Source organism: Hemitrygon akajei, chromosome 6 (assembly GCF_048418815.1).
Source record: "Hemitrygon akajei chromosome 6, sHemAka1.3, whole genome shotgun sequence".
In the NCBI taxonomy this organism is placed as follows: Eukaryota; Metazoa; Chordata; class Chondrichthyes; order Myliobatiformes; family Dasyatidae; genus Hemitrygon; species Hemitrygon akajei.
The window spans coordinates 132,381,065-132,525,243 of NC_133129.1; the positions used below are offsets into that span (position 1 = coordinate 132,381,065).

Here is a 144,179-nt window from a genome sequence, read left to right on the forward strand (position 1 = left end):
AGTCTGACCTATATCATTCTCTCTGCAGATGTTGCCGAATCTGTTGCAAATTTCCTGCCATTGTTTTTACTTCATGTTTTGAGTGTTTTTAATTGTATAATCCTTGCAATTACTCCTTATCAGTTTAACTAAATTCAATATCTTTCTCATCTGCTGAGATGTTCCTATTCTGTGGTGAACATAATTACCTTACACCACATTACGTTCTGTGTCTGAAACCTCCTGGAAAATCCCATCATTTCTTTCATCCCACAGAACCTGTACAGATACCAGAAGCAAACATCAGTGTTAGCAGCAATGGGACAGTGGATAGATTGTCTGTCTCCTGGATTCCACCACCTGGAAATGTGGAGCTGTTCTTTATCACTCTTCAAGGTGTAAATTATACGTCAGTACAAACAGTCAGCAGTAGAAATTCCACATCTGTAACTTTCACCGATCTTCGACCTGGTCGTGTGTACAACATCACAGTGATTACCAGCAGTGGACCCTTCAATGTTACCTCTGCCAATGTGCAGGGTATAACAGGTATGTACAAAGTGTGAAGAACAGTTTTAATTGAATTTCTTTTGTATTAGAAATGATAAATGTGGAACACATTCTTAAGCATTGATTGCCAAGTTTGAGATGTGAAATCACTATGATTGAGAAATTTGATCTCCAGCATTTCACTAACACTGATTGTTTGACCCCGATTCAATATTTAATTATTGGGGGTGGGGATGTTGCCAAGCAGAAAAAAATCCAACGTACAACAAGCTGGAGGAACTCAGCAGGTTGGGCAGCATCCGTGGAAACGAGCAGTCAACGTTTCGGGCCGAGACCCTTCATCAGGACAGAAGAGAGAGGGGGCAGTGACCCTATAAAGAAGGTGAGGGGAGGGTGGGAAGGAGAAGTCTGGTGGGGGTCAGGTTAAAAACCAATCAGAGGAAAGCGCAATGGCTGGGGGAGGGGATAGGCAGGAAAGGTGAAGAAAGAATGTAAGGTGAAAGCACTGTGTAGTAGGAGAAGGCAGAATCATCATAGAGGTGATAGGCAGCTGGAGGAGGAGGCAGATCCTGTCTGTTGCGGCGTACAGAGCGGAGGTGCTCAACGAAGCAGTCCCCCTATCTGCGTCTGGTCTCGCCAATGTAGGGAAGGCCGCACCGGGAGCACCGGATGCAATAGATGACCCCAACAGACTCACAAGTGAAGTGTTGCCTCACCTGGAAGGACTGTTTGGGGCCCTGAATGGTGGTAAGAGAGGAGGTGTATGGACAGGTGTAACACTTACGCTTGCAGGGATAAGTGCCAGGTGGAAGATCCGTGGGGAGGGACGTGTGGACCAGGGAGTTGCAGACGGACTGATCCCTGCGGAGAGCAGAGAGGGGTAGAAAGGGAAAGATGTGCTTAGTTGAGGGGTCCTGTTGAATGTGGCTTAAGTTGTGAAGGATAATATGCTGGATCCGGAGGCTGGTGGGGTGGTAGGTGAGGACAAGGGAACCTCGGTCCCTGTTGTGGTGACGGGAGGATGGGGTGAGGGCTGAAGTGCAGGAAATGGAGGAGATGCGGGTGAGGGCATCATTGATGACGGCAGTAGGGAAACTACGATCCTTAAAGAAAGAGGACATTTGAGATGTCCTTGAACAGAAAGCCTCATCCTGGGAGTAGATGCAGCGGAGGCGATGGAACTGGGAATAGTGTATAGCATTTTAGCATTTGTCAGGGTGGGAAGAGGGCCTATCACCTCTCTCATGATTCTGCCTTCTACTACGGTCTGCACTTTCTTGAGCAGAAGGGAGGTTAGGGAGGGCTACAAAGTGCACCCTCTTGGAGAACCGGTCTACCACGGTGAGGACAGTAGGAACAGGAGTTCTGCAAGAAACGGAAGGGAGAGAGAGGTCAGGGCTGGTTGAAGATGGTAAGGTGGGCCGTGTAATGACCCAAGGAACGGGGTGACCGGTCTTTTCTCTCAGACGCTCTCGAAGTCGATTATCTAGCCTAGTGGCTAGAGAGACCAAGGAGACCAGGCTGTCCGTGTCATCCTCATTTCGGAGACGAAGGAGGAGAAGGAGGAACAGACCTCTGGCCGGTTGTCCCAGATCGCGGTGGCCCATGCTAAGGCATCCCCTCGTAACAGTCCCATGATGTACGCAATTTTTGATCTGTCTGAGCTCTCCGTACTTGGCTGTTTCTCAAAAACCAGAGCATTGTAGTAAAACGGCCCAGCACTTCCCTAGGTCCCCAGGATAAAATGTGAGTTTATCCACTCTGGAAGAAAGAAGAAATATGTAAATCATTGTTTAGATAGAATCTACAAAGAGATTTCGAAATTCTAGAATATGAAACAAAAATATAGCATACAGTTTCATCAAACAGTTAAGAAGTTTCATGAAATGTTATCTTTCATGGCAGGGGGTAAGTTTGATGCAACTTTATAGGATGTTGGTAAGACAACACTTTGAATGATGCAAACAGTTTTGTCCTGTGCAGTTGTGGAAGGTTGAATGTGCATTGGAAGCAGTGCAGGGAAGGTTCACGTGGATGATTTATAAAATGAAGGGATTAACATGAGAAGAAAAGTTAATAGATTTAGCCTATGTTCATTGGAGCAGCAGAGATAATCTTGTGGAAACACGTAAGTTGCTGAGAGGCTGTTAGACCTAGAGAAAGTACCTAGAACTTGGGGATTGTTTTAAAATAAAATTGTTTTAAATCCCTTTTAAAATAAGGGATCTGTCATTTTAGACTGAGAGGAAGAGGCATTTCTCTTTTGAGAGACTGCAGAGGAATTCTCAACTGCAGAGACCTCTAGAGGTAGAGCTATATTCATGACAGAATGACAGATTTTTAAGTAATATTAAAAGTCATAATAATCCAGCACTCTCAATACTTCAGTGGTGACATGCAAATGGACAGATGTTCTTTTCTGTTGAATAGTACTCCTCATAGTAGTTCACCAAAGATACTTTACTTCTCTTTTTTGGAACTGACACAGAAATATAATAAATTTATATTATATAAATTTATATAATAAATTATATAAATTATATATTGTCTCCAGTGAGGAGACAGGTTTAAAGGCAGTACAGGAACTAGTGGCCTGGTGACAGATTGTGAGAACAGGACACCGGTGAGTCCAGAGTGAGCATGGAACATCGTTCCTGTGTGAGTTTAAAGTGAGCACGGCAATGGGGTCTAGAGAATTTCAAGGAAGCATAAAATAAGGTCTCAAGCAGTTTTGTGGGAGTGTGGGGACAGGGATCCAGTAAATTTGAAAGGAGCATTAGAACAGAGCCTCAATGAATTTAAGGGGACTGCAAGAACTGGAACCCCAGTAGGCTTAAATAGAATTTGGAGAATAAAACCAGATAGTCCAAATGTCAAAACATTCCATTTGATGAAAAGTTGGAGGGCAGATTATTGGAATTTTATGTACATTGTGTCATGAAGAAAGCAGGAAATTGATGTTCAGGGAATGAATGGTCTACTCCTATGCCATTTCTTATATACTTATGTTTAAAGTACAATGCTTTCAGCTCATTGTAAATTCCCCTTTCACACTAGATGAGGATAAGATGATTTTTCACCTTTCTAACTATAAATCTGATCCTGGACTTGATGCTAGTGATTTTGAAGCACTGTTATCATTTCATTCCTTTATCTTGACAATTCCCCCTGGCCCGTTGAGGCTACTTCAATCTAGTTCATGGAAAACTCCATCAACAATTTTCAGGGAACTCTGCAAAGTGACACAGTGAAAGGATGTAAATTGTATTCATTTTCCAAACAAAATTTACCATGATGTAATTTTATTTCTCTCACAGTTCCTTCACCACCCAGAAACATTGTAGTGACCGCTGTCACTAATTCATCACTTCATTTTAGCTGGGAGACACCAGAAGACATGAATCTTGGAGAATACACTTTTATTGTCAGCTACCGAATGGCTCAAGCATCAAATAGTATAACTTATAGAGAAGAAGAAAATAAATCGGCTATATTTAATCTTAGCTCTGGAACTAATTACACCATAACTGTTCTTACCAATATTCTTCAGAATTTGAACAGCAGCTTTGTGACAAAATCAGTCTACACAAGTAAGTGCCTATATTCTTTGCCTGCAAAGCTGAAATGTTTTGTTTGATTACATGAAGGAAACTATTTCACATTCGCTTTGCTTCCTACAGTACATTTCATCAGAGTGAATGTAATTTCTGAGGTGACACAGTAGAGTAACGGCTAGTACAACGCCTTACAGCTGTATGATGGGGGTTATAAAGAGTCTGTCCATTCTCCTGTGACCGTGTGGATTCTCCCAGGTGTTCCCGTTCCCTTCACGTTCCAGAGATGTACGGTTAGGACTAGTGAATTGTGGGCATGTTATGTTGGCACTGGAAGTACATTGTCAAACTGGAGAGGGTCAGAAGGAATTTACACAGATGCTGCCTGAACTAGAGAGCCTGAGTTATAGGGAACTGTTGGCCTCATTGGATCTTTATTTATTGGAGAATAAGACAAATATCATAGAATTGATAAAATTGTGGTGGTATGGATAAGGTGGATGGTCAAAGCCTTTTCCCCATAGTTAGAGAGCCTTAAACTACAGGCCACAGATACAAGTTGAGAGCGAGTTAAAAAGAACTGAGAGGTAACTTCTTCGCACAGAAGATGGTGAGTACCAGGAATGAGCTGCCAGAGGAAAAGGCAGGTACAATTGCAACACTCATAAGGCATTTGGATAACTATATGGAGGGGAAGGGTTTTGAACGTTATGTGCTTCATGCGGGTGGCTGGAACTGGCAGGGAGGATGCTGTGGTCAGCATCGACCAGTTGGGCTGAAGGGCCTGTTTCCGTGTTATATGATGACTATTAAGACAGTTACAGGCTGCCCAGCACAATCATTGCTGGTTTGTGTCAAATCAAATAACACATTTCAGTGTATGTTTCAAGTACATATGACAAATAAAGATAACATTTATCCTTAGTTAATAATGGGCACAGTAACTATATTGTTAGAGTCTGATTTTGGGCAGTAGGTGAATATTGGAATCCCATTTGTTGTTTGTCAAAGATGGTTTAGCAAAGATTTCCTTAGTTCTTAAATAACAGTTAAGGAATTGATTTTCCAAGGCTGCCCACTCCATTCACCTCATCAAACTCCCATCAGCTCCTGAAACTGCCACACGCATGGTTCAATGTGTCTTCAGGCTCCAAGGCTTTCCTCAAGACATAGTGTCTGATCGTGGATCACTGTTCACTTCCCACTTTTGGAAGGCTTTCTGCTCTCTTGTCGAAGCCACAACCAGCCTCTCATCTGGTTTCCACCAACAATCAAATGGCCCAAAGGAGAGAGTGAACCAGGAGTTAGAGACCAACCCTGCATTGCCTTGCCTCTTCCAGCTCCACATCCTGGAGCTCCCAATTGGTTTGGGCAGAGATCGCCCACAATAACCTTCAGTCATCCTCCACCAATATGTCTCCCTTTGAATGCCAGAAGGGATTCCAGCCGCCATTCTTTTCCAATCAGATTCTGATTCAGTTTATTGTCATTTAGACACCACAAATGCAATGCAGTTAAAAAATGAGACAACGTTCCTCCAGAATGATATCACAAAAGCATATGACAAAACAGACCACACCAGAAAATCCACGTAACGTTTGGCAATCCCCAATCCAGTGTCCAGAGAGGCTGCTGCGTATTAATATCGTGCTACCATCTAGCGCGTTCCCCGGAAAGGAGCTCCAAATCCACCAGACAAACAAGACCAAACACTAAAGCTACAAGACCTGCACAAAACCACATAGCTACAACAGTGCAAACAATAGCATAATTGATAAAAAGCAGACTATGGGCACAGTAAAAATAGTCCAAGATGTTAAAGGACTGTAAGTTCAAAAGAAATCACCACAGTTTGCACAAGTCCCCAGGGTCCCAACGGACTCGCCATCCCACACCGGTGGCAGAAGGGAATACCCCCGCTATGGACTTCCAAGGCGCCGCCCGACTCAGCCTCGCAGATGCAGCACACACTGAAAGCGACCTGAGTCCGTCGAAAGTACTCCGAGTCCGTCGAACCTCCAAGCCGACGACCAACCCCTCCGGCACAGCTTCTCCAAGTACTATCCTCTGCCGAGCGTATTAAGACGGCCCCGCCAATGACCATCGGCAATGCGACCCCAAGGCCTGGGGGCCTGTTCTTCCCAGCAGAGTCCCGGACCTCACAGCAGCAGCAGCAATGAAGAAGGTCTTCTTGGAATTTCCCGATGTTTCTCCGTGCTTCCACGTCCGATTTCAATCGATTATGATTGCGCACGGCACCCCACTTCACAAATAACAGATAATCAGTTCTCGAGTGGCCGCCGCAAGCTAAGTCGCGTGGCCATCTTGGATCTATGATTAAACTATTAATTATTATCTAATTATGATCTATGATCAGGAGAATGATGTAGGAGCTCCTGCTGCTGCACAGCTGATGCTGCACTACAAGTGCTTCTGGAGATGTACCAGGGCTTCTCTGCTACACACCCAGAAACAGAACTCCCGGCAGACTGATCAGCTGCACCGACAGTTAAGGCCATTCAAGCCAGGAGAGTTCTGGTTGACATCGAGGGATTTTCCCCTGAAGGTCGAGAGGCGCAAATTGGCAATGCACTATGCAGGACCGTTTGTAGTTGAAAAAACTGTCAACAAGGTATTGTATAGATTGCATCTACCAGCATCATTGAAGATCCACCCAGTATTCCATGCTTCCCAGCTCAAGCCAGTCACTACCTCTCCCCGGCTCCACCTGGCATCTCGACAGATACATGGTAAGGTACCTTGTGGACAAAGATGGGTGTGGTCCAGAAGAACATTCTTAGATCCTGGACAAGTCACTCATTTGGGACTTCCAGCGGACACAGGGCTATGCTTATGGAGGGGTGTGCTGTCACACCCATGAGTCAGCAGCGCAGCAGATACGGCAATTACACTCGTAAATATGCACGTGTCAGCTAATTATTATCACATTGTGATGGTATTTAACTGCATTCTTTTCGTCATAACGCTTGTCAAGACCTGAGCAAAGCACAGCAACATTTCGCTGTCTGCTTGTATTTGGCCTTGCCTGAAAAATTGGACCGTAGAGTTAACTGACTCGAAAGACTAACAGTATTAATTTCCTACTTAGTTATTCCTCTGAGCTGCAGTGTTAGCTTTGTTTTCCATTTGAGAGTTTTAGTTAATGACCCTGTTTGGCCTAACGCTTATTGTTTTCTTTTTCTTCTAACTCTGGTTGCATTAAAGTCTGTGAACTATTGACCCACTTCAGTGTCTTTCGCTCCAAACTTGGGCCATATCGGAACAAAGTGACGGTAGCAGGTTCCAGGAGAATGTTGATATCTCCTCTACACATTCCTGACACTTCAAGGAATCATCATGAGAGGCCTGAGACTTCTCCAAGTATTTTTCAGTACCAATTCAATCACTCTGCTACATACTTCCTTATTTCGGGGCTCACCCAACTGCCAGTTAGCATGATTAACTGAATTCAACGCTGAGACTAAAAACCTCTCTTCCCTCTTCTGACAACAGCTCCAATTTATGACTTTTCCCCCACGTTCTTCTATTAACCTGTTTTCTTCCTTTATCACTCCTCCTGAACTCGGTGGTATAGATACTGAAACTCCTGTACCACCTTCCTGATGGGAACAGCAAGAAGTGAACATGCCCTGGATGGTAGGGGTTCCTGTTGATAGTTGCTGCTTTCCTGCGACAGCACTACGTATAAATGTGCAGAAGAGTGGAGGTATCTTTACCCGTGATGGACTGGGCCATATCCATTTCCATACGAAGCTGTGATGCAACCAGTCAATATAAACTCCACTATAGAAAAACGCAAAAGTTTTGGATGACACACTGAATCTTCACGAACATCTCAGAAAATAGAGGCAGTGCCAGGCTTTCTTTGTAATGGCACATATGTGTCAAACCCAGGACAGCTCCTCGGAAAACTACAAATAATTTAAAGATGCTGACCCTCCCTGCACCTGATCCCCATTGAGGATTGACTCCTGGACTTCGGTTTCATCTGGTAGTAAATTATGATTTGCTTGGCCTTGCTGATGTTGAGTGAGAGGTTGTTACTGTGCCATCACTCACCAAGATGTTCAATTTCCCTCCTCTAAGCTGATTCATCTGAATCTTTGACTCAGCCAACAAAAATGATTTTGTTAGCAAACATAAATATGGCATTGAATTTGTGCTTATCCACACAGTCATAAGCATAAAGGGAATGGAGCAGGCGAATAAGCCCACAGACTTGTGGTGCACTTGTGCTGATGGAGATTCTGGAGGAGATATTGTTGCCAATTCAAGTTGACTGGGTTCTGCAATTACAGAAACCTGAAAAGTCTATGGAAAAAAAAGGAAACTCCATTGGTGTCCTTACAGTAAGATTAATGTACACAAGTTTAACTCAGTACAAAGCATGCCTCTTGGCTGTAGATGCATACCATTCAACTGAAGGTTGATAAAAATGAAGTGGTACTAAATTGGGATGGATGCAATTCATCAGATCTGAGACATGCTCTCTCCACTGATGCTTAGACTTAGCAGCCAAACTCTCCATCAGTTTCAGCAATCAAAGTTGGATGTGGATACTTCCATTTGAAAAGAAGCAAAAGTAAGAAATATAATAAGTCTTAAGCTGTAAAAAAGAATCACCATGGCCCACTTGATTAGATCATGATGTATTTCTGACACTGAACGATGGTATGTTTACAGGACAGGCTTCCAAGTAACTTTGTTCCAGCATTACTTTTACACATTGCCTGGGAGCAGAGGGACTGCATGGGGAAGTTCGATGACCCTTTGCGTTTACAATTAGTGATATGGTTGACTTGTACTATCAAGAGCCTGTTTGTGAACCAAGACACATAGTATAGTCTCTGTCTTTCGGGAGCATTACTTAGGCCATGGTATAGAAAGTAGCTAAGAAGTGCTTTAGTTGTGCAGAACAAGTATGCATTTAAGGGGTAGCTTTTGAGATCACAGCTCAGAATCAGGATCAGGTTTATTGTCATTGACATATGTTTGAAATTGGTGGTTTTGTAACAGCACAATAGTTGAAAGCATAAAAAAATTACTATAAGTTCCAATAAAAATGAATTAAATAAATAGTGCAAAAGAGGAATATTGAGGTTGTGTTCATGCATTCATGGACCATTCAGAAATCTGATGGTGAAAGGGAAGAAGTTGTTTCTTAATATTGAGGGTGTGTCTTAAGTCTCCTGCAACTCCTTCCTGGTGATAGTAATGAGAAGAGGGCATGTCCAAAATGGTTAACAAAATTAATGATGGATGCCGCCACCTGTGGCAAAGCCTTTTGAAGATTTCCGCAATGGTGGGGAGACTAGTGCCCATGAAAATGGGTTTGGAGCAGAAGTACAATGAAACTTACCACCTTCTGTTTTACATTAACCATCAAATCTGAGCTATTCTCAGTTCATAAAATACAAACCCCATTTCCAGAAAAGTTGGAATATTTTCCAAATTGCAATGAAAACAAAAATCTGTGATATGTTAATTCACATGAACCTTTATTTAACTGACAAAAGTACAAAGAAAAGATTTTCAATAGTTTTACTGACCAACTTAATTGTATTTTGTAAATATACACAAATTTAGAGTTTGATGGCTGCAACACACTCAACAAAAGTTGGGACGAAGTTAAAATAAGATTGAAAACTGCACAGAATATTCAAGTAACACCGGTTTGGAAGAGTCCACATTAAGCAGGCTAACTGGTAGCAGGTGAGGTATCATGACTGGGTATAAAAGTAGCGTCCATCAAAGGCTCAGTCTTTGCAAGCAAGGATGGATCGTGGCTCACCCCTTTGTGCCAAAATTCGTGAGAGAATTGTTAGTCAGTTCAAAAGGAACATTTCCCAACGCAAAATTGCAGAGAATTTAGGTCTTTCAACATCTACAGTACATAATATTGTGAAAAGATTCAGAGAATTCAGAGACATCTCAGTGCGTAAAGGGCAAGGTCGGAAACCACTGTTGAATGTGCATGATCTTCGAGCCCTCAGGTGGCACTGCCTAAGAAACCATCATGCTACTGTGACAATTATAGCCACATGGGCTCGGGAGTACTTCGGAAAACCATTGTCACTTAACACAGTCCGTCGCTGCATCCAGAAATGCAACTTGAAACTGTATTACGCAAGGAGGAAGCCATACATCAACTCTATGCAGAAATGTCGGCGAGTTCTCTGGGCCCGAGCTCATCTCAGATGGACCGAAAGACTGTGCAACCGTGTGCTGTGGTCAGATGAGTCCACATTTCATCTAGTTTTCAGAAAAAATGGGCGTTGAGTTCTCCGTGCCAAAGATGAAAACGACCATCCTGATTGTTATCAGCGAAAGGTGCAAAAGCCAGCATCTGTGATGGTATAGGGGTGCATCAGTGCCCACGGCATGGGTGAGTTGTATGTATGTGAAGGTACCATTGACTCTGAGTTGTATATTAGGATTTTAGAAAGACATATGTTGCCATCAAGGCGACGTCTCTTCCCAGGACGTCCATGCTTATTTCAGCAGGACAATGCCAGACCACATTCTGCATGGGCTACAACAGCGTGGCTTTGTAGACACAGAGTGCGTGTGCTTGACTGGCCTGTTGCCAGTCTAGATCTATCTCCTATTGAAAATGTATGGTGCATCATGAAGAGGAGAATCAGACAACGGAGACCACAGACTGTTGAGCAGCTGAAGTCTTATATCACGCAAGAATGGACAAAATTTCCAATTGCAAATCTACTACAATTAGTATCCTCAGTTCCAAAAAGATTAAAAAGTGTTAATAAAATTTTTGTGTATATTTACAAAATACAATTAAGTTGGTCAGTAAAACTATTGAAAATCTTTTCTTTGTACTTTTGTCAGTTAAATAATTGTTCACATGAATTAACATATCACAGGTTTTTGTTTTTATTGCATTTTGGAAAATATCCCAACTTTTCTGGAAATGGGGTTTGTACATTTATCACCAGTAATTGGGTTTCAAAGATAATCTAAAAAATTGACTTATTTTCCTCAACAGAACCAAACGTAGTGAACAGCCTACAAGTTGACGATGTTGGCACCAACTCCATAACACTGAATTGGGAGCAACCAATAGGATATAAAGATGACTATCGCTATCTGGTAGTGACAAAAGCAAGTTCAGAACCTACCATTATCATTCAAAATGAAACTGTAAAATTTGAAAATGCTACTGTGAGCAATCTGACCGCTGGAACCAACTACACCTTCACCGTTATCACACTTGTAGCCAATGTCCAGTCTGATTCCAGAGAAGTATCCAGCTACACAAGTAAGTACTGCAGAAGGTGGCATCTATCTATAGTAAATTGTATAAATATTTAATTTCCACTGAAGGACACAAAATCAAAGTCCTGAACACCACTTCTCAATCCTGTTAAATGTGTGTCACTTTGATATTCTGTCCCATTCCTGCTCTGAGCTTCACTGCAATTGTGCTAGAAACCAAAGACTGAGAGCCCACATTTAGCTTGCGGTATCGACGTCCATCTTTCAGTCTGACCTATATCATTCTCTCTGCAGATGCTGCCGAATCTGTTGCAAATTTCCTGCCATTGTTTTTACTTCATGTTTTGAGTGTTTTTAATTGTATAATCCTTATCAATTTAACTAAATTCAATATCTTTCTCATCTGCTGAGATGGTCCTATTCTGTGATTAACATAATTACCTTACACCACGTTACGTTTTGTGTCTGAAACCTCCTGGTAAATCCCATCATTTCTTTCATCCCACAGAACCTGTACAGATACCAGAAGCAAACATCAGTGTTAGCAGCAATGGGACAGTGGATAGATTGTCTGTCTCCTGGATTCCACCACCTGGAAACGTGGAGCTGTTCTTTATCACTCTTCAAGGTGTAAATTATACATCAGTACAAACAGTCAGCAGTAGAAATTCCACATCTGTAACTTTCACTGATCTTCTACCTGGTCGTGTGTACAACGTCACAGTGATTACAAGCAGTGGACCCTTCAATGTTACCTCTGCCAATGTGCAGGGTATAACAGGTATATACAAAGTGTGAAGAACAGTTTTAATTGAATTTCTTTTGTACTAGAAATGATAAATGTGGAACACATTCTTAAGCATTGATTGCCAAGTTTGAGATGTGAAATCACTATGATTGAAAATTTGATCTCCAGCATTTCACTAACACTGATTGTTTGACCCCGATTCAATATTTAATTATTGGGGGTGGGGATGTTGCCAAGCAGAAAAAAATCCAACGTACAACAAGCTGGAGGAAATTAGCAGGTTGGGCAGCATCCGTGGAAACGAGCAGTCAACGTTTCGGGCCGAGACAATTCATCAGGACTGAAGAGGGAGGGGGCAGGGGGCCTATAAAGAAGGTGGGGGGAAGTTGGGAAGGAGAAGGCTGGTAGGGATCAGGTTAAAAACCAATCAGAGGAAAGATCAAGGGGTGGGGGAGGGGAAGCAGGGAGGGGATAGGCAGGAAAGGTGAAGAAGGAATGTAAGGTGAAAGCACTGTGTAATAGAAGAAGGCACAAACATGAGAGAGGTGATAGGCAGCTGGAGGAGGAGGCAGAGTGAAACTGGGATGGGGGAAAGGAGAAGGAGGGAATTACCGGAAGTTGGAGAATTCAATGTTCATGCCAAGGGGCTGGAGACTACCCAGACAGTATATGAGGTGTTGCTCCTCCAACCAGAGTTTGGTCTCATCATGGCAGTAGAGGAGGCCATATATGGACATATCCGAACAGGAACGTGAAGCAGAGTTGAAGTGGGTGGCAACCGGGAGATCCTGTCTGTTGTGGCGGACAGAGTGGAGGTGCTCAACGATGCAGTCCCCCAATCTGCATCGAGTCTCACCGATGTAGAGGAGGCCGCACCGGGAGCACCGGATGCAATAGATGACCCCAACAGACTCACAAGTGAAGTGTTGCCTCACCTGGAAGGACTCTTTGGGGCCTTGAATGGTGGTAAGAGAGGAGGTGTATGGACAGGTGTAGCAATTACGCTTGCAGGGATAAGTGCCAGGTGGGAGATCTGCGGAGAGGGACGTCTGGACCAGGGAGTTGCAGAGGGACCGATCCCTGCGGACAGCAGAGAGGGGGTAGAGAGGGAAAGATGCGCTTAGTGGAGGGGTCGTATTGAATGTGGTGGAAGTTGTGGAGCATAATATGCTGGATCCAGAGGCTGGTGGGGTGGTAAGTGAGGACAAGGGGACCTCGGTCCCTGTTGTGGTAAGGGGAGGATGGGGTGAGGGCTGAAGTGCAGGAAATGGAGGAGATGCGGGTGAGGGCATCATTGATGACGGCAGAAGGGAAACCACGATCCTTAAAGAAAGAGGACATTTAAGATGTCCTTGAATGAAAAGCCTCATCCTGGGAGCAGATGCAGCGAAGGCGGTGGAACTGAGAATAGTGTATAGCATTTTTTCATTTCGCAGGGTGGGAAGAGGGCCTATCACCTCCCTCGTGATTCTGCCTTCTTCTACTACGGTCTGCGGTTTCTTGAGCAGAAGGGAGGTTAGGGAGGGCTACAAAGTGCACCGTCTTGGAGACCTGGTCTACCACGGTGAGGACCGTAGGAACGGGAGCTCTGCAAGAAACGGAAGTTTCTGGTACAGTTCTGGTCACCGAATTATAGGAAAGATATCAATAAATTAGAGAGAGTGCAGAGACGATTTACTAGGATGTTACCTGGGTTTCAGCACTTAAGTTACAGAGAAAGGTTGAACAAGTTAGGTCTCTATTCATTGGAGCGTAGAAGGTTGAGGGGGGATTTGATCGAGGTATTTAAAATTTTGAGAGGGATAGATAGAGTTGACATGAATAGGCTGTTTCCATTGAGAGTAGGGGAGATTCAAACGAGAGGGCATGATTTGAGAGTTAGGGGGCAAAAGTTTAAGGGAAACACAAGGGGGTATTTCTTTACTCAGAGAGTGATAGCTGTGTGGAATGAGCTTCCTGTAGAAGTAGTAGAGGCCAGTTCAGTTGTGTCATTTAAGGTAAAATTGGATAGGTATATGAACAGGAAAGGAGTGGAGGGTTATGGGCTGAGTGCGGGTAGGTGGGATTAGGTGAGATTAAGAGTTCGGCAGGGACTAGGAGGGCCGAGATGGCCTGTTTCCGTGCTGTGATTGTTATATGGAAGGGAGAGAGAGGTTAGGGCTGGTTGAAGATGGTAAGGTGTGCCGTGTAATGACCCAAGGAACAGGGTGACCGCTCTTTTCTCTCAGACGCTCTCGAAGTCGATTATCTAGCCTAGTGGCTAGAGAGACCAAGGAGACCAGGCTGTCCGTGTCATCCTCATTTCGGAGACGAAAGAGGAGAAGGAGGAACAGACCTCTGGCTGGTTGTCCCAGATTGCGGTGGCCCATGCTAAGGCATCCCCTCGTAACAGTCCCAAGATGACGCAATTTTTGATCTGTCCGAGCTCTATGTACTTGACTGTTTCTCAAAAACCAGAGCATTGTAGTAAAAAGACCCAGCACTTCCCTAGGTCCCCAGGATAAAATGTGAGTTTATCCACTCTGGAAGAAAGAAGGAACATGTAAATCATTGTTTAGATAGAATCTACAAAGAGAACTAGAAATTCTAGAATATGAAACAAAAATACAGCGTACAGTTTCATGAGACAGCTAAGAAGTTTCATGAAATGTTATCTTTCATGGTAGGGGGTATGTTTGATGCAACTTTAAAAGATGTTGGTAAGACAACACTTGGAATGATTGCATAATGAAGAAAGCAGGAAATTGATGTTCAGGGGATGAATGGTCTACTCCTATGACATTTCTTATATACTTATGTTTAAAGTAGAATGCAACATTATAGGATGTTGGTAAGACCACACTTGGAATGATGCAAACAGTTTTGGCCTCAACAATTGTGGAAGGATGTATGTGCATTGGAAACAGTGCAGGGAAGGTTCACATGGATGATTCATAAAATGAAGGGATTAACATGAGAAGAAAGGTTAATAGATTTAGCCTATGTTCATTGGAGCAGCAGAGGTAATCTTGTGTAAACACGTAAGTTGCTGAGAGGCTGTTAGACCTAGAGAAAGTACCTAGAACTTGGGGATTGTTTTAAAATAAGGGATCTCTCATTTTAGACTGAGAGGAAGAGGCATTTCTCTTTTGAGAGACTACAGAGGAATTCCCAACTGCAGAGACCTCTAGCGGTTGAGCTACATTCACGCCAGAATGACAGATTTTTACATAATATTAAAATTTATAATAATCCAGTACTCTCAATACTGTAGTGGTGACACGCAAATGGACAGATTTTCTTTTCTGTTGAATAGTACTCCTCATAATAGTCCACCCAACATACTTTATTTCACTTTTCTGGAAGTGACACAGAAATATAATAAATTACCCAGTGAGGAGACAGGTTTAAAGGGAGTACAGGAACTAGTGGCCTGGTGACAGACCGTGAGAACAGGACACCGGTGAGTCCAGAGTGAGCATGGAACATCGTTCCTGCGTGAGTTTAAAGTGAGCATGGGAATGGGGTCTAGAGAATTTCAAGGAAGCATAAAATACGGTCTCAATCAGTTTTGTGGGAGTGTGAGGATAGGGATCCAGTAAATTTAAAAGGAGCATTAGAACAGAGCCTCAATGAATTTAAGGGGGCTGCAAATACTGGAAACCCAGTGAGCTTAAATAGAATTTGGAGAATAAAACCAGATAGTCCAAATGACAAACCATTCCATTTGATGAAAAGTTGGAGGGCAGATTATTGGAATTTTCTGTACATTGCCTAATGAAGAAAGCAGGAAATTGATGTTCGGGGATGAATGGTCTACTCCTATTCCATTTCTGATATAATTATGTTTAAAGTACAATGCTTTCAGCTCATTGTAAAGTCCCCTTTCACACTAGATGAGGATGACATGATTTTTCACCTTTCTAACTATAAATCTGATCCTGGACCTGATGCTAGTGATTTTGAAGCACTGGTATAATTTCATTCCTTTTTCTTGACAATTCCCCCTGTCCCGTTCAGGCTGTTTCTATCTAGCTTATGGAAAACTCCATCAACAATTTTCAGGGAACTCTTCCCGTGACACAGTGAAAGGATGTAAATTGTATTCATTTTCCAAACAAAATTTACCATGATGTAATTTTATTTCTCTCACAGTTCCTTCACCACCCAGTAACATGGTAGTGACCGCTGTCACTAATTCATCACTTCATTTTAGCTGGGAGAGACCAGAAGACATGAATCTTGGAGAATACACTTTTATTGTCAGCTACCAAATGGCTCAAGCATCAAATAGTACAACTTACAGAGAAGAAGAAAATAAATCGGCTATATTTAATCTTAGCTCTGGAACTAATTACACCATAACTGTTCTTACCAATATTCTTCAGAATTTGAACAGCAGCTTTGTAACAAAATCTGTCTACACAAGTAAGTGCCTATATTCTTCACCTACAAAGCTGAAATGTTTTGTTTGATTACATGAAGGAAAATATTTCACATTCGCTTTGCTTCCTACAGTACATTTCATCAGAGTGAATGTAATTTCTGGGGTGACACAGTAGAATAACATCTAGTGCGACACTAGTGCAGCTAGTGCTGTATGATGGGGGTTATAAAGAGTTTGTCCATTCTCCTGTGACCTTGTGGGTTCTCCCAGGTGTTCCCGTTCCCTTCACATTCCAGAGATGTACGGTTAGGACTAGTGAATTGTGGGCATGTTATGTTGGCACTGGAAGTACATTGTCAAACTGGAGAGGGTCAGAAGGAATTTACACAGATGCTGCCTGAACTAGAGAGCCTGAGTTATAGGGAACAGTTGGCCTCACTGGATCTTTATTTATTGGAGAATAAGACAAATATCATAGAATTGATAAAATTGTGGTGGTATGGATAAGGTGGATGGTCAAAGCCTTTTCCCCATAGTTAGAGAGCCTTAAACTACAGGCCACAGATACAAGTTGAGAACAAGTTAAAAAGAATTGAATGGTAACTTCTTCGCACAGAAGATGGTGAGCATCAGGAATGAGCTGCCAGAGGAAAAGGCAGGTACAATTACAACACTCATAAGGCATTTGGATAACTATATGCAGGGGAAGGGTTTTGAACGTTATGTGCTTCATGCGGGCAGCTGGAACTGGCAGGGAGGATGCTGTGGTCAGCATCAACCAGTTGGGTTGAAGGGCCTGTTTCCGTGTTATATGATGACTATTAAGACAGTTACAGGCTGCCCAGCACAATCATTGCTGGTTTGTGTCAAATCAAATAACACATTTCAGTGTATGTTTCAAGTACATATGACAAATAAAGATAACATTTATCCTTAATTAATAATGGGCACAGTAACTATAATGGTAGAGTCTGATTTTGGGCAGTAGGTGAATATTGGAATCCCATCTGTTGTTTGTCAAAGATGGTTTAGCAAAGATTTCCTTAGTTCTTAAATAACAGTTAAGGAATTGATTTTCCAAGGCTGCCCACTCCATTGACCACATGAAGCTCCCATCAGCTCGTGAAACTGCCACACGCATGGTTCAATGTGTCTTCAGGCTCCACGGCTTTCCTCAAGACATAGTGTCTGATCGTGGATCACAGTTCACTTCCCACTTTTGCAAGGCTTTCTGCTCTCTTGTAGAAGTCACAGCCAGCCTCTCATCTGGTTTCCACCAACAATCAAATGGCCCAATGGAGAGAGTGAACCAGGAGTTAGAGACCAACCCTGCATTGCCTTGCCTCTTCCAGCTCCACATCCTGGAGCTCCCAATTGGTTTGGGCAGAGATCACCCACAATAACCTTCAGTCATCCTCCACCAATATGTCTCCCTTTGAATGCCAGTAGGGGTTCCAGCCGCCGCTCCTCTCCGATCAGGAGAATGATGTACAAACCCCATTTCCAGAAAAGTTGGAATATTTTCCAAATTGCAATGAAAACAAAAATCTGTGATATGTTAATTCACGTGAACCTTTATTTAACTGACAAAAGTACAAAAAAAGATTTTCAATAGTTTTACTGACCAACTTAATTGTATTTTGTAAATGTACACAAATTTAGAATTTGATGGCTGCAACACACTCAACAAAAGTTTGGACAGGGGCATGTTTACCATTGTGTTACATCACCTTTCCTTTTAATAACACTTTTTAATCTTTTTGGAACTGAGGATATTAATTGTAGTAGATTTGCAATTGGAAATTTTGTCCATTCTTGCTTGATATAAGACTTCAGCTGCTCAACAGTCCGTGGTCTCCGTTGTCTGATTCTCCTCTTCATGATGCACCATACATTTTCAATAGGAGATAGATCTGGACTAGCAGCAGGCCAGTCAAGCACACGCACTCTGTGTCTACAAAGCCACGCTGTTGTAGCCCGTACAGAATGTGGTCTGGCATTGTCCTGCTGAAATAAGCATGGACGTCCTGGGAAGAGACGTCGCCTTGATGGCAACATATGTCTCTAAAATCCTAATATACGCCTCAGAGTCAATGGTACCTTCACATACATGCAACTCACCCATGCCGTGGGCACTGATGCACCCCCATAATATCACAGATGCTGGCTTTTGCACCTTTCGCTGATAACAATCAGGATGGTCGTTTTCATCTTTGGCACAGAGAACTCGACTCCCGTTTTTTCTGAAAACTAGATGAAATGTGGACTCATCTGACCACAGCACACAGTTCCACAGTCTTTTGGTCCATCTGAGATGAGCTCGGGCCCAGAGAACTCACCGGCGTTTCTGCATAGAGTTGATGTATGGCTTCCTCCTTGCGTAATACAGTTTCAAGTTGTATTTTTGGATGCAGCAACGGACTGTGTTAAGTGAGAATGGTTTTCCGAAGTACTCCCGAGCCCAGGTGGCTATAATTGTCACAGTAGCATCACGGTTTCTTAGGCAGTGCCACCTGAGGGCTCGAAGATCATGCACATTCAACAGTGGTTTCTGACTTTGCCCTTTACGCACCGAGATGTCTCTGAATTCTCTGAATCGTTTCATGATATTATGTACTGTAAATGTTGAAAGACCTAAATTCTCTGCAATCTTGCATTGGGAAATGTTCCTTTTGAACTGACTAACAATTCTCTCACGAATTTTGGCACAAAGGGGTGAGCCACGACCGATCCTTGCTTGCAAAGACTGAGCCTTTGATGGACGCTACTTTTATACCCAGTCATGATACCTCACCTGCTACCAATTAACCTGCTTAATGTGGAGTCTTCCAAACCGGTGTTACTTGAATATTCTGTGCACTTTTCAATCTTATTTTAACTCTGTCCCAACTTTTGTTGAGTGTGTTGCAGCCATCAAATTCTAAATTTGTGTATATTTACAAAATACAATTAAGTTGGTCAGTAAAACCATTGAAAATGTTTTCTTTGTACTTTTGTCATTTAAATAAGGGTTCACATGAATTAACATATCACAGATTTTTGATTTTATTGTATTTTGGAAAATATCCCAACTTTTCTGGAAATGGGATTTGTAGGGGTTCCTGCTGCTGCACAGCTGATGCTGCACTACAAGTGCACCTGGAGATGTACCAGGGCTTCTCTGCTACACACCCAGAAACAGAATTCCCGGCAGACTGATCAGCTGCGCCGACAGTTAAGGCCATTCAAGCCAGGAGAGTTCTGGTTGACATCGAGGGATCTTCCCCTGAAGGTCGAGAGGCGCAAATTGGCAACGCACTACGCGGGACCGTTTGTAGTTGAAAAAACTGTCAACAAGGTATTGTATAGATTGCATCTACCAGCATCATTGAAGATAAGTATTCCATGCTTCCCAGCTCAAGCCAGTCACTAGCTCTCTCCTGGCTCCACCTGGCATCTCGCCAGATACATGGTAAGGTCCAATATCTTGTAGACGAAGATGGGTGTGGTCCAGAAGAAAGTTCTTAGATCCTGGACAAGTCACTCATTTGGGACTTCCAGCAGACACAGGGTTATGCTTATGGAGGGGTGTGCTGTCACACCCACAGATTCAGCAGCGCAGCAGATGTGGCAATTGCACTCGTAAATATGCACGTGTCAGCTAATTATTATCACATTGTGATGGTATTTAACTCCATTCTTTTCGTCATAACACTTGTCAAGACCTGAGCAAAGCACAGCAACATTTCGCTGTCTGCTTGTATTTGGCCTTGCCTGAAAAATTGGACCGTAGAATTAACTGACTTGGAAGACTAGTGGTATTAATTTCATGCTTAGTTATTTCTTTGATCCAGTGTTGGCTTTGTTTTTCATTTGAGAGTTTTAGTTAATGGCCCTGTTTGGCCTAGTGCTTATTGTTTTCTTTTCCTTCTAACTGTGGTTGCATTAAAGTCTGTGAACTATTGACCCACTTCAGTGTCTTTCGCTCCAAACTTGGGCCATATCGGAACAAAATGACAGTAGCAGGTTCCAGAAGAATGTTGATATCTCCTCTCCACATTCCTGACACTTCAAGGAATCATCATGAGAGGTTTGAAACTTCTCCAAGTATTTTTCAGTGCCAATTCAATCACTCTGCTACATACTTCCTTATTTCGGGGCTCACCCAACTGCCAGTTAGCATGATTAACTGAATTCAACGCTGAGACTAAAAACCTCCCTTCCCTCTTCTGACAACAGCTCCAATTTATGACTTTTCCCCCATGTTCTTCTATTAACCTGTTTTCTTCCTTTATAACTCCTCCTGAACTCGGTGGTATAGATACTGAAACTCCTGTACCACCTTCCTGATGGGAACAGCAAGAAGTGAACATGGCCTGGATGGTAGGGGTCCATGTTGATGGTTGCTGCTTTCCTGCGACAGCACTACATATAAATGTGCAGAAGAGTGGAGGTATCTTTACCTGTGATGGACTGGGCCATATCCATTTCCATACGAAGCTGTGATGCAACCAGTCAATATAAACTCCACTATAGAAAAACGCAAAAGTTTTGGATGACACGCTGAATCTTCACAAACTTCTCAGAAAATAGAGGCAGTGCCAGGCTTTCTTTGTAATGGCCCATATGTGTCAAACCCAGGACACCTCCTCGGAAAACTACAAATAATTTAAAGATGCTGACCCTCCCTGCACCTGATCCCCATTGAGGATTGACTCCTGGACTTCGGTTTCATCTGGTAGTAAATTATGATTTGCTTGGCCTTGCTGATGTTGAGTGAGAGGTTGTTACTGTGCCATCACTCACCAAGATGTTCAATTTCCCTCCTCTAATCTGATTCATCTGAATCTTTGACTCAGCCAACAAAAATGATTTTGTTAGCAAACGTAAAGATGGCATTGAATTTGTGCTTATCCACACAGTCGTAAGCATAAAGGGAATGGAGCAGGCAAATAAGCCCACAGACTTGTGGTGCACTTGTGCTGATGGAGATTCTGGAGGAGATATTGTTGCCAATTCAAGTTGACTGGGTTCTGCAATTACAGAAACCTGAAAAGTCTATGGAAAAAAAAGGAAACTCCATTGGTGTTCTTACAGTAAGATTAATGTACACAAGTTTAACTCAGTACAAAGCATGCCTCTTGGCTGTCGATGCATACCATTCAACTGAAGGTTGATAAAAATGAAGTGGTACTAAATTGGGATGGATGCAATTCATCAGATCTGAGACATGCTCTCTCCACTGATGCTTAGACTTAGCAGCCAAACTCTCCATCAGTTTCAGCAATCAAAGTTGGATGTGGATGCTTCCGTTTGAAAGGAAGCCAAGGTAAGAAATATAATAAGTCTTAAGCTGTAAAAAAGAATCACCATGGCCCACCTGATTAGATGATGATATATTTCTGGCACTGAACAATGGTCTGTTTACAGGACAGGCTTCCAAATAACTTTACTCCAGCATTACTTTTACACATTGCCTGGGAGCAGAGGGAGTGCATGGGGAAGTTCGATGACCCTTTGCATTTACAATTAGTGATATGGTTGACTTGTACTTTCAAGAGCCTGTTTGTGAACCAAGACACATAGTATAGTCTCTGTCTTTCGGGAGCATTACTTAGGCCATGGTATAGAAAGTAGCTAAGAAGTGCTTTAGTTGTGCAGAACAAGTATGCTTTTAAGGGGTAGCTTTTTAGATCACAGCTCCGAATCAGGATCAGGTTTATTGTCATTGACATATGTTTGAAATTGGTTGTTTTGTAACAGCACAATGGTTGAAAGCATAAAAAAAATTACTATAAGTTCCAATAAAAATGAATTAAATAAATAGTGCAAAAGAGGAATATTGAGGTTGTGTTCATGCATTCATGGACCATTCAGAAATCTGATGGTGAAAGGGAAGAAGTTGTTTCTTAATATTGAGGGTGTGTCTTAAGTCTCCTGCAACTCCTTCCTAGTGATGGTATTGAGAAGAGGGCATGTCCAAAATGGTTAACATCCTTAATGATGGATGCCGCCATTTGAGGCAAAGCCTTTTGAAGATTTCCTCAATGGTGGGGAGACGAGTGCCCATGAAAATGGGTTTGGATGCTGAAGTACAATGAAAACTTACCACCTTCTGTTTTACATTAACCATCAAATCTGAGCTATTCTCAGTTCATAAAATACATTTATCACCAGCAATTGGTTTTCAAAGATAATCAACAAAATTAACTTATTCTCCCCAACAGAACCAAACGTAGTGAACAGCCTACAAATTGATGATGTTGGCACCAACTCCATAGCACTGAATTGGAAGCAACCAATAGGATATAAAGATGACTATCGCTATCTGGTAGTGACAAAAGCAAGTTCAGAACCTACCATTATCATTCAAAATGTAACTGTAAAATTTGAAAATGCTACTGTGAGCAATCTGACCGCTGGAACCAACTACACCTTCACCGTTATCACACTTGTAGCCAATGTCCAGTCTGATTCCAGAGAAGTATCCAGCTACACAAGTAAGTACTGCAGAAGGTGGCTTTTCTCTATAGTAAATTGTATAAATAATTAATTTCCACTGAAGAACACAAAAGCAAAGTCCTGAACACCACCACTCAATCCTGTTAAATGTGTGTCACTTTGATATTCTGTCCCATTCCTGCTCTGAGCTTCACTGCAATTGTGCTAGAAACCAAAAACTGAGAGCCCACATTTAGCTTGCGGTATCGACGTCCATCTTTCAGTCTGACCTATATCATTCTCTCTGCAGATGTTGCCGAATCTGTTGCAAATTTCCTGCCATTGTTTTTACTTCATGTTTTGAGTGTTTTTAATTGTATAATCCTTATCAATTTAACTAAATTCAATATCTTTCTCATCTGCTGAGATGGTCCTATTCTGTGATGAACATAATTACCTTACACCACGTTACGTTCTGTGTCTGAAACCTCCTGGAAAATCCCATCATTTCTTTCATCCCACAGAACCTGTACAGATACCAGAAGCAAACATGAGTGTTAGCAGCAATGGGACAGTGGATAGATTGTCTGTCTCCTGGATTCCACCACCTGGAAACGTGGAGCTGTTCTTTATCACTCTTCAAGGTGTAAATTATACGTCAGTACAAACAGTCAGCAGTAGAAATTCCACATCTGTAACTTTCACTGATCTTCTACCTGGTCGTGTGTACAACGTCACAGTTATTACAAGCAGTGGACCCTTCAATGTTACCTCTGCCAATGTGCAGGGTATAACAGGTATGTACAAAGTGTGAAGAACAGTTTTAATTGGATTTCTTTTGTATTAGAAATGATAAATGTGGAACACATTCTTAAGCATTGATTGCCAAGTTTGAGATGTGAAATCACTATGATTGAGGAATTTGATCTCCAGAATTTCACTAACACTGATTGTTTGATCCCGATTCAATATTTAATTATTGGGGGTGGGGATGTTGCCAAGCAGAAAAAAATCCAACGTACAACAAGCTGGAGGAAATTAGCAGGTTGGGCAGCATCCGTGGAAACGAGCAGTAACGTTTCGGGCTGAGACAATTCATCAGGACTGAAGAGGGAGGGGGCAGGGGGCCTATAAAGAAGGTGGGGGGAGGGTGGGAAGGAGAAGGCTGGTAGGGATCAGGTTAAAAACCAATCAGAGGAAAGATCAAGGGTTGGGGGAGGGGAAGCAGGGCGGGGATAGGCAGGAAAGGTGAAGAAGGAATGTAAGGTGAAAGCACTGTGTAGCAGAAGAAGGTAGAATCATGAGAGAGGTGATAGGCAGCTGGAGGAGGAGGCAGAGTGAAACTGGGATGGGGGAAGGGAGAAGGAGGGAATTACCGGAAGTTGGAGAATTCAATGTTCATGCCAAGGGACTGGAGACTACCCAGACAGTAGATGAGGTGTTGCTCCTCCAACCTGAGTTTGGTCTCATCATGTCAGTAGAGGAGGCCATGTATGGACATATCCAAATGGGAATATGAAGCAGAGTTGAACTGGGTGGCAACCGGGAGATCCTGTCTGTTGCGGCGTACGGAGCGGAGATGCTCGTCGGAGAGGTCCCTCAATCTGCGTTGGTTCTTGCCAATGTAGAGAAGGCCGCACCAGGAGCACCGAATGCAATAGATGACCCCAACAGACTCACAAGTGAAGTGTTGCCTCACCTGGAAGGACTGTTTGGGGCCTTGAATGGTGGTAAGAGAGGAGGTGTATGGACAGGTGTAGCAATTACGCTTGCAGGGATAAGTGCCAGGTGGGAGATCTGCGGAGAGGGACGTCTGGACCAGGGAGTTGCAGAGGGACCGACCCCTGCAGACAGCAGAGGGGGGTAGAGAGGGAAAGATGTGCTTAGTGGAGGGGTCGTATTGAATGTGGTGGAAGTTGTGGAGCATAATATACTGGATCCAGAGGCTGGTGGGGTGGTAAGTGAGGACAAGGGAACCTCGGTCCCTGTTGTGGTGATGGGAGAATGGGGTGAGGGCCGAACTGCGGAAAATGGAGGAGATGCGGGTGAGGGCATCATTGATGACGGCAGAAGGGAAACCACGATCCTTAAAGAAAGAAGACATTTGAGATGTCCTTGAATGGACAGCCTCATCCTGGGGGCAGATGCAGTGGAGGTGGTGGAACTGGGAATAGTGTATAGCATTTTTGCATTTGGCAGGGTGGGAAGAGGGCCTATCACCTCTCTCATGATTCTGCCTTCTTCTACTATGGTCTGCGGTTTCTTGAGCAGAAGGGAGGTTAGGGAGGGCTACAAAGTGCACCGTCTTGGAGAACCGGTCTACCACGGTGAGGACAGTGGTGTTTCCGTGGGAAGGGGGTAGACCAATGAGGAAATCTAGTGCGATTTACTACCAGGGACGACCAGGGACAGGTAGAGGACGTAGTAATCCTGTAGGTGGCCGATGAGAGGCTTTTCAACAGGCACAGATGGAACACGTCAAGTCATAGTATCCCCCTCCCTCTCACTGACTAGATGGTGTGCATTACGAAGGTCCAACTTCGAGAAGATGGTGGCTCCATGAAGTGGTTCAAATGCCAAATTAATGAGGGGTAGTGGGTACTTATTTTTAACTGTTATGTTGTTTAGGCCTCGGTAATCAATACAAGGATGAAGCGACCTATCCTTCCTTTCTACAAAGAAGAAACTGGCACCTACCGGGAAGGATGAAGGTCTAATTATGCCCACCGTGAGGGCTCGCTAATGTATTTCTCCATGGCCTTCCTCTCCAGTCGGGATAGGTTATAAAGATGACTGGTGGGTAATGAGGCCCCGGGATAAGGTCGATGGCACAATCATAAGGGCAGTGCGAAAGCAGGGAAAGAGCCCATTGATTCCTGAATACCTATCCCAGGTCATGGTACTCTATGGGGCTCTGGACAAGTCGAGGGATACCAAGACAGGCTGAGTTGCGGTAGTCCCCCTGGGAGATGGCGCTGACTGCGGAAATTGGCGTGGCAAAACCGGCTCCATCTGGCTAATTTCCCGGTAGAATAGTCGATGTGGGCATTGTGGTGGTTCAGCCATGGGTATCCTAGAACTACAGGGGCTTGAGGCGAATGAATGAGATTGAATCGTACCGCCTCCCGATGCTTTCCGGAGAGAACCAAGGTCAGGGATGGCATACCGTGGGTCAACCAAGCCAGCAGTTTTCCATCCAGTTCCCGCGCCTCCAGATAGGTATTTTATGGCTGTCGAGGTCTTCCGGCCTGGGAGGCTAATTCTGCGTCCAACAGATTGCCCTCGGCACCAGAATCCAACTAGGCAGATAGGCACAGGGAATGTTGTTGATGATTCACGATAGCCGGGATCTGCATCCAGATCTGGGGAACTGAAGGGAGTGTCATCTGACTCACCAGAACAGTAGGAACGGGAGCTCTGTGAGGAACGGAAGGGAGAGAGAGGTCAGGGCTGATTGAAGATGGTAAGGTGAGCCATGTAATGACCCAAGGAACGGGGTGACCGGTCTTTTCTGTCAGACGCTCTCGAAGTCGATTATCTAGCCTAGTGACTAGAGAGACCAAGGAGACCAGGCTGTCCATGTCATCCTCATTTCGGAGACGAAGGAGTAGAAGGAGGAACAGACCTCTGGCCGGTTGTCCCAGATCACGGTGGCCCATGCTAAGGCATCCCCGCGTAACAGTCCCATGATGACACAATTTTTGATCTGTCCGAGCTGTACGTACTTTGCTGTTGCTCAAAAACCAGAGCAATGTAGTAAAACGGCCCAGCACTTCCCCAGTTCCCCAGGATAAAATGTGAGTTTATCCACTCTGGAAGAAAGAAGAAATATGTAAATCATTGTTCAGATAGAATCTACAATGAGATCTAGAAATTGTAGAACATGAAACTAAAATACAGCGTACAGTTTCATCAAACAGTTAAGAAGGTTCATGAAACGTTATCTTTCATGGTAGGGGGTATGTTTGATGCAACTTTATAGGATGTTGGTAAGACCACACTTGGAATGATGCAAACAGTTTTGGCCTCAACAATTGTGGAAGGATGTATGTGCATTGGAAGCAGTGCAGGGAAGGTTCACATGGATGATTCATAAAATGAAGGGATTAACATTAGAAGAAAGGTTAATAGATTTAGCCTATGTTCTTTGAGGCAGCAGAGGTAATCTTGGGGAAACACGTAAGTTGCTGAGAGGCTGTTAGACCTAGAGAAAGTACCGAGAACTTGGGGATTGTTTTAAAATAAGGGATCTCCCATTTTAGACTCAGAGGAAGAGGCATTTCTCTTTTGAGAGACTACAGAGGAATTCCCAACTGCAGAGACTTCTAGAGGTAGAGCTATATTCATGACAGAATGACAGATTTTTAAGTAATATTAAAATTTATAATAATCCAGCACTCTCAATACTTTACTGGTGACACGCAAATGGGCAGATTTTCTTTTCTGTTGAATGTTACTCCTCATAATAGTCCACCCAACATACTTTATTTCACCTTTTTAGAAGTGACACAGAAATATAATAAATTACCCAGAGAGGAGACAGGTTTAAAGGGAGTACAGGAACTAGTGGCCTGGTGACAGACTGTGAGAACAGGACACCGGTGAGTCCAGAGTGAGCATGGAACATCGTTCCTGCATGAGTTTAAAGTGAGCATGGCAATGGGGTCTAGAGAATTTCAAGGAAGCATAAAATAGGGTCTCAATCAGTTTCGTGGGAGTGTGGGGATAAGGATCCAGTAAATTTAAAAGAAGCATTAGAACAGAGCCTCAATGAATTTATAGGGACTGCAGGAACTGGAACACCAGTAGGCTTAAATAGAATCTGGAGAATAAAACCAGATAGTCCAAATGTCAAAACATTCCATTTGATGAAAAGTGGGAGGGCAGATTATTGGAATTTTATGTACATTGCGTAATGAAGAAAGCAGGAAATTGATGTTCAGGGGATGAATGGTCTACTCCTATGGCATTTCTTATATACTTACGTTTAAAGTACAATGCTTTCAGCTCATTGTAAAGACACTTTTCACACTAGATGAGGATAAGATGATTTTTCACCTTTCTAACTATAAATCTGATCCTGGACTTGATGCTAGTGATTTGGAAGCACTGGTATCATTCCATTCCTTTTTCCTGACAATTCCCCCTGGCCCGTTGAGGCTATTTCAATCTAGTTCATGGAAAACTCCATCAACAATTTTCAGGGAACTCTGCAACGTGACACAGTGAAAGGATGTAAATTGTATTCATTTTCCAAACAAAATTTACAATGATGTAATTTTATTTCTCTCACAGTTCCTTCACCACCCAGTAACATGGTAGTGACCGCTGTCGCTAATTCATCACTTCATTTTAGCTGGGAGAGACCAGAAGACATGAATCTTGGAGAATACACTTTTATTGTCAGCTACCAAAAGGCTCAAGCATCAAATAGTATAACTTATAGAGAAGAAGAAAATAAATCGGCTATATTTAATCTTAGCTCTGGAACTAATTACACCATAACTGTTCTTACCAATATTCTTCAGAATTTGAACAGCAGCTTTGTGACAATATCTGTCTACACAAGTAAGTGCCTATATTCTTCGCCTGCAAAGCTGAAATGTTTTGTTTGATTACATGAAGGAAAATATTTCACATTCGCTTTGCTTCCTACAGTACATTTCATCAGAGTGAATGTAATTTTCTGAGGTGACACAGTAGAGTAACGGCTAGTACAACGCCTTACAGCTGTATGATGGGGGTTATAAAGAGTTTGTCCATTCTCCTGTGACCGTGTGGATTCTCCCAGGTGTTCCCGTTCCCTTCACATTCCAGAGATGTACGGTTAGGACTAGTGAATTGTGGGCATGTTATGTTGGCACTGGAAGTACATTGTCAAACTGGAGAGGGTCAGAAGGAATTTACACAGATGCTGCCTGAACTAGAGAGCCTGAGTTATAGGGAACTGTTGGCCTCACTGGATCTTTATTTATTGGAGAATAAGACAAATATCATAGAATTGATAAAATTGTGGTGGTATGGATAAGGTGGATGGTCAAAGCCTTTTCCCCATAGTTAGAGAGCCTTAAACTACAGGCCACAGATACAAGTTGAGAGCGAGTTAAAAAGAACTAAGAGGTAACTTCTTCGCACAGAAGATGGTGAGTACCAGGAATGAGCTGCCAGAGGAAAAGGCAGGTACAATTGCAACATTTGTAAGCCATTTGGATAACTATATGCAGGGGAAGGGGGAACATTATGCACTTCATGCAGGCAGCTGGAACTGGCAGGGAGGATGCTGTGGTCAGCATGGACCAGTTGGGCTGAAGGGCCTGTTTCCGTGTTATATGATGACTATTAAGACAGTTACAGGCTGCCCAGCACAATCATTTCTGATTTGATTTGACACAAACAACACATTTCAGTGTATGTTTCAAGTACATATGACAAATAAAGATAACATTTATCCTTAGTTAATAACGGGCACAGTAACTATAATGGTAGAGTCTGATTTTGGGCAGTAGGTGAATATTGGAATTCCATTTGTTGTTTGTCAAAGATGGTTTAGCAAAGATTTCCTTAGTTCTTAAGTAACATTTAAGGAATTGATTTTCCAAGGCTGCCCACTCCATTCACCTCATCAAGCTCCCATCAGCTCGTGAAACTGCCACACGCATGGTTCAACATGTCTTCAGGCTCCACGGCTTTCCTCAAGACATGGTGTCTGATCGTGGATCACAGTTCACTTCCCACTTCTGGAAGGGTTTCTGCTCTCTTGTCGAAGCCACAACCAGCCTCTCATCTGGTTTCCACCAACAATCAAATGGCCCAATGGAGAGAGTGAACCAGGAGTTAGAGACCAACCCTGCATTGCCTTGCCTCTTCCAGCTCCACATCCTGGAGCTCCCAATTGGTTTGGGCAGAGATCGCCCACAATAACCTTCAGTCATCCTCCACCGATATGTCTCTCTTTGAATGCCAGAAGGAATTCCAGCCGCCGCTTCTCTCCGATCTGGAGAATGATGTAGGAGTTCCTGCTGTAAACAGCTGATACAGCAAGACAAGCGCATCTGGAGACGAGCCAGGGCTACTCTGCTACGTGCCCAGAAACAGAATTCCCGGCAGACTGATCAGCTGCGCAGACAGTTAAGGCCTTTCAAGCCAGGAGAGTTCTGGTTGACATCGAGGGATTTTCCCCTGAAGGTCGAGAGGCGCAAATTGGCAACGCACTACGCAGGACTGTTTGTAGTTGAAAAAACTGTCAACAAGGTATTGTATAGATTGCATCTACCAGCATCATTGAAGATAAGTATTCCATGCTTCCCAGCTCAAGCCAGTCACTAGCTCTCCCCTGGTTCCACCTGGCATCTCGCCAGATACATGGTAAGGTCCAGTACCTTGTGGACAAAGATGGGTGTGGTCCAGAAGAACGTTCTTAGATCCTGGACAAGTCACTCATTTGGGACTTCCAGCGGACTCAGGGCTATGCTTATGGAGGGGTGTGCTGTCACACCCATGAGTCAGCAGCGCAGCAGATACGGCAATTGCGCTCATAAATATGCACGTGTCAGCTAATTATTATCACATTGTGATGGTATTTAACTGCATTCTTTTCGTTGTAACACTTGTCAAGACCTGAGCAAAGCACAGCAACATTTCGCTGTCTGCTTGTATTTGGCCTTGCCTGAAAAATTGGACTATAGAGTTAACTGACTTGAAAGACTAACAGTATTAATTTCATACTTAGTTATTCCTTTGAGCTGCAGTGTAGGCTTTGTTTTCCATTTGAGAGTTTTATTTAATGGCCCTGATTGGCCTAGCGCTTATTGTTTTCTTTTCCTTCTAACTCTGGTTGCATTAAAGTCTGTGAACTATTGATCCACTTCAGCGTCTTTCGCTCCAAACTTGGGCCATATCGGAACAAAGTGACGGTAGCAGGTTCCAGGAGAATGTTGATATCTCCTCTACACATTCCTGACACTTCAAGGAATCATCATGAGAGGCCTGAAACTTCTCCAAGCATTTTTCAGTGCCAATTTAATCACTCTGCTACATACTTCCTTATTTCGGGGCTCACCCAACTGCCAGTTAGCATGATTAACTGAATTCAACGCTGAGACTAAAAACCTCTCTTCCCTCTTCTGACAACAGCTCCAATTTATGACTTTTCCCCCACGTTCTTCTATTAACCTGTTTTCTTCCTTTATAACTCCTCCTGAACTCGGTGGTATAGATACTGAAACTCCTGTACCACCTTCCTGATGGGAACAGCAAGAAGTGAACATGGACTGGATGGTAGGGGTCCCTGTTGATGGTTGCTGCTTTCCTGCAACAGCACTACGTATAAATGTGCAGAAGAGTGGAGGTATCTTTACCTGTGATGGACTGGGCCATATCCATTTCCATACAAAGGCTGTGATGCAACCAGTCAATATAAACTCCACTATAGAAAAATGCAAAAGTTTTGGATGACACGCTGAATCTTCACAAACTTCTCAGAAAATAGAGGCAGTGCCAGGCTTTCTTTGTAATGGCACATATGTGTCAAACCCAGGACAGCTCCTCTGAAAACTACGAGTAATTTAAAGATGCTGATCCTCACCGCACCTGATCCCCATTGAGGATTGACTCATGGACCTCTGGTTTCATCTGGTAGTAAATTATGATTTGCTTGGCCTTGCTGATGTTGAGTGAGAGGTTGTTACTGTGCCATCACTCACCAAGATGTTCAATTTCCCTCCTCTAAGCTGATTCGTCTGAATCTTTGACTCAGCCAACAAAAATGATTTTGTTAGCAAACATAAATATGGCATTGAATTTGTGCTTATCCACACAGTCGTAAGCATAAAGGGAATGGAGCAGGCGAATAAGCCCACAGACTTGTGGTGCACTTGTGCTGATGGAGATTCTGGAGGAGATGTTGTTGCCAATCCAAGTTGACTGGGTTCTGCAATTACAGAAACCTGAAAAGTCTATGGAAAAAAAAGGAAACTCCATTGGTGTTCTTACAGTAAGATTAATGTACACAAGTTTAACTCAGTACAAAGCATGCCTCTTGGCTGTAGATGCATACCATTCAACTGAAGGTTGATAAAAATGAAGTGGTACTAAATTGGGATGGATGCAATTCATCAGATCTGAGACATGCTCTCTCCACTGATGCTTAGACTTAGCAGCCAAACTCTCCATCAGTTTCAGCAATCAAAGTTGGATGTGGAAGCTTCAATTTGAAAGGAAGCCAAGGTAAGAAATATAATAAGTCTTAAGCTGTAAAAAAGAATCACCATAGCCCACCTGATTAGATCATGATATATTTCCGGCACTGAACAATGGTCTGTTTACAGGACAGGCTTCCAAGTAACTTAGCTCCAGCGTTGCTTTTACACATTGCCTGGAAGCAGGGGGAGTGCATAGGGAAGTTCGATGACCCTTTGCATTTACAATTAGTGATATGGTTGACTTGTACTATCAAGAGCCTGTTTGTGAACCAAGACACATAGTATAGTCTTCGTCTTTCAGGAACATTACTTAGGCCATGGTATAGAAAGTAGCTAAGAAGTGTGTGCTGCCTTTAAGGCATTTGTTTAGTTTATTATATTTTTGCTTTAGTAATTCGTTTGTAATCATTTTCTAGTTAAAGTTAAAGTTGTTTAAAGTAAATTCGTTGTCTGTGATATATCGCGGCATGCGATGACGTCACACCCGGTTTCTCCGCATCTTGTGGGAAAATACCGGTTTGGAGAAATGGGAAGGAGGGGGCTCATGTGTGTGCAGGATCAGTGTGAGAAAAGTTTTCTTTCTATGCACTAGAAACATCAGTGAAGCAACGCTGTAAGTTCATAAGATAATCGATATGTTGAATTAAAAATGTTAACGCTGATTCTGTTAAAAGTAATGACGGTCGATAAAGTTTATGTTTTTTGTTATTTAAAGAGTTGCGGATAGTTTGTGTTGATATATTTCAAGCCAGTTGATGGCGTAGGTAGATTCTGACTGTAGTTGCACTTTAATGTAATATAGTTGTTGTAGTTTTACTTTTGCAAGTATTTATGATGTAAATGTGATGTCAAGAAGGAAACAAATACTGTATATATTTTGTATTGTTTTATCAACAGTTTTCACCATACGTTAATGTGGAAGAGTGAACAGTAAACGGTTAATTTTACTGGGACCGCCTCATTGACTGGTTTATGCTTGGTGTTTAGTTCAGAGTTCTTTTACACCTGTGCGAGAACACTACAAAGTGCTTTAGTTGTGCAGTACAAGTATGCATTAAGGGGTAGCTTTTGAGATCACAGCTCAGAATCAGAATCAGGGTTATTGTCACTGACATATGTTTGAAACTGGTTGTTTTGTAACAGCACAATGGTTGAAGACATTTAAAAAAATTACTATAAGTTCCAATAAAAATGAATTAAATAAATAGTGCAAAAGAGGAATATTGAGGTTGTGTTCATGCATACATGGACCATTCAGAAATCTGATGGTGAAAGGGAAGAAGTTGTTTCTTAATATTGAGGGTGTGTCTTAAGTCTCCTGCAACTCCTTCCTGGTGATAGCAGTGAGAAGAGGGCATGTTCAAAATAGTTAACATTGTTAATGATGGACGCCGCCATCTGTGGTAAAGCCTATTGAAGATTTCCTCAATGGTGGTGATGCACCATCAATAACTCTCGGAGACGTGAGTCGAGATACGCTTTTATTAGCTGGAAGAAAGCACCGTCACCAGCGTCAGCAGCAAGAGCCCACCACACAACATCCTGGAGACTGAGGGAGGAGCAGTGCCTCCAATCGCCTTTATACGGGGGTCTGTGGGAGGAGCCACAGGAGCAGTCAGCGGGGGGGACATGTCCAGACAGGTATATGTAGTTCACCACAGGTGGGGAGACTAGTGCCCATGAAAATGGGTTTGGATGCAGAAGTACAATGAAAACTTACCACCATCTGTTTTACATTAACCATCAAATCTGAGCTATTCTCAGTTCATAAAATACATTTATCACCAGCAATTGGTTTTCAAAGATAATCAACAAAATTGACTTATTTTCCCCAACAGAACCAAACGTAGTGAACAGCCTACAAATTGATGATGTTGGCACCAACTCCATAACACTGAATTGGAAGCAACCAATAGGATATAAAGATGACTATCGCTATCTGGTAGTGACAAAAGCAAGTTCAGAACCTACCATTATCATTCAAAATGAAACTGTAAAATTTGAAAATGCTACTGTGAGCAATCTGACCGCTGGAACCAACTACACCTTCACCGTTATCACACTTGTAGCCAACGTCCAGTCTGTTTCCAGAGAAGTATCCAGCTACACAAGTAAGTACTGTAGAAGGTGGCATCTCTCTATAGTAAATTGTATAAATAATTAATTTCCATTGAAGAACACAGAAGCAAAGTCCTGAACACCACTTCTCAATCCTGTTAAATGTGTGTCACTTTGATGTTCTGTCCCATTCCTGCTCTGAGCTTCACTGCAATTGTGCTAGAAACCAAAGACTGAGAGCCCACATTTAGCTTGTGGTATCGACGTCCATCTTTCAGTCTGACCTATATCATTCTCTCTGCAGATGCTGCCGAATCTGTTGCAAATTTCCTGCCATTGTTTTTACTTCATGTTTTGAGTGTTTTTAATTGTATAATCCTTGCAATTACTCCTTATCCATTTAACTAAATTCAATATCTTTCTCATCTGCTGAGATGGTCCTATTCTGTGATGAACATAATTACCTTACACCACGTTATGTTCTGTGTCTGAAACCTCCTGGAAAATCCCATCATTTCTTTCATCCCACAGAACCTGTACAGATACCAGAAGCAAACATCAGTGTTAGCAGCAATGGGACAGTGGATAGATTGTCTGTCTCCTGGATTCCACCACCTGGAAACGTGGAGCTGTTCTTTATCACTCTTCAAGGTGTAAATTATACGTCAGTACAAACAGTCAGCAGTAGAAATTCCACATCTGTAACTTTCACTGATCTTCTACCTGGTCGTGTGTACAATGTCACAGTGATTACAAGCAGTGGACCCTTCAATGTTACCTCTGCCATTGTGCAGGGTATAACAGGTATGTACAAAGTGTGAAGAACAGTTTTAATTGGATTTCTTTTGTATTAGAAATGATAAATGTGGAACACATTCTTAAGCATTGATTACCAGGTTTGAGATGTGAAATCACTATGATTGACGAATTTGATCTCCAGCATTTCACTAACACTGATTGTTTGACCCTGATTCAATATTTAATTATTGGGGGTGGGGATGTTGCCAAGCAGAACAAATCCAACGTACAACAAGCTGGAGGAACTCAGCAGGTTGGGCAGCATCCGTGGAAACAAGCAGTCAACGTTTCGGGCCAAGACGATTCATCAGGACAGAAGAGAGAGGGGGCAGGGGGCCTATAAAGAAGGTGGGGGAGGGTGGGAAGGAGAAGGCTGGTGGGTGTCAGGTTAAAAACCAATCAGGAACGATGAAGGGCTGGGGGAGGGGAAGCAAGGAGCGGATAAGCAGGAAAGGTAAAGAAGGAATGAAAGGTGAAAGCACTATGGGTAGTAGAAGAAGGCAGAATCATCAGAGAGTTGATAGGCAGCTGGAGGAGGAGGCGGAGTGAAACTGGGATGGGGGAAGGGAGAAGGAGGGAATTACCGGAAGTTGGAGAATTCAATGTTCATGCCAAGGGACTGGAGACTACCCAGACGGTATATGAGGTGTTGCTCCTCCAACCTGAGTTTGGTCTCATCATGGCAGTAGAGGAGGCCATGTATGGACATATCCAAATGGGAATATGAAGCAGAGTTGAACTGGGTGGCAACCGGGAGATCCTGTCTGTTGCGGCGTACGGAGCGGAGATGCTCGTCGGAGAGGTCCCACAATCTGCGTCGGGTCTCGCCAATGTAGAGAAGGCCGCACCGGGAGCACCAGATGCAATAGATGACCCCAACAGACTCACAAGTGAAGTGTTGCCTCACCTGGAAGGACTCTTTGGGGCCTTGAATGGTGGTAAGAGAAGAGGTGTATGGACAGGCTTAGCAATTACGCTTGCAGGGATAAGTGCCAGGTGAGAGATCCGTGGGGAGGGACGTGTGGACCAGGGAGTTGCAGAGGGACCGATCCCTGCGGACAGCAGAGGGGGGGGGTAGAGAGGGAAAGGTGTGCTTAGTGGAGGGGTTGTGTTGAATGTGGTGGAAGTTGTGGAGGATAATATGCTGGATCCGGAGGCTGGTGGGGTGGTAGGTGAGGACAAGGGGACCTCGGTCCCTGTTGTTGTGACGGGAGATTGGGGTGAGGGCCGAACTGCGGAAAATGGAGGAGATGCGGGTGAGGGCATCATTGATGACGGCAGAAGGGAAACCACGATCCTTAAAGAAAGAAGACATTTGAGATGTCCTTGAATAGAAAGACTCATCCTGGGAGCAGATGCAGCGGAGGCGATGGAACTGGGAATAGGGTATAGCATTTTTGCATTTGGCAGGGTGGGAAGAGGGCCTATCACCTCTCTCATGATTCTGCCTTCTTCTACTATGGTCTGCAGTTTCTTGAGCAGAAGGGAGGTTAGGGAGGGCTACAAAGTGCACCGTCTTGGAGAACCGGTAAACCACGGTGAGGACAGTGGTGTTTCCATGGGAAGGGGGTAGACCGGTGAGGAGGTTTAGTGCAATTTGCAACCAGGAAGGACCAGGGACAGGTAGAGGACGTAGTAATCCTGCAGGTGGCCGATGAGAGGCTTTTCAACAGGCACAGATGGAACATGCCGAGCCATAGTATCCCCCTCCCTCACCCTGACTAGATGGTATGCGTTACGAAGGTCCAACTTTGAGAAGATGGTGGCTCCATGAATTGGTTCAAATGCCAAATTAATGAGGGGTAGTGGGTACTTACTTTTAACTGTTATGTTGTTTAGGCCTCGGTAATCAATACAAGGATGAAGCGACCTATCCTTCTTTTCTACAAAGAAGAAACTGGCACCTACCCGGGAGGATCAAGGTTTAATTATGCCCACCGTGAGGGCTTGCTAATGTATTTCTCCATAGCCTTCCTCTCCAGTCGGGATAGGTTTTCAAGATGACTGGTGGGTAATGAGGCCCCGGGATAAGGTCAATGGCACAATCATACGGGCGGTGCGGAGGCAGGGAAATAGCCCATTGTTTCCTGAATACCTGTCCCAGGTCATGGTACTCTATGGGGACTCTGGACAAGTCGAGGGGTTCCAAGACAGGCTGAGTCGCGGTAGTCCACCTGGGAGATGGGGCTGACCGCAGACAGTTGGCGTGGCAAAACGGGCTGCAGCTGACTATCCTCCCGGTAGACCAGTCGATGTGGGCATTGTGGTGGTTCAGCCATGGGTATCCTAGAACTACAGGGGCTTGAGGCGAATGAATGAGATTGAATCATACCGCCTCCCGTTGCTTTCCGGAGAGAACCAAGGTCAGGGATGGCATACCGTGGGTCAACCGAGCCAGCAGTTTTCCATCCAGTTCCCGCGCCTCCAGATAGGTATTTTATGGCTCTCGAGGACTTCCGGCCTGGGAGGCTAATTCTGCGTCCAAAAGATTGCCCTCGGCACCAGAATCCAACAAGGCAGATAGGCACAGGGAATGTTGTTGATGATTCACGATAGCCGGGATCTGCATTCAGATCTGGGGAACTGAAGGGAGCGTCGTCTGACTCACCAGAACAGTAGGAACGGGAGCTCTGTGAGGAACGGAAGGGAGAGAGAGGTTAGGGCTGGTTGAAGATGGTAAGGTGGGCCGTGGGATGACCCGAGGAACGGGGTGACCGGTCTTTTCTCTCAGACACTCTCGAAGTCGATTATCTAGCCTAGTGGCTAGAGAGACCAAGGAGACCAGGCTTTCCGTGTCATCCTCATTTCGGAGACTAAGGAGGAGATGGAGGAACAGACCTCTGGCTGGTTGTCCCAGATCATGGTGGCCCATGCTAAGGCATCCCCTCGTAACAGCGCCATGATGTACACAATTTTTGATCTGTCCGAGCTGTACGTACTTGGCTGTTGCTCAAAAACCAGAGCAATGTAGTAAAACGGCCCAGCACTTCCCCAGTTCCCCAGGATAAAATGTGAGTTTATCCACTCTGGAAGAAAGAAGAAATATGTAAATCATTGTTCAGATAGAATCTACAATGAGATCTAGAAATTGTAGAACATGAAACTAAAATACAGCGTACAGTTTCATCAAACAGTTACAAAGGTTCATGAAATGTTATCTTTCATGGTAGGGGGTATGTTTGATGCAACTTTATAGGATGTGGGTAAACCACACTTAGAATGATGCAGACAGTTTTGGCCTCAACAATTGTGGAAGGATGTATGTGCATTGGAAGCAGTGCAGGGAAGGTTCACGTGGATGATTCATCAAATGAAGGGATTAACATTAGAAGAAAGGTTAATAGATTTAGCCTGTGTTCATTGGAGCAGCAGAGGTAATCTTGGGGAAACACGTAAGTTGCTGAGAGGCTGTTAGACCTAGAGAAAGTACCTAGAACTTAGGGATTGTTTTAAAATAAGGGATCTCCCATTTTAGACTCTGAGGAAGAGGCATTTCTCTTTGGAGAGACTGCAGAGGAATTCTCAACTGCAGAGACCTCTAGAGGTAGAGCTATATTCACGACAGAATGACAGATTTTTAAGTAATATTAAAATTTATAATAATCCAACACTCTCAATACTGTAGTGGTGACACGCAAGTGGACAGATTTTCTTTTCTGTTGAATGTTACTCCTCATAATAGTCCACCCAACATACTTTACTTCAATTTTTTAAAAACTGACACAGAAATATAATAAATTACCCAGTGAGGAGACAGGTTTAAAGGGAGTACAGGAACTAGTGGCCTGGTGACAGACTGTGAGAACAGGACACCGGTGAGTCCAGAGTGAGCATGGAACATCGTTCCTGCGTGAGTTTAAAGTGAGCACGGGAATGGGGTCTAGAGAATTTCAAGGAAGCATAAAATACGATCTCAATCAGTTTCATGGGAGTGTGGGGATAAGGATCCAGTAAATTTAAAAGGAGCATTAGAACAGAGCCTCAATGAATTTAAGGGGACTGCAAGAACTGGAACCCCAGTGAGCTTAAATAGAATTTGGAGAATAAAACCAGATAGTCCAAATGACAAACCATTCCATTTGATGAAAAGTTGGAGGGCAGATTATTGGAATTTTATGTACATTGCATAATAAAGAAAGCAGGAAATTGATGTTCAAGGGATGAATGGTCTACTCCTATGCCATTTCTCATATACTTATGTTTAAAGTAGAATGCTTTCAGCTCATTGTAAAGACCCTTTTCACACTAGATGAGGATAAGATGATTTTTCACCTTTCTAACTATAAATCTGATCCTGGACTTGATGCTAGTGATTTTGAAGCACTGTTATCATTTCATTCCTTTTTCTTGACAATTCCCCCGGCCCGTTGAGGCTACTTCAGTCTAGTTCATGGAAACCTCCATCAACAACTTTTAGGGAACTCTGCCCATGACACAGTGAAAGGATGTAAATTGTATTCATTTTCCAAACAAAATTTACCATGATGTAATTTTATTTCTCTCACAGTTCCTTCACCACCCAGTAACATAGTAGTGACCGCTGTCACTAATTCGTCACTTCATTTTAGCTGGGAGAGACCAGAAGATATGAATCTGGGAGAATACACTTTTATTGTCAGCTACCAAATGGCTCAAGCATCAAATAGTATTACTTATAGAGAAGAAGAAAATAAATCGGCTATATTTAATCTTAGCTCTGGAACTAATTACACCATAACTGTTCTTACCAATATTCTTCAGAATTTGAACAGCAGCTTTGTGACAAAATCTGTCTACACAAGTAAGTGCCTATATTCTTCGCCTGCAAAGCTGAAATGTTTTGTATGATTACACGAAGGAAACTATTTCACATTTGCTTTACTTCCTACAGTACATTTCATCAGAGTGAATGTAATTCCTGGGGTGACACAGTAGAGTAACAGCTAGTGCGACACTAGTGCAGCTAGTGCTGTATGATGGGGGTTATAAAGAGTTTGTCCATTCTCCTGTGACCGTGTGGATTCTCCCAGGTGTTCCCGTTCCCTTCACATTCCTGTGTTTAAACTATGAGGAGAGATTGAGATGTCTGGGATGTATTCACTGGAATTCAGAAGGATGAGCAGAGATCTTATAGAAACATATAAAATTATGAAAGGGATAGATAAGATAGAAGCAGTAAAGTTGTTTCCACTGTCGGTGAAACTAGAACTAGGAGACATAGTCATAAGATTCGAGGGGTGTAAATTTAGAATGGAGATGAGAGGGAACTGCTTTTCCCAAAGTGTGGTGAATTTGTGGAATTCTCTGACCAATGATGCAATGGAGTCTACCTTTATAAATATATTTAAGACAGGGTTGGATAGATTTTTGCTTAGTAGGGGAATTAAGAGTTTGGGGGAAAAAGCAGGTAGGTGGAGATGAGTCCATGTCAGATCAGCCATGATATTATTGAATGGCGAAGCAGGCTCAACAGACCAGATAGCCAACTCATGCTCCTATTTCTTATATACTTACATTCTTATGAGACTTCATGTAGTCTCTCGATTTCTCCTTTTTGCCAACTGACATCTTATTGGCAGTTTCATTGATGAATAGAATAAGCAGGGCTGTAACACAAGCATAATGACAGATACTGATAAGTTTATTTCTCCATGAACTGGAGTATTACAATAATATGATTTTACCTCTGGATATTTTGTCTCTTCTGTGGACCTGCACTATGAACAAGCTACTGTGATATTCTGCATCCTGTGAAAATTGTTCTTTCACGTGTAGCTTCTCTGACATTTATCCAGAGCAATGTTGGTTTTAATTCCACTTGATCAAAATGTTGAAAGCTTATCCAATGGGTCTCTGTCTTTACTAATGCCTATTTATTTCATTGCTTTTATCAATAGAGCCAAACCCCATTCAGAACCTACAAATTGTGAAATTTAGCACCAGCTACATTTCCCTACAATGGTTAGCACCAGTTGAAGATCAAAAGGACTATAAGTACAGGGTGGTGACAGAGCGAAGCACAGCACCTGAAGTTGATAACGCAACTAAAATTGTAACAGATGAAAATGTAACTGTGGAGAGACTGACACCGGGAACGAACTACACCTTTTCTGTGGTCACACTGGCAAAGGACGATACTCCATCAGAACCAGTTATGATAGCCAACTACACAGGTAATACTCTGGAATGGAAAACTCTAATTAAAAAGTATAGAGTTGTTACTTAATTTCTGAAACAAATGTTTCTTCACATTTAATATAACTACTGGTTGTGCTGTCATTAAACCACATATCATAGGGTTCTGGTATTCAGTTTTGATCTTCCAGTTAGTTGCACTTGAAAGCATAGAACAGGGGCAGGTCCTGTAGCTCACCATGCCTGCATTGAAAATGATGCGAATCTAACTAATCGCTCATTAATGCCTCTCTATCATATCTGCATTTACCATCGCTCTGGTAGTGCTTTTCATGTACTTGCCACTCTTTGTGTAGAAATACCAACAGCAGAGGCAGCAAGTGTCAAAAAAGTCTCACCTTGTCAATTCCCTTTTGACCTTTACTTATGTGAAGCAGATATATAATCTGCGAGGGAATTCCTAGTTTCGACATGATATTGGCGAAATCATTGGTGCAGGCTTATAAATGGTCACTACAACTTTGAAGCTTGCAAGTTCATTCTTTAGCCTCAAGTTAAAACACTTTTAGAATCAGAGTTGTGTGAACTGCATTTAAAACTCTCATAAATGATTTCAAGGGGAGCATATTTGTGATAACTTCTATGTCAACCAACAGGGAAGAATAGAAAATGGCTAAGGAAGTTGATTAATCACTAACTACCATGCATTTTTAGCATCAGCGAGAAGAAAATATTTTAAGTATGTACCAAGCTGCAGTGTTTACAATTCAGTGGTGAATTACACTTAAGGATGAGATTCTGTATCTAAACTGAAAAAAAAAGTGCTTAATTCTAAATCTCCTATACATAAAGAGACTGGTATACTTCCATTGCTTTTTTTCCCCCTTTAGTCAATCAAATCTTTTAAATCAATTAAACTTAAAATGACATCTGATGGAGGAGCAAATTCTTGAAAAATGTATCTTAAATTCATCAGATATAAGTTATTCCAGAAATTTAATTTTGACATAAACAGAAGATAGTCAGTTGATTAGGCAGCATTATGGAATCAGAAATGGAGTTAACTTTTCAGTAAAGGTCCTTTACAAAAGCTGAAAAATGTTCAAATTGTAAAAAAAGTTTTAATCAATGAAAGTAGGAGGAAAGATCAAACAAAAGGATAGGGTGTTTTCCAGTAGCTTGATCTCTTTCAAAATCCCAGTTACTCTGTAATTGGTGCTGTATCCAACATAGTGGTGATAGTATTTTGTTAAGTCCCATTATAATGCACTAATATTGTTTTGTTTTTACACAGAACCTATGAAAATACCTTCAGAGGTCATCTTACTGAGCAATGAGAACACAACTAATTTATTGAAAGTTTCCTGGGACAATCCAGTAGGACGTGTTGAGAATTTCAGTGTTCAGATAAAAGATTCCAAAAACCCAGAAGCATACAGCAATGAGAAGACTGTGCAACCTCCAGAAACCCAAGTAGAATTCAGCAGCCTGAGGCCTGGAAGGTTGTACAGGGTAAATGTAGTGACAATTAGTGGACCTCATCGCGTAACCTCAGATGATGTAACTAAAGCCACCTGTGAGTACATACTATTACAATTTGTTTTAGCATCTGAATGTTTTTTCAGTTAAAATTGTAAGTGAAATGGCACACAGCAGAAGGTTCCTTGGAGCTTGACCTCTTGCCCTTGACAATCTGTGCACACCAGTAACTACTATCCTAATTTCATGTCCTACTTTGACAAGATTAGTTTCTCTGGGCCAGTTTTTTTTTTTACATGGCTACACTGGCACTCTATGATGTAGCTTCTACAGCTTTTTACGTCTCTGTTCTGACTGAGATCCAGTCTTTTCCAGATAAACATCTTTTTATCTGGCAGTATTGTTTTATCTAACTTATGTTTCAAAACAAAATTTATGCCTTTGGATTGCCTGTCCAATGATGCAAAGGCAGTGATTTGTTTAATTAAGTGAAATTTCAACAAGCAGTGAGATCATACAAACTAAACTTGGAGGTTATGTAACTTAAAATTGTCCTTAGAATCCTTAGAATTTGTGATCCATTTCTCCATGATTACTCTGACACATTCAGTTCACATGTCCCTTTTGTACCTTGTATGAAACAATCCCCCAGTTTCCATAACTGCTGGGTCAGAGTATGACTACAAGTTTTGATCAAGAGCTAGCCAAACTGTGGGACAAGAACCTCTATCCAGTAATTCTCCCTGGATCCTCTAAATTTCCTATACTTTTCTAATTTTCAGTGGAGTTCTCTTCTTTTATGGTAGTTCAAGGGTCTTTCCCAGAACCTCATCTGCTTCCTCATGACTCACGCCTATGTCCAAATATTCTCCTATGGTAGAGTTATGTTCAGTGGTTTTGGTTACTGTTAAGGCTACTAACTTTGGATCTAAAGATGTCCAATCCACACCAAAACTGTGAAGATTGTAATAACCAGCAGCATTGTTCCAAATCAACCTAGCCATTGCTTTAATGATCATTCACCTGCATAGGTCACCTCATGGAGTCATAGAATACTACAGCACAAAGACCTTGCTGAAGTCCATGTAGACAATACCACTGCCATTCCTTCATTAACATTCCTGGTAACTCTTCAAAAAACTGTAAGGTTGGATAGACGTGACTTACCACGCACAAAGCCATCTTCACTATCCCTAATCAGGCCCTATCTATCCAAATGCTTACATATCTGATCCCACTACTGATGTAGGGCTTATCAGCCTATAATTTCCCATCTTCATCTTATTCCCAGACCCTTTCTTAAGCAACAAAACAGCAGTAGCTATGGTCTGGTGCTCCAGCACCACACTGTGGCTAAGGGTGTTTTATATACCTCTGCCAAGGCCCTTGGAATTTCTGCTCTGGCTTCCCACAAGGTCCAAGGGGACACCTAGTCAGGCCCTGGGAACTTATCCACCCTAATTTGCCTCAAGATAATGAGCACCTCCTCTTCTGCAATCTTTATATTGTCCATATCCTCACTGCTGTTTTGTTTCATTTCTATAGACTTTGTGTCTACCTCCCAAGTAAATACAGTTGCAAAAAAATCCACTTAAGATCTCCCCATGTCTTTCAGCTCCAATGAAAGATGAATACAAGTGGACCAATTTTGTCCCTTGCTATCAATTTGCTCTTGGGATTCTCCTTCACCTTGTCCGCCAGAGCAACCTCATGCCTTCTTTTACGTGTCCCACTTTCCCTCTTGCATGTTCTGTTGCATTTCTTATATGGATTTATACTCAAGTATCTCATTTGTTCTTTGCTGCTTATACTTGCTCTGCACCTCCTTCTTTTTAGCTAGCGCTTCAATATCCATTGAAAGCCCTAAACCTGTTAAGTCTTGCTTTTTCTTCTGACAGGAGCATACAAACTCCACACCTTCAACATTTCACTTTTGAAGGCCTCCCACTTGCCAAGCATCACTTAGCCAAAAAACGATCTATCCCTATCCACACCTGCCAGATCCTTTCTGATGTCTTCAAAATTGGTCTTTCACTAATTTAGTGAGGCCAGAAATAGGAAGCTAATGCAGCTTAACATGTCGCAGGATGGTGCAGGAGGGAGGACGTCAAATTTTTGGATCATTGGGTTCACTTCCAGGGTAGGTTGGACTGCACAGACGGGAAGGGTTGCTCCTCAACTGGAAGGGGACTAAAATCCCTGTGGGAAGGTTTGATAATGCTCCTCGGAGGAATTTAAGCTAGAGTTGCAGGGGTATGGGAGCCAGAGTGCCAGGTGAGCGGTTGTGAGAGAAGATGATGCTTTCCTCAACAGTATCCAAAACAATTTGCATGTTTTTGAGGGGATAGCCACAGGGGTACTCTGAACTGACTGCTTATGTGCTTTCCCCTCATGATGGTCATTGGCTCTCGACAAATGCCTAATCTCAAGGCCCTGCTCATATTTTAAATATTGAGCTCATCACCAGGTTACTTAAGGAGCTTCCGTAACATTGTTTGCTGTCATTACAATACCTCATTTCTGTTATTCAATTCCCTGTACTTCGATAAACTGCTCTGCCCCCAGTCCTTGCTACTTCTGCTTGAGGTCCATTGTTGAAGATCAAGTTGCAGACCCGTACAGAGAAGAGGCAGATTTTATCCCCAAATCCCTTTCAACTGAATTTCTGAATTCATGGTGAGCTACCCAAAAGTTCATATTTGCCTCTATCCCAAATCTGTAATCCAGAGTTACCACTGAGAATCAGGAAAAGGCCATGCGCATTCTCTGAGTTAACACACCCAAGTGGGTGCAATCAAAGCAAGCACCACCCACATAATGAATAATACTTGTTTCTTCTAAGCTGTGACCAACAATTAGCCTTTCTTCTAGTGTCTTAAAGTAAATGGATGCCTGCTTTACAATCTACCAACATTCCTTGGATGTAGAATAGCGCTGGAAAGTTGCAAATGTAATGCCAATATTTAACAAAGGGAATAGACAGAAAACAAGATACTGTAAGTTAGTTAGTCTAACATCTGCCATTGATGAATCCAGCGTCCATCATTCAGTTGATCATACGAAAATATTTTAAAGACATAAGACAATGAAGCAGAATGAACATGTCCTTATAAACAGGAAATTGTATTTAACAGATTTTCTACAGATCTTAACGAACAGGGTAGATAGAAGGGAACCAGGCTTTGATAAGCAACATGAAAGATTACTGCTTAAGGGTGCCTAGGGTTGCGGGTATTACATCGGCAAGGATAGGGAGTGGCAAACTTCAAGAAATAGAGGGTAATGAGAAATGGATCACTTTTAGATGGGTAATTAGTTGCTAGTTAGATGCCATGGGGATCAGTGCTGGCAATTTCTGAAACTTTCCATGAAAGGTAATAGGATGGTTAAGAAGGCTTACAGTGTTTTAGCCTTCATTAGTTGGGGAATTAAGTTCAAGAGCTGCAGGATAATGTTGCAGCTCTGTAAAACTCTGGTTAGACTGTTGAAGTATTGTGTTCCGTTCTGGTCACCTCATTGTGGGAAGGATGTAGAAGTTTTAGAGAGGCTGCAGAGATTCACCAGGATAATGCCTGGATATGAGAGCATGTGTTATGAGGGTAGGTTGAGGAAGCTAGGGCCTTACTCTTTGGAGCAAAAAATGATGAGAGTTGACCTGATAGAGGTGTATAAGATGATAAAGGACAAACAGTAACTTTTTCCCAGGACATAAATGGCTAATTTAAGATGATTGGATAAAAGTATAGGGGTATATCTGTGGTAAGTTTTTCCAAAGAAGATGCTAAGGGATGCACTGCCAGGTATAGTGGTAGAGGTAGAATAATCAGGGACATGTAAGAGACTTTTAGATAGTCACATGGATGAAAGAAAAATAAAGGCCATGTGGGAGGGAAGGGTTAGATAGATCCTGAAGTAGATTAAAAGGTTGGTACAAGATAATGGGCCAAAATGCCTGTACTGTGCTGTACTGTTCTATGTTCTATGATAAGAATAGTTGTACTGTAGTCAATGTAGAAGTCGATGCAAAGGAAACATAGTTAGTAAGTCATAAGGAGAATACAGACAGCCATCAAAGGAATATACTGTAGGTTGATAAAATATAGGGAGTGGACTAATTGGATTATAATGTAGAAAAATGTGAGTTTATCCACTCTGGAAGAAAGAAGAAATATGTAAATCATTGTTTAGATAGAATCTACAAAGAGATCTAGAAATTCTAGAATATGAAACTAAAATATAGCATACAGTTTCATCAAACAGTTAAGAGGGTTCATGAAATGTTAACTTTCATGGTAGGGGGTATGTTTGATGCAACTTTATAGGATGTTGGTAAGACCACACCTAGAATGATACAAACAGTTTTGGCCTCTGCATTTGTGGAAGGATGTATGTGCATTGGAAGCAGTGCAGGGAAGGTTCACGTGGATGATTCATAAAATGAAGGGATTAACATGAGAAGAAAGGTTAATAGATTTAGCCTATGTTCATTGGAGCAGCAGAGGTAATCTTGTGGAAACACATAAGTTGCTGAGAGGCTGTTAGACCTAGAGAAAGTACCTGGAACTTGGGGATTGTTTTAAAATAAGGGATCTCCCATTTTTGACTGACAGGAAGAGGCATTTCTCTTTTGAGAGACTGCAGAGACCTCTAGAGGCAGAGCTATATTCACTCCAGAATGACAGATTTTTAAGTAATATTAAAATTTATAATAATCCAGCACTCTCAATACTGTACTGGTGACACGCCGATGGACAGATTTTCTTTTCTGTTGAATGTTACTCCTCATAGTAGTCCACCCAACATACTTTATTTCACCTTTTTAGAAGTGACACAATAATATAATAAATTACCCAGTGAGGAGACAGGTTTAAAGGGAGTACAGGAACTAGCGGCCTGGTGACAGACTGTGAGAACAGGACACCGGAGAGTCCAGAGTAAGCATGGAAAATTGTTCCTGCATGATTTTAAAGTGAGCACGGGAATGGTGTCTAGAGAACTTTAAGGAAGCATAAAATAGGCTCATTCAGTTTTGTGGGAGTGTGATGCACCATCAATAACTCTCAGAGACGTGAGGTGAGATATAGGCTTTTATTGGCTGGAAGAAAGAACAAGCAGCAAAAGACCACCATGCTACATCCTGGACACTGAGGCCGGGGCTGTGTCTCCAATCGCCTTTATACCGGGGTCTGTGGGAGGAGCCACAGTCAGTGGGAGGAGCCACAGGAGCAGTCAGCAGGGGGCGTGTCCAGACAGGTATATGTAGTTCACCACATTCACCCCCCCTTTGTTTTAAAAGAGAGTCCCCATGGGGCGAAGTTTCTTACAAGTATATTTACAGGTTAAGTCTATCAGGTGGTCGAATCTGTCGCTGCGATCTACGTAGCACCGTCTGTGATTGCACAGGTGCCGGTGGAGATTGCACAGGTGCCAGTGGAGATTGCACCGGAGACGGAGGCTGTGCTGGTTCCGGCCTGACTGGAGGTATCAGCCCACTAGGCGTCAGTGATCCCTCATGCATGTGCGACGTGCCTGGTATATGCGTGTGCGAGGCGCCCGGTATGGGAGTGTTGTGAGGAATCTGTGTCGGGCTCGGTGTGCGCGGTGTCACCTCGGGTACAGGGTTCATAGTTACCGTGGAGTGTTCGGGGTAGTGGTCTACTGCTCCTGTGGGCGCCAGGTCGCGGACGGAGACCGTGTCCTCCCGCCCATCAGGTAAGACCACGTAGGCATACTGGGGGTTCGCATGTAGTAGGTGAACCCTCTCGACCAGCGGGGAGTATTTATTGCTCTGCACACGTTTCCGGAGCAGCACTGGCCCTGGGGACGTCAGCCAAGCTGGTAGGGTGGTCCCAGTGGCAGACTTCCTGGGAAAAGAAAATAGGCGCTCGTGAGGGGTGGCATTGGTGGACGTACATAACAGGGAGCGGATAGAGTGGAGTGCCTCGGGGAGGACCTCCTGCCATCGAGAGACCGGCAACCCTTTTGACTTAAGGGCTAAAAGTGTGGCCTTCCACACTGTGGCATTCTCCCTCTCCACCTGACCATTTCCCCGGGGATTATAGCTCGTGGTCCTACTAGTAGCAATGCCCCTAGCTAGCAAGTACTGGCGCAGCTCGTCACTCATAAAGGACGACCCTCTATCACTGTGGATATAGCAGGGATATCCGAACAGAGTGAAGAGCTGGTGCAGGGCTTTTATGACGGATGTGGCAGTGGTGTCGGGGCAGGGAATAGCAAAAGGGAACCGCGAGTACTCGTCGATAATGTTGAGAAAGTGGACATTGCGGTCGGTGGAGGGAAGGGGGCCCTTAAAGTCAATACTCAGTCGCTCAAAGGGGCGGGTGGCCTTGATAAGTTGTGCCTTTTCAGGACGGTAGAAGTGCAGTTTGCACTCAGCACAGACTTGGCAGTCCCTGGTCATCGTCCTGATGTCCTCAAGGGAGTAAGGCAGGTTCTGGGCTTTCACGAAATGGTAAAATCGGGTGACCCCCGGATGGCAAAGATGTGCATGAAGGGCGTATAGCTGGTCGAGCTGTGCGCTGGCACACGCTCCCCGCGATAGGGCATCAGGGGGCTCATTGAGCCTTCCAGGCCGGTACAGGATATCATAGTTGTAGGTGGAGAGTTCTATTCTCCACCGCAAAATTTTATCATTTTTGATTTTGCCCCGCTGTTGGTTGCTGAACATGAACGCAGCTGAGCGCTGGTCGGTCAGCAAGGTGAACCTTTTGCTGGCGAGATAGTGCCTCCAGTGCCTAATAGCTTCCACTATGGCCTGGGCTTCTTTCTCCACCGCGGAGTGCCGAATTTCAGGGCCTTGAAGGGTACGAGAAAAGAATGCTACTGGCCTGCCTGCCTGACTGAGGGTAGCAACCTGCGAAAAATCGGAGGCGTCACTCTCTACTTGGAAGGGAATGGTCTCGTCCACCGCATGCATCGTTGCTTTGGCAATGTCCCCTTTCATGCAGCTGAAGGCCGCGCAGGCCTCGGCAGAGAGGGGAAAAGTGGTAGACTTGACCAGGGGGTGGGCCTTGTCTGCGTAATGGGGGACCCATTGGGCGTAATAGGAAAAGAAGCCCAGGCACCGTCTGAGGGCTCTGAGGGTGGTGGGAAGAGGGAGTTCTAACAGGGGGCGCATATGGTCGGGATCAGGGCCAATGACCCCGTTCTCCACGACATACCCAAGGATAGCGAGTCGGGTGGTTCCGAACACACACTTGTCCCTGTTATAAGTAAGGTTCAGAGCTTTGGCCACTTGGAAAAATCATTGGAGGTTGGTGTTGTGATCCGGCCAGTTGTGACCACAGATGGTGATGTTATCCAGGTAGGGAAATGTGGCCTTCAGTTGGCAATGGTCCACCATCCAGTCCATTTCCCTCTGGAAGACAGAGACACCATTTGTGACACCGAAGGGGACGCGCAGGAAGTGATAGAGCCTGCCGCCCGCCTCAAAGGCGGTGTAGGGGCGGTCCTCTGGGCGGATGGGGAGCTGATGATAAGCGGATTTCAGATCTATGGTCGAGTACACCTTGTACTGAGGTATCTGGTTGACCATATCCGCGATGTGGGGTAGGGGGTACACGTCAAGTTGCGTGAACCTATTGATGGTCTGGCTATAGTCCATGACCATCCTATTTTTCTGCCCAGTCCGAGCAACAACCACCTGGGCCCTCCAAGGACTTGTGCTTGGCTCAATGATCCCCTCCCTGAGCAGCCGCTGCACCTCCAACTGAATAAAGGCCCTGTCCCCCGCGCTGTACCTCCTGCTTTTAGTTGCCACAGGTTTACAGTCGGGGGTCAGGTTGGCGAACAGCGGTGGGGGAGGGATCTTGAGGGTGGAGAGGCTGCAAATGGTGTCAGTAGCGCGGCTGTCGGCATGGTGCTGGGTGGGATGTGCGGGTTGGTGTGTGTGTGTGGTCAATAGCGGGTTATATGACAAAGTCCCACAAAACTGAGGATTCCTGACAGTGAGTGGTGGGATGGGCCTGTCATATGCCATAGTCACACTTTCGAGGTGGCTCTGTAAGTCCAGCCCCAATACCACAGGCGCGCACAGTTGAGGCATGACCAGTAGCGCAAAGTCCCGATATTCTGTGCCTTGCACCACCAATGTCGCTACACAACCCACCCGGATGTCTGTGAAATGCGACCCAGAAGCCATGGTGACCCTCTGGCTTACGGGCCGTGTCACGGGTCCGCAGCGTTGCACTGTGTCCGGGTCAATAAAACTCTCAGTGCTGCCCGTGTCAAACAGGTAGCTAGTCCTGTGCCCCTCCACCAGGATGTCCATTATTGACCTTGCAAGCTGGTGTGGGGCGCTTTGGTCGAGGGTTACGGAGGCCAGAGTTGAACCGCCGTCTTGGTGCCCGGTAAGCACCCATGGGTCGGGGGCAGGGCGAGGTGGCGCCAACAAAGATGGCCGCCCCCATATCTCGCACGAGGCGGGCAGGCAAGATGGCCGCCCCCATGCCTCGCACGAGGCGGGCAAGCAAGATGGCAGCGACCAAGATGGCGGCCCCCATGCCTCACACGCAGCGCTGCCCGACCCCGCTCGTGGTTCCAACTTACAGACCTTGGCGAAGTGGCCCTTCTTTCTGCAGCTGGAGCAGATAGCTTCTCAGGCCGGACAGCGTTTTTGGGGGTGCTTTTCAAGTCTGCAGAAGTAACACTGCGTGGACTTGCGACTGGCAGCAGCTGTGGTCGGTTTCAGGGAGTTTGTGGACTCGTGACTGGCAGCAGCTGTGGTCGGTTTCGGGGAGTTTGTGGACTCGTGACTGGCAGCGGCAGTGGTGGATTCGCTCGCGGGTGGCGGGGTCTGCAGTGTCCACGTAACTGGCGGAGGATCACGCGGCTGGACAGCGTCAGTGTTGTGCAAAGCAGCCTCCAGCGTGTCGGCCGTCTCGATCGCCGAGCGTAAGGTAAGATCGGCATTTTCCAGCAGCCGCTGGCGCACGTACACTGACCTGGTCCCCGTAACGAAGGCGTCTCTTACCAGCAGCTCCGAATGTTGTTTCGCCATCAGTCCATTGTAGTTGCAAGCCCGCACAAGTGTCTGTAGGACTCGGAGAAACTCCCTGCTTGACTCGCCGGGTCGCTGTCACTGCGTCGCTAAGCGATGTCTTGCGTAGACGGTGTTCAACGGCCGCAGGTACTGTCTTTTGAGGGTGTCCAGTGCCCCTTGGTAGGTCAGCAGGTCTCTGATAAGGGAGAATACTTTCGGACTTACTCTGGAAAGGAGGATTTTGTACATTGTGGCAGGCTCATTCACTGGAATCGCTTCCAAGTATGATTGGAAGCATGCAAGCCAGAGTTCAAAGGCAAGAGCTGCTTCTGGAGCTTGGGGGTTCAAGTCTAATTTTTCCGGATGTAAAATACTCTCCATGTTTTAAAACTTCTAGCCAATAAAATTGATGCACCATCAATAACTCTCGGAGACGTGAGGCGAGATTTAGGCTTTTATTGGCTGGAAGAAAGAACAAGCAGCAAATGTCCACCACACTACATCCTGGAGACTGAGGCCGGGGCAGTGTCTCCAATCGCCTTTATACCGGGGTCTGTGGGAGGAGCCACAGGAGCAGTCAGCAGGGGGGGCATGTCCAGACAGGTATATGTAGTTCACCACAGAGTGTGGGGATAAGGATCCAGTAAATTTGAAAGGAGCATTAGAACAGAGACTCAATGAATTTAAGGGGACTGCAAGAACTGGAAACCCAGTGAGCTTAAATAGAATTTGGAGAATAAAACCAGAATGATAAAACCATTCCATTTGATGAAAAGTTGGAGGACAGATTATTGGAATTTTCTGTACATTGCGTAATGAAGAAAGCAGGAAATTGATGTTCAGGGGATGAATGGTCTACTCCTATGCCATTTCTTATATACTTATGTTTAAAGTACAATGCTTTCAGCGCATTGTAAAGTCCCCTTTCACACTAGACTGGCCCGTTGAGGGTATTTCAGTCTAGTTCATGGAAAACTCCATCAACAATTTTCAGGGAACTCTGCCCATGACACAGTGAAAGGATGTAAATTGTATTCATTTTCCAAACAAAATTTACCATGATGTAATTTTCTTTCTCTCACAGTTCCTTCACCACCCAGAAACATAGTAGTGACCGCTGTCACTAATTCATCACTTCATTTTAGCTGGGAGAAACCAGAAGATATGAATCTGGGAGAATACACTTTTATTGTCAGCTACCAAATGGCTCAAGCATCAAATAGTATAACTTATAGAGAAAAAGAAAATAAATCGGCTATATTTAATCTTAGCTCTGGAACTAATTACACCATAACTGTTCTTACCAATATTCTTCAGAATTTGAACAGCAGCTTTGTGACAATATCTGTCTACACAAGTAAGTGCCTATATTCTTCGCCTGCAAAGCTGAAATGTTTTGTTTGATTACATGAAGGAAAATATTTGACATTCGCTTTACTTCCTACAGTACATTTCATCGGAGTGAATGTAATTTCTGAGGTGACACAGTAGAGTAACGACTAGTACAACGCCTTACAGCTGTATGATGGGGGTTATAAAGAGTCTGTCCATTCTCCTGTGACCGTGTGGGTTCTCCCAGGTGTTCCCGTTCCCTTCACGTTCCAGAGATGTACGGTTAGGACTAGTGAATTGTGGGCATGTTATGTTGGCACTGGAAGTACTTTGTCAAACTGGAGAGGGTCAGAAGGAATTTACACAGATGCTGCCTGAACTAGAGAGCCTGAGTTATAGGGAACAGTTGGCCTCACTGGATCTTTATTTATTGTAGAATAAGACAAATATCATAGAATTGATAAAATTGTGGTGGTATGGATAAGGTGGATGGTCAAAGCCTTTTCCCCATAGTTAGAGAGCCTTAAACTACAGGCCACAGATACAAGTTGAGAGCGAGTTAAAAAGAACTGAGAGGTAACTTCTTCGCACAGAAGATGGTGAGTACCAGGAATGAGCTGCCAGAGGAAAAGGCAGGTACAATTGCAACATTTGTAAGGCATTTGGATAACTATATGGAGGGGAAGGGCTTGGAACGTTATGTGCTTCATACGGGCAACTGGAACTGGCAGGGAGGATGCTGTGGTCAGCATGGACCAGTTGGGCTGAAGGGCCTGTTTCCGTGTTATATGATGACTATTAAGACAGTTACAGGCTGCCCAGTGCAATCATTTCTGATTTGATTTGACACAATCAACACATTTCAGTGTATGTTTCAAGTACATATGACAAATAAAGATAACATTTATCCATAGTTAATAATGGGCACAGTAACTATAATGGTAGAGTCTGATTTTGGGCAGCAGGTGAATATTGAAATCCCATTTGTTTTTTTAATATTTCAACTTATATGTCATATCTACCACCTATGCCCAAAATGCCCCAGAGCAGTGTATTCTCAACTGATCAGCAGAAGTGTGCCCAATTTTGAGAATACACTGGTTGAAAGGAGAAATAGACTTCCTAACTATGTAACCATCTGAGAATCCCACTGGCAGAGCTTTAACAGCAGCTTATTACTCATTGGTAAGGAGTTGACAATGCTGAGGGAGGAATATTAGACAATGGAACAAAAAGATGTGATGATCTTAACATAAAGTTTTATTTCCAGAACCAAATCCTGTTAACAAATTTAATGTTTCGGAAACGAGCAACAGCTCAATAAATCTAACCTGGGATGAGCCACGTGGGTACCAGAATACGTACAAGTACAGAGTGGAACTACACATTGGAAATACACATTCCAACAAAACAGTCAGGGATCGCAATGTGCTTTTTGATGGCTTGAACCCTGGAGATAATTTCACATTCACCATCTACACCCTGGCAGCCGATGGCACAGAAAGCAATTCGATCATGTTATCTCAGTGCACAAGTAAGTATTAAAGTCCCAGTTACAGTAAAATTACTTTAATCTGACACCTTTGGGATTTTGTTGGTCCCCAAATGCCGGATTTCCCAGAGCATTAGATGGTTTTTCAATTAAAATCTAACTCACTTTTAATTCCCCATTTCATTTCAGATGTTTCACAGTGGTATATCAATTTTTATCTGAACCCCTTAATTTTCAACAGAATACAGAAATGGTGCTCCCAGTGAGTTTAAAGAGAATAAGGGAAACATAACCGGGTTAGCTTAAAGGGAGAGAAGGAACTGGGGCTCCAATGTGCTGAAGGGAACTAGAGCCATGATGTGCTGGAAGGAATGTAAGATCCTGGGCCCCAGTTCACTAAGAAGAATATAGGAATCACACCTGATTAACCTAGTACCAATCCATTTGGATTTCCAAACAATGGGACAGCAGATTATTAGAGATTTTCCTGCTTATCTATCCCTAACTAGTGTATCCATCATTTCATCTGATAATTCTTCAGATTATTTATTACTACTTTAGGAAGGCATTGGTGAAGTCAATTTTAACATGGTACTGATCCATTCAGATAGAATATTTGGGCTCTGTCCCTACCAGTGCTAATTTCTGCTAGAGGACAATGGGAACTCTATAATCAGCCTCATTTCTTGAACTAAGAAAACAAAAAAAAGTATCAGAAATAATTGCTGACTCAGCAATACAGTCTAGTATTTTGATTTGTTTTATTCTATCAGCAAACACTGCATACTATCCTCACATTATTTTCACACTTTTCCGATGTATCTATCCATTCTCCATGTAGTTATGGCCCTTTCCTGTTTTATGTTTATGCCATGTAAAGGATTGTATTTCTTAAAACTGGATTTCATCAGATCCTTTACTGCCCAACTTTAAAGTCTACTGAAGTCCACCTGGTGTTTAATATGTTCAGCCCTTAGTTTTACTACAACCTCAAGTGCTTCAATCTCCCTGAATTGGATAAACATGTTGAGTCTTCAGGTTTTAGATAATGGATGAAAAATTTGCAAAACAGATGCACACAGGATCCGATTAACAATGATCACCCAGGCAAATACCTTTCTCTCTTAACTAATTGATCTTCTATTTGCATAATCAAATAATTACATATTATTTTATTAATTAGCTAAGTAATCTAATCCATTCTAAAGGTGCACAAATAGAATACCAAATAAACAGCTCATACTGTTGAAGGATCAAAAGTTTCCCTTTTTTATTCATTCTCACTGAAGGTAAGTGCTGCACCTAGAAAATGCTACAGTATAATTAATCCTGGAAACCCTAGGCCACAGATCAGAAAAGAGAAACAGTCATGTTTCCCTGCATCAATTGTCCAGTAATCTATGAATTAGGCACAACTATGGTTTTTCCTGCAATGGTTAAACAGATTGTCAAGTCCTGTTAGCTAGATTCATACATGCAGATCTCACAAGGAATTGAAAGGCAGTTAATACCTTGAATTGTTTATCTAAACAAATAATTCCTTGCAGAGGAAATAAAGAAAGCAGAAGGCCAAAAAATCATGGGAAAATTCAATGGGAAAACATTTTCATTGTTATACTAATATGAGCTTTTGTTTCCTATAGATGCTGCTGCAATTAGTCCTTCTTCTCTGCATTGTAAAGGAGTGGATCGCAACTCCATGCTCATTTTGAATTGGGCTTGTCCAATTGGACTGAACAGAGGCTTTGATCTTCAAGCAAAAGATGACTCCACTAATGTTATTAATGAAACTAGTGCAAGTTGTACTTCAAATCAAACAGATGATTTCAAGCTAATGAATGTCACATTCTTTACAAAGTATGTTGTGAGCATCACCACCCTATCATGTGGTTCCCCGAGTACACCAGTTAGTACAAGTTGCATGTCTGGTGTTAATAGTAAGTGAACTCTTTCTACCTCTTATTTATTTTAGCCTATATCTCTTCCTTTATGGTGCCTTTGGTGACATACTATTATTTTATGAAGGCAGAAGTAGTTACTCAGTAATACAGCTATGCACTCTGCTTCCACAGGTTTCCTCTTTGGACCATCCTTTCCTTTGCAATCATTTTTTGTGTTATCCAATAACATCTATGATTTACTTCTTTTGTCACTTCCTCTAGGCGTGTATTACACTCTGTTAAAATCTGTGCTGTTTTATGAATGGAACACTTCTTTCACTCTAAGTTTGTAAGGTTAGTTTTTCTAGTTGTTCAGATCCTCTGTTTTGTACAATTTTAATTACATTTGAATGTAGGTATTTAGTCTGTTCCTGACTAGTCCTCTTTATGAAGGATGCAAATGCTTAATTTATTTTCTGTCTAATACATGCATTTTTCCAGTGCACCCATGCCAGATCCCATTTCTATTCCCTTAAGTTAAATTCAGTTTCTTGAATTGTTTTGGTTTTTAGCCTGCTCTTCATTTTGCTCCTATGTAATCTTTCCACTGTTTGGATTTCCTTTTATTTTCATGTCAATGTTTCCCAGACCTCTAGCACCATTTTTGTTTGTTTTTTTTCCCCTTGTTCCCCTTCTGCCAAATCATTTATTTTAAACTCTTAATTATAGACACTCACTGCATTATTAATGAAAGAATAAAGCATAGGTGAGGCAACAGAAAAGGGAAACATTAAGGAGTAAGTTTAGGGGGCAGTATTGCCTGGACTCTAGAAGGATGCCTTTATCCTCCTGAAATACTGACCTAAGCTACAAACGTTTATAATTAATGCCCATCAAATGTCTTTTCTAAAGGACAGAATCTCTCAAAATGCAGTAATTCCTCATTACCAGCATTATGGAATTGGCAGTTTCTGACTTGAAACTTGTCTGGATTTGGTTAATATTTGTATATACCTTCTATCTCTTCCACATTATGTAGTGTTTTCATAGATTTTGTAGTTCTTTGTGGATGCTAGGACTGCGTAGTCATAAATTTTAGCCTCACCACTTTCTAGCATTCATTCTACTTATTTTTTAAGATCCAGTGAGGAATAGGACCTTTCAGCCCTTCAAGCTATGCTACCAGTAAACCCTGATTTACCCTTAGCCTAATCTCAGGACAATTTACAATGACCAATTAACCTACTAACCAGTATGTCTTTGGGCTCTGAGAGGAAACCAGGGCACCCAGAGAAAACCCATGCATTCCACAGGGAAGATGAACAGAATCCTTGCAATTGAACTCCAAACTCCGATGCTTTGAGCTTTAATAGTATTGTGCTAACCACTGCATTACCATGGCACCCATTTAATGGACAGGAAGGTAGCAACAAGAAGTGAGTTGGAGGAACTCTTTGAAACCTACCGAATATTGAAAGGCCTCAGTAGAGTAGATGTGCAATAGATGTTTCCAATAGTAGGAGTCAAGGACCAGAAGATGCAGCTCCAAAATAGAAGGATATCCCTTTAGAACAGAGATAAGAAGGAATTTCTTTCACCAGAGGGTGATGAATCTTTGGAATTCATTGCCACAGATGGCTATGAATGCCAAGTCATTAGGGTATATTTAAAGCGGAGGTTGATAGGAACTTGTTTAATAGAGGCATCAAAGGTTATGGGGAGAAGATAGGAGAATGGGGTTGAAAGGGAAAATAAATCAGCCAAGAGCGAATGGTGGAGTAGACACAGTGGGCCGAATGGCTAATTCTATTCCTATGTCTTATAGTCTTATGGAAAGGGAGTAAGGTAGGAGGAGGTCATGATTTGGGGCATGGTTATGGTTATCAACATGCACTTGAATATGCTTGAATTGCTGCAATATGAAATGGGGAATAGTTGAGACACTACTATTCAAAAATTGGCTGATGCTTTGGAATAACTATTGAATTTTTCTAATCTAAGCCAATGAATATCTCTACAGTTTGCTTGCTATAAATATCTTTATGCTCTCTTTTTCAATTCTATTGTTAATGGCTCTAAACTAAACATCATTCAGAAAGGCAAATATTTTTAATTCTGAAATTCTTTAAGCTGGGTTCATGGGCATTGGTCATAAAATTTAGCCTATATTAAAAAGCTATGTGTTGGCGCATGGCCTAGTGGATAAGGCATTGGTCTAGTGATCTGAAGGTCACTGGTTCGAGCCTCAGCTGAGGCAGCGTGTTGTGTCCTTGAGCAAGGCACTTAACAACACATTGCTCTGCGACGACACCGGTGCCAAGCTGCTTGGGTCCTAGTGCCCTTCCCTTGGACAACATCAGTGGCATGGAGAGGGGAAGGCTTGCAGCTTGGGCAACTGCCGGTCTCCCATACAACCCTGCCCAGGCCTGTGCCCTGGAAACCTTCCAAGCCGCAAATCCATGGTCTCATGAGACTAACGGATGCCTATTAAAAAGCAGAGAAGCCATGAAATTCAGAGTCCGCCTGGTGTTAGAATTGTGTTGGACTTAGGCTACGTCCACACTAGACTGCATAAATCCATAACTGAAGCTTTTTCTTTTTGTTTTTATCCTCTGTCCACACTAAAACGGCGTTTTCGTCCCCCGAAAACGGAGATTTTCAGAAACGCTCTCCAGAGTGTGTAATTTTGAAAATGCCGCTTGGGCAGAGCAGTGTGGATGGGGTAACCGGAGAAATCTAAAAATGCTGTCATGACGTGCCAGAACAGATGGTGACGGCAGCGCGCCATTTCATTGTTTTCTTGAACGCAACTTAACAATTTCAGAACAGACGGCATCAAAACTGAAGCCAGAAGAGTTAGAAATATACTCACCAAATACTTTGACCCATAACTTACTGAATAAATAACTCACTGTTTTCTGTCCTTGCTCGTATGAAGGTGGTTTACCTATTTATGCAAGTACTTCTCTGACAATAGATGTGTAACAGCCTAATATGTTGGCGCATGGCCAAGTGGTTAAGGCGTTTGTCTAGTTATCTGAAGGTCGCTAGTTCGAGCCTTGGCTGAGGCTGCATGTGTGTCCTTGAGCAAGGCACTTAACCACACATTGCTCTGCGATGACACCAGTGCCAAGCTGTATGGGTCCTAATACCCTTGGTGGTGTGGAGAAGGGAGACTTGCAACTTGGGCAACTGCCAGTCTTCCATTAAAAAAATCATCTTGCCCAGGCTTGCGCCCTGGAAACTTTTCAAGGTGCAAATCCATGGTCTATCAAGACTAACGGAGGCCTACAACTGCCTAATGTAACATTGTATGGAAATACAAGATAATACTGATGCCGACATGTTTTATACATTTAACAAGGGGCTTTATTAATGCAACAGAGTTAGTCAGTTTTTCAATGTTCGTCGTCAGCCGGGTCATACTGTCCGTGAACTCCCTGTCGGTTGCCTCCATAGGCTCCAGTATTTGTTTTTTCTAGTTTTAAGTCCTCCTGCACAAGAGCCAACAGCTGTCTGTTGTTTAAGTTTTTCTAGTCTGCAACTGCACAAACGCGCACCAAGTCTTTCACGGTGAGATTCAACACCAAACACGTCGCTTGTTTTCGGTAGATGTGTCCTGCGCATGCCCAGTAGGAGGAGATTCGCCGATATGTCTGTTTTAATGTGGACAGAAAGTATTTTAAAAAACGATTAGTGTGGACGCCTTTCGTTTTTACACGAAACCGACATTTTCAAAATTATCCGGTCTAGTGTGAACGTAGCCTTAAGAAGATGAAACAGAGCACTTTGTTAAGTTATTGGCAGCTGAGGGTGACCATTCAAGCTGAAGGGTAGATCTGAGGGTGTGTTAAGAAACCTCACAACTTCCAATCATTAATCGGCCATTTGGGTAATACAATAATGACTTTAAAATAGCTGCCTTTTGTGTTGTCTCTGAGATCACTGAGTTGAGATTGTCCCAAACGTATACGGATAGAGTTATACAGTATATTTATTCCACACGTCACCTTTACATCTGACTTGAAGGTGTAGTGAAATGAAGTCTTTGATAAGTGAAATACAGTGAATCCAGTTTCTATAAATAGGAACAAGAAGGAAATGCAAGCAGAAACCTTTCATCCATAGATTAATAGACTTTGTAATGAGCTGTCAGATAAAGGAATTGAAATGTAAGTGGATTTGAGATCTTTTTCTGAAGATGGAATAAAAGAAGGATATTGAGAGAGAAGAACAAGAGAGATAAATTCATGAATGAGGAACAATTTTTCTTTTGTCTCTTCCCAAATGTTCATATATTCTAAAGTCCTTCCTTTCGTTAATCATATGTCCAAGTTATTAAATGCAATGTGTTATCTATCCAATTTATTCATAGATCCTCCAGAACCTTCCTCACGTTTAGAATTACCAGATCTTAAATTCACCCATAACACAGTGAAGTTCGCTATTCAAACAGATGCATTTAATTCCTCCAACGGCCCAATTGTGGCAATTGCTGTGATTGTGACAAAAGATCTAAGTAAGTACTTACTGTTTTACATCGGTTTCATCCTTCTACTGATTAGACTAATAATTACCTTGTGATTTGCAGCTCATATTGAACCAGAAGGTAAAAGTACCCTTGGAACATTCTTTTAACTTAGCTTTAGATTTACTTCAAGCCTCTGCATGTATATAAGATGATAACATTTGGATAATTCCCTGCTTATGCTCGAATAATACAGGGACTAAGAAGATTGGATTAAAACCTGATCAAACTTTCAGCAGATAGGCTGACCCATTGCAGCTGAAGGGTAAATTTTATTTTGTTTGTTACCAGTTTCTTGGGTACCATTGCTACATACTTCCAGGCTCAGTGTGTGGGTCAACAAGTAGAAAACACTGGAGTTACCATTACTTGAACTGTTAATCATCATTGGTATGAAGAAATGCATAAAATTACATTTGTCTAATTTACTGAACGTTTTGAAGGGAACTCATAGATTCATAATGCAATGATTTATTGTTTGACTTAGAACTAAAGAGTGATGTCACTGCATACCACAGAATTGGACACCACATGCCTAATTCCAGCAAATAGGATTAACATAGATAGGCATTCACGATTGCCATGCATGAGGTGGGCCCATCTGTGCTGTTTCTGGGATATGTAGTGATAGCACTGTTAATTTCTAAGTCAAACAATAAATATTTGCATTATGAACCTGCAAGTTCTGTTTAAGACATTCAGTAATTTAGAAAAATATATACTTTTCCTATCCAAATACCTATCCAAGCATCTTTTAAATTTTGTAATTGTATCCACTACCATCTTAGGAAACTCATTCCAGGTATTTGCCATTATAAAAGCATTTCCTTCCTATTTCCTTTAAATTTATCCTCGCTCATCTCAAAATGGTACCCTCTAATTCTTGACTGTCCTGTCCTGGGAAAAGATGCTGGCTATCTACTGTATCCTATTCATGCCCCTCATAATTTTATAAACTGCTACAATGTTTCTGTCAACCTCTTGTGTTCCAGTGAGAATAAACCCAAATTATCTTATCTCTCTTTATAACTACAGCCTTGTACTCCAGACTAGATACTAGTGAATCTCTTCTGCACCTACTCTATTGCTACCACATCCTGTGCTGTGGTATCCAGATCTGAACATATGCTGTAAGTGCAATCAAACCAATGTTTCTACATCTGCAATACGACGTCCCAACTGTTATGCTCAACGCTTTGGCCCACGAAGACACACATAACAAATGCCTTTTTTTCTGCTTTATCCACCAGTGTTACCAATTTCAGGGAGCTATGGACTTGCAACACATGGAATTTCTACATTATGTTCCCAAGGTCTCTGCCAATCACATCATGTCCTACCAGAATTTGGCATTACTTCAAACTTGCATTAAATTCCATCTACCACCATTTTATCTATTTCCCAATGATTTAGAGTATGTCCCATTTAGTCTTGGACAACCTTTTTCACTATCTACAGATCTGCCAACTTTCATATCATCTGCAAACTTACTAACACCTAGTTAACAGCATAACATACATCAGGCTGCTGTTTATTGATTACAGCATGTCATTTAATACCATCTTCCCCTCAATATTAATCACCAAACTTTTAAACTTGGTGTACTTGGCCTCTTGTACTTCCATCTGCAACTAGATTATTGACTACCTCATCGAGTGACCACAGTCAGTATGGATCAGTCATAACATCCCCTCTTCACTGACAATTGCACCTCAAGGATGCTCTTCTCTCTCTCTTTATGCTCATGACTATGTAGCCAAGCACAGCTCAAACAATACTCATAAATTTGCAGGTGGTAAAATCTTAGATGGCAACGGGGAGGTGTACAGGAGTGAGAAAGATGAGCTGGCTGAGTGGTGTTGCAGTAACAACCTCGCAGTCACATCAGTAAGACCATGGAATTGATTGTGGACTTAAGGAAATGGAAGTTGGGAAAACACACACCAGTCTCATTGAAGAGTCATCAGTAAAAAGGGTGAATAGCTTCAAACTCCTGGGTGTTAACCTCTCCAAGGATCTGTTCTGGTCCCAACTTATTTACACAATCATGAAGTGGACATGCCAGTGACTCTACTTCATTAGGCATTTGAGGAGATTCGATATGTCACCAAAGACTCTTGCAAAATTTTGTAGAAGTATAGTAGAGAACATTATCAAGTCAATAAGCCCTGGAGCTTCACCCGCTATTTACCCACAACTCCTAGATTCAGCCTTTGGCACTGTGGAAAACGGTAATGAATTATTCGCCAAATTCATGAACATGTTACAGAACATGGGTGAAAAACCGTCTGCCTACCTTCAGAAGCTACAGGTAGCATTGACTCTGACTGTAAAGCAAGGTGGAGTTGCTGAAACTAACAAGAGGCTAACTAACAAGCATCTCTTAAAGCCATTTGTAGGGGATTTTGGGACTGCTCCCCAATCTTAGAGCTGCAACTATAACAGAAAAAACAAAAATTGCCATCATTTACTGAGCTATTGACATTTCTACACACCGAGGAAGGCAAGTATGCTTCCAGATCTGCATGCATGGAACAGCATTTAGGAACAGTCAAACAACATGCTCAGACCACAGATGTCTGTCAAGAAGATGATATAGCAAAGCTAACTTAAGTTACTTCTCAACTAACTAAACAAATCGCTGAGCTTCAAAGTCAACTAGCCTCTCTACAAGCTACAAAACAGCAGAAGCAAGCTCCAAACAAAACAAGCTCCAAGACAGCAAGTGATAAGCCACTAAAAAGAAAGGCTGACACAAAAGATAAACAAAAGTCCACAACCGCTAACAAACAGCCAAGTGTAAAATCTTGGTACTGTTTTAAATGTGGCAAAGATGGGCACATGGCCAGCACTTGCTGCAATGAACCCAATCCAGTATTTGTAGCAGAAAGGAGAAGACAGTCTGAAAAGAGATGGAGTGAGTGGCAGTCATGTTATGGTACTCCTAAGCCTCATTTTAAACTAGAAGTGATTCCTGTTGTGGACAAGCAGGGATTAGTGTTGACAAAGCATGTCCCAAAAGCTCTAAGATCTTGCTTTGTGAAAAAGTCCCAGAAAGAGAGCGAACGCGTCATGAAGTATACTGAAGGTCATCTGGTGAACTCGGGTGATGTGGTTGAAGTTAGCGCTGACGTTGTACAGGCCGTATGAGAGCGTTGTCTTACCCAACAGACAGAACCTACCACAGACGTCGCCATTGCGTTTGTTGGATCCTTAACAATGCAATCAAGAGCTTGTATCTTCCTGTCAGGATTAAAGGCAAAGTGAATAAGAATAAGGAACCTTGCTTCTCGAGGGATATTGGAACTCTGATAAGGAAGAAGAGAGAGATGTATGATGTGTATAGGCAACAGGGAGCAAATAAGGTGTTTGAGGAGTATAAAAAGGCCAAAAAAAATACTTAAGTAAGAAATCAGGAGGGCTAAAAAAAAAGACATGAGGTTGCTTTGGTAGTCAAGGTAAAGGATAATCCTAAGAGCTTCTACAGGTATATTAAGAACAGAAGGATAGTAAGGGATAAAATTGGTCCTCTTGAAGATCAGAGTGGTCGGCTATGTATGGAACCAAAAGAAATGGGGGAGAACTTAAATGGTTTTTTTGTATCTGTATTTACTAAGGAAACTGGCATGGAGACTATGGAAATAAGGCAAACAGGTAGTGAGGTCATGGAACCTATACAGATTGAAGAGAAGGAGGTGCTTGCTGTCTTTACGCAAATCAGAGTAGATAAACCCCCAGGACCTGACAGGGTATTCCCTTGGACCTTGAAGGAGACTAGTGTTGAAATTGCAAGGGTCCTGGCAGATATATTTTAAATGTCGGTATCTACAGGTGAGGTGCTGGAGGATTGGAGGATAGCTCATGTTGTTCCGTTGTTTAAAAAAGGCTCTAAAAGTATTTCAGGAAATTATAGGCTGGTAAGTTTGATGTCAGTAATAGGTAAATTATTGGAAGGAGTACTAAGAGATAGGATCTACATGTATTTGGATAAACAGGGACTTATTAGGGAGAGTCAACATGGCTTTGTGCATGGTAGGTCATGTTTAACCAATCTATTAGAATTTTTCTAGGAGGTTACCAGGAAAGTAGATGAAGGGAAGGGATGTCTACATGGACTTCAGTAAGGCCTTTGACAAGGTCCGCATGGGAGGTTAGTTAGGAAGATTCAGTTGCTAGGTATACATGGAGAGGTAGTAAATTGGATTAGACATTGGCTCAATGGGAGAAGCCAGAGAGTGGTAGTGGAGGATTGCTTCTCTGAGTGGAGGTCTGTGACTAGTGGTGTACCACAGGGATCAGTGCTGGGTCCATTGTTATTTGTCATCTATATCAATGATCTGGATGATAATGTGGTAAATTGGATCAGCAAATTTGCTGATGATACAAAGATTGCAGGTGTAGCGGACAGTGAGGAAGGTTTTCAAAGCTTGCAGAGGGATTTGGACCAGCTGGAAAAACGGGCTGAAAAATGGCAGATGGAGTTTAACGCAGACAAGTGTGAGGTATTGCACTTTGGAAGGACAAACCAAGGTAGAACATACAAGGTAAATGGTAGAACACTGAGGAGTGCAGTAGAACAGAGGGATCTGGGAATACAGATACATAATTCCCTAAAAGTGGTGTTACGGGTAGATAGGGTCATAAAGAGAGCTTTTGGTACATTGGCCTTTATAACTCAAAGTATTGAGTATAAGAGTTAGAATGTTTTGGTGAGGCTGAATTTGGAGTATTGTGTGCAGTTTTGGTCACCTAGTTACAGGAAGGATATTAATAAGATTGAAAGACTGCAGAGAAGGTTTACGAGGATGTTGCCAGGACTTGAGAAACTGAGTTACAGAGAAAGGTTAGTTTAGGACTTTATTCCCTGGAGCGTAGAAGAATGAGGGGAGATTTGATAGAGGTATATAAAATTATGATGGGTATAGATAGAGTGAATGCAAGCAGGCTTTTTCCACTGAGGCTAAGGGAGAAAAAAACCAGAGGACATGGGTTAAGGGTGAAGGGGGAAAAGTTTAAAGGGAACATGGGGGGGGGCTTCTTCACACAGAGAGGGGTGGGAGTGTGGAATGAGCTGCCAGATGAAGGGTAAATGTGGGCTCACTTTTAACATTTAAGAAAAACTTGGACAGGTACATGGATGAGAGGGGTATGGAGGAATATGGTCCAGGTGCAGGTCAGTGGGACTAGGCAGAAAATGGGTCAGCACAGCCTAGAAGGGCCGAAGGGCCTGTTCTGTGCTGTAATGATCTATGATTCTATACCCGACAGTTACACACAAGATGATCAATGTGGGGGATTACCAGTCGTTTCTCATCTCTCTGATGCTGAGATTACAGACTTGCAGCTGATCCTTGAAGAGGGGAAGTCATCAAGCAGATAGAAACTGGAGAAAAAACCATTCCCTTCAGTGAGAAACTCAATCCCCAGACTTTCTCAGAGAATGGCATCGTCATTGACAGAGTGCTTTACAGAAAAAGATGTATTGGAGATAAAACAACATACCAGCCTGTTCTACCTGAAAAGGTTCAATCTGATGTACTTAAGAGTCTTCACGATGACTTTGGTCACATGGGTACTGATTGTACCCTGGATTTAGTCAGAAGCCGATTCTATTGGCCCAAGATGGCTGCTGATGTGAAACACAAGATTAAAATACATGGTCGATGTGTAAAAAGAAAGACCTTACCTGAGAAAGCTGCTCCATTAGTGAATATTGTGAGCTGGTCTACATGGACTTTCTTACCTTAGAACCTAATCAAAGTAACATAAAAAATGTGTTAGTAATAACTGATCACTTTACTAAATATGTGTTGGCTATTCCCACACCTATCCAAAAAGCCAAGGTGGTTGCAAAGTGCCTATGGGAGTATTTCATCGCATATTATGGTTATCCCAAGCGCCTACACAGTGATAGTATGCCTGACTTCAAATCCCACTTGATTAAAGAGCTGTATAAGATTGCTGGGACTCAAAAAGTCGGAACTACACCATATCATTCTAGAGGAAACCCTATCGAAAGGTTTAACAGGACCCTCTTAAATATATGCTGGGAACCCTGGAGATGAAAGATAAAAGTCACTGGCGAGAACTTGTGAAACCTTTAGTCTATGCTTATATTGTACAGGTAGTCCCCGAGTTACGAACGTCCGACTTACGGACAACTCGTACTTATGAACCGAGGAAGGAGAACGCCGTCCGCCATTTTAAGTCGGATCGCGATGCCGTCCGCATTGAGTGTTTAACTTTGTATTTGGCTTAAATTGTTCTTAGTAAGAGTGACCCTGACCCCGCTCCCCACTCCCGTTCCGGTCGGCTGGTGGCGCAGTGAGATCAGTGTCAAGCTGGAGAACAGAGGTTCGTGAGTTCAATCCATTGACAGACTGCTCCCGTGCCGGGTTGTTGTCGATCCAGTGACTCCCATACCATCCGTGCCGGGTTGATTTCGAGCTCACAACTCGACCGTTTAAAAAAAAACACAGCCACCTCCAGTTTAAATTCCCACATGGAATATTGTGGAGGATCAAATACCCAAACCCAGCACAGCCCTCCCTTGTCCCATTTGGCCTGTCTCAGTGCGGTGGTCGTTAGGACCCAGCGGACCTCGGGAGCCGGCGGAGCTCGGGACCCAATGCCTGCAGTGTTTCTGTTCCATTGACGGGAAGCGATCGCGATTGAAAATAAAGTGGAAATAATAAAGCATTTGGAAAGAGGTGAAACGCCATCGGTCATTGAAAAAGCGTTAGGCAACAGTCGGTTAACGATCAGAACAATTTTAAAGAATAATGGAGCATTTGAAAGGCCCTGCCCCGATAAAAGCTACAATTATTACTAAGCAATGCAGTGGTTTAATTATTGGAATACATACATTTCTTAAGTGTTTTATATGCATAGAAAGGTAAAATATATACTATATACTAAGACAAACGTTCGACTAACTGAAGCTAAATAATACCGGATGTACTTGTTCCGACGTTCGTACAAATCCAACTTAAAGACGGACTCAGGAACAGAACTCGTACATAATCCGGGGACTGCCTGTACTAGGAATGAGATGACTGGTTTTAGTCCGTGTGTTCGGATGACAACCCACACTTCCATTTGACTTAGCATTCAGACTGCCCTTGAAGGACAGACATGGTATGTTGCACTCTCACTATGTACAACATTTAAAATCTTATCTTCAGAAAAGTTTCAAGATAGACTCAGGGAACTCACAGAAAATGGCAGACCAAAACCAGACCAGATATGACAAACATGCCAGCCTCCAAGATGAAAGAAGGAGACCAAGTGCTGGTAGGGAATACGTGCCCACCAGGTGAAAACAAACTTGCTGATAAATAGGAAGAAATAGTCGATGTCGTGGGGAGCAAAGCTGGTGATCTGCCTGTCTACAAGGTACAACCTCAGAACCAGTCTGGGCCCATACAAACATTACATAGGGATTTATTGTTCTTTTGTGGATTTTTTCCTTCTGAGGATGATGAACAACTTTCTCCAGGCCCTGTTCACAAGTACAGAACTCACAGGAGTACTAAGAATGGACAGTTGGTCGAAGAGGAAGAAAATCCAATTGACCCTGAAGAGGAGGAGGATGGGAGATTTATTACCTCAGACCAAAACTTGACATTGTAGATGAACCTTATAAGAGTCCAGAAACCTGTGAACAGTTACACAAAAGAATTGTGAGCTCAAATCCAAGCCCAGACCAGCCACTTGCAACCACTTTGGTCGCAGATCCAGTGCTGAAATCCCAAAGAAATGAAAGTTACTTACCTGATGTAGAGGAATCCACTGAAGAAAGTAACTTGCCTGTTAGTCCTGAAGAAAACCCAATGGAAGAAACAACAAATAAGGAAATGCGTAATCATTGTATCCTACCTACCTGATGAAAGAAATCTGGAAACTTCATCAAATCCAGATGAGTCTGAGATTTGACAAGAAAAAGAGATGTGATATATTAGTTTATTCTTCATTTGAAAGATCTGAATTTGATGTTTCCAAGGTATCGAAATAGGAGAATCTTGTCTATGGCATTTCCATATTGTAGATCCTGTTCAGTGCAATTAAAAGCAAAATAAAATACTGTCGACTCAAAGTAAATTTCATTATTCACAGTGTTCAGGAGAGCATTCTTTCAACTGCATCAATATGATATTTTCCCAAATCCCTATTTTACTCATGGGCATGTGGTTACCCTCTTTTGCACTGATTAATCAGACCCATAGGGTGTGTATACCCTATAAGACTAAATATCAATTCCTTTTTGCCATATGGTTGTGCCTCCAGATTTACTAGTCGTTTGTGCATAGAGAAGATATTTATCTCAAGTGGGAATTATACCCATCTTAAAAAAGGAGAAATAAAATAGATTAAATGTCAAATCCAAGTTTATTGTCATACGTACAAGTGTGTGTATACATAGGTGCAATGAAAAACTTATTGCAGAACAACACATGCACCTAACATCACGTAAGAGCCATTTACAAGAGGAACATGAATTATATATAACTTTTACAGGAACAAAATCAGATCAATTAAAAATCTCCATTTCTGTGCAAAGAACATTCTGCTGATCAAAATCTATTTTAAATTTTTAGTCACTTTCTTATAGTCTGCTATCTGATTATTCTGAAATACCAAAAGTCTGGCAACTGGCTCATTGGAATTTGTTTCCTATGCTCCCTTTCAACTGGCCTCGTTCTACTTCCTACACTCACTTTAAGCTCAGATGATTTCTTTTTCTCGTACTCCAGTAAAACTCACCAGGAACTGCATTCTCTCCACTCCCTTGAAGTTCATTGGAGCCCCTTGTTCTGCATCCCTTAAAGCTCACCAAGTTCTGTTTCTTGCACTTCCTTGAAACTCACTCGAGCCCCATTTCCCAAGCTGCCTTTAAACTGTGGATTCACTGGAAATTTTTAATATGACTGTGGAACATCATTAAAAAGAAAAGTGAATTAGAAGAATATTGGATTACTTTTACATTGTAGTAACATGCAGGGCATTATGAGTTAATGTAACAATAAAAATACAAGTTAAGTACTTTTCCATGTTTGCATACTGTAAGATTTGATCTGATAATTATTTTGCAGTTATAGCACAGTTTACTTTGTGATGGCAAAGAAAATAAAAGAACTATGGAAATATTTGGAAGATTTGTTTAACTAAATAAAGTTAGTGAAGAAGGAAATTTCTTAGCGAGGAATGAAAGGACTCAAGTTGATTAAATGTTCTTGATTCAGTCTATACCTTATGTTCTTAAGATTTATATTTTCTGTTACAGACTCTGTTCTTAATGACGAAGAACTGGAAATACCATTTCGCGAAGATGTGTCTACTTATGTGACATATGTGTTCAATATTTCTTCTCAAAATACCAAAGCAGCTGCTCTAGCAAAACCCATCATTATCACCATAGGAGATAATAGTCGAAGTATGGGATATGTTAATCAGGAGTTAACTCCTTTGACCAATTATCAGTAAGTTCTGTGATGGTTATAAACTTTTCATCGCTTTCTAGAAAGGATACTGCTATCTGAAATTCAATATGATAATTGTTTCTGAGCTATGAGATACTTCATTCTTCCTAGAACTAACTTGAACAATTTCTTCCTTCACCCAATGTATAACACAAATACATTAAAGCACTAGATATTGATTTGATGTACATCTATCAACATAGAAGAAGAAACGGTGCTTTAGATGGTCATTGATCAGACATCATTGTTAATGCACAGTCTTCGTTGTCCCCTTGGTTTCATTAATGGGCCAGTATAAAGGGTGACCATTCTATCCTTATCAGAGTTTTTGAGTTGTAAAAGATAGTGTAATATGATTTCCGCAGTTGCATTTTGATAAATGATTGATTTGTGGCACATCTTGCTTTTATCTATTTATACAAAATCATCTGAGAACATATCAGTTGACCATCAATATCCATTCTTTTAATTATTCAGAGGCCTAGAGTCATACAGCATAGAAAGAAGATCCTGGCTCACCACACCATATCAACCATTAAATGGTCATTTGCACTAATCACATTTCTTGTTTTTTTCTTTTTTTTTAAATTTTTTTATTAGTTTTTCAAAACATTTTACAAAATTAAAAACCCCAAATCCCAATGGGGAGCATTAATACAGTGCAAGATTAAGCATACAATAACAATATGCTACAAAGGAAGAGAATTTAACAAAAAAGCACCTAAATTAAAGACAAGTGAGCTTAGTGTCCTCCCCAAGCCCCACAACACAAGAAAAAAACAACAACTCCAGACCAACCACCACACAGTATAAAGAGTATAAGTCCGGACAGTCAAACTCCCAGACTGTGAATGCACTTAGTAACAGAGGGTAATAATGCCTACTACCAGAAAAAAAAAGGGAGCTGAAAGCAAGGGACTGAAAAGAAGAAAAAAAATTGAAAAAAAAACTCTAGTCAAGAGGAAGGTTATGAAAGTACTCGATAAAAGGTCCCCAGACCTTATGGAACTTTAGATCCGAATTAAGAACTGAATAATGAATTTTTTCGAGCTCCAAGCAGGCCATAATGTCGTTAAGCCATTGCCCATGAGTGGGCGGGGCAACATCTCTCCATCTAAGGAAGATCAAGCGTCTCGCCAGGAGAGAGGCAAAGGATAGTATTCGGCATTTGGTCGGACCCAGACATAAATCTGTCTCGCCCCAAAAACCGAACAGAGCAATTAAGGGGTTAGGTTCTAGGTGCTGATTCAGAATACCCGATAATGTAGTGAAGACATCTTTCCAGAATTTCTCCAAACTAGGACAGAACCAGTACATGTGGATGAGAGAGGCCATGCCCCTCTTGCATTTCTCACAGAGCGGACTAATGAACTAATCACATTTCTCTCCTTACATCTCCATCCAGGCTTTCTACCTACATTTGCTCATCCCAATTCTCCCACCAGTCATCCAAAACAGTGGCAACTTACTGTGACCATTTAACCACCAACCAGCTTATCTTCAGCATGTTAGAGAAAAGCAGAGCATCTGAAAAACCCCGGAGAATTATAGAGAGAACATTCAGACACAATGCAGACAGTACCTAAGATCATGATTAAGCTAATCATTGAATTTCTTTGAAGCATTTCAGACAATATGTACTTAATGTAGGAACCAGCTTGACTTGCACAGTCAGAAATTAATTCTTATGAAGAATTTAACCAGTATGATGGAAATGTGATGCTTGTTTATTAGTGTGACCCCCTCATTGTCTGTTGCTCACTATCCTAAAAGTTATTAGGCTTGTTTTATTTCCTTTGTTCAATGCAACAAAAACATTTTCACTTAGTTCTTGAATTTGCATTTTACAAAATTCCACTAAACAAATTTCAAATCTCCAGATGCCAGCATCTTCTCTAAAATTCTTTACTTTGTTTTATTTCAGATTTAGTTTGGCTGGATTTACAAAATTGCAAATTAAAGAAGAGGACATAATTGATTCAAATAAATCCATCTTTACAAAGTATCACTATTCAAAGATTGTCACGTTGGAACAAAATCCAGGTTTATGTGATTTCAGATTTACTTCCTGCACTGTTAAAGCTTTTTTCCATAATTATTTGAGTTCTTTTGACTATATTATCTTCTTCCTTGTTCTTGTTTTGCAAGCCAAAAGGGAAATAGAAACATAGAAAACCTACAGCACAATACAGGCCCTTTGGCTCACAAAGTTGTGCCGAACATGTCCCTACCTTAGAAATTACCAGGCTTACCTATAGCTCTCTATTTTTCTAAGCTCCATGTACCCATCCAAAAGTCTCTTAAAAGACCCTATTGTATCCGACTCCACCACCATTGCAGGCAGCCCATTCCACACACTCACCACTCTCTGCGTAAAAAAACTTACCCCTGACATCTCCTCTGTACCTACTCCCCAGCACCTTAAACCTGTGTCCTCTTGTGGCAACCATTTCAGCCCTGGGAAAAAGCCTCTGACTATCCACACGATCAATGCCTCTCATCATCTTATACACTTCTATCAGGTCACCTTTCATCCTCCGTCGCTCTAAGGAGAAAAGGCCGAGTTCACTCAACCTGTTTTCATAAGGTATGCTCCCCAATCCAGGCAACATCCTTGTAAATCTCCGCTGCACCCTTTCTGTAGTTTCCACACCCTTCCTGCAGTGAGGTGACCAGAACTGAGCACAGTACTCCAAGTGGGGTCTGACCAGGGTCCTATATAGCTGCAACATTACCTCTCGGCTCATAAACTCAGTTCCACGATGGATGAAGGCCAATACACCACATGCCTTCTTAACCACAGAGTCAACCTGCATAGCTGCTTTGAGCAACCTATGGACTCGGACCCCAAGATCCCTCTGATCCTCCACACTGCCAAGAGTCTTACCATTAATGCTATATTCTGCCATCATATTTGACCTACCAAAATGAACTACTTCACACTTATCTGAGTTGAACTCCATCTGCCACTTCTCAGCCCAGTTTTGCATCCTATCAATGTCCCGCTGTAACCTCTGACAGCCCTCCACACTATTCACAACACTCCCAACCTTTGTGTCATCAGCAAACTTACTAACCCATCCCTCCACTTCCTCATCCAGGTCATTTATAAAAATCACGAAGAGTAAGGGTCCCAGAACAGATCCCTGAGGCACACCACTGGTCACCGACCTCCATGCAGAATATGACCCATCTACAACCACTCTTTGCCTTCTGTGGCCAAGCCAGTTCTGGATACACAAAGCAATGTACCCTTGAATCCCATGCCTCCTTACTTTCTCAATAAGCCTTGCATGGGGTACCTTATCAAATGCCTTGCTGAAATCCATAGACACTACATCTACTGCTCTTCCTTCATCAATGAGTTTAGTTACATCCTCAAAAAATTCAATCAGGCTCGTAAGGCGCAACCTGTCCTTGACAAAACCATGCTGACTACTCCTAATCATATTATACCTCTCCAAATGTTCATAACTCCTGCCTCTCAGGATCTTCTCCATCAACTTACCAACCACTGAAGTAAGACTCACTGGTCTATAGTTTCCTGGGCTATCTCTACTCCCTTTCTTGAATAAGGGATCAACATCCGCAACCCTCCAATCCTCCAGAACCTCTCAATTCCCACTGATAATGCAAAGGTTATTGTCAGAGGCTCCGCAATCTCCTCCCTCACCTCCCACAGTAGCCTGGGGTACATCTCATCCGGTAGAATAATAGTATTCCCTCAGTCTCACCAGTAGTTGAGTGGACATTCAGCAGTTCTCACTCTAAAGACTCCACATTTGCTGCTTGGATCCAAGGTTAGGGGAGAACCAACTAGTAGTATCAACTGACTTATTATTAATTTTCATGTCACCACCCATCACTTTAGTTTCTTACATTGGATATCGACTTTTGGGGTTGCATAATTTCAAAGTTGATTTTATTGTTAAATGCACAAGTTCATTGGTGCAAGGAAATACTTAGTTGCAGCTGCATCACAGGCACATAGCATCAGATAGTCAACATGCACAGGAAAAACAAATAAACAATAAAAATATACAAAATTACACAATCAGAACGAACAAAGAGACATTTATTCTAGTGCAATGCAGTTATAGTGTTGTTTTACTGAGGTAATGATTGAGAATTGTGCAGGTTGGGTCAAAGATACTGTACATTTTAATGACTCATTTGTTTGTACTACATCAACTTAATTGTTCAGAATCAGAATCAGGTGTCATGAAATTTGTTAACTTAGCAGCAGTTCAATACAATACATAATATATAAGAGGAAAAAAACACATCTAGTAACACAGGGTGATTTTCAGCCAACTAATCTGGGTTAAATTTTAAACCATGATTCAAGGATCAGGTGTCCTCTGGAAAGTCCATTTCTAGTTGGTTTGCCAATTTCTGGTAATTATTCATAGTTTCGTTCAATTCATGAAAAAATTTGGGAGGAGAAAATCAAATGAATTAAGTTATTTCCCTTATTATTTCTAATGGATACAAGTTCTGACAACCCAAGTTGTAAATTCTTGTCATAGTTGTTGCAGGTAGTTGTATGCCCTGCAAAAAATATTTCCTCTGAATTTCATATATGAAACCATGGGTCTCAGGACTTGTGTTGTGTATTGCAGGTGTCATTATTGGAGCTGTGGTTGGGAGCTTCCTGGGTGTACTTGTCATAATTGTACCCCTCCTACTGTTTTTATGGCGGAAAAATCGGTAAGCTGCGTCCTCAGTGGTATGGTTGTTGGAATTGTGTCCAGTCATCCATAAACCATATTTTCAAACAGATAAAATAACTTGTAAGAGGCCACGCTCTGAATTCATGTCAGAAAACAATGATAAATTTGCTATTTTAATGATGTTGAATTCTCTAGAAAAATGTTTATTCTTATTCAGAGCAGAAGAACTAGAGTCCATAGATTCCTTTTTAAGTTGTGATGGGAGGGCGCGTATTCAGGCTGATCAACATAATATTTGTGTTGGCAATAATAAATATATAACAAGAACCCTGCGGAATCTGCAGTATGTTAAATTAATCCATTCAAACATAAGTTACCAGGACACAGGGCATGCAGCATGGAAACAGACTCTTTGGCCCAACTCATTCATGCTGTTTGTGTTACCCAGTGAGAAGGTCCCATCTGCCCACGTTTGAACCTTGTCCATGTACTTATCAAGATATCTTATCAAGTGTTGCTAATATGGTCACTTCAACCACTATTTCTGGCAGTTCATTTCAAGTATACACCACCCTTTATGTGAAGAAGCAGTGCCTGGTATCCCGTTTCAATCTCTCACCTCTGCCTTCTTGTTTTTTCACTCCCCCTTCCTGCCAAAAACTCTATATACTTTCACCGTCTATGCCCCTCTATCACATCACCCATCAATATCCGACATTCCAAGGACAGAAGTCTAATCCATGCAACCTCTCCTTGTAACTCAGGCCCCCAAGTCCAGGCAACATCCTAGAAAATCTTCTCCACACTTTCCCTAGTTTAATGATACCTTTCCTATAACAGGGTGACCAAAATGTACACAATACTCCAAGTGAGGCCTCACCAGCATCTTATATAACTACAGCATTATTTCCCATCTCCTATAGCCGTACCCTGACTGTTAAAGGCCAACATTCCAAATGCGTTCTTCGCCACCCCATCTACCAATGTTGCTACTTTCAGAGAGTTGTGCACCTGCTCTCCATGGTTCTTTTGTTGCATAACACACCCCTGGGCCCTGCCATTGACTGTCAGAGTCTTACCCTGGTTGACTTCCCAAAATGCAATTCCTCTCATTTACCTAGTTTGAAAGTCATTTGCCAGTCCTGTAATTTTTCATAACCTTCTACACTATGTATGAAACCACCAACTGTAAACTTAGTAACCAACCCTGGACATTCACATCCAAATTGTGGCACTCCATTGGATATAGGTTTCGATCTGAGAAGTAACCTTCGACTATCACTCTCTGTTTCCTACCACTAAGCCAAAAATGAATCCAATCTGTAATCCCCCCCCCCCACTCTGGATCCCAGGTGGCCTAACTTTCTGGAGTTGCCTGCCATGAGGGTACCTTGTCAAAAGCCTTCCTGAAGTCCATAATGGGCTTATAAAGAAAATATTTTGGGGATATATTATATGATACTATGAAGCATTTACAAACGTTTGTGCATATGCTAGTTGGCATTAATCAATTCCCACCATTGATCAATAACTTACTCATAGTTGGCCCAATCTACAAGAGGTCCTCATACCAACAGAATGCCAATAAACCTTGAATAACTGAGTTGCATTATTTACCAGTTTCCAGTTATTATTATTTGCTTCTGTCTGTTCACACAGAACAATGTCGAAAAGCAAGAATGTAACTTTACCTCCAGCCATGAATCTCAGGTAATGTTTTATTGGGTAATCCAAGCTAAGGGCTAAGGTTACTAATATTAGAATATCTTTGTAAAACAAAAATGACTGAGGATGTAATGTTTAACCTAAGTTTATTGTCCTTGAGATTGCAGCAGAAAGACAATGATAGAGTTTCCATTGTTTTGATTTCCTGCAAAAAGAATGATTTAGAATAGACGTGAAGTGGTGATTATTCAAATCAATAGAGAAAGACTAAGAGAAGTAAAGTGTATTATTGGATTGATAATGCCAAGTTTAAGATTGAAGAATAGAAACATTTATGTACTGGCTGATGAACAAGTGAGGATTTATGAAAGGTATAACTTATAAACCTCTTGATAACAGAAGAAACATATATTAGTGCAGTCTTTGGATTGATATTTCAAAATCAAGTGATAATGAGGCGCTCACACTTTTGTATAAATTGATAAGATTATCTCAGTCAAATCAAAACAGTGAATTTAATTTGAGCACAATCCAGAAAGTTTCTGGAGCAATATGTTCCAGGGCAATATGAATGCAGTCCACTCTGGGTTTTGTACTGTTGTCACAGTGACCATAAGACAAATAAATTCAAAGTCAAGTTCTTTATTAGGATCAATTCTGATATGAGTAAGCTTGATGGCTAATGCAGACAATTATGTTAAATTTTTTAGAAGTGTTTGAAAGTTAAACCCATAGGACAATAATGGGATTTGTTTAAAACAAATTTAGTGCAGTATTAGAACAGTACATAACAAAAGAGATGTGGTCGACAAAAGAGATGAGTATTAATATAAAAATAAACATAGTGCAAAATCACAAAGTGTAGATCCAGGGGGCTGAAAAGGGTTTAGGATAGAATGCCTAGTGTTTCAAAAACACTGGTGGAAAATGAAAGATTGTAGATAGGGCTCTAAGCACACACAACAGAGAACACTTCAGACCAAACTCCTATCATCAGAATCAGGTTTATTATCACCGGCATGCGTCGTGAAGTTTGTTAACTTAGCAGTAGCAGTTCAGTGTATCACCTAAAATGTTAACTCTATTTCATGTTCCACAGATGCTGAGTTTTTCCAGTGTTTTCAATTCAAACATGTATTTTTGATTTCGATTTACAAGGATGTTAGGTGTGAAACTCTCACAAAAAAGTAGCCAATGAGGGCTTATTTAATCATTTTGAATATGAGATTGATAGAATTTTATAAGAAAATATCATTTGTTATGGAATCTAGTCAGGAAATTGGATTTATGAAAGAAATCAGCCATAATTTCATTGAATGGAGAGAAAATGCTTGAGGATAAAATTAAAACTAGACTTGAAGACAACCCAACCACAGCCAATCCCAAAACAACCTGAGCTTGAGTACTAGTATTGCTACACTGTACATTAGATTAGATTAGATTCAACTTTATTGTCATTGTGCCGAGTACAGATACAAAGCCAAATGAAATGCAGTTAGCATCTAACCAAAACGCAAAGAATAGTGTTATTTACAAAATAACTGTGAATAAAAGGTGAGTGCTACAGCACACAAATATAAAAGTACTGAGACAGTACAATATGGGTGCAATACTGCTTAGTGCTGTGATGTGAGGTTCAGCAGGGTCACAGCCTCAGGAAAGAAGCTCTTCCTGTGCCTGCTGGTGCGGGAGCGGAGGCTCCTGTAGCGCCTACCGGATGGGAGGAGAGTAAAAAGTCCATGGCTAGGGTGAGATGCATCCTTGATAATGCTTTTCGCCCTGCCCAGGCAGCGTTTATGGTAGATGTTCTCAATGGTAGGCAATTGGGTGCTGATAATCCGCTGGGCAGTTTTCACCACACGCTGGAGTGCTTTGTGGTCTGATACTGGAAATAAGCTGCAGAAAGCATGTGTGATAACACAAAGCAAGTAATTCTGACCTTGATAAAGAATTTAGCTGGGCAGACACAATCTCACCCAGCCGAAAAGATTAATCAGAATGCACACCAGACCAGAGCCAAACCCAATGCGTATAGTCAAGGGCTAGCCAGGCATTCATCAAGCAGCCAGACTCTTTGCTTGATGTGTTGATCAACCCACACCTGTTTACTGCCAAGTAGCCAAAGATACTCTTGCTGTGACAATGTGCACATAGTTTAATTTTGACAACTCAGGGTTGACACTCCCCAAGTTTGTCCACCATTGTATAACCATTGTGGTTATACCCACTCACAGGGAAGGCTTTGGGAGTAAACCCGAAGAAAGATCCAGAGCCTAAGGCAGTCCTATGTTGAGTCCAATCCTGACTGGCAACTCCTGTAGCGCCGCGAGGTCAAATTATATCAATCACTGCCGTTCCTTTGAATTCATCAGCTGTGAAGAGAGGGAAGCTGCTGCATGGGCAACAGATTGCTCTCCATATCATACTGGCTTACAACCTGACTCGCATATCAACTGACAATAACATAGACAGCTAGGATGCAACATCCATGGTCAACCCCAACCAACAGAGGGTCTCCTCCTCCTTTTTTAATACCGTCCATTCAGGAAACATCCTGGTAAATTTCTCCTGCACCGTATCTCAAGACTACAAATGTGGTCAACTGAAGTTTTATACAGCTTCAAGGTGACTCCCCAACTTTTATTCTCATTGCACTGACTGATCAAGGCAAGAATGCCATACACCTCCTTTACCATCCTGTTTCCACTTTCAGGAATCTATGGATTTGCTCCCCAAGATTCCTCTATACATAAAAGCTTCAAATGGTCCTGCCATTTGCTGTACGCTTTCTTCGTGAACTTAACCTAACAGTGCCACATTTCACACCAACCCAGATTAGACACCTGTCAATAATCATTATTAATTAACATATTAGTAACAATTGTCATAAAAGAATTTTAAACCAAAGATGTTCAGGTGCCAATGCAGTTAGTAAAGGCAAAGGATTTAAAAGCAAAAGCGTGTTGGTGCTGACTGACCTACAGGCAACAGGTGTCGGTACATACAAGATTCACGAAGGGGGTGTGCTAACTTGAAGCACATTGGAATATTTGAATCTAAACGTAGCAGTTGTGCAGAGGAGGATTTGGCAAATTCTTGACCTTGAAGTTGGTAGGTTTTGAAGCTGCTTGCTGCTAAAATGAGGCAATGCAATGACAACAAAGTTCAGGGCCATCAGGTAAAGAGTGCAGCAGTGCTGGCAACCACCAATTTCCTGCCACCAGACATTAAAGTAAAAGGAGCTTTAAATTACGTTTAAATATATTGGTGAACGATTAAATCTCTCTCTCTCTCTCTCTTCCTCACTCTCACTTTGACTCTCACTCTCTCTCTCTCAACAGGACACTAAAGACGTACGTATGAAGTTGGTTTTATACTTTGACAACTTTTCCATACTTTGCATTCAAGTTGCCTGCTGCTATCATGTTATTAAATATGCCTGAAACAAGGAGCCATTTGACAAAAATCTAGGGACCATAGATTTATTTTTGGTGGGGGGCAGTGGTGGAGAGGAGGGAGAAAGTACAGTCTAGCTTATAATAGCTCTGTAAAGTACATTGCCACATATAGAATGAAGCATCTCACCAAAGCAAACATCAGGGACCATTGTCATAGGCAAACCCTACATTATAATTGTTTGGACTACTGAAATTTGCCATCACAGAATTCACAAATCAATACCCAAATTTTTGTCCGAAGTTCAAAGTAAATTTATTATCAAAGTGTGTGTGTGTGTGAGCGCGCGCCACCATATACAACCCTGAGATTAATTTTCTTGCTGGCATACTCAATAAATCCAATAACCATAACAGAACCAATGAAAGACCACACCAACAGGGTAAACAACCAGTGTGCAAAAAACAACAAATCAACAAATAGTACAAATACAAAAATAAAGAGAAAAAAAGAAATAATAATAATATCTGAAATATTATTCTAGGTAATTTGAGATACAGAGTAAAATTAAAATATAACATTTCACTTTCTTGGTTTTTTGTGAGGAGAAGGGAGTAAAGTATATAAATCAACACAAAATCTATTTTATTCAACTTGTGTTTCTCAATGTATACACTGTTGAAACAGCTTCAAGTTACAGAATTTCATAATATAATCCATTTTCTAATAATACAACCCACCCACTCCCACAATGTAGGAGTCACCTATATTATGTACTCTCCTGGATCATGGACGTTTCTGTAAACTTCTGTATTTCATTATCCCTCAGGAATTTTTTATGATAAAATACTTATCTATGATAAGCAAATTAAAGTTGTTCTGGAAACTGCATAGCCCTGAATGCTGATGTGCATTTGAGAAACATAGATGTGACTGGTGGTAAAATGGAACTCTTTTATCGTCAAGACCAGAGTTGGGCAATGATTGTACTTTCTCTCAGCTGGCTCCAATGTAAATGGGAATACCTACAGAAACCTGCATTAATCTGCTCTGAAAATTTTTGCATCTGCCTGAAAAAGCTGTGCTTTACAGTTGATCTGTTTGTGATGGGATCTTAACATTGCATCTTAACCTATGCTGCACCTGCCCACAGGCCAGGCTTAACAAATGTTTTAACATTTCCAACATTAATTATCAGTCCTGAAGACTGATTCTTATGCATTGTTATTTATTTTTACAGTCCCATCAACGTGGACTACTTTGAAGGGTATTTCAGTAAGCAACATGCTGATTCTGATTGTGGATTTGCTGAAGAGTATGAGGTTCGTATATATATATATATTCTCCTACGATGTGTTTCTGTTCATTGTGGCTTAGTGCACCTTGTCATCTTCTACGTCCCTGTTTACTTTGTAACACTTGTATTTGCACATTGTTATTGTCTAATTAGCCAGTTTTACAAAACTTACCTCCCTCACTATACTGCAGTTTCAGATACTTTTATTTATTGCTAAAGGAGGTTGACGTTAATCTGTCTGTGTTAATCTGAACAACAACTTGACTATGTCTGCATCCTTTTTGGCACTGAGTTGCTGCTATGTGATTGGCTGATCAGATATTTGCATTAATGAGCAGGTAACATGTTAATCTGTCAAAATCCCCCAATTTTTTATTCAAAGATCAGATTAACAGCCATATTATCCATACCTGGCACAATGATCTGAAGGGATCTGTGAAATTATGATCTAGAGTCAGTGCATATGTAATTTTGATAATTGATTCTCCTGCTTTTTAATTTTTCTCAGACATGGACAAATGAACATATGGTTAATATATTGTAGAATTGGATTCTGGCCCTCATCATCACTGCAGTACAACTGCTGAAAACGTTAGCCTTAACACAGAATTAGAATCCATTCCAATTTAATACTGGTTCTCTGGAGGATCATGAGTGAAATAGTTTTAAGATCAAGTTCAAGTTTAATTATCATTCAACCATACATGAATGTAGCCAAACATACCAACAGCACACAGTACACTACACATAGCACATTGCACAAATTGCACATGTGGCACATATGTTTACAATTTCAGAAAGTTATGACAAAGTCACAAAGAAAATTATATAGCCCAGGTTCCTGAGTGGCATGACTGTAGAACTGATGGTAAGTTGCTCTGGTCCAGCGGCACAGAGTGAACACCAGAGGGCAGCACCAATGGGAAGGCCCAGTCCCCAAACCAAGTATGGATTCCAGCATGCCCCGAAGAGGCTCTCCCATGATGCCTAAGCATCTCCTCTCCTGGTCAGCTGCCACAGGCAAGCCCGCAGCTTAGGCCTCGTCCTTGCCACAACTCAAGCAATGCAGCTCCCCTGCCATCAGTCTCGCCAATGAACCAGTTAATCGGGCTTGCAGTATTTTACATTAACAATGTCCAACAGGGTATTGTGATCATAAAAACATCCAAGACAATCACTCAGAATTTTTTTGGACCATGCACTATCTCGGCACAATGGCTCTAACTCTCTATCTACATATTTTACAAGCTTCCTTCAGGTCACCCCTCAGCATCCTATATTCCAGTGAGAATAGTCTTGACCTATCCTATTTCTCCTTCTAACTACAGCCCTCCATTCCAGGCAACGTGCTGGCAACTCTTTTCTGCCACTGCCTCTATTGTAACCATATTCTTCCTGTAGTATGGTGTCCAGAAATGTACATAATACTGTAAGTGCAGTCAAAGCAATGTTTTCCACTGCTGCAAAGTAACTACCCAATGCTTATTCACAATACCTCTGCCTGTGAAGATCAGCAGACCAAATACAGCTTTCACTATTTACCCACCTGTGTCACCATTTTCAGAGAGCTATGGACTGGGACCCCTATATTTCTCTATCCATCAACACTCAAGTGCCATGCCAGTCACTCTACATGTCCTGGAAGAATTTGACTTTCCAAAGTGCATTCCCTCACACTTCACTGCATCAAATTCCACCTGTCAGCATTCCATCTGATTTATGTACCACTGCATCCTTGGACAACTTCTTCATCATCTATGAATCCACTAATTTCATGTTTCCTGCAAACAAACCACTAATCAAAACACCTACATTATTATCCAAGTCATTTATATAAATGGCATAGTCTCAGGATCATTCTCCATTGTAAACTACTTGTAGACTCCTAGTCAGCAAAATGCCCATCCACCACTATGCCTCCTATCACCAAGCTGATTTTGATTCCAGCTTTTTCCAACCACCTTTAAGTCCTTTGTTCCTTAAATTAGTTTTGGTGTTTTAAACTAAATGTAAAATGAATGTATATTTTAACAATACTTTCATGTTTTATCTGATTGTGAAGGTAGGAAACGTTCACAAGCATTTGTTCCCCCAGTCATACTATCACCCTTAAATGCCCGTCATTCAGGGTCCAGCGGGCTACCTGCACTGCATCAGTCATACTCCCAGCAGGAAACAGCATCAGGGCATGCTGGAGCAAGAGTTTGGCCCAGAACCATCCAGTCAGTAGTTTTAGAGCAAGTGAAATTCTGCCCCACTATATTTTACAGGTGAGAAACCAGTTTTCCAGATCATACCCACTCATAAGTATTTCCTTTCCAGGAACTCAAGTCAGTTGGAATATTGCAGTCAACACAAGTTGCCCAGCAACCTTTGAACAAGCCTAAGAATCGCTACAGTAATGTTTTACCATGTAAGTACCGGGTAATCTTGAATGTGTGCCTGGCAGTGTGTCTATCTGTCTCTGTTCATCTCTTTGCTTAGCCCATCTATTTGTTAAATGTCTAAATCAATCTCTTCCTCCCTTTCATCATATACTGTAATTTCTATTTTTATTTTAGCTTCTATATTTACTTTATTCTTGTATTTGGCTTGTAAACAAGTTAATTACGATGCAGACAAATTAATGGCAATGATACTTGAAGCCATTACTAGTTCCAGAGTGGATTGTGGGAAACGCTGGCTTTTATTCTGTTTCCTGTATTTGAGGGAAATTGGAGTATTTTTATTAACTTGTTTTTTGGTTTTATTTGGATGAGATGACAAAGCACAGAAGTTGTGACCTTGATGAAGGACCTAAGATCACAGTGTTTTTGAGAGAACTGTAGGGCAAAAAGAAGACTGCATTCCTTGTTAACCATTTTGGTTTAGTCTAGTCCTTTTCAATTGTGTTTTGTTTTCTCTAAGTAAAAACAGTTTTTCAAAAATGCTTTTATTTTGACTTTTTTAATTAGTTGCTTAGTTTTAATTGTTTAAATGTCTGATTTCAGAGACTTTTAAAACCTATTAGATGACTGCCACCAATTTACTTTTATGCTAGAGGTTCTGCTTTCTTAGCATACTGTGAGACTCCTTGTCACTGCTCAGACTAACCAGGAAATATCAGCCCAGGCAGATTATAAGGTTCAGTTACCCAGGACATTGATGAGATAACTTCCGCAGTGATTAGTATAATATTTGCATTCAAAGATTGATGTCAAGTGTAATTGAAGCATTTCAGAGAAGGTTTACTGCATTAGTACTTCAAAGAGCCAGGTAATTTTATGAAGAAAGGTTAAACAGACTTTATCCTCCTCCCCTTCCTACCTTCCCTGTTACCTGGCCTCAACTATCATGTCCCTGCTTGTACTCTTTCCCCTCCTCACCTTCTGATTCTGGTTTCTTCACCCTTCCTTTCCAGTCCTGATGAAGAGTCTCAGCCCAAAACATATACTGTTTATTCCCATCCATAGATGCTATCTGACCTGCTGAGTTCCTCCCGCACTTTGTGTGCTACTTTGTATCAAGTCAAGTCAACTTTTATTGTCATTTTGACCATAACTGCTGGTACAGTGCATAGTAAAAGTGAGACAACGTTTTTCAGGACCATGGTTTACATGACACAGTACAAAAAACTAGACTGAACTACGTAATAATAAAAAAAAAACACAGAGAAAGCTACACTAGACCACAGACCTACACTGGACTGCATAAAGTGCACAAAAACAGTACCGGTATTACAATAAATAATAAACAGGACAGTAGGGCAAGGTGTCAGTCCAGGCTTCGGGTATTGAGGAGTCTGATAGCTTGGGGGAAGAAACTGCCCAAATGCTTTGGAGACTTTTCCCAGACGACAGGAGGGAGAAGAGATTGTATGAGGGGTGCATGGGGTCCTTCATAATGCTGTTTCCTTTGCGGATGCATTTTAGAAGAGTGAAAGAGGCCATGGATAGGCATAATACTTACTTACTTGTTTATTGAGATGCAGCATGGAATGGGCCCTTCCAGCCCATCGAGCTACAGCAACCCCCAGTTTAATCCTAGCCTAATCACAGGACAATTTACCATGACCAATTAGCCTACCAACCAGTAGGTCTTTGGACTGTGGGAGCAAACCAGAGCACCTAAAGGAAACCCATTGGGTCTCGGGGAGAATGCACAAAATCCTTACAGGCAGCAGTGGGAATTGAACCCAGGTCAGCTGCACTGTAAAGCATTGTGCTAACCACTATGCTACCGTGCCACTCACAATGTTTCCTTTTATAGGGGAATGTAAAACCATTTAACAATTAGGTGGAATTTTTCTTTAAGGGTCATAGGTATGTGAAACTCTGAGAGCAGTGGAAGCACAGTCTGAAATAAATAGATTATTGGTAAACAAGGTGTACAGTTTTAGTCATGCACAGTGCCAAATGTCTAAGATTACTTAATTATGTATATCCAAATGCGTGTGCCCATTGAAAGCTCTTGAGGAGTTCTCACCTCCCACAAGTAATTATGCATTTTATGATATGTAACAGATTTCTGTTTCTATTCATTTCTAGATGATACCAGCCGAGTTAAACTCTCTGTTACTTCAGAACCATCCAGTGATTACATCAACGCAAATTTCATGCCAGTGAGTGACATCAATTTATTCTCCAAAAAAATGAATGTACATGGTATTTCAAAAGGCCTGTGGTTAGGTGATAATGGACTGAAGATGTAGGTTAGGGAAAAGTAATCTAACAGTGACTGCAAAAGCAAAAAACATGGTGAAGTAGTAATTCATATTTGTGGAAAGTGGTCCATGGAAACTGTATGTGATTTAAACTCAAGGTGTTGCCATAATTTTCCAATGACAACAAATTAGTGCATATAATTTATACTCTGCAGGCCAGCAATGAACAATTTTTAGGGCAAGAAATAATTGTGAAATTGGAAAATGAATTTCCAAATATTTATGTTAGGTGATGCTTTTTGGTGGGAAGTATGTGGAAGTCTCTTACTGCTAAGAAGAGTTTAAATGGGAAAGGGGCACAATGGTTGAAGTTCAGAAACACAAATGATACAATAATCTAAATAGAACCTTCCAAGAATAAGTTCATGCATTTTTCCAATTTCGTATTGATTAAAGGACATAGGTGCGTGAGAAACTATGGAAAACCAAAAAGGGATATCATCATTGATCAGCATAAAAACAAGTTAGAAATGAAATATATGTATTTTCCATTTAAATGGAAGCACTCTGTAAGAAATACGAGGAATCCCACTTATTGTTTCTCCAGACTACTGTCTTGTTAGGTCACTTGAGATGATGAATTCTAGCACAGCTTGGGTAAAACATGTTGGCCTTGACGCTCCTTCAGCAAGTCATACAAGGTGGGGGAGATAACATCTGATTAGCTATTCGGCATCAGAGCTTTTTTCTGCTATCCTTTGCATTTGTATTAGGTGTTTCTGAATAATGGCCTTTTTTTATTTTGTTATTTCTTTTTAGGGATATAACTCCAATAGAGAGTTTATTGCTGCTCAAGGGCCATTGATGACTACAGTGAAGGATTTCTGGCGAATGATTTGGGAACATCGTGTTCCAGCTATTGTCATGCTTACCAAGTGTGTAGAGCAAGGGAGGGTATGTGAAGTATTTTCATTTTGACAGCTGTCTAAATTACTTCATGTTTTGTTCCAAGTTTTAAAAAAAATTCCAGCGCTTTAAAATGACAGCCAGCTGATTGTTAATATTCTGTAGCAACACATACACTCTTGACTTATCAGCCAAGGTATAATGAAACTAAATATTAAGGTGACACTTTAGAATCTGCATATAGACAGGAGCTTATGACTATTATGGCCTTGTGATTTTACATTTGCCATAGCTTTAGTCACCAAAAAATTCATCGATATTGCATTATTAGACATGCAAAGTAGGTATGTATTGACCTCTGAAACTTACTCCATCAGCTTGAGTAGAAGAAAAAAATGAAAAGGCAGAGCTCAGTGTATGAACCTCACTGTAATGTATGGATCTATTTCTTATAGAGCAATGACCCCCCCCCCCCCCACTCAACCTTAGCACTACATATTGAACAATACATAGATCAAAGCAGATCAATATGTAGTGCTAAGGAGGTGGTCATTGCTTTAAAAGAAGTAAATCCATACATTACAGTGAAGTTCATGCACTGAAATCTTCATTACACTTCCTTCCCCTTTAAATTAATGTAACATAAAACTGTACATGTACAAAACTTCCAATTTCCCTTTCATAAACACATATACCAAATAAACAGGTTTTCACAGTAACAGTCCATAACTAATTTCACAGTTTAAAAGGTTCAGTCTTTTGGGTGTTGCTCTGTTTCTTTCAGGGTACCACCTCTGAACCTGTGGAGTGGCACCAGGTTTGGTAGATTTCTCATAGTCCTGCTTCCATCTTCACTTGCAACTTACGTAAGCCATGCTTGTCAAAGACATAACCACAATATGAGATTTCATTCTTGAAAAACTTACAATTCTCCCTTTGTGCGCAGACCATATTCACTCAGCCCAGTAAGCACTTCATCAAAGCTCTAGAGGTGTTTTTCATCACTTTTTCCGGTCACAATGATGTCATCAAGGTGACATTGTATTCCTGGAACATCTTGGAGCACCTGGTCTATCGTTTTTTGCCAATTTGCTGGAGCTGATGCAATGCCAAAGATGAGATGATTTTACTGGAACAGTCCCTTGTGAGTGTTGATTGTGAGAGACGTCCTGCTTAATTCCTCAATCTCCATTTGCAGATAAGCTTGTGAAAAGTCAATCTTTGAAAACCTCTCCCTGCCTGCCAAAGATGCAAAAATGCCTTCTATTTGTGGCAGGGGACATTGCACTGTACACGGCACTGGGTCGATGCTCACCTTAAAGCCCCCACATGTGCAAATGTCTCTGGCCTTCCATTTCTTGATTACTGGGACAATGAGTATGGCCCAATTGCCCCACTCAACCTTGGAGAGAATTCAAGATGCCTCCAAGCTCTGCAGTTCAGCATCCACTTTAGGGTGTAGTGAGTCAGGCACTGGATGTGCTTTATGGAATCTTGGTGTTGCTGTTTCATCCAGTTCAGTTCTGGCCTTCATGCCTTTGAATTTACCAATCTCCTTCCCAAACACCTTCTCATTAGCACTGAGCAGCTGTGCTATTCTCTGGTTAGTGCTACCATTTGGGCTGCTGTTGCCTGTTGATGTCACACTGAGAGCTTTGATAGAATACCAGTCTAGTTGGATTTTTCTCAATCATTTACATCCAAAAAGTGCTGGCCCTCCACTTTCCAATACATAAAGCTCCAACTGTTGTGTTTGGCCTCCATAGATCACATTTCTTTCAGTTTGCCTTTAGGAGACACTTTCTCACCAGTATAAGTCTTTAGCATCACTGAGGTCTTCTCTAATGGTATCTTAGAAAACAGTTTATTGTAGTCAGTCCCTGAAATTATGGACAAAGCACACCCTGTATCCAGCTCCATTTTCAGTTTTACACCAGACACATCTATTGTGATCCTAATGATTCTTTGATCTGCTTTAGTTATATTATGCAGTTCTAGGAATGACAGGTCACCTTTGGCGGACTCTATGTTGTCTGATTCTGTTTTACATTCAGTAACTTTATGCATTTGCTTAGTTTTGTGTTTGAGTCTACTCATGCACATTTCGCTCTCTCTGTCTCTCTCTCTCGCTCGCTCTCTCTCTCTCTCTCTCTCTCTCTCTCTCTCATTGCAATGAGAATACATCAGTCAAAGCCATTTCCCACATGTGCTGTTATTTAACATATATGTAGTTGTGCACAGTCACAACACTCACATCAATTTCCACCCAGCATCTAGTAATAAAACAATGAAAGACATTTTTAACATAACCAGCGTTCGAGCGAGCAGCGGAGTGAGAGGCAGCAGAGTGATAGGGCTTTGGCTCAACAGGCTTAGGCAGTAACGGGACGAGGCGAGGTAGGTTTACCTGTGTTATTTGCAGAAAGGAATAGTATGTGTGTGAGGCCAGTTTTCTGTGGTTGGTGTCAGATGCGGGTGGTTCTGGAGTCTCCCAGCCTCCCGGACGGCCATATCTGCACCCGGTGTGTCAAGCTACAGCTCCTAAGGGGCATAGTTAGGGAACTGGAGATGCAGCTTGATGACCTTTGCCTGGTCAGGGAGAGCAAGGAGGTGATAGAGAGGAGTTACAGGCAGGGGTTCACACCAGGGCCACAAGAGACAGGCAAGTGGGTCACAGTCATCAGGGGGTAAGGGGAAGAGTCAGGTACTAGAGAGTACCCCCTATGGCTGTACCCCTTGACAATAAGTATTCCTGTTTGAGTACTGTTGGGGGGTCAGCCTACCTGGGCGAAGCAACAGTGGCTGTACCTCTGGCACAGAGCCTGGCCCTGTGGCTCAGAAGGGTAGGGAAAGGAAGAGGAAGGCAGTAGTGATAGGGGACTCTGTAGTTAAGGGGTCAGACAGGCGATTCTGTGGACGCAGGAAAGAAACTCGGATGGTAGTTTGCCTCTCAGGTGCCAGGGTCAAGGATGTTTCAGATCGCGTCCAAGATATCCTGCAGTGGGAGGGAGGTACATATTGGTACCAACAACATAGGTAGGAAAAGGGAAGAGGTCCTGAAAACAGACTACAGGGAGTTAGGAAGGAAGTTGAGAAGCAGGACCTCAAAGGTAGTAATCTCAGGATTACTGCCTGTGCCACATGACAGTGAGTATAGGAATAGAATGAGATGGAGAATAAATTGTGGCTCAGGGATTGGAGCAGGGGGCAGGGATTCAGGTTTCTGGATCATTAGGACCTCTTTTGGGGCAGGTGTGACCTGTACAAAAGGACACGTTGCACTTGAATCCCAGGGGGACCAATATCCTGGTGGGGAGTTTGCTAAGGCTACTGGGGAGAGTTTAAACTAGAATTTTTGGGGGGGTGGGAACCAAACTGAAGAGACTGGGGAAGAAGCAGCTGGCTCACAAATAGAGAAAGCCAGGAGACAGTGTGTGAGGGAGAACAGGCAGGTGATAGAGAAGGGACGCACTCAGACCGAAGGTTTGAAATGCATCTATTTTAACGCAAGGAGTGTTGCGAGCAAAGCGGATGAGGTTTGAGCGTGGATCAGTTCTTGGAGCTATGATGTGGTGACCATTACAGAGACTTGGATGGCTCAGAGACAAAAATGGTTACTTCAAGTGCCGGGTTTTAGATGTTTCAGAAAGGACAGGGAGGGAGGCAAAAGAGGTGGGGGGCATGGCACTGTTGATCAGAGATAGTATTCACAGCTGCAGAAAAGAAAGAAATCCTGGAGGGATTGTCTAGGGAGTCTCTGTGGGTGGAGGTTAGGAACAGGAAGGGGTCATTAACTCTACTGTGTGTTTTTTGTAGGCCACCCAATAATAACAGGCATATCGAGGAGCAGATAGAGAAACAGATCCTGGAAAGGTGTACTAATAACAGAGTTGTCATGATGGGAGATTTTAATTTCCCAAATACTGATTGGCATCTCCCTTAGAGCAATGGGTTTAGATGGGGTGGAGTTTGTTAGGTGTGTTCAGGAAGGTTTCTTGACACAATATGTAGATAAGCCTACAAGAGGAGAGGTTGTACTTGATTTGGTATTGGGAAATGAACCTGGTCAGGTGTCAGATCTCTCAGTGGGAGAGCATTTTGGAGATAGTTATCATAATTCTACCCCCTTTACAATAGCATTGAAGGGAGATAGGAACAGACAAGTTAGAAAAGCATTTAATTGGAGTAAGGGGAATTATGAGGCTATCAGGCAGGAAACTGGAAGCTTAAATTGGAAACAGATGTTCTCAGGGAAAAGTATGGAAGAAATGTGGCAAATGTTCAGGGAATATTTGTGTGGAGTTCTTTCTTTATCAATCTTTTTTTATGAAGTTTCAAATAGATAAACATAACAATGATAGTGATACAAAGAGATTGGGATTACATTAATAACAGTTAACGTATACATAAACAGACACCGAGTAACATGTGTAATCTAAGCCTCCCAATCTCTTAGTAACTAAACATGAGAAAGATTCAAAGAAAAAAGATTTTTACAAGAAAAAAAATCCCCCTAAACTAACAAAAAAAACTAGAATAAAAACAAAACAAAACAAAAGCTGGGCTGCCATATTTCATCAGTTAAAATCATTAATTGTCATTAACTCCGCTCCTCTATACACGAACAAAAAGTTATTGAGAAGGATTCAGAAAAGGTCAGCCTACATCATATGTTAATGTTGAAATATTGAATAGATGATCACCACGTTTCTTCAAATTTAACCGAAGGGTCGATAGTGCCACTCCTAATTTTTTCCAAGTTTAAGTATGTTATAGTTTGGGTAAACCATTGAAATATAGTAGGGGGATTAGAATCTTTCCATTTAAATAAAATGGATCTTCTGGCTATTAATGTAGCAAATGCAATCAAATGGCAAGCTGAAGGGGGATAATTGACTAGAGTCCATCACTGGTAATACAAAAATTGCAGTAATAGAATGAGGTTGTAAATCATTATGCAAAAATGCTGAAATAATATCAAAGATATCTTTCCAATATTTTTCTAAAAGAGGACAAGACCAGAACATATGTGTCAAGGAAGCTACCTCAAACTTGCATCTGTCACAGACAGGATTTATATGACAATAAAAGTGAGCTAACTTATCCTTGGACATATGGGCCCTATGAACCACCTTAAATTGTATCAAGGTGTGTCTAGCACACATTGAAGAAGTGTTAACTAGTTAGAGAATTTTCTCCCATTTCTCTATAGGTAAAGATACCTGAAGTTCTCTTTCCCATTCATTCTTAATTTTATCAGATGTACCTAGACGTATTTTCGTAATCAGATCATAAATAATTGCTATTAAACTCTTCTGATAAGGATTTAAACCTAAATTTTTTTCTGTAATTTCATTTTGATGTGATACCGGAAAAGTAGGTAACATAATATTCAAAAGGTTTCTAAACTGTAAATATCTGAAAAAAATGTGATCTAGGCAAACTATATTTATTAGACAACTGTTCAAAATGAGACAGTTATCCATGAATAAGTCATGAAAACATGTTAGTCCCTTCATTCTGCATAAAAGAAAAGCTTGATCAAAATCTGGAATGTTGGAAGAAAAAATTAGATATAATAGGACTTGATAGGATAAATTTATTCAATCTAAAAAATTTACGAAATTGAAACCATATTCGTATTGTATGTTTAGTTATTGGATTAGTCATTTGTTTATTCAGTTTAGTAAGTGCAAAGGAAAGCGAGGCCCCTAAGACAGAATGAGAACCCCTGTACAGACTCGATTTGTGTGGAGTTCTGCATAGGTACATTCCAATGAGACAGGGAAGTTATGGCAGGGTACAGGAACCATGGTGTACAAAGGCTGTAATAAATCTAGTCAAGAAGAACAGAGAAGCTTAAGGTTCAGAGAGCTAGGTAATGTTAGTGATCTAGAATATTATAAGGCTAATAGGAAGGAGCTTAAGAAGGAAATTAGGAGAGACAGAAGGGGCCATGAGAAGGCCTTGGTGGGCAAGATTAAGGAAAACCCCAAGGCATTCTACAAGTATGTGAAGAGCAAAAGGATAAGATGTGAAAGAATAGGATCTATCAAATGTGACAGTGGGAAAGTGTGCATGGAACCAGAGGAATAGCAGAGGTACTTAATGAATACTTCCGTATTCACTATGGAAAAGAATCTTGGTGATAGTAGTGATGACTTGCAGCAGACTGAAAAGCTTGAGCATGTAGATATTAAGAAAGAGGATGTATCAGAGCATTTGGAAGCATCAAGTTGGATAAGTCTCCGGGACCAGATGAAATGTACCCCAGGCTACTGTGGGAGGTGAGGGAGGAGCTTGCTAAGCCTCTGGCGATGATCATTACATCATCAATGGGGACGGAGAAGTTCCAGAGGATTGGAGGGTTGCGGATGTTGTTCCTTTATTCAAGAAAGGGAGTAGAGATAGCCCAGGAAATATAGACCAGTGAGTCTTACCTCAGTAGTTGGCAAGTTGATGGAGAAGATCCTGAGAGGCAGGATTTATGAACATTTGGAGAGGTATAATATGATTAGGAGTAGGCAGTAGGTTTTCTATGTTTCTATGTTTCTAACAGAGCAAATCACCTACCTGTTCTTGAATCTGTCTGATTATGAGATTAGTATGTTAGATTATGAGATTAGTATGTTGACAAGATCGCATAAACACAGGAGATTAAGCTTCTGTAATAAGCTTTTACCTACTGGTTGCTGCTGCACCCTGCTACTCCTGTTTACCCCTCATCCCATTTTAGTTTAATGCGAGTGTGAGATTCCCATGAATTAGGTGAATTTAGAGAAGCTACCAATATGAAACTGACACAAGGCTCCCTTCACAAAAGAGATGTGGACTTGTACCAGGCCCTCACATGTCAAGTAAGGAAGAAGGCCATTTGTAAGACAACACTGATTTAGCTGTCAAAAGCTGTCAGTGAGAGCTACTAGATCTAAGAAATATAGGAGGAGGTTTATTACATCAGAGGAGTCCCTGTGTGGAGTTTTAAATTGGCTGAGGAAGTTAATTTAAGTTCTCAGTCCATTCATTTGGTAAAGTACCACCACTTTGGAAGAGGAACTAATCTGTTCAGCTTGATAAGTGTAACTTATTATTCTGTAGCAGGATAACCTGAAAGAAAGTTTCATTGAGCCCTCATCTGAAAGGTTAAGGAACATTCAGGATTTCCTAAACAATCTCTTTAATTACTGAAACTTACAATTTTTTTTAACCTTTGACCTCCAAACTGTTTAGATATCCTTTTCTGCCTGGAATTAACTTACTTGAATTCGGCCATTAATGTCAGGGGACAGTGACCGTAAATCCATTGTAAAGCTATGAGGATGTGATAATATTTAAGAATGAAAGCATCAAAATCATTGACTTTTTTTTAATTTGCTGTGTCCCCAGTGTTGGATATTTTACATGAAGGAAATTAACTGTAAGGCATAGGTTCCTCTGAATTAGATTACGCCTACACTTTACCCATGAAGAGAGTGTTACTTAATGAGGTTCTGCACTACACAGGGCCTTTGAAAAGATAATGAAAACTTTTAACTACCATTAGAATTGAGGAAGCAATTCTTGAACTCAACCATTGAGTTAAAGTGATTTGCATCTGAAGTATAGAGTCAAATGTCTACAACTTAGAGAAAGAAAGAACTCAACATCCACTTCTGGACCATAGCTTTCTCACTATGCCTCCCATCCACGTACTTATCCAAACTTCACTTAAATGTTACAATCAAACCTGCATCCACCACTTCCGCTGGCAGCTGGTTCCACACCTGCACCAACCTCTGAATAAAGAGGTTCTCCTTAAATATTTCACCTTTCACACTTAACTTATGACTTCTAGTTTGAGTCTCACCTAACCTCTCTGGAAAAGTACAAACTTGCTTACAATTGCTCTATTTTGTTTTCCTCTATCAAATCTCCCCTATTTCTCTTATAATCAAGGTAATAAAGTCCTAACCTATTCAATCTTTCCCTAGAACTCAGGTCCTGGCAACATCCTTGTAAATTTTTCCTGTATTCTTTCAATCTTATTGATATCTTTCCTATAGCCAGGTGATCAGAACTGCGCACAATACTTGAAACTTGGCCTCACCAATGTCTTATACAACTTAACATAACAACCCATCTCTTATTATCAGTACTTTGATTTACGAAGACCAATGAGCTAAAAGCTCTCTTTACAACCCTATCTACCTGTGCTGCAACTTTTAATGAATTATAGACCTGTGTTCCCAGATCCCTTTGTTCTACCACACTCCCCATGCCCTACCGTTCACTATGTAAGACCTACCCTGAGTAGTCCTCTCAAAGTGCAACACCTCACATTCACCTGTATTAAATTCCATCTGCCATTTTTCAGCCCATTTGTCCAGCTGGTCCAGATCCCGTTGCAATCTCTGATAGTCTTCCTTGCTGTTCACTGCATCTTAATATTGGTGTCATCTGCAAATTTGCTGATCCAGATAACCACATCATCATCCAGATCATTGATATAGATGACAAAGAGCAACAGACCCAGTACTGATCCCTGCGGCACTCCACTAGTCACAGGTTTCCAGTCAGAGAGGCAACTATCCACTCCTACTCAATGGCTTCTCACACTAATAGTCATAAACATTTAGTCAGACCATCTACTTCCAATTTATGGCTTCTTGTATCCAAGCCAATCTTGTATCCAATTTACTACTTCATCCTGAATGCCATGTGACTGAACCTTCTAAACCAGCCCCCAACCCCCATGCAGGATCTTGCTAAAGTCCATGTAGACAATACCGTCTTTCTTTCCTTCATCAATTTTCCTGGTAACCTCATCAAAAAACTCTATAAGATTGGTTATAAAGACATTCTGACTATTCCTAATCAGGCCATTGTCTAACCAAATACTTATATATCCTGTCCCTATGGATACCTTCCATTAAATTACCCACTACTGACATCAGGCTCGCCAGCCTATTATTTTCTGGCTGAATTTTAGAGCCTTCCTTGAACAATGGAACAGCATTAGCTATCCTCCAGTCCTCCAGCATCTTATTCATGGTTAAAGATGTTTTACATACCTCTGCCATGGCCCTGCAATTTTTGCACTAGCTTCCCTTGTCAGCTCCTGGTGACATATCCATTCTGATATGTAAGAAGGGATGTTCTTGTGTTACTTTCTAGGCAAAATGTGAACAGTACTGGCCAACTGAGCGTCCTCTTAGCATTGAAGACAAAGTGATTACTCTGACATCAGAAGTGACTTCTGAAGACTGGACCATCAGAGACTTCTCACTGGTGAAGGTGAGTTATCTACAGAGTCATAAGCTTTGCATAATAGCAAGAAATTCAGATGGGAAGAGTTGAACCATATGAAATTGTTTAGATTTTTCAGCCAGCAATGAAGTGTAAAATGAATCCAAGAGAAAGCCATAAATATCACAACTGTTCTCATCAGCCAGAACTTGCTGGTACACAGAGTTGCTGAGCCTTCAGTAATATTACAACAAATACAAAATGGCTTGTTGACCAGAGCATTTCTTCTAGGAAATCATACTTAGACAATCAGTATCATGAGGAACCTTCACCTAGATAACTGTCTCTGGATGACTGTAAACTTTGTCTGAATATTGTTGGAAAAGTCTTCATATTTGTCCCAGGACACAGGGCTGGGACTCTTCTTGGACACAAGACTTAGAGCCGGGACTCTTCCTTGGACACAGGACACAGAGCCGGGAATCAACCCTGGACACAAGACTTAGAGCCTGGGCTCTTCATGGACACAGGACACAGAGCCGGGACTCTTCATGGACACAGGACACAGAGCCGGGATTCTTCTTGGACACAGGGCGCAGAGCCGGGACTCTTCCTTGGACACAGGACACAGAGCCGGGACCCTTCATGGACACAGGACACGGAGGCGGGATTCTTCCTGGACACAGGACACGGAGCCGGGACCCTTCATGGACACAGGACACAGAGCCGGGACCCTTCATGGACACAGGACACGGAGGCGGGATTCTTCCTGGACACAGGACACAGAGCCGGGACTCTTCATGGACACAGGACACGGAGCCGGGATTCTTCTTGGACACAGGACACAGAGCCGGGACTCTTCATGGACACAGGACACAGAGCCGGGACTCTTCATGGACACAGGACACGGAGGCGGGATTCTTCATGGACACAGGACACGGAGCCGGGACCCTTCATGGACACAGGACACAGAGCCGGGACCCTTCATGGACACAGGACACAGAGCCGGGATTCTTCCTGGACACAGGACACAGAGCCGGGACTCTTCCTGGACACAGGACACGGAGCCGGGACCCTTCATGGACACAGGACACAGAGCCGGGACCCTTCATGGACACAGGACATGGAGCCGGGACTCTTCTTGGACACAGGACACAGAGCCGGGACCCTTCATGGACACAGGACACAGAGCCGGGACCCTTCATGGACACAGGACACAGAGCCGGGACTCTTCCTGGACACAGGACACGGAGGCGGGATTCTTCATGGACACAGGACACGGAGCCGGGACCCTTCATGGACACAGGACACGGAGCCGGGACCCTTCATGGACACAGGACACAGAGCCTGGGCTCTTCATGGACACAGGACACGGAGGCGGGATTCTTCATGGACACAGGACACAGAGCCGGGACTCTTCATGGACACAGGACACAGAGCCGGGACTCTTCCTGGACACAGGACACAGAGCCGGGACTCTTCCTGGACACAGGACACGGAGCCGGGATTCTTCATGGACACAGGACACAGAGCCGGGACTCTTCATGGACACAGGACACAGAGCCGGGACTCTTCTTGGACACAGGACACAGAGCCGGGACTCTTCCTGGACACAGGACACGGAGCCGGGACTCTTCATGGACACAGGACACGGAGCCGGGATTCTTCATGGACACAGGACACGGAGGCGGGACTCTTCTTGGACACAGGACAAGGAGCCGGGAATCAACCCTGGACACAAGACTTAGAGCCTGGGCTCTTCATGGACACAGGACACGGAGCCGGGACCCTTCATGGACACAAGACTTAGAGCCTGGGCTCTTCATGGACACAGGACACAGAGCCGGGACTCTTCCTGGACACAGGACACAGAGCCGGGACCCTTCATTGGACACAGGACACAGAGCCGGGACTCTTCCTTGGATACAAGACACAGAGCCGGGACTCTTCATTGGACACAGGACACAGAGCCTGGGCTCTTCCTGGACACAGGACACAGAGCCGGGACCCTTCATTGGACACAGGACACAGAGCCGGGACTCTTCATTGGACACAGGACACAGAGCCTGGGCTCTTCATGGACACAGGACACAGAGCCTGGGCTCTTCATGGACACAGGACACAGAGCCGGGACCCTTCATGGACGCAGGACACAGAGCCTGGGCTCTTCATGGACACAGGACACGGAGGCGGGATTCTTCATGGACACAGGACACGGAGCCGGGACCCTTCATGGACACAGGACACGGAGCCGGGACTCTTCCTGGACACAGGACACAGAGCCGGGACCCTTCATGGACACAGGACACAGAGCCTGGGCTCTTCATGGACACAGGACACGGAGGCGGGATTCTTCATGGACACAGGACACGGAGCCGGGACCCTTCATGGACACAGGACACAGAGCCGGGACCCTTCTTGGACACAGGACACAGAGCCTGGGCTCTTCATGGACACAGGACACGGAGGCGGGATTCTTCATGGACACAGGACACGGAGCCGGGACCCTTCATGGACACAGGACACAGAGCCGGGACCCTTCATGGACACAGGACACAGAGCCGGGATTCTTCCTGGACACAGGACACAGAGCCGGGACTCTTCCTGGACACAGGACACGGAGCCGGGACCCTTCATGGACACAGGACATGGAGCCGGGACTCTTCTTGGACACAGGACACAGAGCCGGGACCCTTCATGGACACAGGACACAGAGCCGGGACCCTTCATGGACACAGGACACAGAGCCGGGACTCTTCTTGGACACAGGACACGGAGCCGGGACCCTTCATGGACACAGGACACAGAGCCGGGACCCTTCATGGACACAGGACACAGAGCCGGGACTCTTCCTGGACACAGGACACGGAGCCGGGACCCTTCATGGACACAGGACATGGAGCCGGGACTCTTCTTGGACACAGGACACAGAGCCGGGACCCTTCATGGACACAGGACACAGAGCCGGGACCCTTCATGGACACAGGACACAGAGCCGGGACTCTTCTTGGACACAGGACACGGAGCCGGGACCCTTCATGGACACAGGACACAGAGCCGGACCCTTCATGGACACAGGACACAGAGCCGGGAATCAACCCTGGACACAAGACTTAGAGCCTGGGCTCTTCATGGACACAGGACACAGAGCCGGGACCCTTCATGGACACAGGACACAGAGCCAGGACCCTTCATGGACACAGGACACAGAGCCAGGACTCTTCTTCGACACAAGACACAGAGCCGGGACCCTTCTTGGACACAGGACACAGAGCCAGGACCCTTCTTCGACACAGGACACAGAGCCGGGACCCTTCTTGGACACAGGACACAGAGGCAACCTAGAGTCCACGATACTCTGTAGCTCCGATAATGGTCCAGGCTTACCGCACTGGTTGAGGTCACGTGTTTCTGGTAACAAGCTTCTTGATGTGGGTTTCTGATGCCGAGCTTCCTGGAATGAGTTTCTGATGCCAAACTTCTTGGTGTGGGTTCCTGACAGGGATTCTGATGGGGACAGTCCAGCAAAGGAATAGCTGGACCCCTGAGCTGTTTATGTTTCAAGCCTGAAATGAGGATCAGCTGCTTCAATTAAGGCGCCCAACGGAACAAGGGAAAACAGAAACAACCGGATTGTGGACTTCACGGACCAGACCATGACACATATAGTCATACTGCCCATTCATCACACTTGATCTTTTCTGTCTCTATGTTGTTTGGCTCCAAGACAATGTGAGTTGAGAATATTTTGATTTTCCTCATTCAATGCTCATAGGTTCATAGAGCAATGAGCGTGATTGAGGGACACATGTTTGTCATCCATGTGGGATAAATGATAATTAATGTTATGCCCCTTTGCCTTTGGTGAAATTGCTGTCTTATGAGCCAAACAGCTGAATAGAAACAAATTGCAAACAAATGTAATTTAGGTTGAAATTTTCATGGGTTAAATATGCCGCAAACATTCACTTCTTCAATCTTCTGTTGTAATCAACCTGTTCATTCACAGACAGGATTAAAGAAAGTTACTTATTAACTGAGAATGCTAAAGCAGTGAAATATGATCAAAATAATAGATGAAAAACTTTTTAGATGACATTTGTCTTGGCTCGACCATTGGCATCTGAATTACCATTTCAAACCTCTTGTACAATGTCCAAAACTTCCATGGCCACTTGGCTAATAATGGTTGGATTCACCTATTCAACTTCTTTGACAATAAATTTGTTTCTACCTTTGCTGCAGAATAAATCTGGAGAGAAGAAAAACGTACGACAGTTCCACTTTACGGGTTGGCCTGACCATGGAGTTCCAAGCACCACTGGTATCCTCATCGAGTTCAGGAACTTAGTACGGCAATACATCGATCAATATGAAATGAGTGGACCCACTGTAGTGCACTGCAGGTGATCATATTTCATTAGTTGTTCAGTACTACTTAATATTTTCATTCTTATTAATTTCTCCAGAATGCAGTATTTAAGTGGCTCTCTCAGGGTGATGTGAGAGCTGGTCAAACTGGTGAGGATCTTTCTGCTTCATACATATCTTTGATTTGCCTGTATTTCTGTGTGGAGTAAAAATGAGTGGTTTAAATTAAGCAATGTCATTTAACATCCCTAGTTTTCAATACATAGCACAACCATTTAGTCTCCAGAAAGTTACCAGAAGAGCTACTGAAGTCTTGCAGGTAAGTGCATAGGGCCAGGTTTAGTTTAATTTAGTTTAGACTAGATATACAGCATGATAACTGGTCCTTCCAGCTCAACGAGCCCACACCACACAATTACATCTATATGACCAATTAACTTACTAACCCAAATATCTTTGGGATGTGGGAGGAAACCACAGCACCTGGAGGAAACGACAGGGAGAATGTACAAAACTCTTTACAGACAGTGGCAGAATTTATAATGCTATGCTAACTGCTGTGTTACCGTGCTGCCCCTAACCGTACTTAGGTGAAAATGTCGTCTTACAAACCAAACAGCTGAATAAAAACAATGTAAACAAATGCTTCAGAACTCTTTTGAGGTCTCATCCCACCAGTGAGGCTTTACAGCAGCACCTTTTTATTTGTCCCTGGTCACTCAAGTAGTAGTGTGAGGGTGGATGGGGTGCTTCTGTCTTCTTGATCTTTATTTCTCCCTCAGCCTACCCTGGCCAACTGTGACTTTGCACTGAAAATGACCGAGGGACATTCAGTAAAATTGCTGTAAATTCTATTTGCCATCTGCAGAAGCTAGCTGTTTGGTTTTGCTACCGTATCCCACCAGGATAAAATCATACAAGGGATACACTGAAGCATGCAACAGCTATTGTTGTTGTTCCTTTTCACGCCTTGCGGTGCATCAGGCAGCATTTTTGCCTTTTCCTTAACATCTGTCTGTTCTTTGCGAGGCCAAGTTGCTAGCTCAATGCTCAACCCAGCACAGATGGAATGCATGCAAGGAGAATGCTGGATCCAAACCTGAGACCATTTGCCAGTGCTGATGCCACTACACCACTAACTAGCTAATGCAACAGCTATCAAAGGCACTAAACGTGCAGACTCACAGGATGTGTGAGATGGAGATGAACCAAATGACTAGCATTTCCTTCAGCTCTACAATCTGCCCTGTATGGTATTATGCTATCACCACTAACAAGTTGCTAGTTAAGATTTGAAAGTCATAGTGTGAGTTTTGTTTATTCACTTCCATAGTAACCAACTTCTAGTCCTATGAAATTACCAATTAATGATAAATTAGTGATACACATATAGAGTAAGTCGATACTTGTTTGGCAATAAAGCTGTCGATTCACTTTCATCTTTACAGTATATGGCTCTTCACTCCAGTAGCCTGATAGTATTTCAAAATGCTTTGATGATAAAAGGCTGTTGCTTAACATTTCTGGTAACAACTGTTGATGTGGGGGGTGGGGAAGGAGGTGCTGAAGGGTGGTGGTACAGAGGAGCATAACACTCCTTCATATATGCAATGTGACTGATTTTAATCTCCTTTCTCACTAAGTGCTGGAGTTGGTCGGACAGGAACATTTATTTCTATTGATCACATGATTTACCAGATAGATAAAAGCCGAGAGGTTAATATCTGGGCTATAGTTTATCAGCTGCGAATGAACCGGCCACTGATGGTGCAGACGGAGGTAAGGCACTAGCAGCAGCATATTGTGTATATGTACAATACATCTATGAAAAGATTTAATGTTCTTTGGTGACTTTCGGTGATAACATTAAACAAACTGTACCGTTTTATTCAGTGACAGTTGTCCACTAAATAGAAGTGAATGACATTCTAAACTATGGCATTTAAACAATGCGTGACTCTCAAATGACAGTAGTTCCTCAATTTACAAAAGTTTCATTTATGAATTTTCCATATACCATCAATGAATCATTAGGGTACACGTCTTTGATTTATAAAGCCCTTTTTTGCTATTATGAAAATCACACCACTCTGTGTACATAAGTGTATTGCACCAAACTAATCACACTGCATTTTGCTCAGCCTTTTTTAAAACATTTTACAAGATTGCATCCTTTGAATAAATCAAGGAATTTTTCTGTTAGTAATCCAATCAGTAAAGCAGCTATTATATTTGTACTAGTATTTAATTTTTCCTGGTGTAAAAAGTTTTAGACAACATACTTGGAGCGAGTTGAATAGCTGATTAAGAATAGTCTCAACGGATGACACTAGCAATGGATATGATTGCACTATTGCTATCATAAGGAAGAGTGGGAATAGGTCTCTGATGGAAGCAAGAATCTTAGGCTTCAAAAATAATATTTTCTGAATTGTATACTCTTAATATTTCAAAGAGAAGAATGTTGTGATCAACCTTGAGTCCTTGTGTTCATTAATATCCTATAATTTGTCCTGGTATTCATTTGTCTCACTGATACTTAGCTTTTACTGAGTAGATCATTGTTTTCCAAAATCACAAATGATCTCCAACCCCCTTTCAGCCTCAACTATTAGACAGAAGTCCTTTCACATTGAGCTCATTTATCTATCTCTTTCTCAATTCATTAATAACATATTTCAGCCAAATAACACTTGTAATCAGTCTGATATAATGCATTGAAGTAGATCATTCAGTCACCTTGTGATGTTGACCATTAGGTACTCATCAGTACTAATTATATTTTCCAACACTTGGCTCAAAGCCTTCAATGCCTGGTCTACTAAAGTGCTCATTTGAACACTTCATGAATGCTGTCACCAACTCTGTTTTCACCACTATTTCTGGGGGTATTTTCGAAGTTCTCGCCACTCTCTGGTCACACCCGCAATTCCTCTCAGAACTCCTTTGAATCTCTTACCCCTTACCTGAAGCTATGTCCTCAAGTTTTGTTCACATCTGATAAGGAGGAAAGTTTCCTATGGTCTCCTCATTCTATATACTATACTTCAATCATGTTCCCTCCTAGCCTCCTCTGCTCCAGGGAAATCAGGCATAGTGTCTCCAGTCTCCTTACATATTTAAAATTCTGCATCCCCAGAATTGTCCTCTGCATAATCTCCAGCACTACCACATCTTTATACTTAGGTGTGACCAGAACTGAATACAGTACTGCAGTTTTTTTATAAATTTGGAGTATAATCTTCCAGGTCTTGCATTTACTGCCCCGATTGAAGAAAGACCATAGGCCATATGCCTTCTTAACCATTATCTATTGCACTGCCACCTTCATTGATCATTAAACTTGCATATTAAGGTCCTTCTTTTACTCAGTACTCTGAGGACGCTACCATTAATGATGTAAGTCACTGCCTCAAAAGTTCTCCAAACTGCATCACATTTATCTGAATGAAACTCCACCTGCCATTTTTCAGTCCATTTTACCAACATGTCTCTGTCACCCTGTAGTGTTAAACTAGCTTCCTCACTGTCAACAACTTCCTTAATTTTTGTGTCATCTGCAAACTTACTGATGATGCCTCCAGCATCCACACTTAAGTCATTCATATATTTTGCAGACAGCAAGGGTCCTGATACTGATCCCTGTCATCAGTCACCCTCTGTCTCTGTTGCCAAGTAAATTTTGGATCTAATTTTCCAACTTGCCTAGGTTGGACCATAAATTTTTACACCAATTTCCTATCTGGGATCTTGTTGAAGTCCATGTAAACTACATTACTGCAATGCCCTACTCTACCTGCCCCAATTATGAATGAAGGTGAGAGAAACTTGGAAGAACACGGCACTAAGTCCAAGATGAGTTTATTTGCTGAGTAGTCCCCTAGGAATTCAAGCAATAATTTGGAAATGACAGTTCCAAATTTCCATAGTAGTCTCCTGTCACTAACTTCCATTTTCTTTCACCAGTCTCAGTATGTTTTCCTGAACCTGTGTGCCATGGATTACATCAAATCAAGCAAGAAGAGTCATGAAGAAGAGTCAGTCTATGAAAATACACCTGCCCTCATCTATGAGAACACCTCTGCTATCCAAGCAGCTAATGGTCACATAGCTTAATGGAAATGATCCTGGACTCTCCTTTTTAAATTCAGCTACATCTTTTTCTAATTTGATTTCATAAATTATAAATGAACTTTATATTCATTTAACAAGGTATGTCTGAAGTTCCTTTTAATGCTGAATTGCTATTTTTTTTTCAAAACAAGTATCTATTCTGAAACAAGCTGGGCAGTGCTCAGGAACTGTGTGAAATCTTTGAGAAACACTGCATAATTTGTCACAAATGGCTTATTCATTTGGCTTCACTCAGGTTTCAGGCAGAAAGTGACCTCTTTAAGGTAACATTCAACTGAGGTGTGAAATGAAATTATCTATTTCAAGTATGTTTGTAAGGTATCTAATGTTTCTATGTCCAATAAAATAAACTTGACAGATCAACTGAACATCAATATTTGAAGCATACTGCTGAATAAATATTTATAAAGAAATATCAACCTTGTAGATATTGCCAGAACCTGGGATAAACTGTGAATTGTTCCCAGAAATTAATCCCTCAAGTGCTTCCATCAAACTTAATGAAATGTTGAAAATACTATGTAGGATAATTACTTTCTTCAAATTCATACCACAGGTTAAATAAAAGCCATTTTACATAAAGTGAAGTGGAAAAGTAGCTGGATCATTCAGCAAACTCAACGTGGCATAGTTGTTTATTCTGCTGTTTGTAGGCTCCACATAGAAATAATAATTAGCCTGTATTACAGTGCTGAATTTAACATACAATCAGCCTCAAATATATTAACCAAAGCCAGATAGTTCTCACACATTGTCAATAACATATGTCCTGTCAAATCAGGCTCTACTCATAGATGTTCTGAGCCTTGCACTATAAAGGACAAAACAGTGAAAAAATGGTTTAAAGAGCAGAGTGAGCCCACTAAGCTGAATGACAAATTGTATATCAGGTTGCATCTGGAATTCCATGTGCATAAGGCAGTGCATAAAAACAAAAATTGCATATATAATATTGTCATTGTTATAAGCTTTGATGCACATCCCAATCTAGCAGTGGTCTTGTCAAGGATCTCTCTTGAATTTTTCAGTCTTTCTATGTGCAGAGGTGTGGCTCTATCTTGAAGTACTGCTGAGGAAGCAAGTCAAACTCTGTCTGAGTGGTAGGGGTTTGTCACTGTGTTAGATATTAATTCAGTATCTATTCCATACTCAGTTATTTTAAAGGATATAATGTTTAACTTTGATTTAATCTTAAGTTTGTAGTGAAAAATCAAACCTTTCTTGGTTTAAGTGGATTTTATATCAATATGCTAAATATTTGTAGCTTCACTTGGAAACTCATGTAATGATAGTTTAAATTTAAATGTAATTTATTTTCTGGACTTAATACTGTATAAGTAAGAATGAATAGGGAACTGGTAATGTACCACAGCCAAGTATTTTCCATCGAATTTGCATGGAATCCAAAAACATTGTTCTTGGTGTATTCATTTTAAGTTAATGTTAAATTAATCTCCTTATCAGGAACTGCATTGATTTAAGTAAGATGTGTTATTTGGGGTTTATAGAGCTCTGGAAATTCTGCATGGGATGCTCATTGGGACTGCCTTCGGTCAGTGCCATTCTGACAAGGAATTCCATGTTCAGCAAAGATCATGGATTTAGAAGGGAGACCAAGTTACTCTTGCCTGTCAAACAGATTTCCTGGTGCTGAACAATTTCTTGTATCACACAGGCAGAGTCATTGACAAAGCTCGTCATGTCTGGTAATTGTTTGGTGTTGTTTGAGAGGACAGAATAATTGAGAAACTGAAGTTCAGCTAAGAATATTTAAAATTAAGTAAACCAGGATGGAGCAGCCACACTGCATAAACCTCAAGGCCAAGAACTGCAGAAACAATCAATGTACATCTCTGGATTTTGAAACAAATTGGTGGTGAAACATTTGTGCATTAGGTGATCAGGGAAGGTAGTGATTAAATTACTAGATATTTTAGAACTAAATGAATTTCTATTAGAACTGTCAAAAGCATTGACACTTAGATAGTGAATTTTAAACCCCTTTTAGTATTTGATTAAAACTGAGAAGAGATGAGCTGTCAATGGATGGTTATTATTTTTAGATTACACAATATTTGAAGGGGGTTATTATATGATGGGACAGGAAAGTGAGTCCCAGGTACATCTATTCACTCTTAGGAACTCCAAGGCTCTCTTTTGGAAGGGATCTAATAGTACTGGCCAAAAGAAGTCCATCAAAAGATTTTTTTTTAGCTAGACATACCAACTATAATTTGACAATGTATTGTCATTATGTCCTTTAGGTTACCATAGCATCATAGAAAAATACAGCTCAGAAACCAACCCTTCAGTCTATCTATTCCCTGCCAGACTATTTAGAGTACTTACTCACATCAACCTGCACCCAGACCATAGCCTGTCATCCATGTACCTATCCAAACTTCTCTTAAATGTTGAAATAAAGCTTGCATGCACCACTTGTGCTGGTAGCTCACAACACTCTGAGTGAAGAAGTTTCCCCTCATGTCCTCCTTAAACTTTCACCTTTCACCCTTAATCCATGACTTTCTCATTGTAGAAACATAGAAAAACTACAGCACAATACAGGCCCTTCGGCCCTTGTACTGACATCTTCTCAGCTCCCAATCCCCAGCACCAAACCTGTGTCCGCTTGTGGCAACCATTTCAGCCCTAGGAAAAAGCCTCTGACTATCTACACGATCAATGCCTCTCATCATCTTGTACACCTCTATCAAGTCACTTCTCATCCTCCATCGCTCCAAGGGAAAAAGGCCAAGTTCACTCAACCAATTCTCATAAGGCATGCTCCCCAATCTCTGCTGAGACTTTCCTCTACCCTTCCCACCCCACTAACAGTATCCAAAGCAGTATGCCCGTTGTTGAGGGGAATGGCCACAGAGGTACTCTGCACTGGTTGTTTAACTAATTTCCCCTTCCTGACTGACCAAGTCTCCTGTGACCTGCATCTTGGGTGTAACTACCTCTCTACATGTCCTATCTATCACCCCCTCAGCTTCCCGAATGATCCGGAGCTCATCCAGTTCCAGTTCCAACTCCTTGATGTGGAGTGCTAGAAGCTGATAGGTGAAGTCATCAGGGACATTGGAAGTCTCATTGCCTTCCACCTCCTGCAAGAGGAGCATTCAACTACCCTGCTTGGTGTCCCTGCTATTCTAACTGAGCAAATATAAAGAAGGAAACCAATAAATAAACTGGGGTTAAAAAAATCTACCTACAACTTCTATGCCTTCTCTCACACAAGCTTCTTCTCACCGAAGCTTTGAGGAGCTAAAGCCACAAATAACCACTCTAAAACTGTTCATTTTTTGCTATCATCTTCAGCACCATTGTTTCAGCCCTCTTCTGAGCCACTGGACAGTGAGGAACATAGCAGAATCCTCTTGTCTTCAGGCATAAAGAATAGTAAATACTTCCAAGATATCCATTCCCTCCACTGTGTAGACCTTCTGTCAGCTGAGACCACCATCATTTATGGGAGAGTGGAATTTAGATGCACTTAGTGAGCCTTTGGTCGGGGAGTAACAGTAAGCAAAATGAAAGCTTTTTCCAGAGTCGCTGTATATTGTTTCCAGCATCATTGATTGTATTTTTAAATGTAGTAAAATCTGTCCAGCCTTTGGCATAAACAACTTATGCAAATAAACAAGGGTAGAGTTACAGAGTGAAACAATAGCTGTGAGCATCAACACTGTGGAGACAGATGCAGGAGCAAGAATCTATATGCAATTGCACTTTCTATCAATGGTTTTACTAGAAGGATCAATTTTAAAGTAGATTTGTATATCATGTACATAATGATGTATATCAGATAATACATAGTACTGTATTGTTGAATTGCACTGGATGCATCTTTGGGAGAAATCATTTTATTCTGTCTGTTCACTTATTCATTGTGTGATATAATTTTATCAGTTGTAGAATAATATTTGAGATTGTGATTATCTGATATACCTCCAAATTCAATGGATGCTAGTATGTCTTTTTGATTTTGCTATGTTATGATGATGTCTAAATCTTGTTTTATAAATAATGTATCATGATGTTTTTTTGCTATTAAAATTATCTTTTTATTCTGTGGCCTTGTTTGTGGAAGTAAGATCAAAGATTGAATTACCTCTGGGAAATAGAGGAAGGATTTGGATGTCCCTTTCGTTGAAACAGACATAATCAAAAGCATTCAAAGCAATCTTCCATCCGATACAAGCACTGACTCATAAATCTAGCATGAGTGGATATAAACTTTACGCTTTAACTTGAGGGGGTGTTGGAAGAGCAATTGGTTGATTTCAGTATAACCTGAATGTAATGGAAAACTTAGTATCCTTTCAGGTCAAACTTCAGGAATCTGCCCCATAACAGAAAATGTGGAAATGAGCCACTGAATACTTATAAAGGAGGAGAATAGTTATCATGACTGCCTCTCATGTCTACTGCAACGAAAGCTCGTACAAGCATCAACAGAGGAATACAATACCCAGACTATCATCGAAATTTGACATCAAAATCATGACAGTCTTGCGAAAGGGAAATCATGGCTATCGCAATTCTTTATTTTTTGAGGATGTGATTACTAGAATAGATAAAGGGAGGGCAATGGATATGGTGCATTTGAACTTTCCGAAGTCTTTTGTTAATATCTCACATAAGAGGTTAGTGCGTAAGATTAAAATACAAGATTACATAGAACAAGAACAGGCCCTTCAACCCATGATGTTGAATTAACTAAACCTCACTTGTCTGCACGTGATCCATACCCCTCCGTTCCCTGAAAATTCATGGATTTTAATTAAAAGCCACTATTGTATATGCTTCCATCACTACCCCAGCAGACTGCTTCTCACGCCTACTGTGTAAAGTAAGCTGACCCCACAAACCTCCTTTAAACTTTTCCCCCTCTCACCTTAAATACACATGACTAATCCATCAGCATTTAGCAAAATAAAAGCTTCCTGTGATTCCCTTTTTATAATTTTTTTTATTGAAGTTCATCATCAAACAAACAACTCCATAAGATGTATTTCAGACATTGTACATATATATCATATAATCATATATGTCATAAATCTCCACAAAGTATTTATCTGAGGTATACACTTATAGAAAAGAGTGGAAAGAAAAAACAAGCAAAAGAACTATGTACAAGTAGGGAGCGATTTTTTAATAATATATTCATTGATTTGTGAGAATTAAATCAGGCCTATGAGGCATTATGTAATTAAACTATTTTTCCCAGTATGAATCAAATTGTTCCAGTTTAGGATTAACAGATACTGTTATCTTCTCCATTTTGTAAATGTCCATTATAATTTCCATCCATGTATTTAAAGTTGGGCTCTCCTGTGATAACCATTTCCTAGTAAGAGTCTTTTTACCAGCCACCAACAGTATATTCATTAAATATTTATCTCTTTTCAACCATTCTTGAGGTATATATCCAAAATATATGGTCTTACTCTCCAAGGGTATTTCACATTTAAAGATGTCTTGTAGGGCATTGTGTATCCCCCTCCAATATTTTTTAATAACAGGGCAGTCCCAAAAAATATGATAATAACTTGCATTTTGATTTCCACAATTTCTCCAGCAAACAGGGAGGTTACTATCATAATGGGATTTCTGAGAGGGTGTAATGAAATATCAAGTTTTTCCATCCAAGCTCCCTCCATTTCTGTGAACTGGTACACTTCCATTGATACCTCCATATTGTTGTCCATTCTTCCTCAGATATAATTATCCCTCCTTCCTTCTCCCATTTTGTTTTAATGTATGAAGTCGAATGTGTTTTAAGATTTGACAACCCCTCATACATGCTTGAAATGATTCTACTACCATTATCTGAATTACATGCTTTTCTAAATAGTTCTATCAAGCACGTACTTGCCTTGGTTACATTTTTAAACGTCTTATTAACATATTGTCGCATCTGTAAATACCGATTAAAAATCTTGTTTTTCTAATAAGTGTTTCTCTTTAAGCATTTCAAAACTGAACAGTGTTCCTTCTTTCATTATGTTGCAAAGAACTGTTATTCCTTTAGCTGTCCAGTCCTTAAATCTAGCATCCAATTTATTTGGTGTAAAATCCGAGTCATATGCACACCATTTAAGAATTACAATATCTCCCTCTAGATTATATTCTTTTATAGTAGTTTTCCATATTTTAAGAGTCAATTTCACCCATGGGTTACCAATAGTATTTATGTACCTTTGCAGATTGTTATCAGCCAAAATTGCTTGCATGGGGATGGGAAGTACCCACTCCTCAATGTTTTTCCATTGAGCGTCATATGATGGGTTGTACCAACATATCACAGCTCTCAACTGTGCTGCAAAATAATAATCTCTAAGAGAAGGTAGGCCCCATCCCCCCCCCCTTTTCCTTTGCTAATTACAAAGTTTTGAGACGAACTCTAGGCCTTTTACCCTGCCAAATATACCTGGATAACATCTTGGTCCATTCATTGAATTGATTTTGATTAATCTCTATTGGTAGGGTCTAAAAGAGATGTAACAGTCTGGGCAGTATATTCATTTTAATAGACTCAATCCTTGAACTGAGACTGAAAAAAGGAATCAGGTTCCATCTTGCCACATCTTCCTTAATTTTTTTATATAAAGGCTGATAATTACATTCTGATAATTTTGCCAAATCTTTTGGCATAATGATGCCAAAATATTTGAAAGACTCTGTGTGCCATGCCCAGGGGTATCTACTTGCAATTTCTCTTGGTGGGCTATAGTAATATGAAAGTAATTGGGTTTTAACTATGTTGATCTTGTATCTTGATAATTGACCATATTGTTCAAAGGATTGCATCAATTTAGGTAAAGAGTATGTTGGTTGCCCTAGATAGATCAAAATGTCATGTGCATAACAAGCCAATTTAAGCTCTGTCCCTTTAATAGTAATTCCCCTGATATCTTTATTTTGTCTGATGTATTGAGCTGATGGTTCCAGATATAACGCGAAGAGTAGCGGTGACCATGCACAACCCTGTCTCGTGCCCCTTTCTAGGGTAAGACTATTTGATAAATATCCTTTGATTTTAATCCTAGCAGTAAGTTTGTCATATAGTGTCTGTATGTTTTTAATAATTGTGTCTTGGAAACCAAATCTATGTAAAACTCAGTAAAGAAAATTCCAATTAACCAAATCAAATGCTTTTTCAGCATCCACGCTTATCACTATTGCTTCGATTTTATTTTTTTGTATATGATCCATAATGTGAAGTGTCCTTCGTATATTGTCTTGTGTCTGGCATTGTTGTATAAAACCTGTCTGATCGTTATGTATCAGTATGGGTAGAAATGCCTCTAATCATTTTGCCATGATGGAGGTAAATAATCTATATTAAGAACAGATATTGGTCTAAATGACCCGCATTCCATTTTATCCTTGTCTTCTTTTGGTATAGCTGAGATTATTGCTTCCTTCCAACTGGGTGGCATTTGTGCCTTTTTTAGAGCCCAGTTCAGTGCGGGGAGTAAAACAGGAATTAACTCATTTTTAAATTCTTTGTACCACTCTGCCATATACCCATCTGATCCTATATAAACCATATAACCATATAACAATTACAGCACGGAAACAGGCCATCTCGGCCCTTCTAGTCCGTGCCGATGCTTACACTCACCTAGTCCCACTGGCCCGCACTCAGCGCATAACCCTCCATTCCTTTCCTATCCATATACCTATCCAATTTTACTTTAAATGACAATACTGAACCTGCTTCTACCACTTCTACCAAGTCACATCCTGGTGACTTGCTTAATTTAAGCCTACTAATTGCAGCTTTTAATTCAACTTCTGTTATGTCAGCGATCATCGTTCTATTTTGTTCTTCACTTGAAGTGGGTAACTCTAGAGAATTCAAGAAGGTGTTAATTTGGGTTATGCTTCCCCCTGGAACTTTGGAATATAGAGTTTTGTAAAACACTTCAAAAGCTTCTTGAATTTCACTTAGCTTATTTTTTATCATTTTTGTTCTTGGGTCCCTAATTCTATGAATTGTATTTTCTGCTATCTTTTTTTCAGTTTCCACGCCAGTATTTTCATAGATTTCGATCCACTTTCATAATGTCTCTGTTTCAGAAACATTAAGTTTTTCCTGATTTCTTGCGTAGCCATATTATTTATTTCATTCCTAATTCTTTTGATTTCCCCTAATGTATCCTGTGCCAAATTTAATTTGTGTTTTTTCTCTAGTTCCTTCAGCCTATTTTGTAATTCCTCTAATGTTTTATTCCTTATTTTTTTCTTATATGACGATATCACTATAATTTTCCCTCTTAAGACCGCCTTCAGACTATCCCATAAAATCGGAGGTGAAACCTCTCCATTATCATTAAATTCTAAGTAGAGACCAATTTCTTTATTAATTTTTTCCTTAAAGTACGGATCATTGAGTAGATTTGAATTTAGTTTCCAAATAGTATTCTTTGGTTGTAGGTCAAAATCAACAGATAAATATATAGGTGCATGGTCACTTACATCTATTGTCCCAATTCCATAGGTGTTTATTTTGTCTTTGTCTTTTCCAAATGTTATGAAATAGTCTATTCTTGTATATACAGAATGGGGAGCAGAATAATGAGTGTAATCCCTTCTTTCGGGGAAAAGGTCCCTCCATATATCAATTAAACCGACATCCTCAAAAAGTGTATTAACTTTCTTATGTAAAGATTTTGTTTCATAGGTTTTTCTATTGGAAGAGTCTAAGTTTGGTTGTAATTGTAAATTTAAGTCTCCCCCACATATCAGGAGACCTTCTGTTTCCGCTACCATAATATCAGTAATTTTCTGAAAGAAACCAATATCACTTCCTGGGGGTGCATATATATTCAATAGAGTAACTGAATTTCCATCTATATTCCCCCTTACCTGAATATATCTGCCCTCTTTATCTCCCATTTCAAATTAGCTTACTTGAGATAAGAATAGCAACTCCTCTCCTATGTCCTGATTTATATAAGGAGAAAAACAGATTAGTGAAGCCCATTCTCTTTAGTTTTTTATGCTCATTATCACTTAAATGAGTTTCCTGTAAATATTCTACATGGGCTTGTTCTTTTTTCATTTTGGATAAAATTCTCTTACATTTGATTGGATTTAATAGCCCATTGACATTAAAAGAAATTAATGTTACCTTGTCCTTAGCCATCTGTATTTATCTGTCAATGTATCATTGAAATTAGAATAAAACTTAATCAATCTACTCCCTGAACAAATAAGAACCAAGAAACACAAATAATAACAAAAATGGCAATGAATGTGTGATTCCAAGGCTGAGGTCTCTAGTAGATGACCCTGCGTTGAGCTAGAGGAAATGTCTAGTTGTGGGGGATAACCCCTCCTACTTGTGAGTTGAGGGCCCCCATTGCAGTATTCATAAAAGTCAGTGAACAAATCCATTACATAGAAAAGATTTCCCTGTGTACTCCTATATATATATACACACACACATATATATATACATACACGTATATATTACATACATACACATATATGCACACATATATATATTCTCATTTTGGTGGGGGAAAAGGAGTAAGTGAGCAAATAAAGAATAACAACTAAGTAATATAAAATCCACATTATAGTAAGTATTTCTCGAGATAGGTATATCACCGTCTACTTTGGCTTCCGTTTAGCTTCTCAACATTTTTAAAGTTAGCCAAACCTTATGGCTCTTCTGAAGGGCGTGAGGACTGTCTTTGGGAATCTCCCGGTCTCTTCCTGATATACTTCTCTCAGCCTCCTGCCTTCTCGATTCTCGCTCTATTTCCCAAGCGGAGTGGGATAATTCCTCGGTCAGGCTTTCCCTTGGATTGGTCACACTGATGGGCAAACCTCTGGCCTTCATGTCTGTAGTCGCCTCTTCCACTGTCTGGTACAACCGCGTCCCATCGTCATAAAACACTCGAAGTTTAGCAGGGTACGGAGTTTGAAATCTAATCTTTTTTTGCTTTAGTACTCGCTTTACTTCAGAATATTCTTTACATTTCTGCAGGACTACGTGGGGGGGTGTAAGCTTGGTCAAAATATATTACTTTATCATCTAAGAACACTCTCTTCTTACCCCAGGCCCTTCGTAGAATCTCCGCCTTGGTGTTGTACCGAAGGAATTTAATTATTATTGAACGTGGCTTATCTTGGGTAGACTTCGGGATTAACGCGCGATGCGTTCTCTCGATTTCCAGCTCCATAGTTGAGGGAAGCTCCAGCGCGTCCCGCAGCAATTTTCTGTCAAGTTCCGCTCCTTCGGGAACGTTGTAGATTCTGATACATTTCTGCCGTGATCTTCCCTACAGGTCAAGCAGTTTACCTTCTTGGTGATTTAATATTTTTATCATTTTACTCAGTATTCATTCAACATTTTGAACGCGATCTTCCACCTTCTCAATTCGAGGCTCTGCCACCACTATTTTTTGATTGACGTTGGCGAGCTCTGACTTAATATCATGTAGCTGATGCCTTATTTCTTTCTGGAACTCCCTTATCTCTTTCAAGATTTCAATCATATTCGCCACTTCGCCTGAACGAAGCCCAGCGTCCATCTCGCTAGCACACGATCGGGTAGGAGAACCGCTCGCTCCACTCCTCTCGGCCGCAGGCTCCACAGTGTCGCTTTTTTTATTTCCATTCTTTTTCCCCATTCTTGCCCCTCTTTTCAGTTCAAATATTTTTCAAAAAATACTATATTTGATGGGTTAACGGGGCTTAATACGCGTTTTTCCAGAGGAGCTAGTGACTTAAGCTGCCATTCTCGATGATGACGTCACCGGAAAGCCCTTCCTGTGATTCCTATCAAAATGATTATAGGAACAAACTGAAAAATCATGGAGTTGATGTTCGAAATAACAGAGGATTTAATAAAGACTGGAGCGCAACCAGTCACAGTTGATCTACCTGATCATGGATTTGGCAGAGCTTTTCCATTCTCAGTTGATGAGTTTACCAGTAAAATTACATTTTGATAACAGAATGGCAACTACAGGAAGACCTAATCATGTAACGGACTAGATCCCAATTTCAGTGTAAAATGATTATCCACATGCCTACCAAAAATCCAGTTTTCTATTACAACAATGGGTGCACACTATAACATAATTAAGGAAACACTTAAACCTTGGACATCATCACTGCTGCATTCCATATCCCTACTTCCCATCTTTGTCTGCGGTTCCTTGTTACCACAATCTGCAGTCCCCTACAATAAACCTCCCTCTGGGATCTCAGGGCTAATGATTAGGTCCCTAACTGAACCCTTGTTTGCCCTACTAAGTGTTCTTTCCTGCCCAAGGTATCTTTTCAGTTGGGACCAGTGTTTACACTTTGGTCCTTCCTTAGCTTCCACTAGGACACGTTTCTCCAGTCAAGACTACCGGCATAAATGGTCTCGTCCATCTGGGTTGTAATCCCTTTTTTTGCTGGTACAAATTTAACCATTATCTTACCTCCCTCTTCTGACTGACTCCCCTCTACTTGGGCATTCCCATGCTCCCAGTCCCACACTCCGCCTATCAATGACTTCCCCTTATTGATTATGCAGAAGAACGGCCAACTCCCATACAAACTGGGCAATCCGGTCCTTACCACTGCAGTTGTCAGGTCGTCCCGGGATCACATCCTCTGGTATTTGCAAAGCCCATACTGTCATTAATTCAAAATGAGTAAATCCTGTCCCACGGGCAAGGTTCGCTCTTAGTTTCATTAGCAATGCTGATAACCAACTTTTCCCAGCCTCCATTAGGAGGCTTCGTTAGGTTCCCTTTTAGGGTGCAGTTCATTCTCTCATTAATTACAGAGATCTGAGGCTGGTATGGAATGTGAAACTTCTGTTTGACACCTAACAGCATGCAAGCCCCGTTGATTACCTCCCAATAAAGTACATCCCCTGATTTGAATCAAGCCTGGCAAATACTCCCCACTTGGATACTACCTCCTCAGCGAGCAGACAGACTACTGTCTTACCAACATGGGAATGCCCCCGTCCACCTGGTGAAGCGACAACGATCACAATGCAATACCATTTACCTCTAGACTGGGGCAATGGCCCTGTGAAGTCAATCTCAAGTTGTTTCTTTGGGCTATAGCTGATACTCTAGTCAGATTTAACTGTTTTTCCAGAGTCACTCTGGACACATGTCTATGCTCTGTTGGCAGAATTTGGCAATATCGCTGCCCAACCCTGGCAGCATTTTTTCTAGATGGGTCCTCATCTTATCCCATCCTCTGTGAGCTAAACCATGGTAGGTGTTTAACGATGTATGTCTGATGTATTCTGGAGATCAGTCAACTTTTCGCCACACCCCATTTCTTTTTGCATTGCTCCTACCAAATCCGCTTTTTCACTGAAGATGCCCCCTCTTTAATTCTTTAAATCCTCCTCCTTCAGCTCCTTGATCATCACTACCTCAACTGGGACAGGATCAGATTCCTCCACAATTTCCTTAGTTTCCAGTTCAGCAAATGCATTCTCCTTTCTCTCAGGAGTGTCCACCCTTCTGTGCGCCTTAATCTTTATATGACTGCTGTTTCCAGGGGCAGTTTAGCAGCTTCAACTAATTCCTTCACCATTTCTTCATAATGCATATGCTCTCGTGACAAGATCACCTATCCTCTCCTTGCCCAAGCTGCCATGTAATCACGTGCTACTCCAAATGCATATCTACTGTCTGTGATAATATTCACCCTCTGTCCCCTACTGAATTTAAAGGTCTCTGTCAGCGCTTTTAGTTCTGTCACTTGTGCTGAGCTGTGGCCCAGAAGCTTTCCCCCTACATTAGGTTCCCTCCTTTTTCCACAACAGCCCAACCCATTCGTAGACTACTGTCATGATACTTCCTAGGACCATCTACAAAAAGGTCAATGCTAAGTGGTTTCTCCAATGGCTGACTCCTCAAGTCCTTGCATTCGCTCCATGCACTCATGTAGGGAATCATCCTGTACTATCAAACTGGCTGGGTTAACCAAACTATCCCTTATTCTTTTTGTATGTGTTTATCAGCAGGTAACACCAGTGGTGTATCTAAGGTATGGCACGTGACCTGGGCGCCACTGAGCAGTTTCTATTAAAGTCTGACAAGCCATCCTCAGATAGTGAAAAAAGAATTTTCTTCAGATCTTTGATCAGTTCTCATGGGTGAGAAGCACTAGGATGGCCTTATTTCAGAGGTGTAAGAAGACCATGAAACATTTCTTCAGGAAGAAGGAGGAAAGTGGAGCTGAAGGACGGAAGAGACGAAAGTTGGAGGCGGAGGAAGCCAAGAAGTCAAGCAAGTTCTTCATGCCCTTCTTTGAAAAGCCCGGAACAAGTAGTTCGACACGTTCCATGGAGTTGTCTGCACATGCTGCAAGTTTGTTAGAATCCGAAGGTGGATCAAGTACAACTGTGTCACAAACTGAGGATGAATTCAAGTCAGATAAATCCGAGTATGACGAAATTAAGAGTGAGGCTGCCACAGAGAACGTGGACATGACAGGAGGGAAAGATGATGGTGGTGGTGGTGATGTTGAGTTTATTGACGAGATTTTACCTGATGAGATTGAACCTGACAATATCGGAGTATAAAAGTTGCATTGTTTGCTGTGTAACCAAAACTATGTAGTCAGCTTTGAGCTTGCTATTTGCTAGAGAATGAAATCTTAAGAATGTAGAAGACAATGGTGTGTTAATGAGAGGTAGCTAAGAGATGTAGATTAGAACATGATTAAGTCAATGGGTAAAAACAATAGTGGCGGATGTACTTGTGATACGCAACTATAGACCGATAGGATATGCTAATGCAACTAAACCAGGAGATTGCTATAAAAAATGCTATGTACAAGGATCGGTGGGCAATCAGCGACTAGCTCAATGACTGTCTTAGCTTTGATTTGCAAATTAAAGTTTAATACTTCTTGAAGGATCTTCTGCGTCTCCTGGTCGTTTGTGGGGCACGAGTAACCACGACAAAATTGGCGACCGCGGCAGGACCGGAAAGAGACCCGCGGAAAGGAAACGGCTGATTGGGGACGCTTCCCAGTCCTCTAGGGACCCCCACAAGGCTGACAGAATTAAGGGTGCACCCAAACAAAAGGTAAGCGCTTTTTGCGACAATTTGGACTAAGAATTCTGTTGGTTTTGGGGAGGTCTTGGAGTCTCAGAAGTGTGGAACCACTGCCGAAGGGTCTCTCCGGTCCAAAGAATCTGGCAGAATTGGGGGTTAACAGGAGGCTCAGAGGATTGATCAAGAACGCTGCAGTGAGGGTAAGTGCAAATAAGTTAATAAGAAGTTAAGTTAAGAAAAATTCCACGTGGTGTTGGTAAATCCCTGTGGATACCGCTTCGTATAAAACAAAGGTCTGAACGAGCAGGGAAAGGGAAAATAGAGAAAATCCTCGTGGATACCACCTTAAGAGATAAGGGTCTGAATGGACGAGGTGCAAAGAGAAAGTTCTGTGGATACCGCTCTGAATAGAGGTCTGTACGGGCAGAGCAGAATAGGAAACAAGGACAGTCCAATATATAGTTTAAAGCGCTGGTAGATAGACGATAGACTAGGCATAGAATTAGAGTAAATAATATTATCCAGTAAATGAACTGTGAATCTCTGAAATACCTTAAAAAGAGAGAGCAACATGACAGGTAAAGGAACGGCAGTAGAGATTCTGAGCAAAAAATTTCTGGTAAATAAATATGAGATCACAAAAACTTCAGAAAAATGGGAAAAAAGAACCAAAAACCTGGTCGCAAAGTGGCCAAGAGAAGGAACGTTTGATGTAAGCTTGTGCGAAGAAACGGAGGCACTAATTAAAAATTACAAACCAAAAGATAAATCTAAGAAAAGAGGGCAAAAAAAAGAACGAGAAATGGAAGTGCTAAAACTCTTCAGAACGGAGGGAGAAAGGCTGAGGAGGACAGGTAGAATATTGATTACAAGCGAGGAAGACACTAAGGTGCTGGAGAAACAGCCTGTTAGAGAGAGAGGAAGGTACAGTGAGAAGCTGGCTTCAGCTCCGTACCCGGATGTGAAAGAAACAGTAAAGCCCCCTCCCTATAATGAGGAAGGAACCCCTAAGCAGTGCCCCCTGCTGACGGGAACAGTGAACATGCAGGGAGAAGTACAAGTTTGGGATAATGAGGAGGAAAAAAGACAATACGAGAAGGAAAAAGCGGCGATATGGAAGGAGATACAGACAGAAAGGATAAAGATGGAACAGGTACAGAGAGAAATGGAAGAAGGGATTGAACGGATGAAATACTTGAGAGAGGAAAAGGAGTATGAGGAGTATCGGTTATAATATAGAAATAAACAGACTAGAAAAGAAAGTGGCTCATCAGGGCAGGAAGAGATGAGGCATTCAAGAAGAAGTGGAAAAAAGATAGGAGATGAGAGTCTTGGAGAAACACAAGAGAGAAGGGAATCAAGCACGAGTAAGGATCATGAGGAGTCCCTGCCACAGGTGTACAGACAGGAAGAAAGAGAAGGTGACTCATTGGAGGAGCAAGAGTTAAATGGAGAGAGAGAGGATGAGAAAATTTGTGGGGAAGAGGTAGGAGGCAGAAGCCTAGAAGAGCAGAAGGAGGCAGTAGGGGAGCGACTTGCGGAAGTAGAGAGAGAGCTAGATAAGTTACTGAGAGGGGATTGCCAGAGGAGATGCGAAAAATACTCCAGGGGCCAACCAAGTATTGAATCAAGACAGAAAGGAAGGACTCCACAGGGAGACCGAGGGAAGAAGAGGACCCCGGAGAAATTTGTGTGGGAGGCAGTAAAGACATACCCCGAGACAGATGGGGAGTCAGGTGAGGAGGAGAGCCAGGGCAGGTGGGAAGAAGGAGGAAGAATGATGCCGTTGTTAGTAAAAGGATCAGGACAAGTGCAGTATATCCCTTGGGGATCCCAGGACCTAGAAGGGCTGAAAAACACTCTGCCCAATCTACATGAAGGAGCAGGGAAATGGATTAGAGCCTTTGAAGAAGAAACGGCGGGACGATTATTGGCTATGGGAGATTTGAAGGCACTATTGATAAGGTTGATGGGAACCTCCAAATTTAACGAACTAATGGAAATGGCTGGCATAGTAAACTCGAACGACCCGAGAACTGATGGAGATGGGTTTGACAGAGTGAGGCAGAGGGTATGGCAGGCCCTCAGGAAGCTTTACCCACCCAAAGTGGACCCCAAAGCCTTAAAGGGGGATCCACTGGGAGACACTGAAAACCCAGCAGCCTATGTAGAAAACCAGTTGAAAAGGTGGAGACTGGAGACTGAGCAAGAGGTGGAAAATAGCTTATTTATCACCACACTGTTCCAACATAGCATTTTGGATGCAATGCTTCCGCAAGTAAAATCCAAACTGGAGGAAGTGGTTGGGCTGACGTCAATGACCCCACAAGAATTTAGAGACCACGTAGTCCATGCGGTTGAGAAATACTGGAAAGACAAACGAAGGTTGGCTGAGCAGCAGGAAGAGGTGCAAAGAAAGTTAATACAAATGCAGCTCGAAGAACTCAAAAAGAAGGAAAAAGAGAAAAGCAAAAAGATGCTGCCAGCAACCACCGGTCCAAGTACAGCCATCGAACTGGATGAAGCACCGCTATATGGAGGGACCGATCATACTGTAAGACAAGGGCCGGAAAACCCCATGCCAATAATCAACGTCTTTGGAGGAGCATTCCCACAAATGCCCTATCAGGAACAGACTAAATTCAAACAGCCCAGACAGGACTGGAAGTCCCAAGGAGGGGGACAGAGGAGCTATGGGCAGAGGGGACCAGTGAGGAAACAGGGGGAAAGAGAGGTAGAGAGACTGTGCTGGGGATGTAATCAGCCAGGTCACATGAGAAGAGATTGTCTGTTTACACCATGGCCTGTCACACACCTGCAGGAACCGATAAGAAGTGAACTAAAGTTTAGCCAAGGACCAGCCCCCCCAGGCCCAAGCGGACCTGTGAACCCCTATGGGAGGTATTAGGGGTGCCCCGAGAACTCGAGTGGGAAGGGACATTACCCAATGATAACAAGGGAGGCAGATGAGGAACCCATTGTTCAGGTTATGTTAGAAGGGCAACTGACACCAATGATGATAGATACTGGAGCCACGTACACTTGTGTACAGCCACAGTATGCCCTTCACCTTCCCATGTCAGGAAGGTTTATTAAGACGGTAGGGTTCTCGGGGAAAACACAGTTGACACAGTGCACGGCTCCAGTGCAGTTGAGAATGGGAAATAAAGGAATTGTTTTGCTGGTGCTAATATTTAAAGGAACTCCGATTAATTTGTTAGGCAGAGATGCCTTATTGAAACCGGAATTAAAATTAGAATGCACCAGAAATGGGCTGAGTGTGGAAAGAGCAGGGGCTCAATTGATAGTGCGAGAAGACAAGAAGGCTAATGTCTTTTGGATAGGAGACATCGCAGATCAGATTCAGGAAACCTGGGAAAAATGGAAAAAGGGCATGCAGGCTATATTACCCAGGGCTGTAATGCCCAAATCTGAGCTACATTGTCCAGTGATTTTTGACGAGACTCAGAACAGGGAGTTAGAGGAGAGATGGCACCTGGAGGCATGTACCCTACAGCACCTGGAAGGGGAGGCTGTGATAATTGGAAAGCAAGGGGCAGCTTTACAAGTTAAGTGGAACACCTTTTTAGAAAAATGGTACAGGATACCGGAGGCTGCACCCCACGTAACGTTGTTGGTAAACAAGGGATATCAGTCTAAAGACTTAGGACCCTTAGTTAAGAGTGCTGAAACCATAACAGTGTAGAGGAAAATCACGCCAGAGGTGTGGATATCAGAAGACAACAATTGCATTAGAATAATGGTAAGTGTAGATATGGTAGGGACAGTGAGAGAGGTCGAAATAACTCCCCAACCACACCTGCCATTGCTGGGAAAGGAAAGAGGCCAGCAGAAAGATAGAAGGTTAGATGAGTTGCCGTCTATTCTGTGGTCACAGCATGACACGGACGTAGGGAAAATAAAAACAGTTAGTCCGGTGGAAATAAGGCTGAAAAGGGGAGCAATTCCACCCAGGAGACCACAATACCCTCTAAGACCAGAAGCAGAAGAGGGAATAGCATCGACAGTGCAGGGGTTGCTTGAAATAGGAGTGCTTAAAAGAACAAACAGTCCATGCAATACCCCGTTGCTGCCGGTCTTAAAAGCAGATAAATCTAAGTGGAGATTGGTGCATGACTAGCGAGCGGTAAATGATGTGGTAGAGGACTGGCCAGCGGTAGTCCCCAACCCACACACGCTTTTGACTAATGTTCCACCAGAAGCAAGTTACTTTTCAGTGACTGATTTGTGTTCGGCTTTCTTCAGCATTCCTCTAGCCGACCAGTGTCAGTATCTGTTTGCATTTACTTACAGAGGTGCTCAGTATACCTATACCAGAATGCCGCAAGGGTTTAAACATTCACCACACGTTTTTAATCAGGTGTTGAAGGCAGACCTAGAGGGCGTGCCATTGGAAAGTACATTGTTACAGTATGTGGATGACCTGTTGATTTGCTCCCACAGTAAGGAACAGTGTGAGCAGGACACTATAACTCTGTTAGAGAAGCTGGCGCACGGAGGACATAAAGTATCCAAAAAGAAACTGCAATTTTACACGCAGCAAGTGGAATACTTAGGCAGGGTAATATCCAAGGGAGTGAAGGCAATAGCACCAGATCAGATTGAGGCAATAACTAAGGCCCCAAAACCCCAGACTGTAGGGCAGATGATGACGTTTTTGGGAATGGCAGGGTACAGCTCAGATTGGATAGGAGAATATGCTGAGATTGTGGCACCTTTGAGAAAGATAATGAAAGAAGCAGGACATACAAATTTGAAGAACGGCTTACAGTGGAATGGAGAGGAGGAGATAGCTTTCAATACTATTAAGCAGGAATTGCAGTCAGCACCAGCATTAGCTTTGCCTGACTACGAGGTTTTTCATTTGTATGTATCCAACCGACAGGAGGGTTATGTCAGAGCGGTTCTAACACAGGAGACAGGCACAGGAAAAGCAAAGCTTCAGGAAGAACCAGATCTTCATGCTGGGTAACATCATAGAGCTGTGTAGTGTGACAGAGACAATTGTATAGAAATTTCATAGACTTTGAAAAGGCTTTTGATAGCATCCATAGGGAGAGCTTCATGTGAATTCTCAAATCATACCAGATCCCTCCCAAAATTAGATGGAATCTATTCTTCACTTTAGATGACCTTAACTTTGCAAATGACCTTGCATTACTATCACATACATTCCAATATATGCAAGAGAAAACTCAGTGCATGTGTATCTTTGGTGAATGGGTTAGACTCAGAGTCAGCTAGAGAAAGATTGAGACCATTATCATCTATGTAGAGTCTCCTCCTTCTACCAAAGCATATGGCGTGACTTACGCAGCACAAGCAGATTCACCCATTTGGCAGGATGATGGGAGCAAGGATGACATCCAGTGCAGGCTCAGCAAAGTTAGAAAGATCTTCAGAACAATAGACAGCATATGGAGATCAACCAAATACAGCGTCCACACCAAGGTAAAGCTGTACCAAAGCTGTGTTCTGCCCACACACTTGTACAAATCATGAAGCTGGTGCATGACAGAGACTGATCTGCCAAGCTGTTGTTATTTCACACCACAAGCCCCCAGAAGATCTGCCATATCTTCTGGCCAAGGAAGACCTCCAACCATATCCTACTCCTTCAGTGTCATCAAGAAGACATGGCCACAATCATCACAAGAAAGCATTGGAGATGGATTGGGCACATGATGAGAAGAGACGGCAACTCCATTATCAAGAGAGCACTTCATTGAACTCCTGAGAGGTAGAGGAAATGCAGGAGACCAAAGAAAACTTGGTGCCCTACTGTACAGGCAGACCCTGAACCACACCTGGAACAATAGAGAAGACAGTCAAGGACATACAGATATGGAGGACCTTCATTGCTGCACTAAACACCAGTGGCGTAACAAGCAGTAAGTAAGTTTAAGCACCTTATCAAATGCATTTTAAAATTCAGATATGCTGTGACTATCAATTAATTGCAATTTATTAAGCACTTTGCAAAATCCAATAAAAGAAGTTAGGTTAAAGCAGAGTGGTAATTGTGGGAACAGTCACTGTGTGAGTGGACAGTGTTAGAGTGGGTATTTCTAGGCTTAGGTTCAAGAGACTTGGGCGAGAAATGGCAAAGACTCTCGGTAAGTTTCTGGTAAGTTTCTTTCATTTTTGTTTATTAGTGCATCGTTAGTGCAGTGAAATTATAGGTTCAGGGTCAGTGGTTTTCTTCATGTGAAATATGAGACCTCCAGTCTCCCTGATAACTTCATCTGCATGAAGCACATCCAGCTGCAACTGCATTAACAACTGTGTTAGGGAATTGGATGAGAAGGGAGTAGACAGGAGCTACAGCAGGGTAGTTACACCTAAGTTGCAGAAGGCAGGTAACTGTCAGGAGAGGGAAAAGGAATAGGCAGAGAGTGCGGAGTACTCTTCTCAATAAGTATTCCACTTTGGATACTGTTAGGGGAAGGAAGGATTGACTACCAAGAGAAAACTGCAGTGTTCAGGCCTCTGGCACTGACCCTGGCTCTGTGGTTCAGGAGGGAAGGGAGAAAGGAATGCAGTAGTGATAGAGGATTCGATAGTTAGAGGAGCAGACTGGAGATTCTGTGATCATGAAAGAGACACCCGGATAGTATGCTGGTCGCAGGAGCCAGGGCCAGGGCCATCTTTGATCAGATCCACGGCATTCTAAAGGGGGAGGGTGAACTGCCAGAAGTCATGGTACATATTGGTACAAATGCCATAGGCAGGAAAAGTGAAGTGGTCCTAAAGAGAGAATATAGGAAGTTAGGTAGAAAGCTGGAACGCAGAACCTCAAGGGTAGCAATCTCTGGATTGCTGCCTGTGCCATGTGCCAGTGATGGTAAGAATAGGTTGATTTGGTAGCTGAATGCATGGCTGAGAAATTGGTGCAGGGGACAGAGCTTCAGACTTCTGGATCATTGGATCTCTTCTGGGGAAGGTATGACCTGTACAAAAAGGACAGGTTAAATCAAGAGATACGAATATCCTTGCAGGCAGGTTTACTGGAGCTGTTGGCTCACATGATCCCATGAAGCATCACCGTCAAGAAGAAAGCAGGTTAGAAGGATGTGGGGGAGAAAGATTCCGCAGTATACAGTATAAGGTAGATGATGTGGTAGCGCAGTTAGAAGTTGGCAGGTATGACATTGTGAGCATTGCTGAGTCATGGCTCAAAGAACGTCATAATTTGTAGCTTAACATCCAAGGATTCATATTGTATCAAAAAAGACAGTCCAGAGGGCAGAAGAGGGTATGGTAGCCCTGTTGGTAAAAAAAAAAGAACTCAAATCCTTAGAAAAAGGTAACATAGGATCAGAAGAAGCAGGATCCTTGTGGGTACAAATATGGAACTGCAAGAGTGAAAATACCCTGATGGGAATTATTTAGAGACCTCTGAACAGTAGAAAGAATAGGCTCTAAGTTACAATGGGAGATAGAAAATGCATGTAAAAGGGCAATGTTATGATAGTCATGGGGGATTTCAATATGCTGGTAGATTGAGAAAATAAGGTTGGTGCTGGATCCCAAGAGTAGGAACTTGTAGAAAGCCTGTGAGATGGCTTTTAAGAGTAGCTTGTGGCTGAGCCCACTAGGGAAAGACAACTCAAGATTGGGTGTTGTATAATGAAGTAGAGTTGATTAGGGAGCTTAAGGTAATGGAACACTTAAGAGGCAATGATCATAATCTGATAGAATTCATCCTGCAATTTGAGAGGGAGAAGCTAACATCAGATGTATCAGTACTACATTAAAGAGAATTACACAGGCATGAGAGAGGAGCTAGCTGAGCTGGCCAAAGTTGACTGGAAGGGGACACTATCAGGGATGACAGCAGAACAACAATAGTTGGCTTTAATTAACCTTTAGTTTTTTTCTAATCTGTGTCTCAATTGAACTATAAAAAAATTCTGTAATATTCTGAACACTTTTCCTTGAAGAATCCTGTGTCATGAGGCTCCCATCAACAATAGGAAAGAATTGGTATGTAAAGTCAAAGAAAGCCTGTCCTTCAAAGGTTCTGTGATATACTGTTCCTGAAAATAAAAAAAATAATTCGCTTTCTGAACTGATCCTCCAATTTTGCCAAGCTTATATGGAGATTAAAGACCTCTGTGATTATTGCACTACCTTGCTACAAACTTTTCTTATTTCTTATTAACAGTTTTTTTATTACTGAATGCTGTCGTTTCCAAGGACAATTAATAGTCAAACACATTTCTGTAAGCTAAAGCAGGTAGGAAAACTGGAAGGATTCTTAAAACAACCCAGTGATTTCATGGCCACTAGTACTCACAATGGCTTTTTACTAAATCAGTATTTGCTATGGTGGAATTTGGAGTTATGTTCTTCAACTATTAACCTTGGCTTCTGTTTTACACGTCCAGTAACATAGCCACAATAACATTTATGATAGCAAAATTAACATTCAAACACCATGCATCACAGTGTAGATCAATCCTATATGCCACGTACAGTGCTAGAAATCATGTTAGAATTTCCCTCACTTAGCCAGGATGCAGGAATTTTAACTAACATTAGCACCCTCAATATCCTAACAGGACCCACTCACTGTGCAGAACACATTATCTTACCAGACTCCAGCCTCTGGAGGTGGATGCCTGGGTCATTTGGCTTAAATTTGAATCACCATTCCCTCCCATCATAGTTTCGAACAATCTCCGCTCACAGAGGTGTAAAAGGTCAATGTTTTGAGGCATAGTAACAACAGAAAATGTTGGAAATACTCAGCTAGTCAGGCCACATCTATCACAATATATCAAGGGGAAAAATAATGCCATGGCTAATTGCCTTTCATGGACAGCCATTGAGGCTGAACACATCAGGCTTGACTTTGCCGGCATAGCAGTCAGCCAAGTTACTGACACAGAGGTCCAGGCTTACCAAGCAGCAGTCACAGGCCCGCAGTTGGCTGACATTAAATTTGGGGAAGATGAGGTTTCTCTCCTGTGCAATGCCTCTATCAGTCACACTCAGATGGACTGCTTTCGACTCCATTCATGGACTCTCACATCGGGTTGGAAAGCCTTCCAGAAACTGGTTGCACTGAAGTAAGTTTGGCACGGCCTCAGAAAGGACATTGCGTGACTGGGCTGCAGCCCATGTGGAGTGACAGCAGGCAAAAATGAACCGCTATGTTCTGGCGCCATTGGCACTTTTTGAGGTTCCTGAGCAACAGTTTGGCCATGTCAATGTGGATATTATTGGTCCTCTTCTCCCCCTACCACAGTTTCACACACCTCCTCACCATGGAATAATTGTACCACCAAGTGGCCGTAGGTCGTACCTCTAGCATCAACAATGGTCACAGATGAGGCTCGGGCATTTGTCAACACCTGGGTTGTTTGGTATGGCAGCCCATCTGATATTTCCTCTAACCATGGTCCCCATTTCATTTCAACTTATTGTCAGCCAGCTGCACCCATGGAGGCTGTTCACTAAGCCTGGATCTCTAGGCCGCAATGGCCCAGAACCTCAGTGTTAGACTATATCACACCACGGTGTTACACGTGCAGTCCAATGGCCTATGCGAGCAGGTTCACCATGTTTAAAGTCTGCTCCGAGGACTTCCCTGACCGATGAATGTTGGCACGATCATTGCCCATAGGTCCTGCTGGGGCTCTGAACTTCTCCAGAAGAGGACTTGCAGGACGTAGCAGAGTTGGCATATGGGGAGCCATTACAAGTGCTAGGTGATTTGATTCCTTACGCCATGACCACCTGGTTGGCCTCTGAACAGCATTTCACCCTCCTAAGTATAATCAATTACTTTTCACCTATTCCTACCTCCCATGATGGTGTACAGCACTCTTGGGTGCCTGTTGACCTACATTCCACCTTGTACGTCTTTTTCTGCCATGATGCACACCAACATCCCCTTAGCCCCCCCCCCCCCCCTTACAATAGCCCCTGCTGCTTTTTGGAATGGGAAGAAAAGACTTTAATCATCAATAAGAGGGATAAACCCAAACGTGCTTTGGTAGATCGCCTTCAACCAGCCCACCAAGATTTGGAGTGTTCCACTGCCTGCCCCTGTCATCACAACATGACCATGTGCATGTCAATGCACCTCTGGATGAGCCAGAGGCATCCTGCTGTTCTTCCATCCATGGAACACAGGATCCAAGCTGGATGGCTCATCCGAGCTCCAGACATCCTTACAATGCCAAATTTAGTAAATTCTGGGGAGGAGCCGGTGTTGGGTAACATTATTAGGAGAAATGTACATAATTCACAACCACTGACGTTGAGTTAGGGTTTCATTTTAAGAGGCTGGTCTGATGTGATAACGTTATTACATAAAGACTTTTTGCATGCTTTTGTGTTTAGGTTTTGGAGATCAATAAAAATGTGTTACAGGTTTCATTAAATATAAAACGCCTCACTTCATTTTATTTGTGAAAACCTGCAGCCCCATTCCCCCACTTACCTTCTCTCAGATGCCCATCAACTTCCCTCCTACTGTTCTGTCACCCACCTCTACCAGGTGCAACTCTACCATTTTCCATCAGCATGCTGATGTGCAGTGCCTACCTGTCTCTCAAATGGAGGTGTTCACCTGAGTGTACTATTGTAGGCTTTGAGAATTTGTGGATCCAGAGCCCTGGAAGAGCTTTCCCTAATGAGCGAGACCCAAAGCTGCATTTCGGGTAAGAACCAATCACTAGTCTCTCCTTCGTCATCGTCCTGTTTCCCGGGCGAAGTTCTTCAGAGTTTTCCTAAAACTAACACACAGAAAAAACAAGTTGTAAAAAATGAATAGAAGGCAAGGGGAAGGGCAGCGTGCCGTTATGGTAGATTGGAAAATATAAGACAATAAAACAAGTTCTAAGATATTAACTGGAGCTTTGATTAATGGAGCTGTGTCAGCCGTTGATACTGAACTGCAGCACCACTCGAGTGCCCCATGGGATAAAAGCCAGCTCAGACTTGGATCTTCCTGCAGTCCTGCTGGCTGTGGTGAAACTGGGATCACCAGGCATTCCAGTCTGTGAAGCAAGAACCTGGGGTGGGGGGGGGCTGGGAGCCAAAACCCAGTGAATTACTCATGATCTGCTGCTCTGTGAGTATTAGCAAGATCTAGATAACTGGAGACAGCTCAGACTGTCACAGTTCTGCTGGGTGTGAAAGTTAGCAAAGCAGCAAACTTGTGGAAACTAGTGCCTGCTATTAACCTATTGTGTTACTTCTAAACACTGAATTAATTAATGTTCAAAAATGAGGGCAAAATGTAAATGTTTGTTAATGCTATGTAGTGGGCATGCATTTACCTGTCTGGTGAAATAGTAACGACACAATCGAGATAGCTCTCTTGGGTGTATTTTGTGATACACATGTAATATTAGTACATGGCTATTCTGTGCAATTATGTGTTCTTATAAATGCCATGTGCATATGTTTGTGTATAATTGATACCAGAGCTTTGTGATTCTAAAGCTTTGCATTTATAATTAATACCTGTCCTTTATGTGGTGTACTTATTTTTTACACATTGAACCTGGGTAAATTCTGGGAGACACACTTCTGTAAAGCAATCTCTTTTTATACAGGCTACCTCTGTGCGTTGCAGCCATCTGTAGAGGGGAATGTGTCATGATGAGAGATCTAATGGTTCCACGAGCAGTGTACTCTGTTAATCTGCCAGATGGTGGCATAATGAGCACTATGTTCTTAGGTTTTGCTCTCCATTAACATCGTGTGTTACACGATATTACACTTTATAAGAGTCACATAAGTTGGTTGATGATGACTCAAAGCATCCTTTCTTTTCAACAAAAATATCACACTGCCAGTGGCTCAGCTGGGAAAATGCATGCCAGTGTTGTAATTGTTTATGTATCACAGAAAATTCAAGTCTCAAGTGTCAAACTCTATTGAGTTAGCAGATGTTAGCCACTGCAGTATTTGGTGACTATCATTTGCCTTAATACTTGTCTCTGTGAAAGAATATTATAACCTAAATTCCCATTACTTAACAATACAACTGACACTGGGCGGTTCCAATGCCCCATAGTTGAGCTGAGATTTTTGTGACACGTCAAGAGGTCGATTTCTGTATGTCTCCTGTGAATTATAATTGTTCCTGGTGTCTAGATTTAACTACTAACATCACAATGTACTGAAGACTGACATCAGCTTAAATTCTTGTCAAGAGAAGACACCACAGCGAAAGACCGATGTATATCAAAGAAAACAATGGGGTCAGATGTACCTACTGTTTAAACATTACATAAAATTTTAAGTTAGTTCAATGATCTTAGAAAACAATCAAAGAAGAATTCATGATGGGATAATAATAGACTCTTTAGTTTCAGTTGTGAAAGTCAAGGGGTGAGAAAGTCAAAGCTGCACTTATAAATAACATGTTCTGAAAGTATTCTATAAACGGTAAAACAAGTATGTGTTTACTGGGCTGAGTGGAAAACAGGTTTACTTCTGGGGGTTTATTCTAGTTCTTGCATGATATGACATTAATACATCATTCATTTGACCAAGTATTTGAGGTTCATGTCTCAGAACCTGGAAAAAGATCAGACCACCTTGGCAGGAAGTAGCTGATTGCTGAAGGGATCTCTAATATTGGAAAGATGGTGAGTCATAATGATTTCATTGTGTCCTATGTAACTACTGCGAGGGTGTTTATTTGAAATAGTATTGCCAATTATACCCCCAGGTTCTTGGGTAAGGTATTTGTGGAATTAAAATTGAATCCCTTTCTGCTGACAGCTTTTTCTCTCCATTGGTGATGCACGCTCAATGGTTCCGGTCCCTTGTCACCATCTGTCCTTTTGCGTTTTCCCCTTTTGACATAGAAGTAGCTATGCAGCTCTTTAAGTACGTGCAGAGCAACTACACAGTTACCATTCCCTGTAACCCATTCTCAGACAAGCCTTCCCCATACCCCAATTTTCCAGCTATCCAACTACACAAGGGGTAATTTACCACAGCTGATTCACCCAATAACTAGCATGTCTTTGGGATGTGCGAGGAAACCGTAGCATTGGGTTGGAGCTGTGACCATATTTACACCACTTTCAAAACTAACATGAGAGATTCTGTAGATGCTGGAAATCTTAGATGCTGCCTGATTTGCTGAATTCCTCCAGCATTTTGTGTACCTTCAACACCGCTTCATACCTATTCAGTTATAGGTTACTCCTGTTTTATATACAATTTGACATAAATGTGACATGTAGATCTGTGTGAACGAATCTAGATCTGGATAGACCACCAATGGTTCATACTGTATGGTATTTTGTCTGCAAAAGTGAGAACTGGTATGTGCAGAGTTTTATGTATGATAGGAGTCAACAAACCTTTTTGTGCTTGAAGATCTATTTTCAGCCAGAGGAAAAAGCAATGGACCAAAGTTGCATCAGGACTCTCATGCATGGAGGCCACAGGACAAGGAACCATACTGTTTTCAGTACTCGCCAGGAGTAGGAAATGAAGACACAAAGGAAATTGAAAAGAGGTGAGAAAAGGGAACAGATCAAGACGTGGGTTCTTGGAATTCTAGGAAGAAATAAAGGCCAAGCTTCAAAAGAAATGTGAAAGTAAAGAAGGACAGGAGTGGGCAAATAGGGGTGTGGGAACAAAAGTGGAGTTCAGTGAACAAGAGAAGGTGAGATGTACAAAGGCCACAAGGAATTCTTTCTTGTGATGATGACCACATGTGATCACTGTTATTTAAAAAAAAAGAATTCTACGCTAGGAACAAAATGCACTTTAAATAATAGAGTTCTTTAGCCAAGAGCAGCAAGAACCCTCTGCCTGAATCAGCCAGCTCATCGCTGTGACTGGAAGAGCTTCAGGACAAGAGGCTCAATGTTAATAGGTTTCAAGTAGGTTGTGGCCTGGATCGTTGAAGATTGCAAGAAGTATGTGTAATATCTGTGGGTTTCTTCTGTTCTGTTGCTTGTATGGGCAGATAGAGGGAGGTGGAGTTCTAAACACTACGCCCTTTATTGAAGGCAAAACTCACAGCCAATTTGTTGTGTCTGGGTTTGGCCCTTGGCAATGTATCGAGAGTCATACTGTGTGATGCAATCAAGTTAAAGACACATTACATATATACATTCTCAACGGTAAGTATTGCTGTTACAGGAATTTGAAAATCACTTTACACTGGGTTGTTAGACATTGGAATTTATGATTATATACAATCTTGTGATGATGTTAGATGGATGCTAGGGTTGATTGAACCAAGAGCAGTCTTCTATCTTTTTAGAGTTAGTTTTGAAATTCATTTACCCAAAGTCTACCTTTATAAAGGAGATCAGCCATGTAAACTCATCATGTGCCATCTTGACTCTACGCGATTCACAGGATTTGCTTAGGAGAAGGGGTTAAGTACAGTATTGTATTGATAATTTATATGATAAATGTAGATATTTCAGCTTAAAACAGAAAAGGTTGACAGAATTGTCTTTTCAACTGTTAATCTATTTTAAACAAAAGCAATGCTTCTGAGAACCAGAAAGTACAATGGTATCAACGAGGCCCATGCCACGTAGTCACTGATTGCAAAAGACCCATTGTTATAGTTGCCTTTTGCAACTCCCTATAACCTATTAGTTTGGAAGCTAAGGACAAGCCCACTAACCACCCTGATGGCCTTCTAACAGCTTGAGCCATTGGATGTTTTCAGAGATGCATAAACACAGCTGAAAAACAGTAACAACATTGAAATAAATTTTTAAAAGCAAACATCTCAAAAATAACTTCAGATTATGGAAATTAACAGAATTGTCAATGTTAAAATAAAATAAGATAAATTATCTGCATTTAAATTTTCATTGAAGATTGACAAACCCATTAACGTGAATGGGGTTGTGCTGGATATACTGAGGGGCCAGATATGAAGTGCATCCAGCCTCTGACCTTCGGTGTATTTCTTGCTTCTACACTGCAGTACGTAGTTGTGAGTCGAGGAAGTGGTGACAAGCATAATGTACATCTAGCTGTCAGCACTATCTACCCTGTGTGCTTTGTGTTGGGTGCTGTTCTTATACTACATTTGCTCGTATTAATCAGTGAGCTGTGATTTTCAGGTCACTTAACTGAGTACATTGACCTCATGACACTGAGGTACCAAAAGTCATTAAACTTGTGTTACTATCACAACCATCAATGGAATCAATACAAACTGAATTTGAATTGTGCTCAGGGACAGAAATAAAAGCTACATTTGATATCAAATTTAACACTTGCCCACCCATCTCAAAAAACAAGAATCAGATTAAATTCATTGTTGTCAATTGTGACAGCTATTTGTCAGATATCTGCTTATGCTCTAGATGTTTACAGTTTGCGGGAGATTGGAAGCAGCAAGATTTTTCAGAAATGGTTGATTGCAACCTAGTACTCAGTACATAATTGCCTTCATAATGATAACAATATTTGGTCCTGTGCTGCTGCAGCACTTCAGGTTCAAAACATTACTGTGACCAGACACAGCTGAGTCATCATTGATTTCCATTTATGTATTTTCACACAGTCACCACATGCTCTCCAATCCCGCCATTCCACGTGCACCCAAAACCTAGTCTGAGTGGATTAGAACTAACCTGTTTCCTGAATCAGAATAAGTCCCACTTACAGAATTCGGTTTCCAAAACAATTAGCTTGATTTCAAAATTCTCACTATATTCCTGAACTCTCCTGCATTCCTCCAGTATCAGCCTTGAAGAGCCCCACCCTCTCTAAATCTGACTCCCATCTTCAGCTGCTGAAGCCCTTGGCTCTTGAATTCTCTCTTCAAATCTCCCTACTTCTTTCACTCCTCCTTTAAGGCATTCCTTACAATCTCTTAATCACCTGCCTGGATATTTCCTTGTAAGACTTGGTGTAAACATTCATTTGTTAATACAATATAAATATAATTATCAATTTGCATGAATCAAATGGCCTTGCAAATAAGCTTAAATGTATAACACCAAAAACTTCACAACCTTCATGATATCTGAAATTAATACCCAAATAAAGTGAACTTTTCCAAGCCAGTGACCAAAATTGGGTTCCTTGGCATGTCACTATTATTCCAGTGAAATTCATTCACCAAATGCCCATGCAGTGGTAACTTGCTGGTTTGAGAAAGCTAACTTGGCTAGCTACCTCCCAAGTATAGCCCATAGTTACATAGCTCCTGAGGTAACGGTTGTGAGGGAATGTAAAATCAGAGTCAGAATCAGGTGTAATATCACTGGTATATATCGAGAAATTTGTTGTTGTGGGGCAGCAATACATCATAATGTGTAAGGATAAAAACTTTAAATTACAATAAGAAATAAATATAAAAGAATAATTAAATAAATAGTGCATAAAGGTACTTAAAAAAGGGAAAAAAAATGATGTAGTGTACATTGTCCATTCAGAACTCTGATGGCAGAGGGGAAGAAACTGTTCCTAAAATTTTGAATGTGTGGCTTCAAGCTCCTGTACCCCCTTCTCAACAGTAGCATGTCCTGGATGATGGGGGTGATGCTACCCTTTTTGAGGCATTGCTTCTGAAAATGCCCTCACTGCTGGGGAGGCTAGTGCCCACAATGGAGCTTGCTGAGGTTACAACTTTCTGCAGCTTTTTTTCCCCTGATCCGGTGCGGTGGCCCCGCCATCAAATTGATAGAGTGCTGCAGGAGTACAGTGGGATCCCAAAGAGTACCACATTTGAAAGTAAGTATAAAATAAAGCACTTTTTTGTTTAAAAACCAACATTCAACCTATGTTCCTTTCAGTCTTCCTGTATTTCCAGAAAGCTTTGACACAGCCTTAAGGCCGCTCATTAACATAGCTCCAACTGGGTAAAGCAGCTCATTTAGAAATCATAAACATTCCAAACACACAATTGTAAAGAGAAAATTTCAATACCATTTGAATGCAGATGTTAGAAACTCGTACCTTTTCCACAGACTGTGCACTACAAATGGTATTAAAATTTTCCCTCAGCGACCACTTATAGTACCTTTAGCTTAATGGAACAGTCTAAGGTGCATTGGAGGAGCATTTTCACACATAATTGACACAATAGTAATTTGAGGAAAAGCGAGGAACTTGGACAGGAATTCTAGAGTTGGCCTTGCTGAATTTGCTGTGTCAGAAGGCAAAACCTGAGCCTCAGTTGTAAGAATAGAATGTCAAAATGATGTCATTTCCTTTTATACATCTCTGCATGCGGGGTTACTCTGTGGGAATTATCCATTCACTGAGTTGACATAATGCTGTTGCCAATGGATCCCGTGGCTAAAATAGCCCTTACATACATTTCACTGTCCAGGAGATCAGCAGCTTCCTGATAACCCTGTTAAATAATTAAATCAACCTTGAATAATGATATTGTAGCCATAAGTCAAGTCAAGTCAAGTCACTTTTATTGTCATTTCAACCATAACTGCTGGTACAGAACATAGTAAAAATGAGACAACATTTTTCAGGACCATGGTGTTATATAACTAGATTGAACTACGCAAAAAAACAACACAGAGAAAGCTACACTAGACTACAGACCTACACAGGACTGCGTAAAGTGCACAAAAACAGTGCTGGCATTACAATAAATAATAAACAGGACAGTAGGGCAAGGTGTCAGTCCAGGCTCTGGGTATTGAGGAGTCTGTTAGCTTGGGGGAAGAAACTGTTACATAGTCTGGTCGTGAGAGCCCGAATGCTTCAGAGCCTTTTCCCAGATGGCAGGAGGGAGAAGAGATTGTATGAGGGGTGCATGGGGTCCTTCATAATGCTGTTTCCTTTGCGGATGCAGTGTGTAGTGTAAATGTCCGTGATGGCGGGAAGAGAGACCCCAATGATCTTCTCAGCTGACCTCACTATCCGCTGCAGAGTCTTGCAATCCAAGATGGTGCAATTTCCAAACCAGGCAGTGATGCAGCTGCTCAGGATGCTCTCAACACAACCCCTGTAGAATGTGATGAGGATGGGGGCTGGGAGATGGACTTTCCTCAGCCTTCGCAGAAAGTAGAGACGCTGCTGGGCTTTCTTTGCTATGGAGCTGGTGCTGAGGGACCAGGTGAGATTCTCCGCCAGGTGAACACCAAGAAATTTGGTGCTGTTAATGATCTCTACCGAGGAGCCGTCGATGTTCAGCAGGGAGTGGTTGCTCCGTGCCCTCCTGAAGTCCCCAATGAAAGTACCAGGTCAGATGTGGAGAAGGAGCCAGTATTGATGGGTGGGGACAGGATGGTTAATGAATGCAGAAGGCTTGATATAAGATGGGATATTGGAAACAGTTTTGGATGAGCTCATATTAAAGGTAAATGAATGTTAGAGTACACTAAAACAGCAGGTATGGAATGAAGGTGACAAACCTGAATCCCACACTTCCTTTTGTCCCAAACTAGGAGAGATTACAACAGGATCCAGTGGTGCCTTGGCTGTCAAACATTATAACTGAGAAAGTTTAACTGTTGTTGCCTTCCAAAAGCCTAACAACTACAACCAAAATAGATTTTTCACAGGCCTGTCTGCCCAGGTTCTCAGGTCAAGCATGTTACCTCGAGTCATTGAGAACTACAGAGTCATCGTGCATTACAGCACGAAAACAGCCTCTTTGGCCCAGCTAGACTGTGCGAACCATCCCAACAAACCATACCTGGACTACAGCCCTCCATACTCCTCCCATCCATGCACTTATCCAAATTCTTCAATGTTGCCATCAAACCCACATTCACCACTTTTACTGGAATCTCATTCACATTGTTACCACCCTCTGCGTGAAGAAGTTCCCCGTCAGGTTCCTCTTAAATATTTCACTTTCACCCTTAACCCATGATGCCTAGTTCTAGTCTTAGCCAACTTTATTGGAAAAGCCTGCTTGCATTTATGCTCTCTCTACCTCTCATAAATCTGTATACCTCTATCAGTTCTCCCCTCATTTTTCTACATGCCAGGGAATAAATTACTAACGTATTCCACCTTTCCCCTTAACTCGGGCACTCAAGTCTTGGCAGTATCCTTGTAAATTTTCTCTGTACTCACTCAATCTTGTTGATACCTTTCCTGTAGATTAGTGGCCACCAACCTTCTTAAGCCCAAGATCCACTACCTCGGCCTTAGTGAAAGGCGAGATCGACTCCAAATTGATTAGTCACACACATGCACACTGGGGCAGAAAAGACCGGAAGTAAAACCCCACAACCCAGAAGTAGAAATAATTCACCAGGGGTACCCACCCTTTTTTGCACCGTAGACTGGTTTAATATTGACAACATTCTTGCGGAGCGGCCGACGGGTGGGGGGGTTTGGGTGTGTTAAGCACGACCTTCGCGGCTCTCGGCACTTAGCTGCTGTCCCGCCCTGCTCACGTTTTTTCCGTGGAAAAAACTCAATGGGTTCGTCTTTAAGTGCAGGGTGCTTGGACTCAAGGTACTGAAGCAGTTTTGAGGGCTTCATTGCTGCATTAGACAGCTTCTGGGCCCAAACTCCATCCTCTGCCTGCCCACCGCCAGACGCCGTGGCCAGGTGCAGCTGGTCATGGGTGGGGTGAGAGGACAAGGTCAGGGCCGGTGGTCCCCGTGCCAGGGCAGCGGTGGTTGCAGTCCGGACAGAGTGACCAACCAGCAAGGAGAGCGAAAGACCCCAGCCCGCGCCCGCCGCTCTTGTAGGATCTATCGACCAACAAAAGTTTGTTTCAGTAGATCGCAGTGAGGTAGCTACTCTGCTATTTATGAAACCTTGAGCCCGAATTAGGTCGTCTGCGAATGTTTTAGCACCGGATTCCCCACGAACATTCGGTGTGCTAAACAGGTTCAGAGGTGGCGCCTATCCGTCCACATTCCAGGCCAGTAGCATCGTCACTTCCCACCGGCCGCGCATTTAGGCGACTGATGACCTCACATGGGTTCAAGTTCAACAGTGGGCGTGACACGGAATGAGGAAAGGTGCAGCTGACTCATATTGTTTCCTTGCGGCCCAATGGTTGGGGACCACTGAAGTACACTGTGTAATGCCGGGGGGGGGGGGGGGGGGGGAGTGCTATGCACATGCACACTGGGCAGAAAGAACAGACTGAAAACTCCGCAACCCAGAAACAATCTCTCAACAGTTTTTTAGTATTTATTTTTCTTTTTTTTTCGGGATCTACTGGGAAAGTCTCAAAGATCGACCAGTCGATCGAGATCCACAGGTTAGCGACCACTACTGTAGATGGATGACCAGAACTGCACACAATACTCCAAATTTGGCCTCACCAACATCTCATACAACTTCAACATAACATTCCAACTCCGGTACTCAGAACTGTGATTTATGAAATCTAATGTGCCAAAAGCTCTCTCTATGACCCAATCCACCTGTGACACCACTTTCAAGTAATTCTGGATCTATATTCCCAGATCCTTTTGTTCATCACACTCATCAGTACCCAATGGTTCACCATCTAACTCTCACCCTGTTTTATTTCATATTCTAAAGTGAAACATCTCACACTTGTCTGCATTAAATTCCATTTTCATCCAATTTTTCCAGCTGGTCTATACCCTGTTGCAAGCTTTAATAGTCTTCCTCACTGTCCAATACTTGGTGTCATCCATAAATTTGCTGATGCAGTTAACCACATTATCAACGAAATCATTAATATAGATAACACATAACAATGGATCCAGTATTGATCCCCACACATGACTTGTTACAGGCCTCCAATCAAAGAGGCAACCATCTACTGCAACCCTCTGGCTACTCCCAGGAAGCCAATGTTAAAGCTGAATTTCTGTTAGCAAATATCCAACAGGAAGATATTATCAGCTATAAGTGGAATATTTATTTATTTATTTACTTAGTTATTTTTTATTATATTTTTGTATATGCACAGTTTGTCTTTTGCACATTGCTTGTTTTTCAGTCTTTGTAGTGTTTCATTGATTGTGTTGTATTCCTTTGTGCAACTGTGAATGCCTGCAATAAAATTAATCTGTTAGTATTTGGTGACAGAAACGTACTTCAACAATAAATGTACTTTAAACTTTGAACTTAATTCCCACTTCTCTGAAAACTTCTTTCTACTGCTCTGACACTAACAGAGAACTAACTCTTACAAATAAAACATCAAAAACTAAGAGGTGAGGTAAAATTTTCAGTGTAGTACAATCTGGAATAGGGTGCCATAGTTTAACAACATATCAGGTTCCTGACTCTGGATTAGATTTTGGGTTTCTATGACGCAAGACAGCAAATCAACTGACAGTTAATAACATCATTGCCAGAATATTTCAAGGCAGAATAAACAAACTTCAAAAGTTGGCTTCTTTTTTTTCCTTTCTGAAATTCTTCATATGTCTGTAAATCTATTTGGTACTACTTGTCAAATCCAAGTCTTTTTGATTCAGATTATCGCAGGGTTGAATTGAAACAGAAGTCAGTTCCACCTTTTGAACTGCTTTACTTACATTACCTTCCAATTATGCAGTAACTGTCTCTCAGAATTATATTGATATCTTATTCACAATGTTAGATTTTACTTCAACATTTCAGGTTAGTGGATGAAAGCCATTACATCTAGAGTATCAAAAATTGTAATTGTTATATGCACTAATCCTTTTAAATACAGCTGTGCATTCCACAATTCAACCTCCACAATATATGCCCTTAAACTCTGAGAATAAGTTCCACAGTGCAGAAAATAAAGTATATTGCGAGTTGCTTTTTAGTCATTTCCGATGCTATTCTGGCTAAATATTATAAAAGATCTGCATGACTATTTTGCACATGGATAACTCTGTTTGATTACAGGAGTATTGACATGACTGTCTTCCACTGGAGAAAGAATAGAAATCAGTTTCCAGCATGCAGTTTGATCAGCAGTTTGGAGAATGTTGTCTTCCTTCAAATAATTCCAGGTTGAATTTAAGCTCTTGAAGGTGTTCCAGCTTAGTTAATTCTGTCTGAAATGTACTGGCTTGTTCCTCCACCCAGGTGTTGGGTGTTGTCCAAGTATGAAATAGAAACATAGAAAACCTACAGCACAATACAGGCCCTTTGGCCCACAAAGCTGTGCTGAACATGTCCTTCCCTTAGAAATTACCTAGGGTTACCCATAGCCCTCTATTTTTCTGAGCTCCATGTACCTGTCCAGGAATCTCTTAAAAGACCCTATCGTATCCGCCTCCACCACCGTCGCCAGCAGCCCATTCTACGCACTCACCACTCTCTGTGTAGAAAAAAAAACTTACCCCTGACATCTCCTCTGTGCCTGCTTCCAAGCACCTCAAAACTGTGCACTCTCGTGCTAGCCATTTCAGCCCTGGGAAAAAGCCTCTGACTATCCACATGATCAATGCCTCTCATTGTCTTGTACACCTCTGTCAGGTCACCTCTCATCCTCTGTCACTCCAAGGAGAAAAGGCCGAATTCACTCAACCTATTCTCATAGGGCATGCTCTCCAATCCAGGCAACATCCTTGTAAATCTCAATGTTTCAATGTCAGTGAGTATATGATGCTCTTTCCATGGTGTTGACAAGGTGACAATGTTAAAAATCATACTTGTTCTGCTGTGGTTAATTGTCAGTCTGATTAGCTGGTTTAGTTTTGTGCAGTATTTAGTATGTGATAGACATCTGAGATCTTCTGCCAAAGGATGAGCAAGGTGTCCCTGTGAAGCCACTTGACATGTCTTTTCTTGTGCAGCATAATAGTCGATCTATTTCAACATCAAAGAGAACTGATGTTGACACACCCCAGCGCATTCTGGTTTTGATCACAGGATCAATGTTGAGATATTCCCACTTGTAGAAGAACCTCAAATGAGATGGCACGGTTACAGAGTTAGGGGTGGGTTGGTCATTTGGAACCAAGTTGTGTTGCAACTTCTTGCAGAGCCTGCTGAATCTCTGGAACTCTCTAAACTAGAAAGTTCAAGTTCATTTTATTGTCATTCAACTGTACACATGTATACTGCCAAACAAAACAACGTTCCTCCAGATAAAGGTGCACAACTCACACACATAACACATAAAGCAATATTAGGACAAATAAATTAACAAATAATAAGGTGCATTTAAGATTCGAGTTGAAAAGTAAACATTATAATCCATGATGAGACCTGGGTGGAGGCAGTAGGTTTATGGAATGGGGGAAGAAGCTGTTTACCATCTTAACAGTTCTTTTCCTAATGTTTCTGTGCCTCCTACCTGATGCCGGGGGTGGGGGGGTGGTGGAGTCAAAGAAATTGCAAGAGAAACATTAAGTATGTTGAAAGAGAAGTAGGTACATTTTTGAAAGATGAGGGCATTGAAGGCTATGAGGAACAATGGACAGAGAATAGGATTTTCAGCCTGTGGTAGATTTAATCACATTGACTGGCAGACAGGCTTGAGGGCTAAGTGGCCGACTCCTGCTCCTTTCCCCTCATGTTCAAAGCTGAGCTCATTGTGATTGATGCTTCACGTCAGTCTGATCATGTTGATCACACTGAGAAAGCTTCCATATCCCTGCAAGAGACACACCACAGACCTGTGAGTGCTGTCAGAGGATTCTCAGATTGCAAGGCTGTCTGCAGAGTTGCTGGTTGCATTGACATTCTGAGCATGGTTTTGTTTTATTTCATAAAGGTCAGCCTGTAGATCATGCTCTTTCCAGAAGCTGTTTTTTTCTGAGAATACTATTAACTGTTCCTGATATGCACCAGACCATGATCTAACACAATCCCTTGTCCGGCAAAGATAAAGGCGCAAATTCTCAGATACAAGGACAAAATGTATTACAGTCATTGATGCTCCTCTTTCAAGTACCTATGACCCCCTTGGTCCAGAAAGGTGCAAATACACAGGACAACATAGTTGCTATTATGTCAGGACTTACCTTGAGCAATTCTGCATTTAACTCATCAAGTATGAGCACTTCCTAGAATACTAGGTGTTGCAATTGCTCCTGATTGCCCTGACATTTTGACATGACACAGCAGGAAGTGATTCAGCCCGTCATTTCCATTTCAGCTCCCAGTAGAGCAATCCCAGAATCAGGTTTAATATCACTGGTACATGTCATGAAATGTATTTTTGCAGCAACAGTCTTCAGGCTCGTGTACCTCCTCCTTGATGGTAACAATGGGAAGAGGGCATGTCCTGGGCGATGGGGGTTGTTAATGAGCAATGCCACCATTTTGTGGCATCATCTTTTGATGATGTCCTTGATGCTGGGGAGCCTAACGCCCATGATGGAACGAGGTGAGTGGCAACTTTCTGCAACATTTTCTGTTCCTGTGCAGTGGCCCCCTCCAGACCAGATGGTGATGCAGCCAGTTAGCCTGCTCCCCACAGTGCATCTGTAGAAGTTTGCTAGCCTTTGGTGACATAGCAAATCTCCTCAAACTCCCAATGAAATACAGCCGCTCTCACGCCTTCTTTGTAATTGTATCTACATTGATTGGCCTATAATGAGGCAGCCTACAGAGAAGTCAAGGCAGGTGGAACTGGGTGCTGGCGGTGAAAATCCCTGATGAGACAGGGGTCCAGGATATTATGGGTGGGGACCCAGCACCTCTCCTCAGGACCGTAGCCCTCCCAGTCCACAAGGTACTGAAGGCCATGGCCCCAGCGACAAACATCCAGCGGCTGATATACCGTGAAGGCCTCTGACCTATCAATGAGCTGTGGGGGAGGGGGGATTTGGGGACAGGACACGGAACACATGGAAGGTGGGTTGAAAGTGACGGAGAGAAGAGGGGAACTTGAGATGGACGGCAACAGGGCGAATGACTTTAACAATAGGAAAGGGGGGCAATGAAGTGGGGAGGGGGTGAGTTCATGGGTATCTACCTTAAGGGGCAGGTCTCAGGTTGAAAGCCACACACGCTGTCTCTGGCGGTAACGTGGGGCCTTGGAGCGATGGCGGTCAGCTTGATGCCTGATCCTATCAGAGGCACGGAGAAGGGCAGAGCGAGTGCACCTCTACATCCGCTGACAACGGCAGATGAATGTCTCGGCAGATAGAACGCCAACCTCCTCCTCCTGGGCAGGAAACAGTGGAGGTTGGTAGCCAAGGCAGCACTCAAAGGGGGGCAGACCAGTGGATGAGGACGGATGAGTTTATGGCGTACTCGGCCCAGGGTAGCTGCTGACTCCATGCAGAGGGGTTCTGGGAGACAAGACACCGCAATATGTCTCTAGCTGTTGGTTGGCCCACTCGGTCTGGCCATTGGTCTGTGGGTCGAATCCTGAAGACAGACTCACCAAGGCACCCAAAAGATTACAGAATGCCCTCCAGAAGTTGGAAGTGAATTGAGGGCCCCTGTCTGACACAGTATCTACAGGTAAACCATGTAATTTGAAAACATGCAGTATTAGTAATTTGATTGTTTCTTTGGCCGAGGGGAGTTTAGGTAAAGGAATGAAGTGTACAGACTTGGAGAAGCAATCAACTACTGTGAGAATGGTGGTGTTACCATCTGATGGGGGAATACTGGTGACAAAATCCAGGGCACTGTGGGACCAGGGTCTCTTGGGAATAGACAGGGGTTGTAACAGACCAGCAGCTGACCAGTTAGAATTCTTGCCTTGAGCACAGATCGAGCAAGCTGAGAAGAAGTTGTGGATGTCATCACCCATGGAGGGCCACCAGAACCACCGACT

The 144,179-nt window shown here is 42.1% G+C and overlaps 1 protein-coding gene across 1 annotated transcript; it reads left to right on the top strand.

Moving 5' to 3' along the window:
* Nucleotides 1-29,491: 29,491 nt before the first annotated feature.
* Nucleotides 29,492-106,038, top strand: ptprja (protein tyrosine phosphatase receptor type Ja). The gene is made up of 22 exons (XM_073050054.1): nucleotides 29,492-29,729; nucleotides 33,873-34,145; nucleotides 34,624-34,896; nucleotides 39,398-39,670; nucleotides 40,767-41,042; nucleotides 42,299-42,580; nucleotides 52,569-52,841; nucleotides 54,087-54,350; nucleotides 55,952-56,245; nucleotides 60,564-60,707; nucleotides 70,000-70,195; nucleotides 72,120-72,238; nucleotides 74,818-74,905; nucleotides 76,528-76,578; nucleotides 81,170-81,251; nucleotides 83,549-83,639; nucleotides 85,753-85,826; nucleotides 86,688-86,822; nucleotides 95,928-96,047; nucleotides 100,245-100,405; nucleotides 102,014-102,149; nucleotides 104,337-106,038. Exons 1-22 carry the CDS (start codon nucleotides 29,492-29,494, stop codon nucleotides 104,484-104,486), a joined length of 3,993 nt encoding a protein of 1,330 aa, XP_072906155.1. The 3' UTR covers nucleotides 104,487-106,038.
* The last annotated feature ends 38,141 nt before the right edge of the window (nucleotides 106,039-144,179 follow it).

What these genes read in the sequence shown, in the direction of transcription:
- ptprja (XM_073050054.1), top strand. Translation starts at nt 29,492, where the DNA reads ATGGTTCAACATGTCTTCAGGCTCCACGGCTTTCCTCAAGACATGGTG. An exon ending in TTTTTATGGCGGAAAAATCG is followed by an intron (nt 74,906 to 76,527) that starts GTAAGCTGCGTC and finishes CTGTTCACACAG; the next exon opens with AACAATGTCGAAAAGCAAGA. An exon ending in CACTGATGGTGCAGACGGAG is followed by an intron (nt 102,150 to 104,336) that starts GTAAGGCACTAG and finishes TTCTTTCACCAG; the next exon opens with TCTCAGTATGTTTTCCTGAA.